This window comes from Aegilops tauschii, chromosome 2 (assembly GCF_002575655.3).
Source record: "Aegilops tauschii subsp. strangulata cultivar AL8/78 chromosome 2, Aet v6.0, whole genome shotgun sequence".
NCBI classification, from domain to species: Eukaryota; Viridiplantae; Streptophyta; class Magnoliopsida; order Poales; family Poaceae; genus Aegilops; species Aegilops tauschii.
In genome coordinates, this window is record NC_053036.3 from 6,365,903 (window position 1) to 6,510,081 (window position 144,179).

The window sequence follows — 144,179 nt, forward strand, 5'->3', positions numbered from 1 at the left end:
TGGCTTCTTCTCTCTATTTGATTCTCAATACCATGTTTTCCTCGATGTTCTTGGAGATCTATCCGATGTAATACTCTTTTTGCGGTGTGTTTGCCGAGATCCGATGAATTGTGGATTTATGATCAGCTTATCTATGAATATTATTTGAATCTCCTCTGAATTCTTATATGCATGATTTGATATCTTTGCCAGTCTCTTCGAACTATCGATTTGGTTTGGCCAACTAGATTGGTTTTTCTTGCAATGAGAGAAGTGCTTAGCTTTGGGTTCAATCTTACGGTGATTGATCCCAGTGACAGAAGGGGAACCGACACGTATTGTATTGCTGCCATCGAGGAGAACAAGATGGGGTTTTCATCATATTGCTTGAGTTTATTCCGCTACATCATGTCATCTTACTTAATGCGTTACTCTGTCGTATGAACTTAAAACTCTAGATGCAGGCAGGAGTCGGTCGCTGTGTGGAGTAATAGTAGTAACTGCAGGCAGGAGTCGGTCTACTTGATACAGACGTGATGCCTATATTCATGATCATTGCCTTAGATATCGTCAAACTTTGCGTTTTTCTATCAATTGCTCGGCAGTAATTTTTTTCACCCACCATAATATTTTCTGTCATGAGAGAAGCCTCTAGTGAAACCTATGGCCCCCGGGTCTACTTTCCATCATATAAGTTTCCGATCTACAATTTTAGTTTCATATTTACTTCCTTTGCAATCTTTTACTTTCCGTTTCATAAACCAAAAATACCAAAAATATTACTTTACCATTTATCCATCTCTATCAGATATCACTTTGCAAATAACCGTGAAGGGATTGACAACCCCTTTATTGCGTTGGGTGCAAGTTGGTGTTTGTTTGTGCAGGTATTCGATAACTTGTGCATTGTCTCCTACTGAATTAATACCTTGGTTCTCAAAACTGAGGGAAATACTTACTCTATTTTGCTGCATCACCCTTCCTCTTCAAGGGAAAAACCAACGCGAGCTCAAGAAGTAGCAACTATCATGAAAATGCATATCGACCTAGCAAGAATCAAACCTAGTAATACCTCCTTCAAGGGTATCATACCGGGAGTTGAAGCACAATGCTCGGGAATGGTGACTCTAGACGTAGTCTTCGGAACACCTGAATTTTTTGAAACAAAGAGTTAACCTTCGACATTGTCCTTTGGAGGAGCGACTATCACACACTCATCGGGAGAACAATCTTTGCTCTTTTTCATGCCGTCCCGCAATACGTTTATCTGAATCTAAAGATGTCGGGGCCATACGGCACCATAACGGTAGGGATAAGAGTCCGCATGATCGCTTCTCAATGAACACTGTTGATGAACATGTCTGCACGGATAAGAGTGTGTGTGATCGCTTCTCAATGATCCTCTTGTTTGCAGAAGGCGGTCTTAGGCTGCTCATAGTGGAGAATAACTTAGACTAGTAATATGCATATGTTACTAGTCTACGTTACTACCTTCATAGTGGGTAGTGTCATATGCATGGTAACATGGATATCTTCATTTACTACTTTGTAGACTCATTTTGCATTGAGAAGCGTTATGTGATGGTAACATATTATGTTACTCTATTTACATATCTCCTCCTTAACTACTTGTCATCTCATCATTTTTGCTTATATGGCATCTATATTACTACCTATGTTACTCCCATTATGACCAGCCTTAAGGATGGAGGAGTGATTGACATGTGGGAAAGCAATATTAAATTCAGACATCATAATTGTGGTTCTCAAAATAGCTGATTATTATTGAAATACCTGGGGATATTAATGAGGAAACGTGGAGAAGGCTGAAATCTTCCGCATCCTTTGTCTCATGGTAGCCGCTCCAATCCGCTTACGAAACTTTCATTATTGGGTTAGCTATGCACTTCACATGTTTCTAGTGATTCACATGGCATCACCAAATGATACATGTCTTGGATAAGAATATACAATGCATTAGAACGCCCTTGTTGACGATTCTTTATTGCTACAAAACTTGAAAAATGTGATATCTCACATCGGATAAAGCCTAACTCTTCCTCCTCTTGCTAATACTATGTGGTTGTAAATTATGGCCAATACCAGCGATATAAGCAGTGATTACAATCCAGAGGTTACTCATACTCTGGAAACATTATGTAAGCAATAGTTGGGATTTTGGGGGGCGATAGTGGAAATGTCAATACCTAAGTCTCCCTTATTGTCCCGTTATAGAAGAGTACATGAGTTTCTCACCTCATACGGCTCCTCGGTCAATTCTTTCGAACGGATCCTTTTCTTCATTTGAGAGCCTTCGCCTTCCATTCCACCCCGAATACCAACGAAGACCAATAGAGTCGCGTTAATGTTCTAATTGAACATTTTCCAGTTATGATATGATTAAAGGAGAAGTTTGTTCTATTGCCAAACATATGCAGTTCAAATCACATCTTATAATAAAAAGAAATATTTCTCGGTATCAATCCCATTCCCCCTTATTCTTTGAGAATCCGAAGGATCGTTTTCGAGTTTCCCGAGCTCTTCTATCTTTGACTTGTTTGTTATAGCTTTATTCTTAATTTATTTCATTTTGATTTTTTCCTCTGTCGATATTCCTATCCTCTAGGTATAACGTTTGCATCAATAGAGAACATTTTCCTTTGTATGAATCTATATTACTTTGTTCTAATTTCTTCCTGGAACTTTCTAAGAAAATACCGATTTGGATCCAAAATTGATGCGTTGATGTGAGGTCATCCAAGTTAGCCCTAACTGTAGTATGAGTGTAAATTTTTTACTCCTAACAGCGGTAAATGCATAACCAGTGTAGGCCGATATTTTGGTTATATCGAGAAGCACGAATGCTTTCTCACCGAACGTAGAAAGCAAAGCAAACTTGATTATTCCTTGAGCCAAAGACCAGAAAATCTTCTTGACTGCCCTCGCCATTCCTTTGTCACTCTTTTGTCAAAATTCAACCCTCCGGTCAGCAAACGGCAAGGTTTTTCTGCTCCGTGTCTCACCGGTAGTTTTTGACTAAACCACCACTCCCCGCTCAACAGTGTACCAAAATTAAGTCCAGCTTGTGTTCATATATTTTTTTGAAGTCTAGCTTATGTAACACGTCAAGTAGAAATTGTACAAACCCGAAAAAGAGTAGAAATTGTACAACGAAAAAAGCAGGGTATCAACAGTTCCGATATGACATCGTGACATCATCGCTGGGTGATCTGCGAATCTGGATGTAATTTTTTATTATTTCTAGCGTTCGTTGTACTGTCATGATTAAAGATAAATAATAAATTCAAAGTATTCCTGAAAAATAGCTTCATGGATCTCATCGGAAATGTTTGATGCTTCTTGGAGCTTCTTTGGCGGCCGTGAAGTCACCAGATGAATTACCAAGTAGATAGATCACATCGGGACGCTGCAGTTGTTCCGCGGTGATACATACTCGACCCGTTGTGCATCATTTTTTTTCGGGATCTTTCCATTGATAGGTAGAAGAGAATACAGGGTTGCAACCACAATCAAGGTACACTAGCAGGGTTGTGCATCATATATCGCTTAGATGCAGGTATATATAAATATACCGCGACGGACTCTCACCTCAGCAACCCGCACCACACGAACCAGCGAATGGAGATCGTGCTTTGGCTGTTATGGCCGACGCTCGCGGTCGTCTCGCTCCTCTACTGCCTGGCACACACACGCTGTGCGGGCACGGGGCGGATGCCACCGGGTCCGACGCCGCTCCCTCTCGTCGGCAACGTGCTCAGCCTGGGCGGCAACCTCCACCACACCCTCGCGCGCCTCGCTCGCGCCTACGGCCCCGTCATGACACTCAAGCTTGGCCTCACCACCGCCGTGATCGTGTCCTCGCGCGACGCGGCTTGGGAGGCATTCGCGAAGCACGACCGGCGCCTGGCTGCGCGCGCCATCCCGGACGCCGCCCGCGCGCTCGGCTTCTCCGACCGGTCCATGATATGGCTGCCCAGCTCCGACCCGCTCTGGAAGAGCCTGCGTGGCATCGTGGCCACCAACGTCTTCTCCCCGCGCGGCCTCGCCGTGGCGCTCGAAGTCCGCGAGCGTAAGGTGCGGGACATGGTGAGTTACTTCCGCGGCCGCGCCGGCACAGAGTTGGACGTCGGCCAGGCACTGTACGGCGGCGTGCTAAACCTCGTGTCGAGCTCGTTCTGCTCCGTGGACGTGGTCGACATGGGCGGCGAGTCGGCCCAGGGGGTGCGGAAGCTCGTTGAGGACCTCATCGAGGTGATCGCGAAGCCGAACGTCTCCGATCTTTTCCCTTTCCTTGGACCCCTCGACTTGCAAGGATGGCGTCGCTGGACGGAGATACGCTTCGAGAAAATCTTCCTCATATTGGATGGCATAATTGACCGTCGCATGGCAGCTGCCAACGCCTCCACGGAGAAGCACTGTGACTTCCTCGACTCGCTCCTCGAGCTCTTCTCCACAGGCAAGATGGCTCGCGGCAGCCTGACAACCATAGTGTTCGAGGTCATCGCGGCCGGGAGCGACGCCATGTCCATCACCCTAGAGTGGGCAATGGCGGAGCTGCTTCGGAACCCAAGCGTCATGGCAAAGGTCCGCGCGGAGGTAGACGATGCTCTTGGCGGCAAGGAGACCTTCGGCGAGGCCGACGCGGCGAGCCTGCCGTACCTGCAAGCCGTGGTAAAGGAGGCTATGCGGCTGCACCCGGTGGCGGCGATACTGCTGCCACACCGGGCCGTGGAGGAAGGCGTGGAGATCGGCGGCTACACCGTCCCGAACGGCTCAACGGTCATTTTCAACGCGTGGGCGATAATGCGGGACCCGGCGGCATGGGAGAGACCTGACGAGTTCGTCCCGGAGAGGTTCCTGGGCAAGGCGTACCAGGTGGTGGACTTCCGGGGCAAGGCCTTCGAGTTCATCCCGTTTGGGTCCGGCCGGCGGCTGTGCCCCGGCGTGCCAATGGTGGAGCGCGTCGTGCCGTTCATCCTAGCCTCGCTGCTGCACGCGTTCGAGTGGCGGCTACCAGACGGCGTTTCCCCGGCGGAGTTGGACGTGAGCGAGAGATTTACCACTGCAAATGTGATGGCTGTCCCACTCAAGGCCGTGCCCGTCATGGTCACCTAGGGCATGTACAGTGATTGATAAAACGGTATTACACTAATGTACACTAGTGCAATTAAAACACACTTATCACACACCCGATGTCGAACAATGTGTGATGCACACGTTAGAAAAAGAAACGTGTGTGTGCGACGGCAGATCCATCAAGTATGATATAAAAAAGGAACTGTGTATAATATAGGGCACACAGTTCAGTTGAAGGACGTGCATGTGATAAGTCGGGATAACGCACACGATTGAACTGCTCCAATCGTTTGTGTTGATTGGCAAACAATTTAAATAAACGATTTGTGTATCATGATGGGGAGCATCGCACACGTTGTGTAATATGTGCACCATGTGCGAAGTTCCGGACATGGTTTCTTAAAGGCAACTTGCGTGTGCTAACTCGTGACAACGCATAGGATTGTCTGATAAGAATTCTATGCATGATGGGCACACAATTGAATTAGACGAACTGTGTGCGATACTGAGAATCATTGGTCACAATTTTGTCATATGGATCTTGTGCAATGTGATTTGTTCTGTCTATAAATAAACAACATGATCTATCTCCAGAACAAAAAATATAGTTAGAGCAACTCTAGGATAGTCCCCATACGATTACATCAACTTATAAATTCACACACTCAATTTCAGGGACGAGGGATTGAACTACTCAATTTAAGATAGCATTGCATTACAAAGTGCTACATAGGGGTAGAACACAAATAGGTATTCCCCGCAAAAAAACACAAATAGGTATAATAATATGTAATTTACAAGGATTTCTAAGATCCTTTAATTCAATTGCATTGTCTTACTAGCAACTTGCCAGTGAACCGTCAGAAAATAAAGTTTCAATAACTGTAACTTGTTTAAACACATTTTAGACACATATATCTACTGCCGTTGATTCCACCTGCATCCTAAGATCAGTTCATCATACTTTAAGTATTAGACATACTCAATATGTCGAACAGAAAAGTTGTTCTGGGATAACCAGCGACAACAACAATAACAACAACAACAAGGAAGAAGGACGAATATCAACGATGATATTTTTCCCAACTAGAGAAGACAGGATCTTAACCAAATATATAACAAAACAAACCTTCTCAAATGAATTTCTACCTTTCTGTAGCAGCATACTTCTGCAGGCATTCATATCTTTGAAGCCCTTCAATCTGTCAATATAGAAGATTATCTCTTGCCTTTACACCCTTCAATCTGTCAATATAGAAGATTATCTCTTGCCTTTACATATGAAAACCAACATTTTCAAACGAATATGTACCTTTTTGTACGAATATGCTGCTGCAGGTGTTCATATCTTCGTAGCCCTCTGATTGAAACAGTGGTTACACCTGGATGTTATTTTTCGAGGAACAGAAACATATGAACAAACAATAAGAAGAACAACACAACAATAGCTTAATGAATTATGTTTCCCCGTCCGTTCTATATTTGTTCCTTCCTTCCCGTTTTCGGTTTTCAGCGGACCCCACGTAATAGGTTTCAGGCCCTACACCAACTGGTATATCTGAATGATATATGGCGGCATTACATAGATAAACGAAAATGGAACTCTGTGAATACATAAGCAACGTCGTGAATTTTGGCGCGGATCGACGGCACATGATTCACGTGCGCCTGGACCTGCGTCCTACAAATCCTCTCCGGGACCCCTTCAGGGTCATAGAGAGGCTGAAACTAGTCAATGGCATGGCTTTATAAAGCCGGTGCTAGTTGGCATGCAAACTTTATTGTTACATGTTGCACAAGTACGACATGGATGAACATGCGACATGTTCCACTTGAAATTGAGATTTAACGGCTGACTCATCAGTCGGGTTTGTTAGACAAATTAGTATCTTGCATCCAAAATGACATCATTCTAATCACGCGTAATTTCAGTCTGTTAAATAGTCGTGCACACCTCTGTCCATGTGTTAATTGACCAACCTTGGTCATGCAAGTCTAGAACGTATGATTGCATTTTTTGTTGATTGCTTACCAAACAAGCCACTTGGTAGTCTAAAACGTATGAGGGTTACGGCCAACCGTGGCCACGGAAGTCTGCAGAGCCGTGCCTGACGGAGAGTCTGAGAGTTACAGTCAGCTCGAGCTAGCGGTCAAGTCATTCGTGTTCGACTTGGACCAATGTGCATACCGTATGGCTGGGTTGCATGTCTCACACGGCAATGTTAGTACGTTGTTTTCAATGTACTCTCTCTATAAACTAACATTTTTAAATCACTAAACTAGTGATGTTTACGTAGAGACTATTTGATGGTAATAAGGTAGCTTTTTTTTTCTGAGCACAATACAAACACAAGCGCTAATATATACGCGCATACACTCACCCTATGAATGCACACACGCACACTTTACCCCTGTGAGCTCCTCCGAGAGATTGAGCTGGCATATCATCTTAAAATTTTACGAATTCAATGTAGGCGTCTCGTAGTTGACGGGAACGTCTCCTCCCACTAAATGCACATCACCGGAAATTCTGAAATAAATCTAAATAATAAGGTAGCTTCCTGGAAAGTAAAATTTTGCCCAAATAATAAGTGTCACGTGTGGCACGATGCTCTTCGCCCTGATTTTTTTAAACTAAAGTTGTCATTCGAAAAGAAAAAAACTAAAAAACTAAAAACTGCCATCTGAAAAGAAGTCTAAAGTTGTTATCCTCGCATCACTAAACTTGTCATAGAAACGTTCGAAGTTGTCATGTGTTCCTGCCACACATGTGCATTTATCAGGGGCCAAAATTTATAGTACAGACTTTGAAGTATCCAAGATTAAAATAATAATTTTTAAAGACTCGCAGTTAATCAGTCGTTTGATGTGGATGCATGTACTCCCTCCGTCCGGTGAAGAGTGTACATCTAGCTTCAAAATTTATCCACAAAAGAGTGTACTTCTATCTTGGCCATGTATTAAAAAAATTGCTAAAAATTGGCCATGTATTAAAAAAATTGCTAAAAATGTTGGCCATGTATTAAAAAAATTGAACTTGTATTCAAAAAATGGTAAACATGTACTAGAAAATATTCTTGACATATATGAAAAATATAGAATGAAAACCAATAGAAAGAAAGGAAAAAAAATGAAATCCAAAAATGAAGAAAAGGAAAAAGAAACAAAGAAATAAATGAAAATAATAATTGCAAAACTATGAAAACCAGTAAAGAACTAAAGAGAAACCAAAAAACTAGTGAAAACCAAGAAAGAAACAAAAATTGAAGAAAATGGGGAAGAAAAAAACAGATAAAACCATGAAAGAAACAAAGAGAAATCCAAAGAACCAAGAAAAAAATGGAAGTATAATGATGAAAAAAATGAAAACTAGAGGATAAATAAGAAAACCGAAAAAAATAAAGGAGAAAACAAAAAAAATGGGTATTTCCCTCAAGTTGGTCGCGCCTCCTATCTGGACATGAACCCCACCTTGGTGGAAATGGCCAGATGCCCCACCCACCACCTGGCATCGATTCCCAGGGAGAGTTCTCTTTTTCTCCCTATTTTTTTGTTTTACTATATGTGCTAATGGTCCGTCCCATTACTACGGACGCTTCAGTGAGAGCTCCTTCCCTCTCGCTTAATGCGAGATATAGCTCTTGCGGTGGCCTAGAGGAGTAGCCACCATCCTAAGGCTTGTGCGCTTCAACGAGGCAATTGTGTGAGGTTGATTTAAGATGTTGTACACATGAGAGGCTGAGATTAATGGGGCGCGGGTAGTGTAGTTGGCTACATGGAGTCATGTTGAAACTGAAGCTGGAGTCTGACAGAAGACTTCACTCGGTACAGATGGAGGGCTACGACATACGTAAGTGGACATAAAGTCAAAGCCTATTTCTGTGGGAAAAGTGAATAACATTTTGTTCAAGCTGGAGCTCAGTGGTCCGAGGACGTGAAACTCTGCATCGGTCGGTGATGATCGGTGGTTCTTTGCAGTCAGAGTTGAGGAGGTGTGGGTTTGTGACCCTGGGGACTCTACTAGTAAAGCCAAGGATCGACATTGTGATAGTAGTGAGCCATGCGGTAAGTATGGGACATGGCAACAGACCAGGGTTCTAATGGTCAGCCATGTGTTAAGACACGACTACGAATTTGACTTAGGATGGCTATAAGATGACGGTGAAATTACTTCAAGTTTCAAACAATCATTCAAGAAAGAGGGAGGATGTTGAGATCAGGTAACTTTAATATATGGTGTCTAATATGTAAGTTATTCATTTTCACACACATCAAGGAAGAGATAATCAAAGTGGTGATACAATAGTATTGTCAAATATGGTGACTCAATGATCAATATGTGATGATGTTGAACGGATACTCCAAAAGTTTGAAGCGCGTAAACTATAGTGAAGAAGAACTTTATTCATTCAAGCGTTGACCGTGACGAAAACAAGAAGAAACTACATTTGTAGGTGGAGTCTCAGAGTATCAGATACTCATGGTATAAACTCAAGTCCAATGTATATGGAGGTTGGATGCATCGACTAATAGAAGGTGATGGAGAACATTCACGAAGGTGGAGTTTGTTGAAATTGTGTCGAATATTTTGTACAAAGTAGATTACAGTTGGACTTGAAGTCATACTACGTGTATTCGAGGTACGAACTAGTGTTGGAGTAGGACACTTGCATCCCAAGCCTCCTATATAACGGGTGTAGACACATGATGTCACCTACGCAAACATAATAGCATAGGTGCACATCAGGAGCCACCGGCATGTGCCGGCCTCCGGGTGGCCGGTATGCGGTATTATAGTGATATCAATGAAGAGAAACGTCGGTCGTCATGACCCAGGGGTGTAGCCCAGCTCGATGAACCTCGTTAACACATGTGCTATGATTGCTTGGTGGTATGCCTCGGATTATTTTAACAAATATACTCCTCAACGTGCCATGGAGAGTTGGAGAAGTTGGACTACTTTTTTTTGTGGAGGACGAGATTGGACAACATAGTATGGAAATCTTTGTCACGTTGACATGTCCTCCCGTCACGAATCTTGCTGAAGAAAACCGTTACGTGCAGAGATGTGCACCACGACGGGCACGGCCTTGAGTGGGACAGCCATGACGTTGGCAGTGGTAAATCTCTCGCTCACGTCAAACTCCGCTGCCGAAACGCCGTCCGGTGGCCGCCACTCGAACGCATGCAGCAGCGAGGCCAGGATGAACGGCACGACGCGCTCCGCCATCGGCACGCCGGGGCACCGCCTCCGGCCGGACCCAAACGGGATGAACTCGAAGGCCTTGCCCCGGAAGTCCACCACCTGGTCCGCCTTGCCCAGGAACCTCTCCGGGACGAACTCGTCGGGCCTCTCCCACGCCGCCGGGTCCCGCATCATCGCCCACGCGTTGAAGATGACCGTCGAGCCCTTGGGCACGGCGTAGCCGCCGATCTCCACGCCATCCTCAACGGCCCGGCGGGGCAGCAGTATCGGCACCACCGGGTGTAGTCGCATGGCCTCCTTCACCACGGCCTGGAGGTACGGCAAGCCCGCCGCGTCGTTCTCGCCGATAGTCTCCTTGCCGCCGAGAGCATCGTCTATCTCCGCGCGGACCTTTGCCATGATGGCCGGGTTCTTGAGTAGCTCCGCCATTGCCCACTCGACGGTGAGCGACATCGTGTCGCTTCCGGCCGTGAAGACGTCGAACAGTATGGCTGTCAGGGTGTCGCGGGCGATCTTGCCCGTGCAGAAGAGCTCCAGGAAGTCGCCATGCTTCTCCTCCGTGGAGGTGTTGGCAGCAGCTGCCATACGACCGTCGATTATGTCATCCAATAGACGGAAGATTTTGTCGATGCGTATCGCCGTCCAGCGACGCCATCCTTGCAGGTCGAGCCGCCGAAGGCAAGGGACGAGGTCGGAGATGTTGGGCTTGGCAATCACCGCGATGAGATCCTCGACGAGCTCCCGCACTCTCTGCGCTGACTCGGCGGCACCCATGTCGACCACGTCGACAGAGCAGAGCGCGTTCGACAAGACGTTGAGCACGCCGCCGTACAGTGCCTGGCCGACGTCCACCTCTGTGTCGGCGCGGTCCCGGAAGTAACTCACCATGTCGCGCACCTTACGCTCGCGGGCGGCGCGCGCCGCGGCGAGGCCGCGCGGGGAGAAGACGTTGGCGGCCACGATGCCGCGCAAGCTCTTCCAGAGCGGATCGGAGCTGGGCAGCCATATCATGGACCGGTCGGAGTGGCCGAGCGCGCGTGCGGCGTCTGGGATGGCGTGCGCAGCCAGGCGCCGGTCATGCTTCGTGAATGCCTCCCAAGCCGCGTCGCGCGAGGACACGATCACGGCGGTGGTGAGGCCAAGCTTGAGTGTCATGACGGGGCCGTAGGCGCGAGCGAGGTGCGCGAGCGTGTGGTGGAGGTTGCCGCCGAGGCTGAGCATGTTGCCGACGAGAGGGAGTGGCGTGGGACCCGGTGGCATCCGCCCCGTGCCGGCACGGCGTGTGCGTGCCGTGATGGCCATGCAGTAGAGGAGCGAGACGACCGCGAGCGTCGGCCATAGCAGCCAGAGCTCGATCTCCATTGGCTGGTTCCTGTTGTGCGGGCTGCTGAGGGGAGAGTCTGTCGCGGTATATTTATATATCAGTTTGACTAATTCACATCTAGATATTTTTTAAGAATGTCACATCTAAACTTTCATAAATATATAATGCAGTAACAAGAAACAAAAGAAATTAGGATAAAAAAAAGACTACAAACAGAATGGACATCAGCTTAGATGTGCCCTCCTGGCATCTGCATCTAGACGATAGACGATGCACATAAGCATAACTTAGATAGCACGATGTCATATCAGAACTAAGAGCAAGAGCATTGCAAAACCAGCTGACTATACGGTCGGTGGACGCGTGTGGGTGTGTGCGTGGACAATGACCAGGCAATTCTTAAATTCTTTAATACTCCCTCCGTAAACTAATGTAAATGCGTTTGGATCCCTACAATAGTTATCTAAACACTCTTATATTAGTTTAAAAGAGAGTAACTTATATCCATACTAAAACATGCAACGTGAATTAAAGTACGTAGATTATCACACGGACATATAAATGCACATTTTGATTACCAAAAGATCTCCACAGTTCATATAATCCACATAAAACGACGGACAAGTTTAAATTAGATTACTAAATTCTTCAAATACAGATGAAGACGGCGGAGCTTCACCACCCTTGCCGCCTCCGCCGCTGCATTTGCTGCCTCCCACTCGGACTACTCAATGCCCAACTAAAGCGCCTTGGCGTTTGTCCTCCAGAGCCGGCGGGCGTCCATCTCGCCGTTGTAAGTGACCGATGATACACCCACGCGAGGAGCCGCTCCTCCTCGTCAGGCACCGCCGGCATCCTGCGACGGTGGCGGGAGGACCATGCGGCCGCCCTTTCCCTTGCCCTCTGCCTCTCGTGGTTGGAGACGCGTGGCTCTGAATCTGGAGTTTGCGTTCACGGTGCTGGCAGAGAGGGCACTAAAACACACCGCTGCCCTTTCGGAGCAGCGGGAGGAGGCTGACGGAGGGGCGGCGTGAATTGAGCTGCCCTTGCGGAGCTGTGCGCTGGGTGGAAAGGGCCAGCTCTGACATTGGTGCTGCGGCCGGGAGCGACAAGCGGCATCGCACCGTATCCGGAGCTGCCACCCGTGTCCACTTGCGAGCGCTGCAACGCGATGCGGAGGCCCAGCTCGTCGTCGTCGCCAGATGCACCATGGAGGAATGCGTCTGAGGCGTCGTCGCGAGAGCCATCGGAATGGCTGCCAGTGCTGGACTTGTTGGATGGAGATCGGAAGTTGACGGATTAGAGAAGGGGGAAGAAGAGAGGAAGACCGGAGCGGAGTGAAGTGAGGTTAGGGTTCGATCCGAATGAGGTTTTTGTGGGGTCATAGTGGGCTAGAGGTGGGCTAGACTGACGTAGCAGACGTGCCGGGCCGCCTCATATCCGCCCTACATTTGGGCTCGGTATGCAGGGTGCCGGTCAACCTGGGTATTAAAACCGGTTTGGTCTTTTTTTGACCGGTCAAAGATTGGTACTTTCGCATGGGCGTTTGAGGTCGGTTTGAGTCGTCCGGCTATAGATACTCTAGCTAATTGATAACCTGCTTTTTTCGTTGTAGAATTTCTTTTCCTTGTAGAATTTCTCCTTGACGTGTCACATAAGCTGGACTTAATTTGGGCACACTGTTCTCCGAGGAGTGGTGGTTTAGTCAAAAACTACTGGTTGGACACGGAGTAGAAATTGAACCTTCACAAAAGACTGAGAAATGAATGGCGAGGGTAGTCAATAGTGCTTTTTGGTCTTTGGCTCCAGGAATAACCGCTTTTGCTTTGTTTTCTACGTTCAGTGAGAGAAAGCACTCGTGTTTCTTTGAGAAGATAGATATGACCAAAATATCGGCCGATACCAACTTTGTTTGGGACTGTCTAAACGTCAGGTACCTGAAAATAGATCGAGCGTCAGTCACTTCCATTCTCGGCCATACAATGAGTATCCAATGGCTGTCATCTACGCACTGTTCTCTCTTAACTCCCCCCACCACCGTGTTGGGCACCGGCCCGGCCATCCCTCTAAGCCCGGCCGCACCAGTGAAAAATTCCGGCAATCGCCTGCACCCCACCCTTAAGATAGATAATGGGACCATGGCTCCCCACTAAATAGATAATGAGGCTATGGTTTCCCCCTAAGATACATAGCGGGTCTGGTTCTTCACAAGTATTGGTTTCTTCTTCTCCGACGAGATCATGCATGCTAGAAGGAAGGAAGGAAGAAGGTGACTGACACAGCAACAAAATTCAGGTACCTGAGAAATAGTAAAACTTGTTGTGTTTTTACCGTGGTTAACTATATTTTTTTCTTGACACTCATATATTGTCGGCGGCCCATAGGATTTGTGTGCCAGCGGCCGGCGGCTAGGGTTGGATGAAACACATAGGGGTTGTTTTTAAATAGTATAAAGTTTGCCGAGTTCTGGACCATGGGCTCTCGGTCAACGTTGCCCATCGTCACAGAGCCGTCAACTGCAAACGCCCGTGGCACGTGGCACCTATTTTCTGGGTGCCATGGAAGAGGCTCCCGGCATGCATCCCATAAACCGTGTTTGCTTTGTTTGCCGAGTACTTTGGGCCAGGCGCTCGGTGATGTATGATGTGTGCCGTGTTCTACTGTTTGCCGAGAGCTGTACTTGGGTTACACAACTTTTGCGGTGAACCCGTGCTTCGACACTCGGCAAACACGAACTCAGTAACGACCATTTTTTCAGTAGTGGGGAGAGCCCCACAGTCCCTAGTTGCCCCCCTAGGCTCGTTACCTTGTTGAAGATGTTGGTTCCAAGGCTGCTTTGAGGGTGATAGCCTTTGTTCTGGCATCTGGATATGCTGCTATAATTTCCAGCATCGGCGTGCGAGCGGTAATTCATTCTTAAAGGTGTTGTCTTGGGGAGATGTGCCCTTTGTATGTAACTATATGGCTTCTAGATTGTGTGGTAGGATTTGGATATGCTGCCAGATAGCCTTGTTTTTTTTTCTTTTTTTCTTTTTTGTCAACGCCGAGTTGATATGCATTAATGCTTAGCTTTGCTTGCCATTGTTTGAATAATTAATAATATATGATTTTGTGCATCATACAGAGGCCGGGGGTATTTTTCTCCTTTTCGATTTGTTTTTTGGAATCTACATACCAGATTTTTCATTTTTGCGGGTAAATGTACATACCACATTGCCGTGTGAGACATGCAACACAGCCATCCGCAGATCGGTATGCAGTGCACATTGCCCCAACACAAATGACTTGACCACCAGCTGTAGCTGACCGTAGTTCTCATACTCTTGGTCAGGCACGGCAGGTTCGGCAGACTTCCATGGCCACGGCTGACCGTCTCTCATACGTTTTAGACTTGCATGACCAAGGTTGGTAAATTATTCTATTCGGTGTTGCAAGATGCTAATTTATCTAACAAACGCGACTTAAATCTCAACTTCAACTGGAAGGCACCACATGTTCATACATGCCGTACCTGTGCAGCATGTAATAATAATAAAGTTTGAGTGACAACTTGACTTTGGGCGGCGGGCTTTATAAAGCCATGCCATCAACCTGCTTCAGCCGCGCTGATCGATTGCGTGGGTGACCCTAGCTGAAGGTCCTCCGAGTTGCTGGCCTCCGTATAGATCAGTAAGTTCTCTTTTCTTGCCTATCAAATGCAATGTATCCTTAGAAGGTTCCTATCAAATGCCTATCAAATGCAATATCGCGGGAACGCCCGTGTGGGCAATGAGTGCTAATAAGAAATGAATAGTACCCTATAAACTCTATGAAAGTAGGCTAAAAAACTTGCATCCATGTCTGTAATAGGAACATTTTGGAATGACAGCAAATAGAAAAGTGTTATCACATGTGCTCCAAAAAGCAAAACCACGCACACGCACTTGATTATTGATGGGTGCATGTGCATGTCTCGAGTACACACAAGTCGCACCTAAGTTACTGACTCGTTTTACAGTGTTCTTACAGTACAACCCCCATCGCATCTGGAGTGCAAATATGGAATTTCCGGGAGTCCTTTGGCTAGCATTTGTTCCTATTTCCGTTGCAGTCGTGTCGATCATGATGGCACGACGACGGGCGACGTCCTTCCTAACAACCAAACGATCACCTCCTCCGCCGCCCACGGCCGCAGGGGCTCCCTTTCTTGGCATCCTCCCAGCACTTGTCGCCAAGGGCCCGCTGCGAGTGCTCCGCGACGCCCACGCGGAGATGGGGAGCGTGTTCACGGTGAGACTGTTGCATCGCAAGGTCACCTTCCTGGTCGGGCCAGACGTATCGAGCCATTTCTACCAAGGGCTGGAGTCAGAAATCAGCCAGGATGAGGTCTCACAGTTCACCACTCCGACCTTCGGGCCCGGCGTCGCCTTCGACGTGGATTTCGTCACTCGGCGCGAGCAGTTCCGCTTCTTTGGCGACGCAATGAAGCCGGCCAAGCTCAGAACCTACGCCCGCCTCATGGTGCGCGAAGTGGAGGTAGGAAATGATAAGATGGTACCTTTAATCAGTTGCCTCACTTTTTCGTCTTAACTCTTGCTAACGGATATAAGTGTATATATCCCTACAAAAAACACAGCATATATAAGTGTACGTACGTGTGTATGTTACGCGTGCAGTACTACTTTGCGAGATGGGGACAGTCCGGCACGGTTGACTTGAAGCAGGAGCTAGAGCACCTCGTCACACTCGTCGCCAGCCGATGCTTGTTTGGGGAGGAGGTTAGGGCGAAGATGCTGGTCGAGGTCGCAACGCACCTCCGTGAACTAAACGACGGCATGCGCCTCGTCACCATCCTATTCCCGCACCTGCCGATCCCGGCGCATCACAGACGTGACAAGGCGCGCGCTAGGCTCGGCGAGATATTCTCCGACATCGTCAGCTCCCGCAAAGCAAGCTGCCCTGATGGCAGCCGAAACGTCGTCGATGACATGCTCCAGTGCCTGATCGATTCCAGGTACAAAGACGGTCGCGCCACGACCGAGACGGAAGTGGTCGGAATGCTGGTCTCTGCGCTGTTCGCGGGCCAGCACACAAGCTCCAGCACGGGCACGTGGACCGGAGCGCGCCTCCTCGCGCGCGCCAACGCCAAGCATCTGCGCGCTGCCGTCCAGGAGCAGGAGCGGATCATGGCGCGGCATGGGGACCGCGTGGACTACGAGGTCCTACAGGAGATGGACACCCTCCATCGCTGCGTCAAGGAGGTTCTGCGGCTCCACCCGCCGGCGATGATGCTGTTGCGCCATGCGCGCCGGAGCTTCACGGTGCGGACAAGCGAGGGCGTCGAGTACGAGGTCCCTGAGGGGCGTACGGTCGCGAGCCCGCTGGTGATCCACAACCGTCTCCCGCATGTGTACAGGGATCCGGAGTCGTACGAGCCGGACCGGTTCGGCCCCGGCAGAGGAGAGGACAGGGCAGGCGGGGCGCTCTCGTACACGGCGTTCGGTGCTGGGCGGCATGCGTGCGTCGGCGAGGCGTTCGCTTACATGCAGATCAAGGTGATATGGAGCCATCTCCTGAGGAAATTTAAGATGGAGATGGTGTCGCCGTTCCCTGAGACGGACTGGAACGTGGTCATGCCAGGGCCCAAGGGGAAGGTCATGCTCCGCTACAACAGAAGAGGGATGTCGACGGCCGCCTAAATCATGAGCCCACAGAGACGTACGCTACGCGGATGTGACCGTTTGCTTTGTCCTGGCACCAATAAATTACCGATCTCGCCTAAGTTGATCAACCGTTGCGCCATGCACAGTTGATCTACTGTGTTTTTTCGACAAGCCAACGCTATAGTGCACTTTCCTGAGTGACATACTTTACGTGTGTGTCCACCTCGTTTTCTTCTTGAGTGAGACTAGAGCTAAATACTTTACGCCTTGTCAATAAATTGTACCGCCTCTTGGGAAAATATAAGGCATAAATTTGGTTTATAAATAGTATTGTTGGTGTTCAAGAAACAACTTTCGACAAGGGCATCCTCAATTAGTAGGGCAATTTATCAGTCTCTCCGCGTATAGCAGTGTCGCCGAGTTTAATATTTAAAACCCATGTCAAACAAAAGGCTCTCAGCTTATAGCTCTGTACCTCCACAATGCCCATCAAAACACTCGGTGTACTCTCCTTCCATGTGGCCATACTCCCCGCAACTGAAGTCTCTGTGGCAGCGGGCAGTATAAACCGCGTGCTCCCGACGGAACACACGGCTTAGGGCATATACAATGGTTGATAAGAGAGTCTTATCTTAAGTCTTGTATATAATTAAGAGATGACAGTACAAAAAAATATGTCTACAGTGGGTCATCTCTTAGTCTTATCTTCAATAACTAGCTATTCCTAAAAACGTGCTGAGACATATTATGCTAAGAGATCATCTCTTGTCTTCTCTTAAATAAGAGAAAATAGAAGACAAGCCTTTTCTTATGAATTCTCTCACCTCCACCTCATCATTTATCCTACGTGGCATTGCTAAGATAAAACCATTGTACATGCCCTTACAAAATACAGTTTCTTTTCTTTTCTAAAAGCTGAAAATGTTTTGTTTTCCATAAGCCAACTGTCCACCAAACAACACTCGGTTTAATTGTGTTTTCATAGTCATCTTCGAATATTTGCCATCTCGGTTCGATTTCATTTTTCTCGGAAGACACTGCTTACATAATACCCTTTTTTTTCTAAAAGCTGAAAACGTTTTGTTTCCCGCAAAAAAAAAAAACTGTCCACCAAACGGCACTCGGTGTACAATGGGATATTAACCGCACCACACCGCCTCGTCCAACCAGTTATGTACCGCGCGTCCGCGCGAACACCTCTCTCTTTCCCGCTCCTCCGCCTCCCCTGCTTCTACATCACCATTGTTGCCTGCCCGAGCTCTCGCTGCTAGCCGCCCGGCCTCCACAACCTCAATGCTGCGACGCCGCTGATCTCTGCGGCACGTGTCGCAATGGGTTCACGCCTTCATGGCTCGAGATTCTGCGGCTTCAAGATCTATGGCCTCACGATCCGAAATCGGCTTGAGATTAGGCAGCTCCAGGCTCTGCGGCTTCGTGGTCCGGAATTTGCCAACTTGCGATTAGGCGGCTTCATGCATCACAGCTTCGTGGTTCGAAATGCGGTGGACTCTACTTCGTGCCACGGATACCTAGGCATCACCAACCCACGCCTCGTCCCATCCCATCATTACTGGCGAGAAGACTTGTGAGCTACTCCCTCCGTCCCAAAATAAGTGACTCAACTTTGTACTAAAGCTAGTACAAAGTTGAGTCACTTATTTTGAGACGGAGGGAGTACATGTTAGTTTTGTCTCAACAAGCGCATCATGATGATAATGTCTGGATTCCCGCACCCACATCTCGTGAAATGGGAAACCGAATAGGAAATGGGACATGCTGCAGTCCATTGAGGCTGTTATTTCTGTTTCCTCGAGGGATATATAGAGGGGGGAGGGCATCTTCCCGACGTGCCCACCTCCGCTGCAGATCCATTTTATCTTCCTGTGCTCTTGACATCATTGTCTGGCGCTTCTTGCCGTACGAGCCCCCTTTCTCCGTCCTCTTTCCCCGTTCTTGGAGCAATGCCGAAGGGAGAGATAGGTTGCGACCGAAATCTCGGCTGGAGCAGGCCCCAGGCCACCTCCGCCAACAAACGCGTGAAGAAGAAGATCGGCGTGGGTCGGACGTGTCGTACGCTTGCGCTATGGAGGTTTCTTATCACGGGCGCGGATCACTCCTTAGATGCTCAAAGACTCGGACCAAGTCGGAGCAGCTGCTGCCCGATTCGCTGCCTCTGGTTAAACCGGAGCAATGATGTAAACTAGAAGCATACGTGCGCTTTGCCAAGCCATTTTGCACCTTATCATTGTATATCAAGTTTTGTTTTCCTTGTTACGTTATGCTTTACTATATATATTGTTCTATAAGAAATTACACATGACAATCGCATGAAAATGTTCAGAAGACTTATCGAGTGAAACCATGTTGGTTTGATACCAACATGATCATATGTTTCAGAAAAATACAAAAGATTGGGAGTGACTACTAAAATGAGAGTGAATTTTTAGAATCGTGGTCCCTGGTCCAGTCTTGGATGTTTCCAAATTTGAATTGGATGGTCCTGGAATATGTGCCGGTAGTATCACTTAGTAGGTTTTTCTTACTAACTGGTCAATTTTCTTCTTCTTAATGATAGGCAGCAGGTTCGAATATAAGAGGTTTGCCGGTTGCTAAAAAAAAGCTTTGACTAATGGCATACCCGGACTTTGGCAATTCGTTAGATCCATCAGGCTGCCCATAATGGGAATATCATAGCTAGTATCATGCATGTCAACTAGACAATTTTGATGAGGTGGCATAGAATTTAATGAATAAAGAGAGGGTTGAGTATCGTAATAAATATTAACTAGTATGTGTCTTGCATGATAATAAATAAGATCATCTAAGGTACTAATCTATGATACTATCCATTACGGAGGTAGTATCATACAGTAGTATCATATGCATGATACTAATTTATGATACTCCCTCCATTTTTATTTACTTCACATATTAGCTTTGACCGAAGTCATTGACCAAGTTTGTAGAAAACAATATGAACATTTAAAGTAACAAAATTATATGATGTGAAAATATATGCAATGAAGAATTCAATGGTATTGATTTGGTGGTGTATATGTTAATATATTTTTATACAAACTTGTTGAAAGTATATAAAGTTTGACTTTAGACAAATCTAATATGCGGAGTAAATAAAAACTGAGGAAGTACTACCCACTACGGGCAGCCTCAGTGCCAACAAACCTCTTATTTTCTTTCTTGCACTTGGGCTAGTTGTATCGAATTTCTTTTTTTGCAGGAAGCTATTTGTATGGACTCGGTGATTGTAAAAAGCTGTTCAAGTCTTACCCGCAAAAAAAGAAAAGAAAAAGAAAAACAAGCTGTTCAAGTCCAATCATACTAGTCCGGCACGGCAGTATACTCTTCAGCAGGAACCAGAGAGAGGGCTGTTTGTCCAGGTCCCACTTTTCAGCAGACGTCGGCGCACGACCTGCCTCAGTCGGGGTTCCAATGCTGACAAACAAATTTTGATAGAAAATACTACAATTCTCGTATGATTTCCAGAATTTATTGTGATACATTAGTGGTTCAAAAAATAATTGAATTTTCACGTACGTATGTGGACGTTCCTAGAGCCCCCGCCCTTCACGGCATACATTAATCTGCTGATGGTGAAATATGTAGCGTGACGTGTGTGTCATCTCGTCTTCTCGCGGGTGCTTGTCTTGTGGAGCTGTTTTGAGTCGATCGTACGCGTGAGAGGTACACCGTAACACCTACGAAAAATTCCACAGCCAATATAATGCGTCAAGCAGGAAGTCTACAATGAAAAAGTGTAAGTTAGTTGGTTCTGATGTGACCTCGTGACGTGAAATAAAATAAATTTTGTTTGTTGATGTGACCGGGTGCTTGTCTTGTGGAGGTGTCTCGAGTCGTACGTGAGAGCTACACCTATGAGAGTGCTATACACCGTGGAGCATATATGACTCCATGATGTTTCACAGCCAATTTAACACGTCTAGGAGAAATTCTACGAGGAAAAAGGGTCAGTTAAAGGAGTAGTTCTGATGTGACTTTGTGAACTGAAATAAACTATGTTTGCGGAGTCAAGTCAGACTCGATTCCGCATGCCACCAAAGACTCCATGATGTGTCCCAGCCAACATAATACGTCAAGGAGAAATTTTACAAGGAAAAAACAGGGTATTAGTCAGTTCTGTCGTGACATCATGACATGTAATAAATTACTCCATCTGTTTCAAAATATAAGGTGTATTTATTTTTGTAAAGTCAAACTTGTATACGTTTGATCCAGTTTCTTGAGAAAAATATAAATATTTATAAGACAAAATGAGTATCAAAAGATTCATCATGATATAAATTTTCATATTCAACTGTTTTCTGGATCTTAGGATATCGTTAAGTGTAATGACAGTCATAAACAACTTTGAGAGTATGATGTTAGAAGAACGATCATATTGAATCAACCCAAACTTGTTTGTTATACTTTGAGATACAATCATCAGAAGTCAATTGTTATAACACGAAGTATTTCTTAGAACATGAGAGTATCATAGTCACTTCTTACCGTATGATAACCTTTGGGGTTTCTCAGACGTCATCTGTAACACGATGATCATAACGACAACTTACAGGTTCATCGGAAAGTTTTTCAAGAGACTAGATCGCTCAAGAGTGGGATTTTCTCCTCCGGCGATGAAGAGATATTTTTAAGGCCCTCTCGGTGTGACGGCATCCATCATCGTCTGGCCAGACACAGCTGACTAGGTCACGGGGATGTCGGAACATGTCAACGAGAAAGAAAAAAAAACATGTAACGAGAAGATCGATATAGTGAGCATGTGTATGACTCAAGAGGATACCAATAAATTATATATAGGTATAAATATGATTAGGAGGCTTTTATATTTATTTAAATATCACCAAGGCTTAAAAGGCCAAGTGGTGGAAAGCATATTGGGCCACTTGGGTGCAATAGAGGTGACCCCCCTGAAGGAAATATGCCCTATAGGCAATAATAAAGTTGTTATTTATATATCCTTATATCATGATAAATTTTTATTATTCATGCTAGAATTGTATTAACCGAAAACTTAGTACATGTGTGAATACATAGACAAACAGAGTGTCCCTAGTATGCCTCTACTTGACTAGCTTGTTAATCAAAGATGGTTAAGTTTCCTAACCATAGACATGTGTTGTCATTTGATGAACGGGATCACATCATTAGAGAATGGTGTGATGGACAAGACCCATCCGTTAGCTTAGCACTATGATCATTTAGTTTATTGCTATTGCTTTCTTCATGACTTATACATGTTCCTATGACTATGAGATTATGCAACTCTCGAATACCGGAGGAACACTTAGTGTGCTATCAAACGTCACAGCGTAACTGGGTGATTATAAAGATGCTCTACAGGTGTCTCCGATGGTGTTTGTTGGGTTGGCATAGATCGAGATTAGGATTTGTCACTCCGTGTTTCGGAGAGGTATCTCTGGGCCCTCTCGGTAATGCACATCACTATAAGCCTTGCAAGCAATGTGACTAATGAGTTAGTCACAGGATGATGCACTACGGAACGAGTAAAGAGACTTGCCGATAACGAGATTGAACTAGGTATGGTAATACCGACGATCGAATCTCGGGCATGTAACATACCGATGACAAAGGGAACAACGAATGTTGTTATGCGGTTTGACCGATAAAGATCTTCGTAGAATATGTAGGAACCAATATGAGCATCCTGGTTCAGCTATTGGTTATTGACCGGAGATGAGTCTCGGTCATGTCTACATAGTTCTCGAACCCGTAGGGTCCGCACGCTTAACGTTCGATGACGATCGATATTATGAGTTTATGTGTTTTGATGTACCAAAATAGTTCGGAGTCCCGGATGAGATCACAGATATGACGAGGAGTCTCGAAATGGTCGAGACGTAAAGATTGATATATTGGATGACTATATTCCGACACCGGAATGGTTCCGGGGTGTATCGGATATTTACCGGAGTACCGGGGGTTTACCCTAACCCCCCCCCCCCCCCCCCGGGAGTCAATGGCCTTAATGGGCCCTAGTGGAGAAAGAGGGCAGCAGGCAAGTGGTGGGGCGCGCCCCCCTTAGGCCCAAACCGAATTGGTTTAGGGTTTGGGGGTCCGGCCCCCCCTTTCCTTCTCCTCTCCTCCTCCTTCCTCCTTCTCCTAGTAGGAATAGGAAAGTGTGTGGGGGGGGGGCAAACCTACTTGGAGTAGGATTGCCCCCCCTTGGGCGCGCCTCCTCCTAGGCCGGCCTCCTCCTCCCTCCCTCCTTTATATACGTGGGTAGGGGGCACCCCAAAGGACACACAAGTTGATTGTTTAGCCGTGTGTGGTGCCCCCCTCCACAGATTTCCACCTTGGTAATATCGTTGTAGTGCTTAGGCGAAGCCCTACGTCGGTAACTTCATCAACACCGTCATCACACCGTCGTGCTGACGAAACTCTCCCTCGACCTCAGCTGGATCTAGAGTTCGTGGGACATCACTGAGCTGAACGTGTGCAGATCGCGGAGGTGCCGTACGTTAGGTACTAGGATCGGTCAGATCTTGAAGACGTATGACTACATCAATCATGTTGTCCAACGCTTCCGCTTTCGGTCTACGAGGTACGTTGATAACACTCTCCCTCTTATTGTTATGCATCAACAGTGGCATCCGAGCCAGGTCTATGCATAGATGTTATATGCACGAGTAGAACACAAAGAGTTGTGGGCGATAATATACATACTGCTTACCAGCATGTCATACTTTGATTCGGCGGTATTGTTGGATGAAGCAGCCCAGACCGACATTACGCGTACGCTTACGCGAGACTGGTTCTACCGACGTGCTTCGCACACAGGTGGCTAGTGGGTGTCTGTTTCTCCAGCTTTAGTTGAATCGAGTGTGGCTACGCCCGGTCCTTGTTGAAGGTTAAAACAACACACTTGACAAAAAATCATTGTGGTTTTTGATGCGTAGGTAAGAACGGTTCTTGCTAAGCCCGTAGCAGCCACGTAAAACTTGCAACAACAAAGTAGAGGACGTCTAACTTGTTTTTGCAAGGCATGTTGTGATGTGATATGGCCTAGACGTGATGATATATAAATTGTTGTATGAGATGATCATGTTTTTAACAGTTATCGGCAACTGGCAGGAGCCATATGGTTGTCGCTTTATTGTATGAAATGCAATTGCCATGTAATTGCTTTACTTTATCACTAAGCGGTAGCGATATCGTAGAAGCAATAGTTGGCGAGACGACAATGATGCTACGATGGAGATCAAGGTGTCAAGCCGGTGACGATGGTGATCATGACGGTGCTTTGGAGATGGAGATCAAAGGGCACAAGATGATGATGGCCATATCATATCACTTATATTGATTGCATGTGATGTTTATCCTTTATGCATCTTATTTTGCTTAGTTTGGCGGTAGCATTATAAGATGATATCTCACTAAATTTCAAGGTATAAGTGTTCTCCCTGAGTATGCACCGTTGCGATAGTTCGTTGTGCCGAGACACCACGTGATGATCGGGTGTGATAAGCTCTACGTTCACATACAACGGGCGCAAGCCAGTTTTGTACACGCAGAATACTCAGGTTAAACTTGACGAGCCTAGCATATGCAGATATGGCCTCGGAACACTGAGATCAAAAGATCGAGCGTGAATCATATAGTAGGTATGATCAACATAGTGATGTTCACCATTGAAAACTACTCCATCTCACGTGATGATCGGACATGGTTTAGTTGATTTGGATCACGTGATCATTTAGATGACTCGAGGGATGTCTATCTAAGTGAGAGTTCTTAGGTAATATGATTAATTGAACTTTAATTTATCATGAACTTAGTCCTGGTAGTATTAGCATATCTATGTTGTAGATCAATAGCTCGCGATGTAGCTCCCCGTTTATTTTTTTATATGTTCCGAGAGAAATATAAGTTGAAAGATGATAGTACCAATGATGCGGACTAGGTCCATGATCTGAGGATTATCCTCATTGCTGCACAGAAGAATTATGTCCTTGATGCACCGCTAGGTGACAGACCTATTGCAGGAGTATATGCAAACGTTGTGAATGTTTGGCAAGCTCGATATGATGACTACTTAATATTTTAGTGCACCATGCTTTACAGCTTAAAACCGGGACTTCAAAAACGTTTTGAACGTCATGGAGCATATAAGATGTTCCAAGAGTTGAAATTAGTATTTCAGACTCATGCCCGTGTCGAGAGGTATGAGACCTCTGACAGTACTTTGCCTACAAGATGGAGGTGAATAGCTCAACCAGTGAGCATGTGCTCAGATTGGCTGGGTACTACAATCACTTGAATCAAGTGGGAGTTAATCTTCCAGATAAGATAGTGATTGACATAGTTCTCTAGACACTATCACCAAGTTACTAGAACTTCGTGATGAACTATAATATGCAAGGGATGACGAAAACGATTCCCGAGCTCTTCGCGATGCTGAAATCGGCGAAGGTACAAATCAAGAAAAAGCATCAACTGTTGATGGTTAACAAGATCACTAGTTTCAAGAAAATGGCCAAGGGAAATAAAGGGAACTTCAAGAAGAATGGTAAGCAAGTTGCCACTCCCATGAAGAAACCCAAAGCTAGACCCAAGCTTGAAACTAAGTGCTTCTACTGCAAAGGAAATGGTCACTGCAAGTGGAACTACCCTAGATACTTGGTGGATAAGAAGAATGTCAAAGTGAACAAAGCTATATTTGATATACATGTTATTGATGTGTACTTTACTAGTGTTTATAGCAACCCCTCAGTATTTGATACTGGTTCAGTTGCTAAGAGTAGTAACACAAAAACGGGAGTTGTAGAATGAACAGAGGCTAGTTAAGGGTGAAGTGACGATGTGTTTTGGAAGTGGTTCCAAGATTGATATGATCATCATCGCACACTCCCTATACTTTCGGGATTAGTGCTGAACCTAAATTGGTGTTTGCGTTAAGCATGAATATGATTTGATCATGTTTATTGCAATACGGTTATTCATCTAAAGTCAGAGAATAATTGTTGTTCTGTTTACATGAATAAAACCTTCGATGGTCATACACCCAATGAAAATAGTTTGTTGGATCTCGAACATAGTGATACACATATTCATAATATTGAAGCCAAAAGATGCAAAGTTAATAATTATAGTGCAACTTATTGTGGCACTGCAGTTTAGGTCATTTTGGTGTAAAGCGCATGAAGAAACTCCATGCTGATGGGCTTTTGGAATCGCTTGATTATGAATCACTTGATGCTTGCGAACCATGCCTCATGGGCAACTAAGACTCCGTTCTCCGGAACAATGGAGCGAGCCACTGACTTATTGGAAATAATACATACTGATGTATGCGGTCCGATGAGTGTTGAAGCTCGCGGCAGGTATCTTTATTTTCTGACCTTCAAAGATGATTTGAGCAGATATCACTACTGGAATCTGGCATTTTGCTGTCTGCCTCCTGTTTGCCGTCTGCCAGCTGACGGCAAAGAGGCTCTTTGCCGTCCGCTTTGTGTAAGCGGACGGCAAAGAAAGGGCAGATGGCAAAAAGGCTATTTGCCGTCAGCTGCTTCTTTGCCGTCAGCCAGCTGACGACAAAGAGCTAGAAGACAGATGACAAAGAGCCAGGTGGGACCCACAGGGCACGGCGTGGCTAGGTCAGATTCTTTGTCGTCTGCCTGCTGGACCTTTGCCGTCCGCTGGCGGACGGCAAAGAAAGGGCCCAGCTAACGGCAGTCTCCCCCTTTTGCTATGCACGCCCTTTGTCGTCCACTAGCGGACGGCAAAGAACGTGCCCTCACTTAGTAACGGCCGCCCCCTCTCTGTCTCTCCAGCCCCACCCCCTCTCTCCCCTCTCTCTCACTCCACCCCGCGCCCCCAACTAACCCGCGCCCGCACCCGCACCGCCGCCGCCCGGACGCTGCCGCCGCCCCACCCCACTGCAGCACCACCCCGCCGCCCCGGAGCCCTGCGGCCCCGTCGCCACCACCGCCCGGCGCCTGATACGTCTCCAACGCATCTATAATTTTTTATTGTTCCATGCTATTATATTATCTCTTTTGGATGTTTAATGGGCTTTACTAAGCACTTTTATATGATTTTTGGGACTAACCTATTAACCCAGAGCCCAGAGCAGTTTCTATTTTTTGCCTATTTCAGTGTTTCGCAGAAAAGGAATATCAAACGGAGTTCAAACGGAATGAAACCTTCGGGAGAGTTATTTTTGAAACGGAAGCAATCCAGGAGACTTGGAGTGTACGTCAGGGAAGCAACGAGGTGGCCACAAGGCAGGGAGGCGCGCCTGCCCCCCTGGGCACGCCCCACCCTCGTGGGCCCCTCGTGGCTCCCCTGACCGACTTCTTTCGCCTATATATATCCATATACCCTAAAAACATCAGAGAACAAAATAGATCGGGAGTTCCGCTGCCACAAGCCTTTGTAGCCACCGAAAACCAATCGGGACCCTGTTCCGGCACCCTGTTGGAGGGCGGGGAACCCTCACCGGTGGCCATCTTCATCATCCCGGTGCTCTCCATGACGAGGAGGGAGTAGTTCACCCTCGGGATTGAGGGTATGTACCAGTAGCTATGTGTTTGATCTCTCTCTCTCTCTCTCTCTCTCTCTCTCTCGTGTTCTTGAGGTGATACGATCTTGATGTATCGCGAGCTTTGCTATTATAGTTGGACATTATGATGTTTCTTCCCCTCTACTCTCTTCTAATGGATTGAGTTTTCCCTTTGAAGTTATCTTATCGGATTGAGTCTTTAAGGATTTGAGAACACTTGATGTATGTCTTGCCGTGCTTATCTATGGTGACAATGGGATATCACGTGATCCACTTGATGTATGTTTTGGTGATCAACTTGCGGGTTCCGCCCATGAACCTATGCATAAGGGTTGGCACACGTTTTCGTCTTGACTCTCCGGTAGAAACTTTGGGGCACTCTTTGAAGTACTTTGTGTTGGTTTGAATAGATGAATCTGAGATTGTGTGACGCATATCATATAATCATACCCACGGATACTTGAGGTGACACTGGAGTATCTAGGTGACATTAGGGTTTTGGTTGATTTGTGTCTTAAGGTGTTATTCTAGTACGAACTCTATGATAGATCGAACGGAAAGAGTAGCTTCGTGTTATTTTACTACGGACTCTTGAATAGATCGATCAGAAAGGATAACTTTGAGGTGGTTTCGTACCCTACCATAATCTCTTCGTTTGTTCTCCGCTATTAGTGACTTTGGAGTGACTCTTTGTTGCATGTTGAGGGATAGTTATATGATCCAGGTATGTTATTATTGTTGAGAGGACTTGCACTAGTGAAAGTATGGACCCTAGGCCTTGTTTCCTAGCATTGCAATACCGTTTACGCTCACTTTTATCATTAGTTACCTTGCTGTTTTTATATTTTCATATTACAAAAACCTATATCTACCATCCATATTGCACTTGTATCACCATCTCTTCGCCGAACTAGTGCACCTATACAATTTACCATTGTATTGGGTGGGTTGGAGACACAAGAGACTCTTTGTTATTTGGTTGCAGGGTTGCTTGAGAGAGACCATCTTCATCCTACGCCTCCCACGGATTGATAAACCTTAGGTCATCCACTTGAGGGAAATTTGCTACTGTCCTACAAACCTCTGCACTTGGAGGCCCAACAACGTCTACAAGGAGAAGGTTGCGTAGTAGACATCAGCGCCCCCTCCGCCCGGCCAGCGCCGCCCCGCCGCCGCCCCACCCTGCCGCAGCACCACCCCGCCGCCCCGGAGCCCTGTGGCCCCGTCGCCACCACCACCCGGCGCCCCCTCCGCGCGGCCAGCGCCACCCCGCCGCCCCGGAGCCCTGCGGCCCCGTCGCCACCACCGCCCGGCGCCCCCTCCGCCGGCCAGCGCCCCTCCGCCGCCGAGAAACCCCGCCGCCCGGCGCCCCTAGGCCATGCCGGCCTACCGCAGGCCGTCCCACACCTGCCGCACCCCTCTTCTCCTCTTTTTTTTTTGTTTTTTTAGTTTAGATTACTTTAGTTTTGTTTTAGATTTAGTTTAGTTTAGATTACTTTTAGTTTGGTTTTATATTTAGTTTAGTTTAGATTACTTTTAGTTTGGTCTTAGGTTTAGTTTAGTTTTAGGTTTATGTTTAGTCATGAAAAAAACTAAGAATAATTAGAAGAAGAGGAGGAGAAGAAGAATAGCTAGGTTTAGGTGTAGTTTTTTCCTGTTTTGTTTTAGGTTAATTAGTGCTAGGTTTAAGAAGAAGAAAAAGGAGAAGAAGAAGAAGAAGAAGAAGAAGAAGAAGAAGAAGAAGAAGAAGAAGAAGACAAAGAAGAGGAGGAGGAGGAGGAGGAGGAGGAGGAGGAGGAGGAGAAAGAAGAAGAAGAAGAAGAAGAAGAAGAAGAAGAAGAAGAAGAAGAAGAAGAAGAAGAAGAAGAAGAAGAAGAAGAAGAAGAAGAAGAAGAAGAAAGAGGAGAGGAGGAGGAGGAGAAGAAGAAAGCTAGATGAGAGGAGGCGAAGAAGAAGACCACCGACACCCCGACCCCGACCCCGACCCCGACCACCGACACCCCGACACCTGACACCCCGACCACCGACACCCTGACCCCGACCCCGAGCACCGACACCCCGACACCCTGAGACCCCCGCAATCGACACCCCGACACCCTGACAGCACACCCCGACCCACACCCCGACCCCGACCCCGACCCCGACACCCTGACACGCCGACCCCGACACGACACCTCGGCACGACACCCCGACCCCGACACCCGGACACCACACCCCGACCCCGACCCCGACCACCGACACCCCGACACCTGACACCCCGACCACCGACACACCGACCGCGACCCCGACCACCGACACCCCAACCCGACTCCGACACCCCGACACCCTGAGACCCCGACAATCGACACCCCGACCCCCCCCCCCCCCCCCCGACCCCGACCCCGACACCCTGACACCCCGATCGACCCCGACACCACAACCACACCCCGACCCCGACCCCGACCCCGATGGGGTCATATATTTGTGAATTATTAGTTAGGTTGTATATTTTTCGATTTTGTTATGCAAAACATCATATATATTTGTGTTGATCGGGTGTATTTTTATTATGTTCATGATGATGACACACCTAAATTATATACATATTATTATGTTCATGTCAGGTATCCAAATTTTTTATGTCGTACTAATTTCGTTTACTTTTTGTCATTGTAGGTGTTGACGGGATGGTGGGCAAGGGTCCAGAGCGCCCCGAGCCTCCTGCGGGCGCTACTGCGAGGGGTGGTTCCATTCTTCCAGCCTAGCCCCTCCGGAGAGCGCTGCTAGACAGTATGCAGACAGCTGCGGCGGGCGCTTCTTCTTCGGCTGGGAGAGGTCGGGGAGGACAAAGAAGGCTGGTAGAGGTGGACGTGGCAGTGGGAGAGGTAGGAAGGCTGCTACGCCTTCCTCGCCGCCACCCTTCAGCTGATTCACCCGACCACAGGACTGCTCCGTCTGACGTGGACCCGTCTCGGACTCCGGTCCATGAGCCTCCGGTCGCCGATCCTTCGCCCCACCAGACTCGGGTCGCCGATTCTTCGCCCCACCAGACTCGTGTCGCCATCCTTCGCCCCACGTGAGTCTCGTCCCAGAGTCTTCGTCCCAGAAGACTTCGGTAACGGGGTCTTCGTCCCAGAACACTCTGATCCCGCAGTCTTCTTCCCATGAGACTCCGAAGGCTAGTTGCCCGGAGGATGGTAGCGAGGACACCTTTTCAGATGATAGCTACAACGACGACGAGCTGGTTGAGAAGGGCAAGAAGGTCTACAAGCGTGGTTGTACAAAGCTCCCGCACGTGCCGCCGACCCCTTACCAGAGGTGGTTGATTGCGCCTAAAGGGTTGAAGTAAGCGCATTTACTATTTTTTAACCTTTTGCCTTCATGTTCCTTCAAATTAATATCTAATGCGTTGGCCTTGTCATACTGCAGGGGCTGGGTACACCCCCGTGGTGTCCGCAGGCCCAACCAGGTCCTTGGTGTGCTTTGCCGGCATCACTTCCTTGGGTGGGTCACGTTGCCCGGTGAGGGTCAGGTTGCACAGCTAGCACTGACCTGGGAGCTGTACTCGGTTGCCCCGGCCCCGCCGGAGGAGAGGGTCGATGGTGTCTTGTGCGAGACGGTGGCCGACATTGTGTTCCGTCTATTTTGGGTAATTTCTCCTTTATAGAATTAAAAATCAACACTACCTAGTGATTGCACTAACCAATGTTGTCTTGTTTGATTGCAGACCTTCTACAGGGTTTCAGAGGGAGAGCATGAGGTCGCGTGTATGGTTGTCGAAACCGAGTGCAAGCGCCTACTTCAGAACTTACGGCATGAGGCTCGGGTGCAGGCCGTCGAGACTACTATGCCTCGAAGGGTATTAGGAGGGCCAAGAAGAAGTGCCGCGGCAAGTTTCTGAGTAAGGAGAAGTACATGCAGGTAATTACCTATTCTTAAGGCCTTGAACTTAGTTTTCTTGATTTGATTCGTAGGCGTAGCGCTGAAATTTCTCTTGACTCACTTAGGTGCCCCCGAAATGGTGTGTGGATAAGATGGACTGTTGGGAGGCGTTGGTGGATGCGTGGTGCTCTCCCGAATGGCTAGTCGAACACCATAGGGCCAAGGATAAGTGCGACTAAATGGAAGGTGTGCCAGACCATCAAGGGAGCTCCAACCTGTTTGAGTACGGGGATAACTGGGTATATGGTTTGCTACATGATTCATGCAATTTCATTCTTCATGCTAGCATTTATCCCTTCCAAAATGACTTAATATGCTTAGTTAGTTAAAAAAAGGCATAACTACCTTGGATAGTTCATTTATGACATATTTAGCTCTAAAATGACATAATAACCTTAGATAGCTCTATAAAATAACTTAATATGCTTTAGTTGGTTAAAAAATGGCATACTTACCTTCGATAGCTCAATAACGGCCTAAACTAACCTTAGCTAGTTCATTCATGACATAATTAGCTCTAAAATGACATAATAACCTTAGATAGCTCTATAAAATGACTTAATATGCTTTAGTTAGTTAAAAAATGGCATAACTACCTTCGATAGCTCAATAACGACCTAAACTAATCTTAGCTAGTTCATTCATGACATAATTAGCTCTAAAATGACATAATAACCTTAGATAGCTCCATAGAATGCCTAATATGTTATAGTTAGCTAAAAATGGCATAACTACCTTGGATAGCTCAATAATGACATAATTAGCATACTTTGGTCAAAAATGGCATAATAATCTTGGTTACCTCGAAAATGACCTAAACTTAGCTTATTTTCCTCGAAAATGACATAATAACCTTTCTTAGCTCCAAAATGACCTATTTACATAGCAATATCATTCTTCATGCTAGCTTGAGCCCTTAACTAATATTTTATTCCTCTCTTTCAGGCGCACCACCACAAGAAGCCTGTGCCAAATCTGTTCGACCTCTATGGCATGGCCCATATGGCCCCGTACAAGAAGGCCAAGCCATTCACGGAATCTGACCTAGATCATCCAGAGAGCTTCACCAACATCTTCTCCCACCACAAGCTTGTGAAGTACAGAGACGAGGGGAAGGCGAGGAAAGGGGAGGACTTTAACCCGAGCCAGGATCCTTTTGATACAGAGGTGGTGATGATATCTGGTGGCGGGAGGTCCCATGGCTCTCAAGCCATTGGTGATGGACTGATACGTTGTCCTAGGACTCTCCTGCATATCAAGAAGCGCCTGAGTAGCTCTGATCCTGAGATAACGCCTCGTGCACGGCCCGCGGAGCTCGCCATGGCGGTTAGTTATACGGACTCTCTCACCTTTCCTCCATTACATTGTGTGTGTGTCCATCGATGATTACAATGCTAACGAGGAGTGGTGTGTTGCAGGCATTGGTTGAGAAAGAGAGATTGAAGACCTAGACGCTTTTGGAAGAGGCAAAAAGGGAGGAGGCGGAGAGGGAGAGGGAGATGGAGGAGAGGACGGTAGGAGGAGAGGAACCGGAACGAGGCGTCTAACCGGGCCCTATACAAGCTCATCGTGGTATGTTTCTCGTGCACATTAGCCCAATCATGCACGTAATGTTCGCATTACTAACTAATGTGACTGACCCGTGAGAACCAATTGTGCAGATCATGTGCGAGAAAAACGGTCAGGCCCCTCCGCCGATGCCCCAGATTGCTCCGGCGACCACGGTGAGTTTGATTTGAATGGTCCTTAGTTACTACTATTCACATTTCAGTTTGCATCATGCTAACGAGACATTATTGGAAATGATCTTTGGTTCAGCATGGCTCCCGACAAGCATCGACCAATCCTTCTGCGTCTGCCAATGCCGGAACCCCGACCGGTCCTTCACCTCCGTCTGCCACTGGCGCAGCCCCGACCATTCCTACACCTCCGTGATAACGGTATTTTTCTTCTTATTTAGCCTGTTTAGTCCATTTTTGACATAGTTTAGCCTATTTAGTCCACAAATGACATAATAAGATGAAGAAAATCAAGGAAGAGGAAGGAAAGAAGGAATAGGAAGAAAAGAAGAAGAAGAAGAAGAAGAAGAAGAAGAAGAAGAAGAACTGTTGGATGAACTTCTTCTAGTTTTCTTCTTCTTCTTCTAACTTTCTTGTTTCCCATTTTGCAGATTTAATTCACTATATGGGAGCTTGCATGGATGGAGTGCTTGTTTCCCTATTCTTCTTTTCTTTTGTATCGAAGAATGATGAGGAACTTGTTATATGGATGCATGGAACAATGTGTTGGATGAACATTGTGATATTATTGTAATATGTATGGATGGAACTGTGTTTCTTATGTATGTATGTTGTCATGGATGGAGCTATGTGTTGGATACCTCATATGTCTGATGTGCCTGTGAAAAAAAAATATGTATATCTGTGTGTGAATTCCTGTGAAATTAAATGGATATAAATAAAAACAGGGGATATATAGCCTCTTTGTCGTCTGCTAGCGGACGGCAAAGAGGACACGTGGCAGCTACCTGTAGAAACTGGGAACACTGGCTGCCTATTTGGTCAGTTTGCCGTCTGCTGGCGGACGGCAAAGACCTTTGAATCTTTACCGTCTGCTGGCAGACGGCATAGTTGGCCACGTGGCAGCTTCCCAGTGGTGACCTAGCTGAGCTCTTTGTCGTCTGTCAGCGGACGGCAAAGAGCGCCGTTAACCCCCTAACGGCTCTGACCTCACCCCACTGCCGTCCGTTGTCTTTGCCGTCTGCTGGCCTCGGATGGAGGACGGCACAATCCTTTGCCGTCCGTTTCTAAGAAGCGGACGACAAAGAAGGCCTTTGCTGGCACGTGTTCAGACAGACAGTTTGCCGTCTGCTGGCAGACGGCAAAGAAGTTTGCCGTCCGGGATCTATGCCTTTGCCGTCTGCCATGGCAGACGGCAAAGAAGCTGATTCAAGTAGTGTATGCGTATACCTACTTAATGAAATATAAGTCTGAAACATTTGAAAAGTTCAAAGAATTTCAGAGTGAAGTAGAGAATCATCGTAACAAGAAAATAAAAGTTTCTACGATCTGATCGCAGAGGCAAACATTTGAGTTATGAGTTTGGCCTTCAATTAAGACAATGTGGAATAGTTTCACAAACTCACGCCACCTGGAACACCACAGCGTAATTGTGTGTCCGAACGTTGTAACCGCACTTTATTAGATATGGTGTGATCTATGATGTCTCTTACTGATTTACCACTATCGTTTTGGGGTTATGCATTAGAGACAGCTGTATTCACAATAAATAGGGCACCATCTAAATCCGTTGAGATGACACCGTATGAACTATGGTTTGGCAAGAAACCTAAGCTGTCATTTCTTAAAATGTTGGAGTTGCGATTCTTATGTGAAAAATCTTCAACCTAATAAGCTCGAACCCAAATCGGAGAAGTGCGTCTTCATAGGATACCCAAAAGAAACTGTTGGGTACACCTTCTATCACAGATCCGAAGGCAGGATCTTTGTTGCTAAGAATGGATCCTTTCTAGAGAAGGAGTTTCTTTCGAAAGAAGTGAGTGGGAGGAATGTAGAACTTGATGAGGTAATTGTACATTCTCCCAAATTGGAAAGTAGTTCATCACAGAAAACAGTTCCAGTGATTCCTACACCAATTAGTGAGGAAGCTAATGATGATGATCATAAAATTTCAGATCAAGTTACTACCGAACCTCGTAGGTCAACCAGAGTACATTCCGCACCAGAGTGGTACCGTAATCCTATTCTGGAAATTATGTTACTAGACCATGACAAACCTACGAACTATGAGGAAGTGATGATGAGCCCAGATTCCGCGAAATGTCTTGAGGCCATAAAATCTGAGATAGGATCCATGTATGAGAACAAAGTGTGGACTTTGGTTGACTTGCCCGTTGATTGGCAAGCCATTGAGAATAAATGGATCTTCAAGAGGAAGACGGACGCTGGTAGTAGTGTTACTATCTACAAAGCTCGAATTGTCGCAAAAGGTTTTCGACAAGTTCAAGGTGTTGACTACGATGGGATTTTCTCACTCGTAGCGATGCTTAAGTCTGTCTGATTCATGTTAGCAATTGCCACCTTTTATGAAATTTGGCTAATGGATGTCAAAACTGCATTCCTTAATGGATTTCTTTAAGAAGAGTTGTATATGATGCAACAAGAAGGTTTTGTCAAACCTAAAGGTGCTAACAAAGTGTGCAAGCTCCAGCGATCCATCTATGGAATGGTGCAAGCATCACGGAGTTGGAATATACGCTTTGATAGTGTGATCAAAGCATATGGTTTTATACAGACTTTTTGAGAAGCCTGTATTTACAAGAAAGTGAGTGGGAGCACTACAGCATTTCTGATAAGTATATGTGAATGACATATTGTTGATCGGAAATAATGTAGAATTTTTCTGGAAAGCATAAAGGAGTGTTTGAAAGGAGTTTTTCAAAGAAAGACCTCGGTGAAGCTACTTACACATTGAGCATCAAGATCTATATAGATAGATCAGGACGCTTGATAAGAATTTTTCAATGAGTATATACCTTGACAAGATTTTGAAGTAGTTCAAAATGGAACAGTCAAAGAAAGAGTTCTTGCCTGTGTTCCAAGGTGTGAAGTTGAGTAAGACTCAAAAGCCTGACCACGGCTGAAGATAGAGAGAGAATGAAAGTCATTCCCTATGCCTCAGCCATAGGTTCTATAAAGTATGACATGTTGTGTACCAGACCTATTGTATACCCTGCCCTAGGGTTTGGCAAGGGAGTACAATAGTATTCTAGGAGTAGATCACTGGACAGCGGTCAAAGTTATCCTTAGTTACCTAAGAGGACTAAGGAAATATTTCTCGGTTATGGTGGTGATAAAGAGTTTGTCGTAAAGAGTTACGTCGATGCAAGATTTTACACCGGTCCAGATGACTCTAAGTCTCAATCTGGATACATATTGAAAGTGGGAGCAATTAGCTAGAGTAGCTCCATGAGCATTGTAGACATAGAATATTTGCAAAATACATATGGCTCTGAATGTAACAGAACCATTGACTATACTTCTCTCACAAGCAAAACATGATCACACCTTTGTACTCTTTGGGTGTTAATCACATTGCGATGTGAACTAGATTGTTGACTCTAGTAAACCCTTTGGGTATTGGTCACATGACGATGTGAATTATTGGTGTTAAATCACATGACGATGTGAACTAGATTATTGACTCTAGTGCAAGTGGGAGACTGAAGGAAATATGCCCTAGAGGCAATAATAAAGTTGTTATTTATATTTCCTTATATCATGATAAATGTTTATTATTCATGCTAGAATTGTATTAACCGGAAACTTAGTACATGTGTGAATACATAGACAAACAGAGTGTCCCTAGTATGCCTCTACTTGACTAGCTCATTAATCAAAGATTGTTAAGTTTCCTAACCATAGACATGTGTTGTCATTTGATGAACGGGATCACATCATTAGAGAATGATGTGATGGACAAGACCCATCCGTTAGCTTAGCACTATGATCGTTTAGTTTATTGCTATTGCTTTCTTCATGACTTATACATGTTCCTATGACTAAGAGATTATGCAACTCCCGAATACCGGAGGAACACTTAGTGTGCTATCAAACGTCACAATGTAACTGGGTGATTATAAAGATGCTCTACAGGTGTCTCTGATGGTGTTTGTTGGGTTGGCACAGATCGAGATTAGGATTTGTCACTCCGTGTTTCGGAGAGGTATCTCTGGGCCCTCTCGGTGATGCACATCACTATAAGCCTTGCAAGCAATGTGACTAATGAGTTAGTCACAGGATGATGCACTACGGAACGAGTAAAGAGACTTGCCGGTAATGAGATTGAACTAGGAATGGTAATACCGACGATCGAATCTCGGGCAAGTAACATACCGATGACAAAGGGAACAACGAATGTTGTTATGCGGTTTGATCGATAAAGATCTTCGTAGAATATGTAGGAACCAATATGAGCATCCTGGTTCCGCTATTGGTTTTTTACCGGAGATGAGTCTCGGTCATGTCTACATAGTTCTCGAACCCGTAGGGTCCGCACGCTTAACGTTCGATGACGATCGGTATTATGAGTTTATGTGTTTTGATGTACCGAAGGTAGTTCGGAGTCCCGGATGAGATCACGGACATGACGAGGAGTCTCGAAATGGTCGAGACATAAAGATTGATATATTGGATGACTATATTCGGACACCGGAATGATTTCGGGGTGTATCGGATATTTACCGGAGTACGGGGGGTTTACCCTAACCCCCCGGGGAGTCAATGGCCTTAATGGGCCCTAGTGGAGAAAGAGGGCAGCACGCAAGTGGTGGGGCGCCCCCCCTAGGCCCAAACCGAATTAGTTTAGGGTTTGGGGGGCCGCCCCCCTCCCCCCTTTCCTTCTCCTCTCCTCCTCCTTCCTCCTTCTCCTAGTAGGAATAGGAAAGAGGGGAAACCTACTTGGAGTAGGATTGCCCCCCCTTGGGCGCGCCTCCTCCTAGGCCGGCCTCCTCCTCCCTCCCTCCTTTATATACGTGGGTAGGGGGCACCCCAAAGGACACACAAGTTGATTGTTTAGCCGTGTGCGGTGCCCCCCTCCACAGGTTTCCACCTCGGTCATATCGTTGTAGTGCTTAGGCGAAGCCCTGCGTCGGTAACTTCATCAAAATTATCATCACGTCGTCGTGCTGACGAAACTCTCCCTCGACCTTAGCTGGATCTAGAGTTCATGGGACGTAACTGAGCTGAATGTGTGCAGATCGCGGAGGTGTCGTTCGTTCGGTACTAGGATCGGTCGGATCGTGAAGACGTACGACTACATCAACCGCGTTGTCATAACGCTTCCGCTTTCGGTCTACGAGGGTACGTAGATAACACTCTCCCCTCTCGTTGCTATGCATCACATAGATAGATCTTGCATGATCGTAGGAAAAAATATTGAATTACTGCGTTCCCCAACACCCCCTTGCCCCCTTGTAAGGAAGGGGGAGGCAGAATTGGAGGGGGTTCCCCCTTCTCATGGCCAGCTAAGGGGGAGAAACTCCCCCTTCTTGTGTGGCGCCCCCTCCTCCAACCTATATATACTAGAGGTTTTGGCACTTTTGGATACACAAGTTTTTGGAGCCTCCTCTAGCTAGTTCTAGTTCTAGTTCTAGTTGATCCAATTAGAGCTAGACCTAGACCCTCTAATCCTCATAATTAGAAGTCTAGTGAGGTTCTAATATCCTCCCTCTACTTCTCCGGCGATGATTAGCTCTGGACGGCGAAGCACTGCCAGATCGTGAAGACCGTACGCTGGCAAACTGTGGAGAGGTCGTGCTTTCGGTCTTCTATTCGAGGGATCATTATATTCATCGATGGTTCATGGGACTTCAAGTACGATCTACACTGACTCATCTTCTTCCGCTGTAACTCGGAGTTGGTAACGATCTGATCCAAACCGTTATTGCATCTTCATAGTGTTCCTGGTTGACCGTAGGGCATTTTTTTGTTTTCTACTACGTTTCTCAACAAGAGGTGCCCTTGATGGCACAAATTTATAGCAATCACTACAGGAATCAAAGCCGTCGGCAAAGGCTATGCCGACGGTGGCTGCCAGCATATGCCCGTCGGCATCTCTGGCCTCGGCAAACATAGGATGCATGTCAGCATATAGGACCTATGTTGGCGGCTTTACTATGGCTGTCGGCATAGCTTTCTGCCTGCAAAAAACAGATGGCATGCCGCCTGACGCCGTTCTGGCACGTGCCAACACACGGCTGGGCCACGTCTCCCTGATATGCTGACAATATAGCGGTCGGCATATATCATAGCTATGCCGACGGTTATACCGTCGGTATAGAATCGACACGTGTCGGCAGCTGGTACCTTGTGGCTAGCTAGCCGTCGGCATACTCTGATATATGCTGACAGCTATACCGTCGGCGTAGGCTCAACACATGGTAGCAGCTGGCAGCTCCTAGCGTGGATATACGCCGACGAGATTGCTACCCTCCGAAAACCCCACAGAAGCGTAACCCTAGCTCGTTTGCTCCGGAAAGCTACCCCTTTGACCTTCTCTATTGCAGCAAAGTATCAAAGTTATAATTAAACATTTCATACTAAACACATTATTTTTGAATTCTTGAAACTTTCTGATACAAATAGATATAAAATTTGCCTCATTTGGCCAAGGAATAAAAAATATACAAACAAGTCAAAACAAGAAGGGTGTTCTTGTAAAATTTTAAGGAAACATGATTTTAATTGGTCAAATCTGAAAACATAGTATACCAACAAAATCCTTTCAATATTCTGATCGGAAAACATATAAAGTTTGTCAAAATCAATGCAAGTATGAATTAATTGTGACTTTTGCATAAGTACATGAACTCACATTTTTAACATATTCAAAAACAGAAATGATGTGGATATTCATAATCTATGAAAAATTCTACCCAAAATTGATACTCCCTCCATTTACTTATACAAGGCCACTATGGCATATACGTTTTGCATCAATACAAGGCCACCAACAGTAATCGAGAAAAAAATTAATGATATTTTCTCGTAGTAGTAACATATTTAATACTTGCATGCATGCTATCATAATAACACTAGCTACTTCCTCCACTCAGTTTTCTTGCATGCATATTGTGTATTATTGATCCCAGTAAACGAAAAAAAGTTTGACTTCTAAGCTATGCGATAACCTTGGTACCTGTAATTTAAGTTTGTGGCCTTGTATATAAAAATGAAGGGAGTATATAATTTGTATATTTATAAGTTTAGATAAGTCGGATTTATATTTAAAAAAGAAAAGAATTTAAGATTTTAAAATAATAGAGAGAAATTATTTGCCCACAGCCACCGTTAGGGCCATTGGCATTGATCTAACGACGTCAGCCTTCCGTCAGCCAAAGGGAGGTATGCCGACAGCCACTCTCGGTGTAAATAGGATCTTTACCAGCGGTTATGATTTGCTGACGGCTGCCCTGAGCATTGTTTGGGATTTGCCGATGGCGACCATCGACATATCTCCAGCTTTGTTGACGGCCAGAATTTGCCAACAGCTTTGTTGACGGCCAGAATTTGCCAACGGCTTTTCGTCGGTCGTCGGTGTATCTCCATCCACTACACCACAACACCAATGCAACGACATATAATCTGCCGGGAGAACGCACTTAAGAGGGCCGTTCAGCCGCCGGAAAGCCCTGCATAATCTAATTCCATCGTTTGTTGACATTCTCACAAATAGCTTAGGTGCATAATCTCAATCAGAGAATACATTCGAAGTATGAAGCAGGGTAGCAGTGGCCTGTGTTGAGGAGTTGGGGAATATCAGCAATGAACTCGTCGTTGCTCATTGCGGAGTATGCTAATCATAAGAGGTCAACTGCACATCAGACACATGAAGATGGACATGGTACACGATATTTTTCAAGCAGTACTGGATCATTGTTGCACGGGAATCAAGATGTTGGGTTGATGCTGTTCAAGAAAGACAGAATCCTTGCTGCCACCTTCGGCCTATAAGACCAAGCGTCGAACGCCTCCGTCGGGTCTGGAAATGTGGCGTGCTTTGACTGACGCCACTCCGACAGTATTGCAGCTCCCGCGTTCCCTGTCCATCGAGCTGCCGCTCCCAGGCTTATTTTCCCCGTCCTTTCTCCCAATCCCATGCTTCTTTTCCCTGTCCTTTGTCCCGTGGAGTACAACCATCATGACGAGCAGGTCAGTCTTTAATATGTGACCAGACAAAAATGTGAAATGATTCATCTTTAAATCTCAGCCGTCAATCTTTATATAGTAACAACGGATATAAAAAGGTGGCGGAAAGAGAACTATGAAAGCTTACTGATTTTAATATTATTATATTATATTAGGTATATATATTAGGCTTTGTATAGAAACGGCCGCGGAGGAACACGCGCGTCCTCGCCTGAGAGCAGAATCGGGCAGTCCATGCCATGGCCAAACTACCCCCAAAGAGAAGAAGGAGGACAACAACGGTCCGACAGCTCCGGCGACAAGCTAGTATGTAGGTTAAACATGTCAATTTTTGATAGTCCAATGGCATGTCCTAATGTAGTACGTAGTTGCATGAGTTTAGTCCAGACCTCTATGTCCAACGACCGCCCAATCAGTGTCCGGTCAAAAAAAGGTGACCTAATATCTATATCGTCTAGACCCCTATGTCCAACGACCGCCTGGTGACCCAACCGGACCCCCACACACACACATACTTCCTCCTAAAACATCCGGACTGACCGGCGTACCTCAAATCTGGGTGCAATATGCGGTCACGCCCAGGCAGCTCCAATCGACCCCACATGCAGCCACTCAAGTCCTCTTCCACTCAAGTAACTTGGCAACGACGCCGGCAGAGGAGCTGGTGCCTCGCGACGACGACGTAATGGGCGGAGAAGGCTCCTGAAGTCGGCGTCCACGACGGCGGGGGAGGTGGCTGAGGACCTCGCGCACCCATCATAGCCACAGGCGTGGTGGCCGCCATGTGTGCAGCGACCGGGGCCGGGCGGGCGTGCTGGCCACCGGAGCCGGGCGAGTGGGCTGGACGCCGTCGCGGGTGCGGGCGTGCGCAGCCACGGGCGCGCTGGCTGGCGTCCTGGGCGCACTGCCTGGGGCATAAGCCGCGGGCGGACGTGCCGGCTAGTCGCCGCGACTGTCGCGTGCGGTCCTGCATGCTAGCCCAGCCTCTGGCCGCGCTGCGTGTTGCCGTCGTCGCGTGTTGCGGTGGCCTGGTGCTAGCCGCGCGTGTGCTGACCATCCACGGCCATCGCTGCATGTGTGTGGCTGCCGCATGCAGCGGCTGCTCCGACCTAGGACCTCCGAGTCCGATGTGTGCTTGTGCGTGTTTTTACCATCGCTGCGTGCTCTAGGAGTGTCGCACAGGACGTTTGTCGAAATGGGGAGTACAAATTTGAGAGGTGTGGCTGTGCATGGGAGAAATGAGGGTCCTATTGGAATTATGTGTCCTGCAACTATATTCAAATTACTAGGAATTACTAATATTCGGAATATCTCATTATGGAATTGTACATGTATTTATACATGGAATTGATTTACATGTTTAGCATGGAATTGTTACTTGCTGGAATGTACTTAAATGATATATGCTTAAGGAAGCTTGTCGATTATCAGTGGAATACAATATACTATTTATATTGGAAAGACTACCCGGATACACTGATTATTGAAAGGAGCTAGATCGTATAGTTAGATTACAGCCCTAACATTGATCTACGTAATTAGAGGAATTTACACTCTATTATGGTACGTTGCTCACAAGCGCGTGCTTCGGGGACATAACGGGTAGAATGCGTTAACAGACAAATATGATCGTGGTTGGTAATTTGATCTGGACTCTATCCCGGAAACTAGTGGAAAAGGCTAGGAATCTTATCTATATAAGAGGTGGACCTTTTGGAAAGACAGTATAAGAAAGTCCCTATCCCCTAGCCTCAGATATGCGAATTGTGAGCGGCACCACGGATAAGCGCAGAGGAATAAGGGGTAGACTACAAACCCTAAATTTCTATCTTGTCCAAAGCGGACGTGCCCGGTCATCGCCCAGGCGCGTCCGCGGACATTTAGGGGTTCAATTTAGCAAGTCTTTTTTTGCGGGTGGTTCAGTTTAGCAAGTTGCGGCTGTAGATGCTCTTAGCTTTGCTAATTGAGATGTTCGGTTGTGAGAAAAAATAAATGTAGGCGTGACAACCGATCAACGTTCCGTGAGATGCACTCATGGCATTTAAGAGATCGGATTTGCCACGTCTGACTGTAGATGTTGTGATGGCCGTTGCCGTCGCATGTGCATCCGTGTGCTAGCTGATGCATAGTCTCTTTTTCCCTCTCCTTTGGCGATGGTGGCCGATGCGTAGTCGGAGGTGCATGCGATGCTGAATAATCATAATTTGCATTGTAAGAGTCCATAGTTCAAGGCTAGACTATATTTGGACTAGCAGAACACAAGAATCAATCATAGCGACTCGACCACAAATGACAATTATCCCGCTGAGCGTACGAAGGAAAGTAATTTGACTATTTGTGAAGCCTAAAGACCAAAAATCTTTCTGGACTGCTTTTATTTCGCAAATACGCAAAGTTTGTGTACCTTTTCATTGATAAAAGAAAAAAGCATGGGTAGAATAAAGGGTACAACACATGACAAGGCATCGTTCTGATGCAGAGGCCGGGGATCAACCTCCTTTTCGAAAAAAACACAAGACATGAACGCAAGGAGGCATGAACATGATGCGCGAAACAGAGAGAGACATGGTGCTAAGCCCGAACAAGGTAAAGAACACAACTAAACCCACCAAATATAAAACTAGAGGAGCAGGACGCCGAACGTCTACAAAGAGAACACCGGGGACACCACGAGCCAGTAATATAGCGCCCTCAAGAAGGGGAACGGCGTCGTGACGTCGCCGTCATCCAATTCGGAGAACCGGACTTATATTTTTCCCTGATGCTCGAAGAGGGGCACGGATAAAGGCCATGACAGCACCTCCAGGAAGGGAACGACACCCGCAAATGTTGCCACTGCCAGCATCGGCAAGCTGAGCATGGATTTTGCCTGGCCTGGCTCCGAGTAATCCCAAAGCCACCATATCAGGATTCAAAGATGCCGGAGCCAACCTGCTTGGCGACTGCTACCTCGGAAAGGGTGGCTTGCACCTGCCGCCGACGAAAACTGCGAGCTTCGGAACCGACATGACGTGTGGATGGACGGGGTCAGCAAGGTAGAAAGCCGACGCGGATGGGAGGATGGCAGCCGACACCGCCAGCAATATGAAGCCGGAAAGGAACCTAGATCCGTGCTGCCGGATACGGAGCCACCAGAACACCGGCGAACCGAAGCTAGAAGTGGGGCAGCAGCAGGTGCGCCGGAGCCGAAACCACACTGGTAGAGGACGCCAGCAGGTCAAGGATACGGAGAACGCAGGTCCATGGACGTCGGGACCGAGCAGTGTCGACAAAGATCCATCATGAAACTTCACCAGCCTGCCAGCCGAGTGGTCCTTCTAGACTGGCTTGCCATTCATTTCTCAGTCTTCTGTCAACATTCAGCCATCAGTGTCCACTGATGACCTTTGATCACTAACCCACCACTGCCCGTAGAAGTCAAGTCCAAGTTAAATGTAATAAATGGTGTTCCTGTGCATCATCTATGTCTGGATGCAGAGGCCCTGTTTTTTGGTTTGTAAAAAGTACACTTTGACCCTACAAAAAAGTTGAAGACCACCACACCTCAAAAAACAGAAGGAAATATGTATTCGACTTGAGACACATTTCTAAATGCCATTAGCACATATAGAAGTTATAAACTAAAAGTTACGCTAACATTCCATTAAATCCACAACAGAACTTATTCAATCGAGAATCGCAAAAGCATTACAGATCATGATTCGCCACTTACTAACTAACTAGAGATATAAAGTAAGAAAAATTAGTGCTGTTTATTTGGCATTGATTCGCGACGAGTGACTCGTCAGGCTCGGTTCCACACGGCAGGCAAAGACTCGTTCCAAAACTGGTAGAGCACCACCACATCATATATACATATATATAGCACGCCCCATCCAGCACCAAGCCTCAGTGCCATAGTCAATAGCCAGTCACCTTCAAATCTTCCATCCAGAACACCAGCCCAGGCCTCCAGTCAAAATTGAGCAACACCCCAAATAGCTAGTATCACCCATTGCTAATTTTATCCCTCTTCCATTGCGCCACTCGAGCTCTGAGTCGAGGTGGTTCGCGATCAATGGATATCCTCGTCTCCGCAATCGTAGGCGACCTCATCAGCAGGTCAGCTTCGTTCGTGATCAGCAAATACTTCCAGCAGCAGCCTGGCATCGACAGGATTCTGCGGAGGCTACAGAGTGTCCTACTGAGAATCGACATCATCGTCGAGGAGGCCGAGGCGCGGGACATCACCAACCAGGGGATGCTCCGTCAGCTCAAGATGTTGAGGCAAGGAATGTACAGAGGCCGCTACGTTCTCGATGCCTTGAGCTTCCAAGCTTCCCTCGACGAGAAGGAGGGGGAGGAGGAGATGAGCCACTCCTCATCTGCACTGTCTAAATGCAGTTCAATCAAACGCCTTCGTTTCTCTCGCACACGCGGTGGTAGCAGCAACAGAGAAGCACTGTTGTTCGGCACAAACAGCAACATGCGAGAAGAGCTGCAACGGATGGTGGACACCCTTGAAGACAACGTGGCTGGTATGAAGGAGTTTCTTTTCTTCTTGCAGTTATATCCTCGCATCCTCCGCCAACCTTATGGCACGTATTTGCTATTGGACAACTGCATGTTTGGTCGCCAAACTGAACGGGAACGGGTCCTGAATTTCTTGATGTGTCCTACTCAAGATTTGGCTGTACTTCCGATCGTTGGTCCAATAAGAGTAGGGAAGAGCACTCTTGTTGAGAATGTCTGTAGGGATGAGAGTGTGCGTGATCGCTTCTCGATGATCCTCTTCTTTCCAAAAGGCAGTCTCAAGGATGAAGGAGTGATCAACCTGAGAGAAAACAATATTAAATTCAGGCATCAGAATTTTGCTTCTCGAAACAGGTTCCTGATTATTATTGAACTAGCCAAGGATATTAACGAGGAAACATGGAGAAGGATGAAATCTTCCGTAACCTGCATGACACCTTGTGGCGGGAGCAAAATCATAATTACCAGTCGGTCAGATAGAATTCTGGATCTGGGAACAACGGAAGCACTTCGACTGGACTATATCTCTCAAGAAGCTTATTGGCATTTTTTCAAGTCAATTGCATTTGGAAGTATAAATCCTGGCGAGCATCCAAAACTGGCAACTATGGCTATGGAGATCGCTTTGGAACAGAGACAGTGTTTCATAAGCGCGCATGTTGTTGCTGGGTTACTGCAACATAACTTCAATGCTCAATTCTGGTGCGCAGTTCTTGAATGTGTACGAGCAAGTAAACAGACAAATCTCCTTATGTTTGACCATAACCCATACCTTCGTTTGCGGGAAGATGCACCGGTGTATTGTTGGAGATTGGTGAAGAGCCACAGATATTTCATGCTTTGCAACTATCATCAGTCAGATTCCAGTGAGAATGTCCCTAAGATCAATCTGCGGGACATTCTCTTAGGATGTGGTGGTACACTACCCTGTGGAGAATTTGAGGCTCTTGCATGGAGGTCTCGCATACCGCCCTACTACAACTACACAATAAGCTGTAACATGCAAGCACCAGAACTTACCGTGGGAAGGAAGAAGCGTGTGCATCAAGAGGAAGAACATTTTATTTGAGCACCAGAACATACCGACTCTGCGTGGGAAGGAAGAAGCGTGTACAAGCGTGTGCACCACAATATGATGTATGCTACCATGTTGTCCTGTGAATTAGGGAATATTATTACTCTGCCTTAATTAGGAGTCTTGCTAAATTAGTTAACATATATGTCTATTAACATGTAGGCATGGAGGACTTCTATCCTAGTAGCAAAAGTTTGCATGTCAAGTACATTCTGGTTGTGTTTGGGCAAGTACTTTCAGAATCAAAACAATGTTTGCATTGCCGGTTAAATCAGAGTCCAAGATAAAATGTATTTATAAAGTTGAGTGCTCGAGTCCATATCCGATTGATCTGGATACTATGGGTACTGTATAAACCTAAGCCTTGCAATAATCCTTGAACACGAAGAGAAGAGTAGAGAAAAGTGACCCAAATTTGCTCTGTTTTTCATGTGTGCGTGCACTTGATCCTTGGGTGAAAGCCCACATGTTTTAATTCCTCTGTCGCATTTATTTTCTGTAACAGATTCTTTTTTCGCTGGGTTTAAAGATCAGAAAGATAAGCTGGAATGGGAGTAATGGAGGTAACGATAAGATAAAATTAAGTTGTTGGTTTCTTGTCTATCATCCCATGAGCTGAGCTGCATTTTCTATCTTTTGACTCAGAAAAAATAATAATAGATAAATAAATGGCGAGAAGGAAACAAATTAGATTGAATTTTGCAATCCGTGTTCTGTTTTTTGTGTGTGGGGGGAATCCATGTTCTAGTTCCCGTAGCAACAGATAAAGGCCATAAGACTAGCCACAATGGGTAGTAACATAGACTAGTAACATGAGCAGTGTATGTTACTATCTCTATAGTGGGGAGTAACATATGTGTGGTAACATGCAACACTTTATTTATTAGGCTATAGACACATCTTGCCTTGATATATGTGATGTTACTCATACTACTTTCCTCTCTTTCTTCATTTATTGCTTGCCACATCATCTACTTTATCTAGATATGTGTGATGTTACTACCTATGTTACTCCCATTGTGGGTAGTCTAAAAGGAGTACAAACAAACAACATAGCAACTTATCTAATGCCCAGGTGCCTTAGATTAAAAAAAATATGACATCCATTTAGAACTTAGACAGTATAGAAATGATTACACTTTTCATAAAATGCATAACACAAGCTTGAACAAGTATTAGATTTCCATGATTCAGTATCGAATCAATGATATGAGTTATTAACTTGCCCGGGAGGAGGCGGGGTGATCTTTACCATACAAAAAGTTATTACCTACTACCTCCGTCCCATATTAATTGTCGCTCAAACAGATCAAGGAGCAGCTAGATATGGCTATGATCAAGGGCAACTGAGTGACTAGCTGACATAAAAGTTGAAGGTGAAGCCCACCGTACTAGTTTTTGGAGAAGCTGAATGTTATTGGTAACTGTGGTAGTTCAGACATCTTTATTTAATGAAATATGGTAATCTGATAAACTTGTTTCTCCAAATATGCTCCATGTGGGTTCAGCAGTCAGCAGTCAGCACTAGAGATCAGGGGATTATTGTTACCCCATCCCCATTGGAGAAACATGGGATCTTACTGGCCTGACCACATATAGTTGCTTCAATGGACGGAAGCTGCAGCGCCAGGAGCAGCGAACCATGCTGGCAGCAGCAAGCAAGGATGCTTGGGAAGGAGGAAGTGCAGTGCTTGCCGAGGAGGCCAGGCACAGTTCCAGCTGCTCTGAGTACAACAACACCTGAAACTGAAGGTACAGGTTCAGTTAACGGCTAGCAAAGCAGGAATGAATGACTGGGATTGATGGGCCTGGCTTTGCTGCTCTTATTGTTAATCAGTTTAATTGCCAAGTTACTGCTAACGGCAGTATGAGTGTCAAAAAAAAAATACTGCTAACCGCGGTAAAACAGAACTAGTATTGGCCGATATTTCGGTCATATCGCTCTTCTCGAAGAAATGTGAGACTGCTTTCTCTCGCTGAACGTAGAAAGCAAAGCAAATTCGACTATTCCTGGAGCCAAACACCAAAATTCCTTCTAGACTGCATTGCCATTCATTTCTCAGTCTTTTGTCAAAAGTGAAAATTCAACCCTCCAGTCAACAAACGGCATGTTTTTCTCTTCCTTGTCTCATTTATGGTTTTAATTTGACTAAACCACCACTCTGTAGAACAGTCTACCCAAATAAAGTCCAACTTATTCATACTACCTTGACTCACCTTCAAATCTTCCATCCAGAACACCCACCCCTCAAATAGCTAGTATCACCCATTGTTAATTTTATATATTGAGCCAGCCTAGGCAACACAATACAACAGCAGGAGGGCGGGGACGGGGAACAGATCCCCTAAACTACACAACGCCACACACACTTTTTACAGATGCAGGACGCCAAGCCACACGTCAACGTGTCCACGATCGTCCGGGCGGAACCGACTACGCCAGAGGACGGCGTCGTCTCGGCAGGCCTTCAGCGTAGCGGCCAGAGGGGGGGATTCCTGCCTGAACACCACCGCATTCCGCCGCTTCCAAAGGTGCCAGCAGCACAACAGGACGAAGGGAACCAGATTGCATGCCTCGTCCGCGACGGGGTCGAGCACCGAGCCCACAACGACAAGGCTCGTATCCTGCGTGATTTCTACCTAAACCTGCTTGGGACTGAAACGCCGGTTGTGGACAATCTAGACTTGCACCAGTTGATGTCTGGTGCTAGATTGGACTCTGCCCAGTCGCTCGCCCTCGACCAACCGTTCTCCAACGCTGAAATCAAAGCTGTTGTCTTCGGAATGCGGGCTGGGGGAGCCCCTGGGCCAGATGGTTTCGGCCCTGCCTTCTTCCAGCACGCCTGGACTCGTCTGGCCCCAGACCTTCAGGAACTGGCTGCTGAATTCTTTGATCACAAGACTGACCTGTCGGGCATCAACAGGTCGTTCGTCACACTGATCCCGAAGATGGACGCACCTACGTCGCCGTCGAACTTCAGACCCATCTCGCTCCATAACTGTCCCCCGAAGATGTTGTCGCGCATAATGACGAGTCGGCTTCAACCACTCATCCCTTTCCTCGTCCACCCGGAGCAGACTGGGTTCTTGCGCGGGAGGTGTATCTCTGAGAATTTCGTCTTGGCTGCAGAGCTGGTTCAGTGTTGCCACAAGAGGAAGCTGCCGGCAGTCGTGCTCAAACTGGACTTTAGAAAAGCCTTTGACTTCGTCTCCTGGGTTGCTCTGGACCGTATCTTGGAGGCGAAAGGATTCTCGACCAGATGGCGCAAGTGGGTGAGTGATCTAAACACCTCCAGTAGGTCTGCTGTTGTGCTCAATGGAGTGCCCGGGCGATGGTTTGAATGCAAAAAAGGCCTGCGACAAGGAGACTCCTTATCCCCGTACCTCTTCATTCTGGTAGCGGATGTGCTCCAACGCCTCATCCTGGCGATCGGTGCCGAAGGAGGCCTTCAACACCCCCTGGAGCCGTCGCTCCCGTGCCCCGTCCTTCAATATGCAGACGACACCTTGATCCTTCTTAAAACTGATCCAGACCAAGTCGCCAAGCTCAAGAGGGTGCTGGACACCTTCGAGGCCAACACTGGTCTCGCCCTCAACTTTGACAAATGCACCTTTGTCCCCATCAACGTAGAGCCTGAGATGGCATGCCAGCTTGCTGCTGTTTTCGGATGCCCCGTGGCTGCTTTCCCACAACAATACCTGGGGCTGCCTCTGTCTGCTACTAAACTCAAGCTGGCTGATTTCTATCCGCTAATTGCAAGGGTGGATAAATGGCTAGCTGGGTGGTGCGGTTTGCTGCTATCCTCTGCTGGCAAATGGACCTTGGTCGACGCGGTCCTCACGTCCCTGCCTACTTACGCCATGGGCTCCATTCAATTGGCTGAAGGCACACACGCCAGCTTTGAGAAGAAATGCCGAGCCTTCTTCTGGACTAACGACTCCACAGTCAACGGAGCTCAATGCAAAATTGCCTGGTCTGAAGTCTGCAAACCACGCGACCGGGGCGGACTTGGCGTCCGGGACATGAGACTTCAGAACTCGTGCTTGCTGATGAAGCCGGTTGGCAAACGTGGTTCTCCTCCCAGTATGGGTGGGCCGGCGTGCGTGACCTAGGTGACGCCGGCCACCTAGACACCCCCACATGGAAGTCCCTCTTGGCGTTGCTGCCGCTCTTCCGGGAGTGCACAGCGTGCGTGGTGGGGAACGGAGAACACACAGCCTTCTGGTGTGATCTTTGGCTGGGTGAGACAACGCTCGAGCTCCGGTTTCCTGCACTCTTCTCGCACTCTGTGCGCCCCAACACGTGTGTTGCTGCTGCCCTGCAGGGGTTGGACGCTCAGCTGCGCCCCCGGCTCTCTTCCGCTGCTTGCTCTGAACTCGCTCGTCTCAAGGAAGAGCTCAGAGGGGTGACCCTGCACCACGGCGTGCAGGATGTTCGTTCGTTGCGGGTCATAGGGGCTGTGTTCACAGCCAGAGGGGCGTATCGGGCTGCCATGGCGGTGCACGAACCGGACAACTTCGCGCCCACCATTTGGCGCAGCTTCGCCCCCGGCAAATGCAAATTCTTCTTTTGGTTGTGCCACCGCCGGCGTCTTCCCTGTGCTGCCCTGCTCCATCGAAGACACATCATTGACGGGGCCGCCTGTGCCTTCTGTGGTCAGGATGAAACATTGGAGCACTTGCTGTTCGGCTGTGCACACGCCAGTGCCATATGGGCCCTAGTTGCTCCGGGGACAGCGGCCACCTAGTCTGTCGAGGGCCTCTTCTACGCCTCGAATGCAGGCCTGCCGGGTGCCCCCCGCATGCGGTCCACTGTCTGCATCGCTATCCTCTGGAACATCTGGAAGAGCAGAAACGCCAAGGTTTTTCGCAACCAAGACCTCCCTCCCCTAGAAGTGGTGCGCTGCATCGATGTCTCTCTCTGGAAATGGAGATGCTCCCGCACTATATGTAAAACGATCTTAGAATCGTGGGTGCAGCGCTTTGCTGCCTTGCCGTAGTTTCTCAGTTCCCGGTCCCCCCGGGATTGTAAGGGTGTCAGGGCCTCCCTACACCTATCGCTCTCTCTCTCTCTCCCTTGTATGTCAGGCTCTTCTTGAGCTAATTATATGAAAATTCAGGTGGGCAGTCTTTTCTGCCCCCCGGTGACGTTTCAAAAAAAAAAAAACAGGACGAAGGCATGCAGCGACGCCGCACCGATGGCCCCGGAGACGTCGAAGAGGTGCAGGGCACGCACCGTCACCCCCGTGGTGGAGAGGCGCAGGGCGTACCAGAACGCCTGCGCGAAGGGACATCTGAAGATCAAGTGATCGGGTGTCTCGAGCGCAGCACCGCACTCGGGGCAGCCAGCGTCGCGCGGCTCCACGATGTGTTTCTTCAGCAGGTTGTCGCGGGTGTGGATCCTCTCAAGAGCAAGCAGCCAGGAGAAAAACCGGACTCTGGAGGGAGCCGGGGAGCTCCAAAGGAAGGCGGCATTCTTCGTGACTTCGCCACCAAGGCGCAGGAGGCCATAGACCTTATTGGAGGCCAGCTGCCCCTTTGGCTTCGCACACAGCACCAGGGACCGATGATCTTCGGCGCTCGCGCCGGCGCCCCCCTGCCCAACGAGAGGGAGCAGGAGGAGGCGCTCCCGAGAGGCCGCGACGGAGAGCCGTGGCACCAGGACCGTGTCGAGCCCAAGGGTGCGAACCGCCCAGACGGACACCTCCGTGCAGGCAGCGTGGGAGGCCAGCGCCGGGAAGGCGCAGCGCAGGGAGCCACAGGGCAGCCAGTGGTCTTCCCAGAAGGCGGTCGTTCGCCCGTCGCCGACGACGACCCGGGTAAGCGAGCGGTAGAGGGGCATGAGGCTCCGGAGGTAAGCCCAGTGCTCGCCGGCGAGCGTCGAGCCGTGTGCGTCCAGGAGGAGGCGCTCGCCGAGCGAGTTCCAGACCCACGACGCCCACCGGGTGAGGGGCAGAGTGTGGAGCCGGTGAAGAACCTTCAGCAGGAGCGAGTCGTTTTGGGAGGCGAGGTCACGGACCCCAAGGCCGCCCTCAGCCTTCGCACGACACACTCGGTCCCAAGCGACGAGGCACTGCGCCCCAGACGCGCGATCGGCAGCATTCCACAGGAAAGCCCGACGGAGGGAGTCGAGCGCGGCGACCACCTTCTTGGGGAGCTTGAGCGCGCCCATGGCATAGGACGGGAGGGCATCCAGGACGGCATTGATAAGAACCAGCCGCCCAGCCGGAGAGAGCAGGCGAGCACGCCAGCCGGCCACGTACCGATCCACCTTGGCGATGATGAAATGGAAGTCTGCGAGCGACAGCTTGGAACACGACGGAGGGAGCCCCAGGTAGGTTTGCGGGAACCCCTCCACCTTGCAGCCCACGACAGCCACGACCGCGGCCAGGGTGTCGTCATCGACGTTCATCGGGACCAGAGTGCTCTTGGAGTAGTTGATGACGAGGCCGGTGGCAGCGGCGAAGTTGTCGAGCGTGGAGCGGAGCCGCGCCGCCGCAAGGGGGCACGCGCGCATGATGATCAACGTGTCATCCGCGTACTGCAGAACAAGCGGCGGCTCCCCGTCCACCAGCGGGTACTGCATCAAGGCGTCCCGTCGAATCAGCCTTTGGAGCACGTCGGCGACGAGGAGGAAGAAGTACGGGGAGATGGGGGCCCCTGGCGCAGCCCGCAGCGGAGGGGGAACCACTTCCCCGGGACGCAGTTGAGAAGCACGGCGGAGCGCGAGGAGTGGAAGATCGCGTCCATCCAATCGCACCAGAGCTCGGGGAACCCGCGCGCCAGCATGATTGCACGCAGACTCGCCCAGTTGATGCAGTCAAAGGCCTTGGCGAAGTCGAGCTTGAGCACAAGGGTGTGGCCCCCCCTCTTGAAACAGCACTGCACCATCTCGGCGGCGTAGACCAAGTTTTCGGCGATGCTTCGCCCGGGGATGAAGCCGGACTGATCCTCGTCGACGATAGAGCTGATTTGCTTCTGCAGCCGAGAGGTTAGGCCACGGCAGAGAATCTTGATGTCTGCGTTCTGGAGAGAAACAGGCCGGAAAGATCCCGGCGTCGGCATATATTGAACAAAACAGTGAACATTGGGTGAGTACTACAAATTTGTCTGAATATTGAACACAGCAGTGAACATTGGGTAAGCACTTCAAATTTATCTGAACATTGAACATTGGGAAGGTACTTCAGAACACAGAACCAAAAGAATCCCCATGGATTGTTACTGAAAGAACACGGGTTCAGCAATGAGCACTGCAGGACTACTCAGATTGGCCATTGGAGAAGCACGGGATCCCCACTATTTCCGTTTGTGTGGGGGGTGGGTGAGTGGCGAAGGGGTGGCGATGTCAGCGGCCAGTCGGCAGCGGGAACGCCGGGCCCGCCGAAGGGGGCTGTGCTGGCAGGGAGTTGGGCCGGCCATGGAAGCGCACAGTGGGGGGAGGTCGTGCGCCATGGGTTGGAGGGCGTGCGAGCCGGCGGCCGGCGCCGCGCGGGATTTGCCGCCAGCGGTGACCAATAAAATGAGTGTTTTTTAGGGGAATATTTTTTTTAGACAATCTCGCGAAACTTTATTAACCCGTCATAATGTTTACAGGGACGAAATGAAGATCTCCCGGCTGGCCTACCCACATATGGCGGCCAACCGCGAGGGAGAGAGAATGTTTCGCTAGATTGTGAGCTTCATAGTTTGAGCTCCTAAATTCATGACCTATATTGCATGATAAAAAACTAGAAGTGTTCCGATATCTCCCGAAGGATAGCTCCATAAGTAGGTAGCTTGCCATGATGCAACCCGTCGACAACCACCTTGCAATCCGAGGCAACCTGTATATCTCGTGCATATAGATCATCCGCCAACGAGAGAGCTTCCCTTATAGCTAGGGCTTCCAGCGTTTGAGGCTCTGTGATATGCTTGAAAACAATGGCTGAAGCCCCCAAAAAGTTGCCCTGTTGATCTCTACAGATCGCTCCCACGGAACCATGCTTCCTTCTCACGGCCACTGCCCCGTCAACATTGATCTTGACACAACCTTGGATTGGCGGCACCCATGTTGCACTCCGCATGACTCTACTTGGTACTGCTTGCGTCTCCCTTTTGTTAACTATCTCCAACTTTGACAGATACTTATTAATGAAAGCCGCTGTAGCGTGTGGAGATTGAAATATATCCTCATGAATTGCCTTTCTTCGTGCAGCCCAGATTGCCCACATGGTTACCACAACACGGGTGAAATCATGAGCATCTAGTATTTCATGTAGAGCAAATAACCAGTCCTTAGCGTCTTCCTCTTGGTGTGTGATGATTTTCTCGACCAACTCCTCTGGTGCGAGAGCCCATACGCTTCTTGAGAGAGCGCAAGAGAGAAGTGTGTGTCTCCATGTATCCCTAGCTCCACACAAGCAGCAAGTGTCTGTTTCGGCCATATGGCGATGATGAAGCACTTCTCCGCTGGGCATAGAATGTCTGGCAAGTCTCCAGAGGAACATACGAAGTTTTGAGGGTACCTGGATATGCCATATAGTGCTCCAAAACCTACTGTTCTGCCCCGTGGATGAGCCCTCGGCCTCGTTCCACCATCCCTCTCTGCTTGTCTTCGTACGCAATATTATCCGGTATGCCGACCGAACAGTGAAACAGCCAGTTGGTTCTTCATGCCAAGCCCAAAAATCCGGCTGCCTACGCATACACACTGGTATTTTTAGAATCTCGTTTGCATCAACCGGGATGAAAACTGAGCGAACCAGCCCCTCATTCCATTGTGCTGTAGTAGTACCAATAAGATCAGATACTCGCCGTGGTGGGTTCGGCACTAAGGATGTAATAGGCCTTTTGAAACTATCACGAGGGATCCAATTATGTAACCATATATCCGTGCTCTCCCCATCCCCAATTCTCCTGATGATTCCCTGAGCTAGTATCTCCTTTCCATCTAATATCGCTCGCCAAATCTGAGATGGATGAGGACCCAAATCTGCCTCCAATAATGTACTGTTTAGGAAGTAAACAGCTTTCAAAACCTGAGCACTAAGGGAGCGTTCATCGTTCATTATTCTCCAAGCTTGCCTCGCAAGTAGAGCTAGATTGACCATCTCCAAATCACGGAATCCAAGTCCACCCAACTGTTTTAGGGGAATATATAAAATGAGTTGGCAGGAAGTTGGACCTTTTTCCCTTCCTTTGGGCCGGGCTTTGGGTGTCTGAAAATCCCAAGTTGAGCGAGGACCGGCCCAACCAAATGTTATTTCCTAGTATTTGACTTAATCATTTTCAGCGTATTTAAAATAAATCGATTATCATACCTAATATTCGAATAAATGCCAATTATGACCTAGTTTGGGCTTTTTCGTGCTTTGGACGGGAAACGTTGCGGTGTCATCAAGGTTGATATCGAAAGAAAGATATCATATAACCCATGGACGATGACATCAAGTGGTGATCGTCATCAAGATTGCGGTGTGCAAGTTCAAGTGGACCATCACGAAGAGATCGGACTTGAAGCTTGCCGTCCATTGCCGTGATAATGGACATGTGAAGATGTGCCTAAGATAGGCTCACCCATATTCCTATATGCATCATCTATTGTATTTTTGATGTTGGAGTTTTTGCCGGTTCATCATTGGTGGAGGTTTCACACCTCTATATCATTGGCATATTTCAATTCGTGATTTGACAGCTCTTGTCGTTAGCTTTCTATCAAGCTTGAGTTCTTCAAAATCAGAGTTTATTTGAAGAAGTTATGATAGTTTTGATCTTACTTGTTTCATCTCTTGTGCATTGGTATTTTGGCAGAGACCAAGTAGCAGTACCACTGGTGCCCACGGTAGTACCGCTTCGGCTATACTTCCGTTGGCTTGTACCGCGGTACTTCCGCTTGGCTGGAGTCTTCTGTTGCCCGTCGACTACTCGTGGTAGTACCGCTTGTCTTATGGCGGTAATACCGCTTAGGCGTACTTCTGCTGGGTAGTACCGCGGCTACTTCCGCTTGAGTTGAGTCTTCTGTATGCTCTCTGCCAATTCATGGTAGTATTGCTAGCACTATATTGTAGTAACGCTTCGTGCGGTACTTCTACTCTGGTGATGTGTTGGCTATGCTGGTTCTAACGAAACTACCGTTCTAGTACTTCAGTACTCGTTGGGTTGCGTTGACCAGGCTAAGCGGTAGTACCGCTCCCCCGAGCGGTAGTCCCGCTGGTGCACGACCTATGTGCATAACGGTTGGATTTGAGTCCCCTCTATAAAAGGGGATCTTCTTCCCCATTGCCCCAGCGTTTATTTGCAAGCTTTCTCCTCCATTGTCGACCTCCAAAAGCTTTGTTTTCTCTCTATTCCTCCCATGAATCTTGCATCTTTTTGAGGGAAAAGAGAGAGAAGATCTAGATCTACATTTTCGCCAATCCGTATCTCCTCTAAGTGAGGAGAACCTTGTGGATCTAGATGCTGGAGTTCTTTTGTGTTCTCCTTGTTCTTCCTCTCATATTCCTCCATAGCTTCGTTGCATTGGTGGGATTTGAGAGTGCGGGCCTTGAGCACTTCGTGTGTTCTTGCCATTGCATTAGTTGCATCGGTTTGACTTCTGGTGATACGTGGAAGTGAATGTTGAGAAACTTATTACTCTTGGGTGCTTGGGCGCCCTAGACGGTTGGTCGTGCTGCGGAGCTCAATCATTGTGGTGTAAAGCTCCAGGCAACCTTCGGGGTCTCCAATTAAGTTGTGAAGATTGCCCCAAGAAAATTGTATGGTTTCAATGACCCCCCCCCCCCAAGGTTCGACATTTGTACGGGTTCGGTGACCACCCTCAAGGGTCCCATAGTGGAACCACGACATCTTGCATTGTGCGAGGGCGTGATGAGAATAAAGTGGCCCCTAGTGGCATTTTGGGGAACACTGTGCCTCCACACCACTCTAACAGAGATTAGCATCCGCAAGGGTGTGAACTCCGGGATACATCGTCGTCTCTGTGTGCCTCGGTTGTCTCTTACCCGAGCCCCTTTACTTATACACTTTACTTTGTGATAGCCTTCGTGCTTCAAGTTATATATCTTGGTATCACATAGTTGTTTATCTTGTTTAGCATAAGTTATTGGTGCACATAGTTGAGCCTAGTATATTTACGTTTTATGCTAGACAAATTAAATGCTAGTTTTATTCCTCACTTGTTCAAGTCTAAACCATAATTGTTTTAGAGCGCCTATTCATCCCCCTCCCTCTAGGCGACATCCACGTCCTTTCAATGACGAAAATATATTGAGAGACATCCATACCCATAAATTAAGAGAACTTCATGTAAAATGCTCTAAAAGTTATGTATGTTATTTATGAAATTTTAGTGATTACTTTACAAAGATTCAAGTGAATATGTGTTATTTATCTTGTAGAGGCAAGTCAAATGAAGTTTTTGTTGTTATTAAATAGTTTGCAAGAACTAAAGAGAGCGAGTGTGCTATGGTTGTGAAGGAATTAATGATATCCAACGGGAGCAAGTGTTCTAGGCAATTGACTATTTTGTGATAAAGTGGTTTTCATTATTAGAGATTGATTTAATGGAAATGAAAAAGACAATGTTATACCCATGTGTTTTCTCTCCAGTCTCACATCAATGCAAAAAATGGTGAGGCATGGACTAGGCCATAGAGTACTATAATAGAATGGGGTAGACAAGGCATTATATGTAAGATGTAATATGTGTTTCCCCTCACAAGTGAATCTCGTTTCTATTTCTTGGGTGGAACCTAAGATTACATGTTGCAAAACCATTGACTCACATGTACTTATGGCTAAGCTCCCAATGGGCAACACGCCTAGCAACTGGAAATTATTAAGGTAAAAATTGATCGTAGCTTAAAGATCAAGGGTCCCCATACTTCCATATGCTATAACTCCGTACTAGTGGGATATGATTTCTATCACTCACGCATCCCCTTCATCCTTCATCATAAAGCATTAGAAAACATATGGGTTCCCTTAATACACGTGTGCACTCATACAAAAGCCACAAAGGATATCATAGAAATTACTACTTCCACTTTTTTATATAAGGACACTTCATATTTTTATGTCTAACTTTGACCATTAATTGTACCAACAAAATTGGGTTATGCCACAAAAAGTATGCCACTGCATGCACATTCCAAAGAACTCTCTGATGATATATTTTTTATGGCATATAACCTATATTTCGTTGACCAAAATTATAAGTGAAACTTTGACATGAAAAACAAAGTGACCTTGCATAAAACAACAGAACTAGTAATGTACATGTGTGCAACCAACCTTCATACTATTTCGCCAATGCCATCAAACAAATAACTAATCAAACATAGAGGTGAAGATGAAATAAATACTGGGGAAATAATTCCTAGCACAATCATGCTTTCTGATGGAGAAGCCCCAATATAAAGGAAGAAGATTGTCGTGGAGATGACGATGAATGCAATGGCGATGATGGCAGTGCCCCTAGAGGAATTCTGACATAGCCGGAGGAGAGGGAGAAGATGCCCCTCATCCTCCTTTCTGGATGTTAAAATATGACCCCTTAACTCAATTTTATTGATTCCCAGAGACCCGTAACTCCCAAAAATCTGAAGAGAATTGGATGGTATAATCTCTTTCATAGAATTCTTCGTCTAATCTTTCTATATATAGTTTATCTTCTAGTGTGATAATCTTTTGTAGTTTTTTTTGTGCTTAGATTTATTTTTCGTTGTGTTGTACCGAGAGTTTTCACGTTTCAGAAGAATTTTTAAATCTCCCATTCACCCCCCTCTGGTCGATATACTATTGGTCCTACAGGACCTACCGCCAACACATGGTAGCCTCGCACATCATTCTTTGAAGTTGTGGAACCTCCTAGGAGCCCACCCATGGCAACCTAGACGCAGCACTACGTGTACTAGACTTTCACAAACTGGCAGCCCCACACCCTGACATCGACACCACATATCACGAGATGAGTACAGTGGGTGGTACTAGGACAAGAGTAGAAGTTAGACCGACATTTTTATATATTACTTATTAAAGTAGTGCTCGGTCTATCTATGCGCCGAAAGTGTGTCGGGAAATGGATATGTATATCTTCAACTCTATCTTTCTTAGGCTCTTACGTCTCCCGTGCGCCGAAAGTGTGTCGGGAAAAGGATATGCATATGTTCAGCTCTATCTTTCTTATGATCTTATGCATCCTACGACTCGTGAGGTCATGCCCTATCATTCAGAAAAGGCGGTCGACAGGATTTGACCCACAGTTTCCTATTATTCCAAATAACGCAGTCCCTATCTATCTAAATATCTATCTGTAGTGCGGCATACATCTTTAGGCACCAATCCTACTTAAATTTCAGGCATGGATGTTGTACTGACCAGAAATTGATATTGATCCGTGTGATCATCCTATAAAGCACCCCTTTGTTGCGCGCACAAAGAAAGAAGCATTTACCCCTATGATCTAAGAGGACTAACAGAACAACGAGGCTACCTGGTATGCTTTTCATAGTTATAAAGGGCATTCTTCCATTGAAATTTTCGAGGCATATATACTATGCCTAACTTGAAAATACGAGTTCTTGTATTTTGTATTTTCAAAAAACATAGCTTGTTTTTTCGGCACATGATCGCACCAAAGAAAGGATTGTTGTTTGTCTTTGTTGGCGCGGTTCCAAACTTATTTTCTTTCCCCACATACTATATATGTTTGACCATTTTTTCTTGGTCTCGCACATCAAAGGGTCCTTCATGGTAGATAACCAATTATGTTTGAGAAGTACTCAAAATAGGTTATTTCTTTTATGTTTTCAAGTATACACCAGTGCATAATTGTGTTCTATTTGTTCAGTTCTGTTGTGTTGGAATTGAATGAAAAATAGTTGATCTGAAGAAAAAGGATGACTGAAATTTCATATTTTATATCAGACATGTGTCACTTTCTTTGTCGTCAGAGTTTTTTCACATGAAAGTTCGGAACAAGAACTTGAACGAGTTTTAGAATTTTCTATTAGATTATAGAAAAATTATCCTAAAATGGCTCAGTTAATCAAAACTTTCCCTCTTGTAAAGTGGAAGATCTTTTTTAACTTGATTGACTAAAAGTAGAAGATCTTTTCTTGTTCAATAGAGAATATGCTCACATGTTCACTAAAGGAGCAAAACAACAAAACACTAAAGTAAGACTATGTATTTTACATATAAACTAATCCATCCATGTTATTTCTGTGAAACGTACTCTCTTTCTTATCATTGCTTTTTCCTAGTTAGTTTAGTTTTCACTTTTGTAAAACTATGAATACTTTGGAATATATAACGTGTTTGTTCCCAGATTTCTGTCATGGATGATAACAGATTATTATTTTGTTCAAAATAAATATTCATTTTTTGTTATAATATTCACACCACTCTGAAAACAAAAGAAAATTCTATTTACATGCTATAAATTTGTAGTAGTAGTCGGAAGTCTGAACTTCACATATAGACTTATGTATCTGCATATATGTATAGTCATCCGAGGCTTAAAATATTCGTGTATACAATTATAGTTATTCATGTATATATTTATATAGGAGGCAATTTGTTTATTTTCACATAATAAAACATCATATTATTCCAGAGGTCTTAATTGTTTTGATACATACACTTTATTGGTTCTACAGTCATATTGGATAGCATTTCATCGGTATCAACTAAATGGATGGAAATTCAAGATCTTCATCAAAACGAGCGAAGTTGTTGGTCATGAAGATGGGTCCTCAGATTAAGGTCGCAAAGTGACAACACAAAACCATATAAATTTATTTGTGTGTGCCTTAATCTTTTAGGCACCAACAAACATTTATGTGCTTTTTTATCATGCAAAATTCTTTAATCTTATCAATTGTATAATATATTTTTAGACATGCCACAATGTTATTGTTGTTATGTAGTCTTGATTGCAATAATAAAAAATTATATATAGCATATTATCATAGTTAAATATAATACTACCGATATACTAAACTAGTTAATGATATTCATCTCAGAAGCTCTCCATCAAGCAACAGAATGAGCGTGTGGAGATTGAGAACAAAATATTGGCGATTGAGAACCACAAAATGCGTGAGGAGTTGAGGACATATTGATGTGTTGCTTGCTTGAAGATTGAAAATGCCTGCCTGAAATTGAGGTTTGCCAAAGTAGATCCAAGACATACAATGATAAACTATAACACTTCTATCATGCATTATTTCTAAATCAAGACTATACAATATTGTTACTAGATATAGAATAATGAAAACTAAATAATATATTTCTATCATATTGAGTAGCTAAACGCCCAATGGCTAAAATTCTTGCATTGTAATAACACGAAAACATTAGAAAAATGTGTGAAAGAAAATCTGCCAAAATATGACACATGGGACATGAGAGTATATTTCTTATGGTTAAATATGATGACGATATATACATGCAATTTAAAATATAATGCAAAAGCGTGTGCTATTTACCTGTTCAAGTCAAACAAATTGCACCCATGTCAGCATGTAGATGGTTTATGAAGTAGTCTCACTCATTTTAATGTGTATCTAAAGAAATGTTTATATTCCACAAAGCGGTTAAATTAGGAAATTAATTTTGCTTCCTAGTTGACCCAATAACGTGACCATGTAGCACATTCGACATTTCTTGGCTAGGAGTAAAATTTAAGGTCTGGGTTAAGCATTAGCCTCCTACCATCACATGGATCGGTAGTATTTCTGAAAATAGCTAAAAAATAGTCAACACTTACTAAAAGTAGCACCCTATATAACGGGAAAGTGACTCTCAACACCCAATGAGATATTGAGATATATCATACAACAAATGCTTTCCCTGCGCGAGCCCAGGTGGGGGGGGGGGGGCAGTATGTTCGAAATTGTTTTTCCGAATGAATCAAGTTTGCGACTATGCCACTTCTGACTATTGATCACAGAATAAATAAGAAACTTATATTTAGTTCCACCAAATATGCCCAATTGCAAACAATACTAACCAGAATCTTGATAATATAGGATCTAAAAACTACACCAACATAGATGGAAAATTTGATTCCAGAGATATTAATAATTATGTATGTGTGTGGAGACTACTGTTCAAGTGTTTATACAAAAGTTAACACATTTACTTTGTGAGAGGTTCATTTTGGTTCATTATTGCAATTCGATAGATGTGGCCTCTGATTGAATAACTGCCCAATCAATAAACGTAAAATATTTTGAATATTCGTTATTATTAACACAATATTTACGTACTTTCATGTTTAACAACTTAGAATTCAGCACATAAGCAATCCATAAATTAAAAAAAAATGAGAAACTAAAGCTTGAGAACACAATGTTTTTAGCACAAAACCATCATACCAGTTTAGACTTTTATTATTATAATATACTTTCTACTTCAAAACTCAACAAACATATAATTCAGCGTAAAATGTTTTTAGAGGAGATATATGAAAACATGTAGTCCAATCAAACAAATGAAGAGTGAAGACGCTTGTCCGATATAGATTATGAAAGTAAGTATTCAATTAGATAGGTATAAATTAACTTACTATATTTCAAACACGATGAAAACATATTGAGAAATATCCATACGCATAAATTAAGAGCACTACATGTAAAATGTTCTTTTATTCCCTTGAAGCAATGAAGTTATGCATTAATTATCAATTGTCCAAAACAAAGATACATAACCTTATAGTTGCTTTAGTATGTTACTGGTGTGTTCTTGTTTCTAGTATACTACTTACGACTGAAATCCATAACTTTACTATTTTTGAAATAGTTGTCGGCAATAAATTGAGCACACAAAAAAACATAATAAGTACCTTCCTTGGTAAATATTTATTATTGAAGGAAATTGGATATACCTTGTTAGGGATTCGGTTTTTTTTAACCAGAGGCAAAATCTTGGTCTTGTTTCACCAATTGGGAACAACATATTCTACTTTTTTTAACTGAGTAGAAACCAAAGATAGAACATGTTGAGTCATCGACAAGCTAGCATCACCATCATTTATAAAGATGACAATGCAAACAGGATAAATTTGACACACTGCTAGGGATATGCATCCATCAATTATCATCGTCTATTAATGTCATTCAGTCATTGTCATCGGTATTGTGTCAATAGGAAAAGTGAAATCTTAGCTTTCCCTAGAACCAGCTTCTTACTATCCTACCCCGTGGAGTTTTTTGGGGAAGTCAAATCAAAGATGCAAGTACCTAATGGTTTAGGTGTGCCATAAAAACACTAGACTAGAGAATCAATATGTGGTTGAATGGTTATGCGGGTGGTTTTACCCCTGGTTCACCAGAGATTAAACCCTAGGTTTAACGTCCAGTGTCTCGTTAAAGAGGGAATAATCTTTCGGTGGGAGACGACGTTCTCATAGATAGTGAGGCGTCTGTGGTAATTTCGTCAATCTTAAAATTTCGCACTATGGTATTCAGTAGGCCCTTTGTGGGGACGATGTGGGTGATGGTGTGCATGTTGTATTTGTGTGTTTCGGAAACTAGACTATTGCCTACTCAACGGTTGTAGGTGCGCGTGGACACATGTTAGGATGGCCATAGCTCTACACTCAGTCACTCGCATTGGCACGTGTTGGTTTGGCTTCTCTAGCTACCGAAACATATTGGATTGGCTGTCACAATTTGGTATCAACGGAAAAAAAATGGGGATAACATCTTGTGTATCCAAGTGGGCTTTGTAAGCCCACTAGTGTGTGCCCCGAACTACAATGTTGGCTTGCTTTGCCCAAACTAGTGCTTTTGTATCTAGCGCGAGACACATCTCCATTTGCCAACATGCTGCTAAATATGGTTTTCTTCAAATTAATTAACATGATCAGTCCAAGCTACATTCAGTTCTTTATTTCTTGCTAAGATGCACACTATCTAATGGCTTGTTCTATTGGCTACAAAACTTGGCCGCATCTTCAAACTTTCAGGTCCTAATAAAGTGCATACCATAAATAGCAAATACATATTTCTTACAATCCAAAATATTTGAGATAGAAAAAACGACTGCACATAATTCATTGAGGTCTATGCACAAAGTTGATTCATGTTTCAAGAATCAATATCTAGTTGCATGTGGTCGCTTTGTTAATTATTTTTTCCTCGATTTCTTCACATTGCATACCAATTTTTTGCAAACATCAAGGCTTTACTCATGTCGTATTGATCATTCTTGCTAGATGTCTGGTCAAGCTATCAGACTTACCTGTATTGTTCTTTGCAGCTTGCACGCTCGTTTCGTAATGCTGCTGCAATTCTAGAAGCTGAAGTACAATCTGAAGTAGAGGTTGGGTTTTCCTCTACAGCACCCCAGATTCCAGCGGATACTAGCGCAACTGGACCACTCCAGCCAGGTGCAGCAGGGAGCCAAGATGAACCGCGCGAGTAATCAACTGGCAGCAATTTATTTGCTATAGTTACAAAAACCTATATACATACAGAATAAAGGTTTCAAAGACTCGATGTGTTAGTCATTTCAATTACAATAAGTGACACTACAAGTCCATTGTGTCTTGTAGTTAAGCACAAAAACCTTTTTATGTGTTACTGGTACTTGAGAAGGTTGTATGTCTTCTCATCTCTACCTTTTACATTTGAAACATGAGATATTATATTGTGTTTGTACAATCTCCTGTCCTATAAATATGTTACTTATTTATTTTATTTGCAAGGAAATTTGTTATTTATTGGATGGGATTGCTATGTTTTTTAAGTATGTTTATGCGCTATTTTTTGAAGTCTTGTCCATATACTTGAGAAGGTCATGAACCATGCCGCAAAAAAGGATGGCGCGCAAATGGGCTTGATTTGGAAAGGAAAAAAAACTCCATACCGTTTATACTCTAGAAATCTGTCGAGATACAGTGATGCGGTCAATCAGAAGCAATACACTTCCAACCATGCAAGGCCAAAGAATATATCTTTTCCTTTGTCTAAGAAATAAAAACACTGATCCAAGTGCGCAGTGCTCCGAAATTTCTGGTGGTACAAACTATATTTCACTTAAGTTATTGTCATATGCCAAATTTCTAACGAATATGTAACCTGAAATTTACAAATGATGTCTTGACTTACAGTTCAGATATATGGAGAAGTAGGGGTTTGCTAATCTTTGAACAATGAATTCTGCGAATTAACAAGCACTGACAAGTTCAAACAAACACGAGAATGTTCGAAAACAAAATCACTAGAACGACAGCTATTCAATTCCTGGCTGCCAAATACTACTAGACATCCTTCAGTCTTCTAGACATCCTTTGTCAAAATCGAAGCATCCAGTCAAAAAACCTGCTGAATTTTTCTACATTGTGTCTCATCGACCACCTGTCAAAAAAACAAGCTAAAAAAACAAGCTACGCAAACTTCAAGTATAGGAAAAAAACAAATATCTTAAATAAAAGGCACGTTTCTAAATATGTGGAACTCATAAAGCAACTCTTAAGTCACTCCATATGCTACTTAACAAAGCAAAAAAAACGATATCTGCGTGACTTGAGACAACTGAATTTTACAGCTGCGGTTTACAAAAATCCTAAGAAAAGAAGCTGTCAATTATCAAAAGCATTGCGGATCAACATTTGCCACGACTAAGTGGAAACATATGCAATAAAATAAATAAAGAATAGAAGTCGAATGATTACTTTTTTTACATAGATTAGCCAGTCAAGAATTAGTCAGACTAGCATGTTGGCAGTCTGACTACGCATGTCAGGTAAAGACTCACTTATTGGCAGGGAAACACATCATATAATATGTTATCTATCCATCAGTAGGCTCACATTGAAGTACCAGTCTGTCACCTTCAAATCTTCGAACCAAATTTGAGCATCTCTCCAAAAACCCATTGCTCTGTTTATCCCAACACAAATCTTCAAATCTTCCACTACAATTGCTCAAGCCGCGGAGGTTCAACTTGATGGATGTCCTTTTCTCTGCAATTGTAGGTGACCTCATCAGCAGGTCTGTGTCCTTCATGATCAGCCGATACTCCCAGCAGCAGCCTGGCACCGACAAGATTGTGCAGAGGCTGCAGAGACTTCTAATGAGAATCGACACCGTCGTCGAAGAAGCTGAGGGACGGCGCATCACCAACCAGGGAATGCTCCGTCAGCTCAAAATGTTGAGGCAAGGTATGTACAGAGGCCACTACGTGCTTGATGCTTTGAGATTCCAAGCCATCCGTGACAAGGAGGGGGAGGAGGTGAGCCACTCATCATCTGCACTGTCTAAATTAAGGCCACCTAAACGACTTCGTGCCTCTGGCGCCGGTGGTGGTAGCAGCGACGGAGAAGCTGTACTGTTATCTGGTGCAAACAACAGCATACAAGAAGAGCTGCAGCAGTTGGTCGACACCCTTGAAGACACCATGGCTGGTATGAAGGAGTTCCTTTTCTTCTTGGAGTCGTATCCTCGGATACTCCGCCAACCTTATGGCACTTATTTGATCTTGGATAATTGCATGTTTGGTCGGCAAACTGAACTGGAAAGGGTCCTGAATTTCTTGTTGCGTCCCAATGCTATGCATGACCTGGCTGTACTTCCGATCGTTGGTCCAATAAGAGTAGGGAAGAGCACTCTCATTGAGTATGTCTGTAGGGATGAGAGTGTGCGCGATCACTTCTCGACGATCCTCTTCTTTCCAGAAGGCAGTCTCAAGAATGAAGGACTGATCGACCTAAGAGGAAACAATTTTAATGGTCTAGTCAGACATCAGAATTGTGCTTCTCAAAAAAGGTTGCTAATTATTATTGAAATAGCTGAGGACATTAATGAGGGAACATGGAGAAGGATGAAATCTTCCATAACCTGCATGACACCATGTGGTGGAAGTAAAATTATAATCACCAGCCGATCAGATAGAATTGTGAATCTGGGAACAACAGAAGCACTACGACTGGACTATCTCCCGCAAGAAGCTTATTGGCATTTTTTCAAGTCACTCGTATTCGGAAGCACAAACTCAGATGAGCAGCCGAAGCTGGCCTCAATGGCCATGGAGATCGCTTTGGAACAAAGACAATGTTTCCTAAGCGCGTATATCATTGCTGGGATACTGCGAGATAACTTCGATGGTCGAATTTGGCACACAATTCTTGAATGTGTGAGAGCATATAAACAGACAAATCTCCTTATCTTTGACCAGCACCCAAACCTTCGTTTGCGGGAAGATGAACCGGTATACTATTGGAGATTGGGGAAGAGCCACAGATATTTCTTGATATGCAACCATCATCAGTCAGATTCCAATGAGAATATTCCTAAAATCAATGTGCAGGACATTCTCTTAGGAAATGGTGGTACCCTACCCCGTGGAGAATTTGAGGCTCTTTCATGGAGATCTCGCATACCGCCCTACTACAACTACACGATAAGCTGTAAGATGCAACCACCACAACTTACAGTAGAAAGGAAGAAGCGTGTGCATCAGGAGGGAGAACATTTGATTTGAGTAACACACTGTTCATGACTCACATCATGTATGTCTGTTATCGTGTACTCCCTCTGTAAACTAATATAAGAGCGTTTAGATCACTAGTGATCTAAACGCTCTTATATTAGTTTACAGAGGGAGTAGTTAACATATATGTATGTTATGGTCTAGGCACTAGGCATGGAGTCATCATATTGTAGCACAAGTTTCTGCATGTCGAGACATTGTGCTTGTATTTGTGTAAGTACTTTCAGAGTCAAGGCAATGTTTGCATTGTCGGTTAAACTAGAGTCCAAGACAAGTTGGATTTATGAAGTTAAGTACTTGAGTCCATGTCCTATTGATCTTGATACTATGTGTACTATGTAACCTAAGCCTTGTAATAATCCTTGAACATGGAGAAAAGAGTAGAGAAAAGACATGTGAGGAGGTAACGATACAGGTAAAATTAAGTGGTTGGATTCTTGGCTATCATCCCATGAACTAAGCTGTGTTTTCTATCTTTTGGCTAGAACAAAAAGGAATCCGATGAATCAATGGGGAGAAAGAATTTTTTTTACTGAATTTTGCAATCCGTGTTCTAGTTCCAGTAGCAACGGATAAAGAGAAAAATGGGGTACAAGCAAACTGCATACCAGCTTCCCTAACGCCCAATAATGCTAGTATGGGTTGGTATAGCCAACTCTTGGGTACTTTATAAAAAAAATGAAATCACAGTCTTTTCCTAACAATACATCAAAACGTGAAGCTTTTGTGTTTCTTCGAAAAGGAAAAACATACCTTACAGGATTAAGCATTTAGTCATAGAGTCGCTTCTCCCTCCCAGATTACAGCCATGATCTTGTGTGCCACCAAGTAGGAGTAACTAGGTATAGTTGCCCTGCTGCTACGAAACAGAGCATTCAAGATGGGCCTGTAAAAGTATGGACGTCATTCTTATTAACAAGTACATCAAAGCACCTTCGGCATGATCATGTAGCCATAGTCAGGCACGTACCGAGGTCGGACCACATACGGATCATTAGTTGAAAGCACCATCGATCTGAACTTACACGACACATGGCAACAGGGAAACTATGTTTTGCAAGAGGAGGGAAAGTAGGTATTGATAACAAACAAATAATACTAATCTTTCAGACAGTGATGCTTATTTCTAGTTGGATAAGTGTAACAGAAAGCACAAACATAAATAAGTATGTTTGGGATACAGTTGAATGCGTGGTTCACATTTTCTTCTTTCCTACCACCGGGATTTAGATAGATAATTTAATGACTGGCATGCTGGATTGAGTGGCACAGAAGGAACAAAAAAACTAGCTACAGATTTACAGTCGCTCTGGTCCTGTGATCCACATGGGGGGCATGCGGTGCTGCATATTTCAGGAATAAAATGCCTGAACGATCCAATTCTGTGGTCTTCGATGCACACACATGGTTCAGAGCCGAGAAACTCTGCCCTGAGGAGTTCAGGTTACTTGAGCTAGCGGCGCCAGACGTTCTTGACGATGCCAGAGCAGTACAAACTACAGAGGCCTACAGCGATAAGGATCCAGAAAAAGTGATCGATCAAATGAGATGCTGCAATCTTTCTTTGTGTGCAGGTTGCCCAGTAGTTATCCTCGGTAACATGTCTGCTGTAAATCAACATTTTGTTCGTGTTATGCGTTTACCATGTTTCCTCTCTGGCTCTAGAACAACAAGCAAGATTGCTAAAATGACAAGCAGCAGTAACATTTTGGCATTAAAAAGCACATATCATAGCACAATGAGATCAAATCCTACATTTTGGCAACCTTGAAGAAATATGAGAACTGAACTGTGAGCTAAATGATGATGCCACAAGTTTCAGTACTGAACTGCAATTCAGTTCTTGGAAGCAGTAGACGGGGTAGGCGAGCTAGGAGATGCAGACCCAGACGCCGAGGACGATGAGCGCGGTGCCGAGAGCGGCGGGCGCGGCGCGGGTGGCCTCCCCGAGCAGCGCGGCGGCGACGGCGGTGGCGGCGAAGGTGGTGGCGTTGGTGACGGGCACGGCGACGGAGATGGGCGCGTCGCCGAGGAGCCGGAAGAAGGCCGCGGAGGCGGAGAGGTTGGCGAGGAACGGCGCCGAGTACTGCCACGTGAGGAGCAGGTCGGCCCACCGCCGGACGGCGCCGGTGCCGGCGGGGAGGGAGCGGGAGCGGCGGTCCCAGACGAGCGCGCCACGGCGCATCAGCGCGTTGGTGGCGCCCCACACCAGGCCCACCGCCACCATGCTCGCCGCGTCGCCGCCCACCGCCGCCATGCTCCGCTCGCTCGCCGGGGTGCGATGCGGTGGATCTGGGGGGCTGGACGGCGGTGAGCTCTCCCTCTGTTTCTCTGCTTTCCTCGCTGTGACTGGATCTTGCTGACTTGTTTGGGTTACGCTGGAATTTGCCTTTTGAAGGTTTGTGTTTGTGTGATTTCAAATTTTGGCTTCTGAAAAGGAAGTTTGTGTTTGGGTAATTTCAAATCTTGGCTAACCTCTAGACTATTGAGAAGTTAGAAAATTTGAAAAGTTTTAGGCATGCTAAATTTTCTAAGGCCAACTCGAACCGATCCCTAGAAAATAAAGGAGTATCCGGCTGGAGTAAAGCTTAGTGGAGTATTTTTACTCCACTAAGTTTTGATTGTTTCTAATCAATCCTTTAAATTTAGGAAAGTAAACCTTACAATTGGCTTATGCATTTTGTCGAACACTTGGCAAGTGCGCTCCAGCGGCCGCAAGACGGACAAGGTGGAGCTGTGGCGCGTGAAGCTACGGTCGGTGGTGCCCAAGAGAGTTTGTGTTTGGGTAATTTCAAAATTTTGCTAATATCTAGACTATAGAGAAGTTAGAAAATTTGATAAGTTTTGGGCATGCTAAATCTTCTAAGGTCAACTCTAACCGATCCCCTAAAAATAAAGGAGTATCCGGCCGAATGGGTGGAGTATTTTTACTCCCCTTGAATTTAGCGGAGTACAACTTATGATTGGCTTATGCATTTCGTCGAACACTTGGCAAGCGCGCTCCAACAGCGGCAAGACGAACAAGCTGCGGTCGGTGGTGACCAAGCAGGGCCTGGTGGTGTCCATGGAGCTGCGAGAGGAGGAGGTCTTGCCTTGATGCTGGCGACGCTGCCCGGCCTGCTCGCCGATGCGGAAAGCTTCTTGTACTCCCGCATAGGCGCGTCCTTCCCGGAGCCCCTGCTGCCTCTAGGCCCCGGCGACTGGCTCGACACGTGGGACTCCGCCGCCGGGCTGGACTCGTCGAGGTGCCCGGGCAATCTTGAGGTCAGCCTGGGCTGCTAGACGAAGAGAACACAAAAAAATGACTTGCTCGAAGCATGAAGGACACCACGTCGACTATAACTATGCCGCCGTTAAAGGCGAAAGAACAACATTGAGGCTGAGTCTAGGCAGCAAACATATTGAAAACACGGGTGGCCTTGACAAGAAAGGGACCAAGCACTCAGTGTCGTGGTCAGGCTGCTGCCATCGGGGAGGAAAACCCTATCCCCTTCCACCCGTGGAGGAAGATGTCAACCCGCTGGGACATAACAACGCATGTCGTACCAGAGAGCATCACCAGATAGAAAAGCGCTTGGCCTGCAAGAAAATACATTGCTCGCCACCGCCACTTGAAACTCAAAGCAATCGGACACCTCCACACCACGACACCACTCATTCAAGCCTAACCTTCCCTACACGGCATCTCCAAGGAGAACACGACTCTCATAATGTCGTCGCCAACCAATCCACAAACATTTTGAGCTTTCGCTCAGGTAAATGACCGGATGTGGGTGGAAGGATTGTCCACAACTCCTCCAAGGAGGAAAGTGGCACCATTGGGTGTCACCGCTGCCATGGCCAGACCAGCCAGTCAAGGGTTTCCCCCTGACCCATAACTGCACAGCCATCACCTCACTAGCAAGAGAACAGGCGATCGAGGCCATTATGCATCAGTGTTGATGAGGAGGAGTGATTCAGAGAGGAGTGAGGAGGTCGTACCTTCAGATCTGGAGGCGGGAGCCGAAGAAGGCCCTTCGCCTCGCCCACGGGCCACCAACACCTAACCACCCAAGCGATCAAGGGATCCAGCCACCATCACTCGTGGAACCATCTGATTTCACATTGCTGCATTTCAGGAACCTCTGTTCTTCCAGGCTTCAGAGTATATCAACTGCATGTTGTCATTCATACATATATCACACATTCTTTTTTTCGTAGAAACGATTTGACACCTCTGTGTATTTTCTATGTCAGTCCATGTATTCGACACCGGAACTCATGATCTATGATCAATACATTGTTGACATGTGTTGCTGAATGTGTTCTAGTTTTATCGGGGAGTATCGTCTGAGCCTGCTATGAGGCCACTTCAGTAGTCTTTTGTATCAGGAATTTCATTAGCCTTTTCTGAAACTATATATGTGTTTTGTTTTGGTCCTGTACTACTTACTACCAGATCACTAGTTGAGATTCGGTACAAGTACTAAAATGATTGATTGGTTGATTGATGTTCATATACGCGCATAACAATTACTCTGCCTTGGTTTCGTAAATAATCTCCAGAGGAAGGGAGGGATGCCAGCGGGTGATTCCCCCCATTCTGCCAGGAGCAAGATGGGGCAGAAAATGTCATTGGCGCATCGAAGGCTCTCTTTTCTTGATGATGGCAGTGGCATCAGTAGGCACATCGCTGCTGCGGCAGCTGCTGCTGATGATGATGGTGGTGGTTCTGAGCAGATGGTAAGAACCTTCATGGAACCATCTGATCTCACATTTCTGCATTTCAGGCACCTCTGTTCTGAGCAGATGGTTGGTGTCATTTTTTTATCTTTACTAATTTTGAACTTCTCGTGACGCGATAATAAAAATTTGGCAATTGTAGGATGAGGTGTTCACTGTTGATGTTCCTCAGAAGAATAAGGCAGTTGATGGCAGCGATGATGACTTTGTTCCATTGATAGTGAGTGTTTTATTGCTTTAGTTAATTATCTTGTATATGCACCAATTACACCAACATGGACCCATTCACAGCATCAATTTTGGTGAAAGCATAATGTCTGACATCATCGCAATAGTTCCTCGTTGTCATTTCCATTTTGATCATAATTTCACAAAATACGATCATATAAATTATTGGTGTAACCTCATTATGGCAGAAGATGAGAACCAAGAATGTGAAGAGTGCTCCTGGAAAGCATCCCGGCCTTTGATATAAACACAAAGCCCAGAGAACTATCACTAAAGCTCATAAAGTAAGATACACTCCCTTATTCCAGTCGCATATATAAACATATACTGAATTCATTGTTCTGTTTTGGTTGGTTACTCTATTTTCAGTGGAAGAAGACAGGGAGGCCAGTAGGTCCAAGAGATGTGGCAAGAGAAAGATAGAGAAGAAGCCAATGTTGGTTGACAACAACAACATTAGTAAGAGCAATAAAGACATGGATGCTGATGTTGAGCCAGAGGTAAGGTCGCACTAATTACTTGTTGATATATCACACCCTTTAAAATAATATGATGCTGTAACCGAGTATAAGCAGGTCAATATGTGTATTACATTCTCGAATGTGGATGGTATAGTCAAAATTTCGTATTTGGGCAGTAGACTAACTACGAACAATTTGTGACTTGACAGATACCTGATGATGATGGCCGGAAGAAATAGGCAAGGTATTTCAACTTTTGTTGTTTTCTCGTTAGTAGAGTGTTCGAAAGCTGTCAAGTGTCTCTATATGAATTATGCACATGAATCTTCAAAGAAACTATAGTGTTTTGGGCTTCTATGGCAGTGCTTTGGACAGAGCTTTAGAGGTAGAAAACAAATTGCCAGCAGAAGGTCCAAGCTTCGTCAAGCTTATGCAGAAATCACATGTTGTTAAAGGTTTTTGGCTGGTAAGTATCTATTTATTAGGTGTTTGAGTTTTTGCCCAATGCTGAATAATCCGGTGATATTTTTTATTCTTATGAACAACACTCAGTTGTGTTTTTATTTAGAAGATTAAGTTACAAGGCAGTTGATATCTCCAGAAAACGCAGCCATACAATGTAGAGCGCCTCTACATTTGAGATATTCAGTTTTTTAGACAGAGGAGCTGAGAATCAAGTGCCCCCGATTAGCTTTTAGCTTTCTTTTTTCTTCCACTGCATTTGAATTTTGTGTTGCTCTCCCAGGGTGTCCCGCTCAGCTTTTGTAGAAATCATCTTCCAAATGATGATGTTACAATTGCATTAGAAGATGAGGATGGACACAGCTATGATACAAAATACCTAGCTCGCAAGCAGGGACTAAGTGGTGGGTGGCATGGGTTTGTGGTAAGCCATGGTCTTAAGGTCGGCGATGCCGTGATCTTTCAACTCGTGGGACTGAAAAGATTTAAGGTGAGTGCCTCACAAATGTTATGTCCACTGCTCTGTAATTCTTCTATAATATCCCTTTCCCGAGTGCGCGGCAGGGGTATTAGTTGTTCCTTCATTATATTGATATAATGGTATGATTTGACGATTCATTGTGGTGGACAGGTGTATATACTGAGAGAGAATAAGTTCACCACAACCGATGGAGCGCTCGGTCTCCTAAGTTTAGACGCGTCCGTGGAACACAATATACCCGGTGAGTAAAAGTATTACCATCTTCATTTTGCAATGTTATGAAATCTTTTTAATCGTGTGTTGTCTTTCTGTGACGCAGAAAAAGAAGAAGAATCTTCGGATGAAGATGTCGTCAAGTCCAAGAAGGATCTAGAGCTCACCAAAGTCATCACCAACAAAGCATCTGACGATGATAGCAATGACCTTTTTAGTGAAGAAGCAGCAAACGGCGGCATCAGATCCGCAGCAGATCCAGACCCTGATTTCGACGGCGTGAAAACATTCAGAGCCTTCAAGATCGCCATCGATAATAATTCTGTCATCAACAGCAAACTAGTCCTCGATCGCCTGCTTTGGACGTCCTATAAGCTATGCGGCGCCCGGAAGGCGTTCCTCCACAGGCGTCTGCCAAAGCACATAAACCCGACGCTAGCCGCAGGGGTGATAGCAGAGACGGCCAGCATCACCGAGGGCATCAGGTCCTACCCCACCACCTCCTCCTCTTCCTTGGAGGACCTCGCGGCGTGGAAGAGGACCCTGGAGTCCTTTGAGCTGCTGGGCATGGATGTGGGCTTCATGCGCAAGCGCGTCGACGAGCTCCTTTTCCTCCTCGACGCCCGGCCATCATCGGATGATCACCCGCAGGAGGAGGGGTACGAGGAGGTGATGAAGCTGGAGCGTGCTCATGCCGCGGAGAAGGTGAGAGCCCTCGAGACGAAGATGGCGAGCCTGAAGGATGCTCTGGAGGAGATGGACATGGAGATGGAGGAGATCGCGGGGAAGAGGAGGGGCCGTGGTATGCTGCAGCTGGCGGCCGCGCCATGGTGATCGGCGATTCGACGTCGTCTTGTGTCTTATGTGTGCATTTTGGTGGCTGGCTGGCATCTCTTTCTTTCAGGTCGTCACACTTGGTCGACCTATATATGTGTCTAGTTCTAGTTGGTTCTCTGTACATACTAGCTAGCTACGATCATGTGTTTTGTGTGCACAACAATAGCAGAAGATGGAATTATGAGATGCGGCCTTGTTTCAGGGTTTATCATGAATTTGTTGAGCTCTTGGTTCGTGCTTGCAGGCTGCAGCTACTAGTTTTGGTGCCAAACTGAAACATAAACGATCTGTGTTAGAATAACCCGAGGCATGCGGGCGATCCACCGAGGATCTAGCAATCGCATGAGGCATGGCATCAAGATTTGTTAACGCGAGGTTCATTGGACATCGCCTACTTTTCCGGGGCCTGAGTATGGACACTCCTCTCTGATTACACCATCACAATATTGCACACCGGTCATCTGGGTACCGGCACACGCCGTCAGCTCTCTCAACATATCTGTGCTAGTATTATGTTGGCATAAATTTCATCGTGTGTCTACCTCATATTATATAGGAGGCCTGGGATACAAGTGTCCTATAAGGACATGACTCCTACCTTATTTACACACACTATAACTCAAGAGTCCAACTACAAGCTACCTTGTCTAAGAGCATGGTTAATAATACAGCCAGCTGCTGGCTATAACATGTTGCCATGTCATCTACAGTCAATGTAATAGCTAACACGTATAATAGTTGGCTATAAGAAAGTACTACTTTGTCAACATATGGCCCACCTTCCATTCTCACAAAGCTTCTTGGAGCTCGTACAGCCGGCTGTAAGTCTACAGTCGGCTTCCCTTCTCTCTCGTCTTCTCTCTCTTCCAACTAAGCAATAATACAATATTTAAATCATTAGAGCCCGCTTACATCACCCTATTATACTTGCTCTAATATATTCGACACCATTCCAACAAGCTGAAATCTCAGAACTGGACGCATGCCAAAATTTTGCAGATATCCTCACTCAGATGTACAAATTCAACTCTGCGGCATTATACCGTTCAGGGCAGCTGCACACGCTTCGTCCGCCGGGTTCGGAGCTTGAGGGATCCCGAATGAGACAGAAATATGTGGTGCTCATCTATGATTCTTACGCTTTGCTATTAGCCCTCCTCTGACGGTTCACGAAAGCATGTGTTAGTTAGCTTCTTTGGAATCGGTGTGAGAGCTAAGGGATCGGCATATCCTTCTCTAAAGCTTGTGATATGTTATTATTCTCGATCAGAACCACGTGGGGCATAATTGGTTGCCTGCATTACCTCCAACCAGGCCGAGTTGAGCCAAGAAAAACGTGTTTAGTTGCAAACGGGGAGCCCTGGCTCGTATCGGCACGAACCTTAAAGCTGCCCAGAGCCTGACTCGCTGGAAACCCTCGAATCGGCAGTTTCCAGCGAGTAAGGCTGAGTGCAGCGCGTTTGCGATGGTGCAAGGTGAAATCGAGTGGAGATGACGGAAGATGGAAACCAGCCGAGGCAGGACGATGCGAAATCTAGCCTCACCGCCCCATTTACTCGGTCGCCACTAGCTAGCTCTAGGAGAAGAAGATCGTCTGTTCTTAGCACTGGCGGCAGTGACTCAGATATGAGCAAGTGGCGGTGGCAGAGGTGACGGACACGGCAGCAGGAGCTGCTTCTCCCCTTCCTCTTGGCCACCATCTGGTCCTCCTCAACTCAGCCATGCCACCCCCCTTCCTCGTCGTCATCTCCGAAGCCGGTAAGCAACATGGAATCCCCCTCCCCCCTATGTTAGGTCGGTTGTTAGGCCTTTAGGCAAGGTGTAGGATCTATTTCTCCATCACCTCAACCCCAATGCTGCGGAGAATCTTCCCAGACAGTCGACGATGGAGCCAGGTGGCGGGGTGCGCACGGTTCCATTTCTGCGCGAGAGTTTGGCTTGAGTTCTTTTATCCTCCTGGGAAGCTCGCCGATCTCGAAAGTTGGCCTCGTGGGTTATTTTTGCAACTCAGAGGATTCCCTGCCCGAGGCGAGCTTAGGGTCCCATGCCCATTTGGTGGACTGAGCCAATATCCGTTGCCGAGCGGGAGCGGGTCGACCCTTTACTTTGTCAAGTCCAAACTCTCCGCATCTTGTTCAAGATTCCTTACACTTCAACGCCGCGTCCGCGCGATATGCAAGATATCCATGCCCGCAGATACCTATAGCACTTAACCGAGACTGCTTTCCCATCAAGAGTTGGTCGTTTGGCTCTGCAGCATGCTCGACGTACGTGAACTCGGAGGAGGAAGAGAGGCCGAGCTCGACTCCGCGCATCAAGCGGCTCTAGGTACTGCTCCTTTACTTTTGTGAGTTCTACTGAATGGTGAATGCTCCTTTTTCTTGCTTTGATGGGCACACGTGTGGTACAGGAGAGACGAGAGAGATGTCATGGCCACAACGGTGGCGGCCGAAGAGGCGGATACCTTCCACCTCTCGGAGCCGGCGGGAGAGGACGAAGGGGACCCGAGCCCCAATCATGTCCAGCCTCTGCGTACGCCAAAAAGAGGATTACCCTACGTTTGTTCCGCATTTCAGATGTAGTAGTGACTGGAGCGTGTTCCTAATCCTAAATTTGCATTGGTAGGTGTGAAAGGCTGGGCGTTGTCCGAGTGGTTTTGAGCCGGACCCGCGTGAAGCAATTATTTTATATAAAATATTGACCAAAATATTTATCTATAGCTGCCTAAACTGAATATCAGTATAAAGGATGGCACCCGCAGGGTATGGGTACGGGTGGAGCCTCCCCACCCGTCCACCCTCAACTTACCTATCACCCATCCCCATACCCATCAATGGTACAACTTTTTTCCATATCCGTCACCCGATAGGGTATATGGGTACCTGCGGGTAAAAATACCCGCATTTACAACACATCAAATTGAGTAAAAAATAGTTGCGAAAAGCAACATATAATCATAATAGCAACACATTATAAACAACAATGTACAAAAACACATTCTCAAAAACAAAACAAAATTGCACATAAAGCAAGCCATAAAAATGTTAAACAACAACACAACCATAAATAACAGCACATAGTCATACACTTTAAGTTCACAAAATCACGAGCATATTAGAGTTTTTACCTACTGCGATTAGGGCGGGGGGGGGGGGGGGGGGGGGGTTAATACGTTAGAATGTTAAAGGAAGCCCACTTGTCAACATTTTAGATGGGTACATGGGTACGCGGGCATGGGTTATACGATCCCATACCCATACCCTCTCTTCCCGATAGGTATGATATTTTTCCATTTAAGTACCCATGGGTAAATTTTTATCCCATACCCTTACCCTAATAGGGTTTTTACCCGCATGATACGCAGGTAATGGGTACCCATTGCCATCTCTACTATCTTTAGCTATTTTCGCTAAAGAAGGTCATCAACCATTGTATAGTACATTGGAACTAAAATTAGACTTGAGGATAAGGCATAAGGCATATATAATTAGAAGTGAAATTAATTATATGTTAGGATAAGCGTTGCCGCTAGACATTAATTGTATGTCAGAATAATCATGTCAATGTTCACATACTTTTTCCTATAAATATGAATCAACGAGATGCTCATAAACTCATCGTCTTCGTTTAGAAAGAAAATCACACATATATACCATTACCTCATCGATATGGCATGTTACCCGGAGAACAGTGGCAGCAAAGGAGTATCGGGAACCACCAAGCTGTTGATATGTCTGTGGCTGCTGAAACATGAAACGAGATGTGATCATATCCCCCCTATACGTCCGTCCAATAGTGAAACATGAAACCGAATCATCTATGGTTGTCTCTAATCGTACGGAGTGTTGGACATGAATTCATCGTACATATAGCAAGGTTGTTAATGTAATAACGAACCTACTCTGCGTACAATGCTTTCTTGTCAGACAACGAAACAAGAAGAAAGGGGATCATCTCTAAATACTATGGCCCACAGGCTGAATCATCTATGGTTTTCTCTAATCGTACTGAGTGTTGGACAGGAATTCATCATACGTATAGCAAGGTTGTTAATGTGATATGAAACAGGACATGGCAAAGGAATGGATATTTACTACAGGTTCTATTCATTTCGGCTATGTAATGTACATTCCCATACATGTTTGGTACAATTTTGGTTAGATCAAATTGAATATTTTGACCGCAATGCAAACCGAATTTACTGAAGTTCACTGAATTTTGGTTGCCGCTGAAATTTTCCTGAAACTGAAGTTGAAAACCTTCACAGAAGTACTACACGCTCCTTTGTGATATTGATACCGGTATGATTAATGCTTCATTGTTGTTCACCCGTGAATATACAAAGAGAAAATAAGTTCGCTACAATTGAGGAAGCTCTTGATCTCCTGAGTTTGGACACATCCATGGAAACCAATACATCAGTTTGAAAAAAAATACATCAAAGTGAGTTGGAAATCCTATCATGTTCATATTTTTCCGAACCATGTAGGAGGGTTGCATATGATTCCATTAAGAAAGAAGAATGCGTAGAGCGCCAAAGGTATGACCCATGCATCGCCACAGAGGCACGACCCACCTAGACAACACAAACAACCTAGCTAAAAACTAGAACATGAAAAGAGTGACACGCGGGGCAACATAGCAAGAAAACATCCACTGTGAGAGGCTGAACTATAGTCGGCACAAATGACCCAAACCAGAGTACCAAGACAAGGACTACAGCTGAGCGCAAGCAACGTAGGGACGAGTCAGCCACCAACCATGAACCAACACCACTTGCACTGCACGGAATGATACCACCAAAAAGCAGCCAGCCGGAAGCAAACGACCATGGCTTCAAACGACTAAATTCAACTCCAAATCACAACTGAGAGGGCAGTTGAAAAGGTTGGTTTCCTCGTGAGTGGATTTTATCCATACTTTTTAGACTATTTTAGTGCTTAATTAAAATCCCTCGTATCATATTCATCTTGTACTTATTCATGTCCTCAGAGCATCTACAGTCAAACTCCTCAAATCCTTCTTAAACATCCATGCGGACAGCCCGGTTCTTGCCCGGACAGGAGAGAGAAGGAAAGAAAAACACCCAACCACAACCCTCTTTTTGTTCGGACGTGCCCAGTCAGTCCATAAATCCTCATATATATCCAGCCCAAATATGGGAAGGATATGGAGATGTTGTGGGTTCCAACCGAGCTAGCCCCACATGCAGCGACCCATCTCCCTCACCTCTCTCGTGTTTTCTTCTCCATCGAGCAGAACCACGCGTCCCTGAGAAGCTCGCGGCAGGGAAGAAAAGCCGTTGGGGCTTGAACACACCAGAGCTGGAGCTCGCTTGTCCATACGAACTCCTCGAGGAGGGCTGCTACGCATCAGCCGATAGTTTTATTCTCTATTCTAGTTTAGTTTAGTTTACGCTCTAGTTTGTAGTTCAGTTAAAACCCCCTTTATTATGGCTTTCTTGGCAACCCATAGAATAAGCTATTTCCAAACTACGATTTGGTGCGAACGTAACTGCGTAGATAACAACGTAGTTGCCGGGTTGGTCGTGTCTTCATATATGTCCCTATGGGTTCGACACTGAACTTATCACGAAAGTGCTACAGCATTCTATGCTCTTGCAGAACATCAAGCATTTTCACGCGCCGTTACCGGGGAGCACAACGCTTGACGTTGCCTTCCGACTCACACATAGTTTATTTTATTTGTTATTATTTTTCTTACCATTATTGAGATTAAGAAGAAGAAAAATCTACTCATCATGTCTTCTAAGATGACTATACAGGATCACATGAAACTTGCAAGATAGGAGGTAATAAGGGAAATGTTTACATCTTTGGGGCCGAGACCCGAACAGAGTTATGAAATTAATCTGATTCTACTCAGTAAGCTGCATAGTAAGAAATTCACACATGATGATACGGAGGATCCGTATAAACATTTGCTGCAATTTGAAGAATAATGTGGAACTTTTTAATTAAAAGCCTTTACTTGTGATGGTATGAGAATTAAGCTTTTCGGTCATTCATTGTCCGCCGAAGCGAAAGATTGGTATTAACTCACCCCACATATATTTTTGACACTTGGGATAAATTATCTAGCGCACTATTGACCCGTTTTCACCCGCAAAAGAAGACTTTTGGAACGAGGCGCATGATCGTGAACTTCAACCAAAAACTAGGTGAATGTCGTGTTAAGACTTATCAAAGGTACCGCTCTCTACTCAATAATTGTCCTCGCCATAATGTATCATCATAGATGGTGTTAAATTTAGTTTATGGAGGACTAGATGATGAATGTAAAGTAAAATTGGACCTTGCTTCCAGAGGAGCTTTTACGGAGTATACCGATGCTCAAGGTTGCAAATTGTTAGATAAAATAAATTGGGACAATTTCATTTATCCCCCTAACTTGAGCCACCACCTGGCATTTGCCCCTAATTTTCAGGTATGCTAAAAAATACCCCTCTTCCGTCAAGTCACCTTACAGAAATGCCCTTGCCATCCGGTCAAAGGGGTTTGACCGTCTGGTGAATAGTAACATGGGGAACAGTAAATTCAAAAAAATAGCAATAAAAAATCAAAAAAATCTGAACTTTTGTGGGATCGAAGATACTTAAGGGCGCAAGGTGTGTGCAAATTTTTGCGTTGTTTGGACATTCCAGGAACTCGTGGGAAAGGAAAAATTTTAAATCTATACGCTGTGAACAGTAAATTAAAAAAATAGCAAGAAATTTTTAAAAAATATGAATTTTATTGGCATCAAAGAGGCTTGGGTGCGCAAGGGGCTTGCAAATTTTTGTGATCAAATGGCATGCGAGGTGCTCTAGCAAAAAAAACAAAATAGTGCATTTTTTCAAAGTTTTTTTCTGTGCCAAATTTTGTTTTTTTTCTCCACGAGCTCCTACAGTGTCGAAACGCAAAAAAAAATTGCAGGCACCTTGCGCACCCCAGCCTCTTTGATGCCAAAAAATTTCATATTTTTTTGAATTTTCTTGCTATTTTTTTGAATTTACTGCTCACAGCGTACATTTTTAAGTTTTTCGTTTGACACGAGCTGCTGGAATGTCCAAACTGTGCCAAAATTTGCACGCGCCTTGCTCCCTTGAGTATCTTCGATCCCACAAAATTTCAGATTTTTTTGATTTTTTTTTCTATTTTTTTTTGAATTTACTATTCACCAAACGGTCAAACCCCTTTGACCGGACGGTAACGGCACAGAAGGGCATTTCTGTAAGGTGACTTGACGGAAGAGGGGTATTTTTGAGCATACCTAAAAATTAGGGGCAAATGCCAGGTGGTGGCTCAAGTTAGGGGGATAAATGGAATTGTCCCAAATAAATTTGGATCATAGAGCTTGGGAATTAGATAAAGGAGGTGATGGAGGAGTAGAACTTGATTATGATTGTATTAAAACTTACTCCAAGTCTGGAAAGGTCGAGAACCTAAGCGAAAAATTTCATCTTGATTCCGACCCTATCTTGCAGATTGTCGAGTATTATACTGAGCATTTGCAGGCACCAAAATAAGGATGGGAGCATTACACCGAGAAAATTGAAGAACCTCGCCACTCACCCTCGATGCCCGACACCGGCCTCGGCCTCGCTGGTCACCTTGGCCACTCTCCCTCGACTCCGCCCTCTGCAATCTCAGAAAAGAACTAGAGGGGTGATTCTGTGAGCAGTTTCCCAGAATCTTGATTCTGGAGAATCTTCATTGAAAAGAACCGGATTTATCTCCTTGTGCACCACAATGTTGCGAGATGCTATGATGAAATGTAGCGTGGTTTCAGGTTTTTTTATGAGCATGTGCTCTTTGGTTTATTTCTGCAGCTGCTGATTCAGTTTTGTGCCAAACTGAACGTACATGTTTTTATTGAATTTCAGTGTTGTGGTATCATGAAAGGTACTCCCTCCGTTCCAAAATAGATGACTCAATTTTGTACTAAAGTTAGTACAAAGTTGAGTCATCTATTTTGAAACGGAGGGAATATGATATAAATTATGGAACCTTCGAACCTCTCCCAAAGTTGGGGAAAACAACATCTGAGATCTGTGAAGAAATTGAACTGGTAAAGTCTGAAGAAACATCTGGCTCAAGCATTGAGTCATTTTTCTTCTTCGAGTCTTAAACTGTTGTCCAATATTCTTTTTTGTAAAATCTCGGTCTATGTTTACGTTTAAAGATCTTGTTTTCACGACACTCAAGGCTCAACAACTACTGTAGTATACTTGTACTTTAAGCTGTTTTTTTTTTTGACACGTCAGGCAACACTTTGTCTCCGGACAGACAAATAAATAAATAATAATGTATGTAATTCGACTTAATTTTACTTGGCCGGAGAAGGGGTCAGTGATGGAGTCGTCGTCTTCCTCGCTGACGCCTCCACAATGTCTTCCGAAGCAGGGGGTTTTCCGCAGCCGCTCTTGCACTCATCCATGGACGCGTAGCAGATCCGGTTCACCAAACAGCAGAAGCAGATCCCATTGTCGCACGCTTTCTCAAACACGCACAACCCGTATGGTACATTGATCTTCTCGCCGCCGCCCATGTCGTCACCGGCGATGGTCCGGCCTATACATGGGGAAAAAGTAGCAGGGGCTTAGAAGTGGAGGAAACAAAAAATATATTACCTCCGTCTCATATTACTTGTCTTAGATTTATCTAGATATGGGTGTATCTTACACTAAAACGTTGTTAGATATATCCGTATCTGACAAATACTCCGTATAAGATAAGTAATTTGGAACAGAGGGAACAGTAACTTCGTTGCATGCACATATATCCACCACGGGATCACCTTGAGCAATGGTGGCAGAGCATGCGAGGTTTAGAGACATTAGCAGGGCTAGTCCAAGGATGCGAGTCGTGTGGTTGTCCATCCTCTCTCTCTCTCTCTCTCTCTCTCTCTCTCTCTCTCTCTCTCTCTCTTGATGGTTGTCGGTCATCGGTTGGTGAGATGAGTGTGGTGCTGCAAGCTGATTGCTATGAACCTATATAGCTCTATTTGCATATATATATACAGAGAGAGAGAGACAGAGAGATTTGAAATAGATGCAGAAAAGATCAAGCAATAAATATACCCTATAGAGAGAGATTTGGAAGGGGTGCAGGAAAGATCGAGCAATAAAGCCGTAGTGATTTAGTGTATTTCCATCGTTAATTACATCAATTTATTTGCATTTGTTGAAGATCATCTTTGTCCTCTATTTTTTATGGATAGGTTTCCAAAATCCTCCTAATCATCCTAGTAAGATACGAATGCAGGTTAGGAAGGTATTGTTTGCCCCATTTATTACCTCTTATTTTTAGATATACATTACAGTGACTACTCTTTGGGCGATTTGGACCGCTCGTCGCATGGCCATCCATGAGAGTGAGTTTCAGCCTCGTTATCAACACATCTTTTCGTCAAGAATTTAATCGTGGATTTGGAGACAACCTATAAGCAGCCTCATAAAACTGCACCGGCGAGTACCACCGGTCACGTCGCATGCCATGGATCTCGCCTCCTGAGTGACTCGCAAAATTTAATGTTGATGGTGCAACCTCCGGGAATCGGGATGTTGGAGCTATTGTTGCGGCCTACCGGAACCGGAAATGACACATATCTTGGGTCATCTACGATCACCTTCAACGGTATAACTGAAGCATCTATCCCGAATCTTTAGCCATTGGGGAAGCTCAAGCCCTAACTAATGACATGTTGGTCAACTGCTTGCCGATCGCATCTGATTGCCAAGCAGTAGTGAAGGATGTCTCTGAAAGGCCAGGTGACAGTAATGGAGCGATCATCAAGGAAATTGTTGCCCCACCATCTGAGTTTGAGCATTGCCTTATCATCCACGAGAGAAGAAATAGTAACCATGAAGGAGATAGCTTACCAATTTTTTCCTTTTATCTTTGAATGTTTCCCGCACCCCACATTTTCTCTAAAAAACGTTATTGAGTAACAGTAGCACATCCTCAAAATGATTCGGAACCCCTTCCCCCACACCCCACATCTTCTCGATGGACGGTATGGCTCCGACAGTTACCGCCATTATTATCGGAGTTCCCATCTCTTCTATGCCCGCTTCTCCCCTGCTCCTCGCCCCCTTCCCATGGAGGTGCGGATCCTGGCTTCTCCCTTGCGGTGCCTAGCAGGGACAGTGGGGTCCATGATGTCTCCACGGCGATGGCTTGCCTCGGCATCGACACCTCCCCCGATGGCATGGTTCCCGGCGACATGATCCTAGCTCCATTATGGTCTCGGACAACAAATATTGGATGCAATGCCTCACTCTGACTCACTGCATTGACATCCCTCTATTGGTCGCATGCTTTGGCATTGTTGACCTACATGAGGCGCATGTTAGTCAATTATGCGGCATGGCATTCCCCTAAAAGTGGTATTGGTACCTTGTATGATTCCAACCAGCATTATTTTGCACAATCAAATACACTCAAACGGAGCATCCGAATTTACACAGAAATTGGGGGCAATTCATAGAAAAGATAGTACTTCCTCCGTTCACAAATACGGTATAAGATTTCCTATCATTTTTCTAAATCGGATGTACTCCCCCATAAAGAAATATAAGAGCGTTTAGATCACTAGTTGTGATCTAAACAGCCCCAGCTCTTATATATCTTTACAGAGGAAGTATATGTTTTAGTTTGTTTGTTCATTCATTTGAGTCTTTATGCAGAACATATTGAACTATCCAAAACATTTGTATTTGTGAACAGAGAGAGTAGAATATTTCCTTCTAGAGTTTCAAGTAGCAACACTGCGAAAATACACAGGTGAACATGGTTCCATGCGCACCCATGTAAATGGTAAATTCGAAAAATACTAGAAAAATCAAAAAATATCTGAACTTTTGGGATGTTAAACTTGGTCCACCATTATACTCGTGTAAGAAATTTCGTGAAGGAATGACATCGGAGTATTCTATAGTGAAGAAAATACAGTCAGACCTTACTACTCCTTCAAATAGTGTTTTGGAATATAGCACACATTTTGTCTTTTTCGCCTAGAATGTCATGGGTGTCATTTCCTTGTGAAACTTCATATTCGAGTAGAATGGTCGGCTATGTATACTACAAAAAAGACTTAGATTTTTTTTATTTTTTCTAGTAATTTTTTTTTAAATTTGCTATTCATAACGGGCGCATGTGTAACCATGTCCCAAAAATTCCTGTCCCACTGGCTGGCATTTTTTTAAAGAAAAATCAGGCTGGCTTATCCTCGAGGCGTCCACACTCCTCGCCGCTGAGCCAGCCAGCTGAGCTGACTCCATGGCCGCCACTGTCGCCCCACCGGCGGCCCCGCCGCCCACCTCCGCCACCATCCGCTCCCTCACCGCCGCGGGGAACCACGCCGCCGCCCTCCGCGCGCTCTCCTCCCTCTCGGCCTCCTCCGCGCAGCTCGACCACTTCGCGCTCCCGCCGGCCATCAAGTCCGCTGCCGCGCTCCGGGACGGCCGCGCCGCGCGCGCGCTCCACGCGGCCGCCCTCCGCCGCGCGCTCCTCCACCGCCCCACCCCGGCCGCCGGCAACGCGCTCCTCACCGCCTACGCGCGCTGCGGCGACCTCGACGCGGCCCTCGCGCTCTTCGCCGCCACGCCGACGGAGCTCCGCGACGCCGTCTCCTACAACTCGCTCATCTCCGCGCTCTGCCTGTTCCGGCAGTGGGAGCGCGCGCTCGACGCCCTCCGGGGCATGCTCGCCGAGGGCCGCCACGACGTCAGCTCCTTCACCCTCGTCAGCGTGCTGCTCGCCTGCTCCCACCTCGCCGGCGACGACGGCCGCCGCCTCGGCCGCGAGGCCCACGCCTTCGCGCTCAAGCACGGCTTCCTCGACGCGGGCCGCGAGCGCTTCCCCTTCAACGCGCTGCTCTCCATGTACGCGCGCCTCGGCCTCGTCGACGACGCGCAGACGCTCTTCCGCAACACCGCGGCCGCGTTCTCCCCCGGCGGCGGCGACGTCGTGACGTGGAACACCATGATAAGCCTGCTCGTGCAGGGCGGCCGGTGCGGCGAGGCCGTGGAGGTGCTCCACGACATGGTGGCCCTCGCCGTGCGGCCGGACGGCGTGACGTTCGCGAGCGCGCTCCCGGCGTGCTCGCGGCTGGAGATGCTCGCCCTCGGCAGGGAGATCCACGCCGTCGTCCTCAAGGACGGCGACCTCGCCGCCAACTCGTTCGTGGCGAGCGCGCTGGTGGACATGTACGCCGGCAACGAGCGGGTGGGCAACGCGCGGAGGGTGTTCGACATGGTGCCGGAGCCCGGGCGGCAGCTGGGCATGTGGAACGCCATGATCTGCGGCTACGCGCAGGCCGGCATGGACGCGGAGGCGCTCCAGCTCTTCTCGCGGATGGAGGCGGAGGCCGGGTGCGCGCCCAGCGAGACCACCATGTCCGGCGTGCTCCCGGCGTGCGCGCGCTCCGAGGGGCTCGCCGGCAAGGAGGCCATGCACGGGTACGTGGTGAAGCGCGGCATGGCGGGCAACCGGTTCGTGCAGAACGCGCTCATGGACATGTACGCGCGCCTCGGCGAGATGGACGTGGCGCGCCGGATCTTCGCCATGATCGACCCCCGCGACGTCGTGTCCTGGAACACCCTCATCACCGGTTGCGTCGTGCAGGGGCACATCGCCGACGCGTTCCAGCTCGTCGCGGAGATGCAGCTGTCATCATCATCATCAATGGAAGAAGATGCCATTGTCATGCCAAACAACATCACGCTGATGACGCTCCTGCCGGGGTGCGCGGCTCTGGCGGCGCCGGCGAGGGGGAAGGAGATCCACGGGTACGCGGTGCGGCACGCGCTGGAGTCGGACATCGCCGTGGGCAGCGCGCTGGTGGACATGTACGCCAAGTGCGGCTGCCTGGCGGCGTCGAGGGCGGTGTTCGACCGGCTGCCGAGGAGGAACGTCATCACCTGGAACGTCCTCATCATGGCCTACGGGATGCACGGGCTCGGCGGCGACGCGGTGGCGCTCTTCGACCAGATGGCGGCGGGCGGCGAGGCGGCGCCCAACGAGGTCACCTTCATCGCCGCCCTGGCGGCGTGCAGCCACTCCGGGCTGGTCGACCGCGGGCTGGAGCTGTTCCGCGGCATGGAGAGGGACCACGGCGTGAAGCCGACGCCGGACCTCCACGCCTGCGTCGTCGACGTGCTCGGCCGGGCGGGGAGGCTCGACGAGGCGTACAACATCATCACCTCCATGCAGCCCGGCGAGCACCAGGTGTCGGCGTGGAGCAGCCTGCTGGGCGCGTGCCGGCTGCACCGGAACGTGTCGCTCGGCGAGGTCGCCGCCGAGCGGCTCTTCGAGCTGGAGCCCGACGAGGCCAGCCACTACGTGCTGCTCTGCAACATCTACTCGGCCGCCGGGATGTGGGAGAAGTCGGTGGCGGTGCGGGCGAGGATGCGGCGGCAGGGCGTGGCCAAGGAGCCCGGGTGCAGCTGGATCGAGCTCGACGGCGCGATCCACCGGTTCATGGCCGGCGAGTCATCCCACCCGGCGAGCGCCGAGGTGCACGCGCACATGGACGCGCTCTGGGAGCGGATGCGGCGCGAGGGGTACGCGCCGGACACATCGTGCGTGCTCCACGACGTCGGCGAGGCCGAGAAGGCGGCGATGCTCCGGTACCACAGCGAGAAGCTCGCCATCGCCTTCGGGCTGCTGCGGGCGCCGGCCGGCGCCGCCATCAGGGTGGCCAAGAACCTGAGGGTGTGCAACGACTGCCATGAGGCGGCCAAGTTCATTTCAAAGATGGTTGGGCGGGAGATTGTGCTCAGGGATGTCAGGAGGTTCCACCATTTCCGGGATGGCTCCTGCTCCTGTGGGGACTATTGGTAGAACACACGACCACTAAAAATTGTGTCTAGACCATCAAAACAGCATCAACTTGACAAAATCACAGGAAATATTCTTTACTTAGGATATCATATCAGGCTGTATCTGGATTTTTTATGAAGTGAAATAGTTAATAATTATTACTCCCTCTCTGATCTAAAACATCTCATATCAGTTTACAAAAAGGTAATACAATATTCTTGGGAACTCATACTAAGGGTCTCCATCAAAATCAGTTTGAAACTATGTTTCCAGTTATGAAATTCTTCCAATTCAGTTACAAGGTGTGTTAATTTTTTAGAAAAGTCTTTAATATTTTTTTGACCAAGATTATAGGGTAAAAGATAATATGTATAATACCAAATCAGTAACATTACAATTTTTTTCATATTTTTTTATTTGATATTACAGATGTTGATATAATTCTATATAAACTTGGTCAAAATTAGAAATGTTTGACCTTATATTTTGGACTGGAGGTCCAAAGCAGGCAGGAAATGAGATAACCAGAAATTTCTACGGAAATATCACACATAAAACAGACATAAATAGGCACAGATATACGAAAATGTCGCGATTTAGGCACAAAGCAGGTGTCAAAGTGCAGGTCTAACTACTTATAACACACAGACGACAAAGCAGTTGTCAAAGGACAGGTCCAACTTCTTATAACATGGTGTCAGCTAGACGATAAGCTTCGGTACGGGTACATAAGTGTTCTTGTTTACTAATGCTAGAGCTAGAACAGCATATGGAAACCGCCTCGCTACCATAACCGAGATAACTGTCCATCAGTCATAACCTCTTCTGTTGGGAGCTGGGGATCTTGAGCGCTGGACAGGAGATCGGCTGCGTTTTTACAGAAAAAAAATCATCAAACAACAGGAAACAGATGGTGTTAACAAATGAAGTTCTGGATAATCTTCCTCGCAAAAAGAACTGAATACTTGACGCTTACAAGAAGGTTTCTGCAACATTATTGTTAGATGGGATCAAATGTTGGGACTAATCACAGAATTTCATAAGTGAATCATAACAATATAGGAGGCAGATAATATACACAGCAGTAATGTTTATGCCAAAAAATAAAATAGAACACAATAACTAATCAGACTAAAGTGGTTTGGCTAATTCAAATGGTACGTAGATCCTAATGGAAGCATCTGCCAGCAGTACCAAGAATGCAACCATATGAAGATCAAACAAAAACAATGTAAGTGCCATTACCTTCGATAGCGATCACGAACAGGACTCCTGCTCCTGCCATATGCACCATACTGAGGACTCGCTGGACGACCATAGTCAGGACTAGGTCGTGACCTTCGGTACATTGGGCTGACAGAACGGCGATATGAACTGTCATCCGGCCTTCCATAGCCACCGCCTCTACTTGGCCTGTCATACTTATCACCTGGTTCACTATCATCCCTGAAGGCATACTCAACAGAAATCACTCTGTCCAGTAACTTCCTGCAGAAGGATGAGAATTATTCAGGCATATTTTTACACTGTAAGACTGTTTTCAAACAATCCATACCACATAAGCTTATGAAACAGCATGCAATACAATTATTAAAAAATATAAACTTCTGTAGAAAAAACAGGTAGAACTGGTACCCAACCACCAACATGGCAACTGCAGTAAGATTCTGCTCAAAAACTGAACGTGATACTAACTACCAACATGCCAACTGACAGTCAGATTATGCTCACTATATAAACTCAAAAACAGGTGAAAGTGGCACTTACGTCAAATGAGTAGCATCAAGGGCTTTTGTGGCTTCTTCCTGAGTTTCAAATTGCACGAAAGCAAAGTTCTTCCTTATCCGAACATTTGAAATCCTCCCAAAATGACCAAAATGCCTTTCAAGATCACTGACTCTTGTGTTGATCGGGTCAAAGTTAATGACAAACAGTGTCTTGGTGGGCTTAGTATTCACTGGTGGTTTACTATAGCCATCACGGTCATCACGTCTGGTTCCACGGTCACCCTGTTAAATGAATCACCAGAGAAGAATTACAAAATGAACTGAAGCAAATATTACTCCCTCCGTTCACTTTTGTAAGACATTTTAGACATTTAAGACAGCAGCTAAAACAGTTCAATTTCAGCTGTCTTAAATGACTTACAAAAGTGAACAGAGGGAGTATTTCGAATACGACACAGTTTTACAACTTTCTCTGTGTTAAGGTTTAGTGGAGTTAGTTGCAAGACCAGCAAGAGATTACCCGTGACCACTCCACAGAAAGTCTGCGTCTCCCAGGGCCAAAGGGATAACCATCCAGAGCCCGTATGGCATCATCACCATCACGCTCATCCTCAAAGTAGACAAAAGCAAACCCTAAAAAAGGTAAATCCACAAGTAAGAACCATAGGAAATTAGATCGTGTGCCAGTCATTGTTCACCAACCATATTTTTATAGGACAAGCAACTAAAATACATGAACCAAATTCAATCAAATTCAAACCTGACAGAAACAGAAAAATACTGCACCTGCACAGATCTGATGGTATCAACAGAGCTATTGAGCTTACTGGTAGATTCCATTCATGACTAGGCATGGTGTTGTACAACTTATATCCAAAATTTCCAAAGTAAGAAGGTACGACTGGCGGCACTGAACATGCTTCACCATTCTACAGACCAAAGAGCCTCACAGACATTGCTTACTGAGACAGCACACATAGCAAGTTATCAAGTTGATGCCTGGTGGATACTTCTAGTCGTGGCATGGTACGGCATGATGGAACTGATGGCATGGTATGGCATGATGGAACTGATGGCATGGCACGAATCGCATGATGATTGATGTCAGTCCCGGCAAGACATGCTTGGCAGTGGTAACATATTACAGTGCATCAGGAAAACGGATGGCCAAGTGCAGGGAGTGGTGGCCGGATGAGGCAGGAGTGAATGGAGGGTGAGTTGAGGAGCCCCGGGGGGAGCTATGTATGTTTGCCTCGGCAGTTCCTGCGTCAGAGTAAACATTTAAACATCGTGCTGCCAGCTATGCATATATTGCTTGCAACTACTTTTTTTTTATATGACATGGACCACCATACAAGTTCAATATGTGTTCCACGCCATATATTTCACAGAACCAATGCTAACAGAGATTAACACCCCAGTTGTTGCATCACAGATTAATACAAATAATACTCAGATCCTCTGTACAGATTATACTTTGTGTAAGGTGCCAAAAAATAATACTCCGTATAAAGCAAACAGATTATCTCAAGGATTATTCTCTAATAATAAATCAAAACTAATCACAGGTTAAACTCGTTCCTCCACAAAACATAGCATGAACAGATCGGCCTCAAGTGGCCACCGGCGGGCATCGCGGCCGGGGCGGCCGGGGTGGGGGGAGGGAGATCTGGCGGGGTGGGGGATGGTGGAGGGCGGACCTGACTTCATGTCGATGCGCTCGATCCTGCCGTAGCGGTAGAAGAGGCGGTCGAGCTCCGAGTGGCGGGTGTCGTAGTCCAGGTTCCCCACGAACACGGGCCTCATCCTACCACCTGCCTGCGCGCGTCAAGGAGAGCGAGCGGTCAAATTCGCCGCCTGGGAAGGGGCGCCTCGCGGCGGCAGAGAGGAGAGGGGGGGAGGAGGAGGTGGAAGGCCTGGGGGTGAGCAGTACCTGCGTCGCGTCGCCGGAGAGGGGAGGGAGGGAGGGAGGTCTAGGTCTAGGTCTAGGTCTAGGGTTCTTCTCCGGCTTCGAGCTGCGGCGGTGGCGTGTGGTGCGATCCTTCTTCCCTTGTCCCCCTCTCGTCTTGTGCGGGCTGGACGGCTGGCTTGGGCTGCCGCGGCCTCTGCAGTAAATGGGTCGGCCCGTGTTGGCCGCGTGCTATTCGACCCAATGGGCTATTTTTTGGGCTGTTTGGGCTCATTTTCGGACTTATCTACGCATAAAAAAGAGGGTCATGCCGGCCCCGTGACCGCGAAATCACTAATTAAGGAGTACTTGTTGCAAAGAACACTCCATCTTCCCAGGTCACGACAAGTGGCGCACATGCAGCACGCCACTTGTCGCAACCTGGGAGTTTTCCCTTTTTTCTTAGATTCGTTTATTCAAAACGTTTTATCTCTTAAACCGTGCGTCCAAATCTCAAACCATTTTCACCATTGGATTCCTCGCGTCGAGATCTTTAAAACTAGATCCCATGTTGATAGGTTTTGACGAACTTTTTTTTCATGAAAAAAACCGGACGAAAAAACCAAACCGGGAGCATGGTTTTTTCCCTTTCCGAAAGAGACACGCCCGTGCCTCTCGCGAAATCACAACCGTGCCTCTCGTGGAAGCAAAACCGTGACTCTCGTGGAAAGAAAAAAAACAGAAAACGTGTTTTTTCCCTTTCCGAAAGAGGCACGCCCGTGACTCTCGCGAAAGCACAACCGTGTCTCTGGCAAAAGCAAAACCGTGACTCTCGCGAAAGAAAAAAAAAACAGAAAACGCGTATTTTTTCCCTTTCCGAGAGGTACGGCCGTGACTCTCGCAAAAGCACAACCGTGCCTCTCGCGGAAGCAAAACCGTGACTCTCGCGAAAGGAAAAAACAGAAAACGCGTTTTGTTTTTCCCTTTCCGAGAGGCACGGCCGTGACTCTCATGAAAGCACAACCGTGCCTCTCGCGGAAGTAAAACCGTGACTCTCGCGAAAGAAAAAAATAGAAAACGCGTTTTTTTTTTCGTTTCCGAAAGGCACGGCCGCGACTCCCGCTAAAGCACAATCGTGCCTCTCGCGAAAAAAAAGTGACTTTTCATGAAAGAAAAAAAAAGTAAACGCGTTTTTTCGCGCAAATTTTTTTTTTCAAAAAAATTCTTTTTGGTCGAAACGCTAAGGAAGACCGGGGAAAAACCAAAACGTCGAAAAAAAACCGGGAAAAAACCATTTAAAAAGCCGAAAACGCGTGCGGAAAAAATAAAAAAAAAATAAAATCTAGAGGAAGCGTCCAGAGCGCGACGCGTGGCGAATGGCTGAGAGCGCGCCAAGTGGCGCTGATCGTTGCGAGGCTCCCGAAGGAGCGCTCGTTAACTAGTTGCTCCCTCCGTTTCCGAGCAAATCACACGTAGCGCGCGCATGATTTTGCAATGTTTTCCATGGCGCACCTGCAGTTTTTGCTCTGACATCCCGTTTTTCATATTTTTTTACATGTCTCTCTGTTTTTGCACGTTCTTCCGCCCGGTATAATCGTTTCTGGGCAAATCACGCAGGCCTGACATGATGTGTGCCAAGCACGGCCTGATAATCGTTTCTGGGCAAATCACGCAGGCGCGACGTGATGTGTGCCAAGCACGGCCCGTTTACTCACGGGCCGATTCACGCCTATTTAGCCAGGTCTTGGGCTTGGGCTAGACTCTCGCTGTTTCCAACCCTTCTCTATAATGTAAAAGGTAATAAGAAAGGTAAAAGTCCCTAAAAAGGTAAAATAGTTTAATCCCTAATCATATATCCTATCATATCATATATACCTAAAAGTTGATCCCCTCTTTCTCAATGCCTTACCTTCACCCCCCCCCCCCCCCCCCAAAGAAAAGGTTCTCACATCATGTGGACATCACATCCATCTCAAAAAAAAAAAACCTACAAAAGCTTTTCTTAAAAAGAAAAAGGAAAAAATCTCTCTTTCATCTTCCAAAAAAGAATTAAAAACTTTCTCACCGTGGCCAACCAGCATGGCCACGTGGCATAGCTGGTTGGCCGCCCTTCCAGGGCACCTTAATGGGTTTAATTTCTATGGCATTTGATTATATGAACATTAATATTTCAATTAAAAATATATGCACTGAATTTTAAAATACAAGTACTTATTGTATAGTTTTAATATATTTATTAAATATAGGTAACATAATATGATTATAACAATTAAAAAATTTGTATGCATGGTTGCATACTGAGGTGGGCTTTTTTCATGCATGGTGCATGTTTTTTAACACAGTATAGTCACACTCACATACACTCACCCATATAAACGAGGTACGCACATCTTACCCCACCCCCGTGGTGTTGAGTTGGCATCATATCTTGTTGTTGACGAAGTCATCACATGCGTCTCGTAGTTGACGATGGGAACATCTTCTTGCACTAAACGAACATCACCGAAAACCTGAAAAAAAATCCAAAAAATTGTGAGCACTAGTGATACGACCACGACTCAGCTGGTGGTGTTGTTGTTCAGACTCAGACATCGTCGCTCGATAATGCACCACAGGTCAAAAATAATTATGTGTCAAAAATACTTCAATTTGGTATTGATAGTAAAGAAGTCGAGGCTTTTGCTGCGACTACGGATAAAAATGCAACTAGGAAATTTGAGATAGGTTCTCTTGAGCCGGAAGACGAATACCAAGATAAAGAAATAGAAAAAGAACAGCATGTGATATCTTAGAGTTCTAGAGTTATCTTTAGGCAAGTCTTTGGAGTTTTTTTTTTATTTAAATTTTAGCCGTGAGAGTAGAGATAGGATTTTCCTTCCTTGCTTATCAAGTTGTTTAGATAGTTCGGCTGATATAAAATCCATGGTACGCCCATGTAAACAGCAGGTTATTTTATAAAATAGACACGATGTGTTTTTCAGGGTAGACACCCGTATCAAGTTTTGGAGGAATCTTTAGAAAACCTTTATGTTGCGATTTCTACGAGGAAATTGTTTTTGCGCGTGACTACCGTTGTCGAGATTGGTTTTCTCGTGTTGAATCGTAAGGTTCACCCCTCTAATCCGCGTACATCGCATGTGCAGGCGAGAGGTTACTACAGCTGCTGAAGGTGGAGTGTCGTGAAAAGTCGGGCCGCAACAACATATCGGATCTCACCTCGAGGTTCAGTTTACATCAACTAGTCATAAGATTAAGGCTTGAACCCCGGTGGACTAGTTCGACCACAAGAAACCTAACCATTTGAGCTACCTGGGTTTGCTGCATGGTTGCATGTTGATGTGGCATAGTTACATGTTAAGATGAATATGCTAGTGGGTATCAAGTACTTAGTACATATAGGATTATGTGTCACCTATTTCAGTGCATTTTTTAGTCTTCATACAATCAGAGGAATAAGAAGGCTAGTACAATTTTTAAAGTAAATTTAGTTTTTAATTGTCGTTTAGTGTCTACTCCCTCTGTTCCTAAATATAAGTCTTTGTAGAGGTTTCACTAGGTGGACTAAATATGGAGCAAAATGAATGAATCTACACTTAAAATGCATCTATATAGTACAAGTCCTTAAGCGGTTGCTTAATCGGGCTTCATTGGTTGTGGATTGTCGTAATATCTTTTTCAGTTATATGTGTTTTAATTCATTACTTCCGCGAAAGTGCTCTTCTACTCTCGAGCTCAAATTAGCTAGGGATGAACAATACAATGAAAAAAGAATTCAAAAAATCTGAATTTTTTATGCTAAACTTTGACAAATGTTTTGTATGCTTGACAAATTTCATCACATAATGACATTCTTGGAAGTCATGGCAAAAAAGAACCAGCACCCCAAAATGCTTTAAAAATAGCATGTTTGGAGCATCGATTTTGTTTTTATTTCACGACTTTCGTGAATGTCCTATGATGATAATTTTTTGCAAACACACAAAATATTTGTCAAAGTTTGCCACAATTTTTTTTATTTTGCTGTTCATCAAAGAGGCATTTGAGCTCGATCGCGAGCATATACTCCACGTCCCTACTTATGTTGTTGTTCCCATTTTGCAGTTCCAGATATTGGCTATTGAGCGTGTCAAGGACCCATACTGCAGTTAATACGAGCAAAGTGTTGCAGATGTTTTTATGTAACTTTCCTTTAGTAATTCTCTTCCCCCCTGATTGTGAGTGTGGTGAGCCCGCCCCTAATCCCAATCATACCAACTGGCTACCCACATAAAATTTACATAAATCTATTCGTAGGTGTAGCATTGCTCATTACTTTGTACGAATAAATAACAGTCGAGCTAAGCATGGATATTGGCATGGCAACAAGAGTGGTTAACTTTCCACCATTCGCTGTCCGGCCAGCTGCTAATCATGGTTCTAATCGCCAGTTGCCTACCTCATTGTCCTCTCATTTTTCACCATTATCAGTGTCCAGTGTAGCAATCATGCATGCTGTTTTTATGGAAAAATAAATCATGCATGATGTCATTTTTTTTTGAGTTGTTGATTGTTTTTGAAATAGCTAACCACTTATTTCAAGCGGTGCATGATCTCATATGTTCACAATAGTAATTTTGGTTTTATGAACGAATGAATTCGAAAATACACCAACACTGTTTCTTGCGTTATATTTGCTATGGCTCGTCATAATGTTGAGATAATAAGAAACATGAAGCGTGAGATGATGATCCGTGGGCACCATATATGCTGCTCTTTCCTTTTGCTAGGGAGAAATATTAGTCGCGTCATTTCTATTCATTTATTTTCTCCTCGATAACATTTGAAAAAGGAAATACAGAAGATGTCTAGGTGCCCATCGGCCATTGGCAGGACGCGAGTCCATCATCACTACCAAATCTATGTTCCATTTTCGCCATCATCACTCCACTATACGGTGCCAGGCCTCAATGTTAACAACCAAACCTACCAGCATGTCTAGCCCCATTCAATTCAGCGGGACGCGGACAGAAGAACTACTCTACAACTATGTTATCGTTGCATCACGTCGTTCAGTTCAGAGATACGTCGACATAAGAACGGGTCTACAACTATGTTATCGATATATCACCTCGTTCAGTTCAGCTGCATGGCGACATAGAATTAGGACTTCAGCCCCTGACTGAGGCCTGCTTGGTTGGTTTGCCTACCAATCCAGATTGCTAACCTCACAAAACTTACCAATTAAATTTGTTTTGCATATAGTAAATGTTGCAACGCAACGAAATCAAGATTCGATCATTTGCCAGTGAAACGGGCGAAAACCGCCATGCGGCAGAGATAGAGCGACATGCCAAATCATGTCGTCCACACAAACTGAAACCGCCTACCATCACGCCATGTTCATATGTTTTTCACTTACTCCCTGTTCGGAGGGAGAACTTGTTTTTTCTCTTCTACTTACATTTTATGTAAGCATCTATGTTTGTATTGTGTTTCTTAAAAATTAAAACTGGCTCTCGAGTATGTTATATGGACATGTCGTGCACCTGATTCTAGCAAAGCATCAGAGCCGAGTGGAAATAGCGTCAAAGCTGAGTCTCACATATTGAATGTAATAAGATCATATATTATGGGACGGAGGAAGTACAATGAAAGTAATTGACACGGCAACAAAAGTTGTTAATTAACCCGTTCATTGTCAAGCCGGCGGCTAAGCATCGTTCTCATCCTCGTATGCCCACCTCATCCTCCTCTCACTCTTCACCATTATCACCGTCTAGTGTAGCAATCTTGCGCAATCATGCATGTCGTCATTACTTCACCTTCAAACATCTACCGATTGTCATGCGTAATGTAACCCCTCTTTTTCTCCTTAAAACTTTTGCTCTTACACGTAATGGACAAGTTCCTGGCCACCAGCTAGAGGTCATAGTGTAGTAGTATTGTGTGTGTCTCTTGACAAGGACCCTGTCCCCAACGCGACAAATGCATAATACCATTGTCTTTTACCAAACGGGCCGGGGCTCTGCCGATTTCATTAAGATAGGGAATATTGGATACTAAGTTTGTTCTTTAAAATGAATGAGTAGCACGGTCAGTGTGCGTGCGTTGTTACTAAACCACCAAAAAAGGCAAAGGAGCCGAGATCATCAAAAGAGCGGTTGGTGACATGTGATCATTCATACATATATGGTGTGACATATGTGGGAGCAAGGAGTATAACATGGTTTTGAAATTGACTAAGATCTGAATCGATGCAGTTTTGAGAAATCTTAGTCGACTGAAATTTGAATCGATTGAGACTTGAGAAAATCTTAGTTGATTGGGACATAAACGGACCCTTTAACTCTCACTGGTAGAAAATAGGCCATTAGTCCCGGTTCGCAAAGGCCATTAATCCCGGCTGTGCAACCGGGACTAAATATGCGCGACTAAAGGGCGCCAGGAGTCCGTCGGGGCGGAGGACCTTTAGTCCCGGTTCTCGTGGCTAACCGGGACTAAAGGCCTCCTCCGCAGGTTTAGGGTTTTAGCCCCCCTAAACCTGGTTTCTTTTTAATTTGTAGTGTTTTATTTCTTTTATATTTTATTTTGTGTTTTATTTTAATTTTGATGAAGTTTCAGTACACATATTCTACGCTACTATATACATGCATATGAAATTTCAAACAAGAAGAATTCAAGAGGAATATATAATATATATTCAATCTCGGGTGACCATATACAACTTCGAACAAGTTTCCATACACAATTAGGATGGATGACCATATACAACTTCGAACAAGTTTCAATCTCGGGTATGCATATAAATTTCTTCGTCCTCGGTATAGTGTTCTCCTTTAGGATTGATGACTTCCCTCATGAAAAATCCTGCTAATTCATTTTGAATTGGTCGGAAGCGAGCTTCTGGACTAAGCCTCCTCCGCAAGTTATCCGTCGCCTTCCGCACGCTACCCGATGCCTTCCGCTCAGAGGTGTGTCTCCGGATGTTCTCACAAACATAGTATCCACATAGATTGGTCCCCGGTGGCTGCTTATCCACATTAACTAACCTTCTAAAATCTAGCTCATGTTTGAATTCACCGACAATTTCTTCTGAGAACCGTCTCCAAACCCTACAGGGCAAAGAAAACTAAATGAACAAGGGAGTTATTAGTTACTTGATATTAGGAAATGAACGAAAGAGACCGATCGATATAGAGCTCAAATGATTGAAAATAATTACTTTTGCAGCATTTTTCTCATGTCGGCCCAACGCTTTGAATCCGAATCCATAGAGTCCATGATTAGAACTCTGGAGGTGTGAAGTTCAATATTTAGCAGAATCCAGTGGAACCTGCGGACACGTTACATGCACAGTCATGCATAACTCATCGATTAGACATACCATGCATGGAGTAAACAAAAGAGAATGGGCACAAGAGAGAAACACTCACCCAAAATGGTAAGGAAATAGAATATGACTTTTGAGTTGATGCTTTCTAAGAAACTTGTACAAGTCTTTCTCCAGGTCTTCGGGGTGATTTTGTAACACATGTCCATTAACGATATGTGGGTCAATGAACCCAACATCATGGATGTTTCTTATTTTGCATTCCCAAATCTTCAAGCTACATAATAGCGTACGCAACAATATAGTTAGGACAATATATATATATATATATATATATATATATATATATATATATATATATATATATATATATATATATATATATATATATATATATAGTGCAGGCAATGAAGAACGAGATGAGGTAGAAATAAATCACTTACAGAACGTAGCAACTCAGGATAGATTTGTCGAGCTCGCGCAGATTGAACAGCTGGAACAATTCACTCATATGAACTTGTACAGAGTACCGTTTGGTGTGATGCTCCTCTGTAACATCCGCATAAACATATTCTTTGCCGGTCCATGTTATGAAATGCTTGTACCAACGTAGCAGATTTCGCATTTGTGGTGCAAGACTCTTTTCCCGCGCAGGCTCGACGAGAGGCCCATTCCGCACATATTGTAATGCTATCTCACATACTGGCGCATCCTCAAGGTCTAACGAGGCACGAAGAGTCAAACCCATCTCGGACGCTTGTTTCATGGCACTCGCTACAGTCAATCCAAGTGCTGCCGCAGCTGCTATGATCTCGGGGTCCTCTTCCGGACCGGCTTTCACTATGAGCGGGGGGATCGATTGTTTATTCTGCATCCCGAGCTGGTCAACTTGTTTCCCGCTTTTTTTACTTTCTTCTTTCTCCTCCTTCAATATTTCTGCTTGCCTACGAAGTTCATGTCCATAGTCGTCAGGCATATTCAGCTCGGCTTGGGACGGTGTCGTCAAAAAATCCTTAGCCCACTTCTTTTGCTTCTCAGTGAATACTTGCTTGGGCTCAGGCTCTTTTATCGCCTTCGTATCCGCCTTCCATTTCTCATAATGAGCAGACGCGCCAATTTGGTTTCAGCTTCACTAAGTTCCCAAGGCCTTGGGAGGAGAGGCTTCAGTGATGGCTCCGGTACCCTTGTGGTCTTAGGTACATAAGGGTACGGGTTAATAGTCCAGGAGCGGGTTTCCTTGCTGTCCGCCTGCTTCTGCTTCTTCGCCGGAGGTGGATTGGGGGGCGTCGTACCCGCCGGAGGAGGATTGGGGGGCGTCGTACCCGCTGGAGGAGGATTGGGGGGCGGCGGCTGCTTACCCGCCGGAGGTTGTGGATCGGGGGACGGCGTCGAATGGCGTGAAGGAGGTGTAGGTGAACCACCACGACCACCACCACCGCCACCACCACCACCACCACCACCATCGGAGGGGGATGGACTTGTTAGCCTTGGCGCCTCGCCTGGAAACACTATGTACTTCTTTTTCCATAGAATGATCTGGCCCTTGACATCTCCAAGTCTTCTCTCCCCTTCGGGTGTAGCTTTGTCAATCTCCAGGTCCTCAAACTCTTGGACTATGTCTTCCACCGTGACACGAGCATGGCCATATGCAATGGGGTTGTTGTGGTGGAGTGCTCCAGGTGTACAGGGTAAAGCACTGTCGGTAGCTACCTTCGTGGAAACGTTCCCCACGGGATAATGCAGATCACATTCTTTCATCTCCTTTACATCATCTGAGGCCCTCTCTATACACCGGAGCCCGGGGTAGTGAGGCTCCGGTGCATGAATCTCGATCGTCGGTGCATTAGCACCAGGCGGGGCATCCGTGGAAGCCACGCTGCTTCTCCGCTGCTGGCTTCCGCGATCCGCTTCATGATCTTCATGCGGCCCTGCAGCCGATTTTTCTTTTACTAGTTCATGCACGGTCTGCTTCAACTCATGGAGTTCCGATGCAAACTTCGCCAAAAGATCTGCATCCCGGTCCGTCTTTCTCTTACAGCTTCTGTAACAGCACGGGTCATTGTCCTGGGAAAACCCTACTTTCCACGGAATTCTGCCTTTGCCTCGTACATGTCCTCCGTGTTCATCATTCCCGATGGCTGTTGTCAGTGCGTCTTTCTCTCTGTTGAACTTGATCAAGCCCTCTTGAGCTTGGGTCATTGCGTCAATAAGGGCTTGGGTGGGAGCAAACTTTTTCTTCCGGTGAACACACACCCCTGTCTCCGGGTCTAGCGATCCCCCATGCCCGTACCACCAGCTTTTGGCCCTTGGGTCCCATCCCTCTGTACCTAGAGGGATTCCTCGCACCCTCAGGCCCTCCTCCATCTTCTGCCACTTAGGCTCCGAAAGGCGGTATCCTCCTGGCCCCATAATATGATGGTACTTTTTCTTACTCGCATTATCCTTATTTTTTTCGATATTTCCTTGAAATGCTCCGATTTCTTTTGCCTCACAAATTCTGGCCAGTCATCTTTCAGTTTCTCATGTTGTCCATTGAAATCCGGAGTCTTGCCCTTGTTGACATAGTCACGGGTTAAATTTTTCTTGAAGTTCCGGAATGCTTCGGCCATCTTCTGAAGAGCGAACTCTTTAACTAGCCTCCTCCTCTCACGTCCACCCGGAACCTCGTTACCGAATTCATCGACTTTGTTGTATTCCGGAGGTAGAATGAAATGTTCCATAAGCTTTCTCCAGCAATCCTTTTTCGTTCTCTTGTCGACAAAACTGAAACCAAGACGTGCCTTCTTTGGCTCCTTCCATTCCTGGACGGTGATCGGGACGTTGTCTCTAACAACGACTCCGCACTGGTTGATAAACTTTGAGGTGTGCTGTAGGGGCTTGCCGGTTTTACTGACAAAATCAATGGTATATGTTTCTCCTGTTTTCATCGCCTTGGATTTGCCACGCTTTGTCGTACTCGATCCGGCCGAGGGCTAAAAAAAAGAAAGAGAGTCGCGCGCGTTAATACATATGTATTCACATTTCAGTAAGTTTGTATCACGAGAGGCTCAATGTATATATATACCTCGTCGGAGGTGGTTGCTACTTGCAATTCGAGATCGTCGTTTGTTGATGGTTGACCTCCGTCGATAATGTCCGTTCCTTCACCTTCTTGATCATCGACAATGTCTGTTCCACCATCAAGGTTCAGAAAAGAAGAGACTACATCCTCTTCTTGCTCATCTTCTGAGCCCGGCACATAAGGAATCTCGTTGTTTATGATGCCCATTAAATAACGTTCAGCCTCCGGATCCCTAAGCGGCTCGGCTCTATCGTCCGCTATATGTCACTCCTGCATGTAGTAAAAATTAATTAAGTATAAAGGAATTAAAAAATAAGATTAAGGGGACATAGAGGAGGAGCAGCGACGGTTGAATGATTAAGAGCTATTAATTTTTGCTTTCATTACAGCCATTTTTGGAAAACAACAAAAACAGAAATACTTTAGATGTCAAACTGCATGTATAAGGTTGAAAACATGTGCCAAATGTTTCACTGAACATTTTGAGGTATTAAACATAATTTTTGGATAATTATTTAATTAGTTATGCCATTTTCTTTTTCCTTTTCTTTTATGACCAGAACAGAAAATTGATGTTTTTTTGGTCAAATTTATATAATTATTCCCAAATAAAATACCATTGTGTATATTTTGTTAAGACAAAATTTTAGAGCTCAAGTTTGCTCAATTTGAGTTAACAAAATTCAAGTTATGAATTTTGCAAGTTTCCATTTTTAGTTCCCTTTTCTGTATTTAATTATTTAGTGCAAACATTTTTAGTTTCCAGCACGGGCACGCACGGCGGCGCCGTCTCTGCACGCGCGCGAGGCTGGCAAGGCGCGCATCCAGTACGCGGCGACGAGGAGGACGGCAGGCGGCGGCGGGCGAGAAGGCGGGCGAGAAGACGAGGGCGAGAAGACGACGGCGGCGGTCCCCTCTTCTTCTAGGCACGCGAGGAGGACGGCAGGCGGCGGCGGGCACCTACCGGAGACGAGGGCGGCGCGGAGAAGACGAGGGCAGCGGCGCGGAGAAGACAAGGGCGGCGGCGCGGAGAAGACGAGGGCGGCGGCGCGGAGAAGACGAGGGCGGCGCCGCGGAGAAGACGAGGTCCTGAATGCGTTTGGTCCTTAGCGCGGAGAAGACGAGGGCCGCGGAGAATATATAGGGCAAGCCTTTAGTCGCGGTTGGGGACACCAACTGCGACTAAAGGTACCCTTTAGTCGCGGTTGGTGTCCCCAACCGGGACTAAAGGGGTACCTTTAGTCGCGGTTGGTGTCACGAACCGCGACTAAAGGTTTTTTCGCGCCGTTTTCGTTCCCGCGCGGAAAGAGCCTTTAGTCGCGGTTCGTGTCGAACCGCGACTAAAGGTCCTTTTTCAAATACTTTTCATTTTAAAATCTAAAAAAATACAAATAATATATCAAAAAATTCAGAAAAATAAAACTAATTCATTTGAAAATCTTAAAAATACAAATAATATATCAAAAAATTCAAAAAATAAACTAATTCATTTGAAAATCTTAAAAATACAAATAATATATCAAAAATTTCAGAAAAATAAAACTAATTCATTTTAAAATCTTAAAAATACAAATAATATATCAAAAAATTCAAAAAATAAAACTAATTCATTTGAAAATCTTAAAAATACAAATAATATATCAAAAAATTTCAGAAAAATAAAACTAATTCATTTTAAAATCTTAAAAATACAAATAATATATCAAAAAATCCAGAAAAATAAAACTAATTCATTTTAAAAATTCAGACCGATTGTTTTGTTCTACATCCTCGATCCCTTGAAGGTTTGACAAAAGGTTTGATACATCATTCAGTTCATCGACCAAATACAAATCATCCGGATTCGCCATCATACGTCCTGCCGTGCATTTGGTATGCATATATGCACTCAGTAGTCACGGCAGGGCTGTATGATGGCGATACTGATTGTTTTGTTCTACATCCTCGATCCCTTGAAGGTTTGACAAAAGGTTTGATACATCATTCAGTTTATCGACCAAATACAAATCATCCGGATTCGCCATCGTACGTTTTAATTCACATGATCCATTCAACAAAGTTTGGTACAATAAATTATTACACATCAATTCTTCCCTTGTGTCCCTGCTTGCTTACGATTGTGCCGTATCCATGGAGCATCCTCATCATTTAACTTAATGCTTGGGTCAGTGTTCACTTTGAAGGGCGGAATTTCACCAAACATATTATAATCTTCTGACATGTCTGTCTTGTCCTCCACTCCCACGATGTTTCTTTTCCCTGAAAGAACAATGTGGCGCTTTGGATCATCGCATGATGTACTGATCGTTTTCTTATCTTTCCGTTTCCTCGGTTTGCTACTCATGTCCTTCAAATAAAAAACCTGAGCGACATATTTGGCAAGGACGAATGGTTCGTCAAGGTAACCAAGATTGTTGAAATCCACCATTGTCATTCCGTATTGCTCGTCCACCTTTACCCCACCTCCTGTTAGCTTGAACCATTTGCACCGGAACAAAGGGACCTTAAAGGAGGGTCCATAGTCAAGTTCCCATATCTCCTCTATGTAACCATAATATGTGACCTTTTGCCCATTCTCGGTTGCTGCATCAAAGCGGACACCACTGTTTTGGTTGGTGCTCTTTTTATCTTGGGCGATGGTGTAAAATGTATTCCCATTTATCTCGTACCCTTGGAAAGTCGTTATAGTCGAAGATGGTGTCTTGGCCAACATGTACAGCTGATCTCCAACATCATTGTCATTCATTAAATGTTTTCGCAACCAACTGCCGAAAGTCTCCATGTGAGCCTTTCTAATCCAGGATTCAGGCTTCCCCGGGTTGTCCGAGCGTAAAATATTCTTGTGTTGCTCGAAGTACGGAGCCACCAAGCTGGAATTTTGGAGAACTGTGTGGTGTGCTTCAGTCATAGAATGACCGTCCATACATATCGTTGATTTCCTTCCGATCGTGCCTTTTCCACTTAGTCTCCCCTCGTGCCGCGATTGAGGAATACCAATCGGCTTAAGGTCAGGAACATAGTCAATACAGAACTCAATTACCTCCTCATTTCCATAGCCCTTGACGATGCTTCCTTCTGGCCTAGCACGGTTACGAACATATTTCTTTAATACTCCCATGAACCTCTCAAAGGGGAACATATTGTGTAGAAATACAGGACCGAGAATAGAAATCTCTTCGACTAGGTGGAGCAGGAGGTGCGTCATAATATCGAAGAAGGATGGTGGGAACACCAACTCGAAACTGACAAGGCATTGGACCACATCGTTCTGTAACCGTGGTAGATCTTCTGGATTGATTACCTTCTGAGAGATTGCATTGAGGAATGCACATAGCTTCACAATGGCTACTCGAACATTTTCCGGTAGGAGCCCCCTCAAAGCAATCGGAAGCAATTGCGTCATAATCACGTGGCAGTCGTGAGACTTCAGGTTTTGGAACTTTTTGTCCGCCATGTTTATTATTCCCTTTATATTCGACGAGAAGCCAGACGGGACCTTCATACTGCTCAGGCATTCAAAAAAAATGACCTTCTCTTCTTTGGTAAGAGCGTAGCTGGCACGACCTTGAAACCATTCCGGATGCCGGTCATCTGGGTCTTTCAAAAGTTGCTGGTCCTGTCATGCTTCCTTTGTATCATTTGTCTTTCCATACACGCCCAAGAAGCTTAGCAGGTTCACGCAAATATTCTTCGTAACATGCATCACGTCGATTGCAGAGCGGACATCTAGGACTTTCCAATATTGTAGCTCCCAAAATATAGATTTCTTCTTCCACATGGGTGCGTGCCCGTCAACTCCCCGCGGAACTGATTGTCCGCCAGGACCCTTTCCAAAGATGACTTTCAAATCCTTGACCATATCAAATATCTCAGCACCAGTACGTTCCGCAGGCTTCGGCCGGTGATCTGCCTTGCCGTTGAAATGCTTGCCTTTCTTTCTTACGTTATGATTTCGGGGAAGAAATCGACGATGACCCAGGTACACGTTCTTCTTACAATTACCCAAACGTACACTTTCAGTCTCATGTAAGCAGTGCGTGCATGCATTGTATCCCTTATTTGTCTGTCCCGAAAGGTTACTGAGAGCAGGCCAATCGTTGATGGTTACAAAAAGCAACACTCGTAGGTCAAATTCCTCTTCTTTGTGCTCATCCCGGACACGTACACCAGGTCTGCCCCACAACTGTAAAAGTTCATCAACTAATGGCCTTAGGTACACATCGATGTCGTTGCCGGGTTGCTTTGGACCTTGGATGAGCACTGGCATCATAATGAACTTCCGCTTCATGCACAACCAAGAAGGAAGGTTGTAGATGCATAGAGTCACGGGCCAGGTGCTATGGCTGGAGCTCTGCTCGCTAAAAGGATTCATGCCATCAGTACTTAGACCAAATCTTATGTTCCTTGCGTCAGCTGCAAAATCTTTGAACTCTCTGTCGATCTTTCTCCATTGCGTTCCATCAGCGGGGTGTCTCAACTCCCCGTCGGACTTACGGTCCTCTTTGTGCCATCGCAACAACTTGGCATGCTCTTTGTTCCTGAACAGACGTTTCAACCGTGGTATTATAGGAGCATACCACATCACCTTTGCGGGAACCCTCTTCCTGGGTTTCTCGCCCTCAACATCGTCACCAGGGTCATCGCCTCTGATCTTATAACGCAATGCATTGCATACAGGGCATTCATTCAAATTCTCGTATTCACCGCGGTAGAGGATGCAGTCGTTAATGCATGCATGTATCTTCAGAACCTCTAAACCTAGAGGGCAGACAACCTTCTTTGCTTCGTACGTACTGGCGGGCAACTCGTTATTCTTCGCAAACATATTCTTCAACATTTTCAGCAAATTTTCAAATGATGAGTCAGCTACACCTTCCCGTGCCTTCCATTTTAGCAAATCCAGTGTGCAGCCCAGCTTTTTCAGACTATTATCGCATCCTGGGTACAGCGACTTTTTGTGATCCTCTAACATGCGATCCAAATTCTCCCTCTCCTTGTCAGTTTCGCAGCGTCTCCGTGCATCAGCAATGGTCCGACCAAGATCATCAGCGGGCTCATCATGTGCCTCTTCTTCACCTTCACCTAACCCTTCCCCACCTTCAGCATCATCCTCCATGAAAGTATCACCGAAATGATCATGATAGTTGTCATCGATATCATCCCCTTCTTCATCTTCTTCCATTCTAACCCCTCTTTCTCCATGCTTGGCCCAACAATTATAGCTTCGCATGAAACCGTGCCGAAGCAGGTGCATGTGAACGTCTCTTGAGGAGGAGTAACCCTTCTGATTCTTACAGACAGCACATAGACAGATAATAAAACCTCGCTGCTTGTTCGCATTTGCCACTACGAGGAAATCTTTCAAACCCGTAGTGAACTCGCCGGAGAGTCGGGTACCGTACATCCATTGCCGATTCATCTGCATTATTATTATATAAAGTATATAATTAACCATCATGCATTTGTTAAACTAACTAGCTAGAAATAATACAAATTAAACAATGAACTACACACATGCATATTTTATCAATGACACATGAAAGGTTCAAGTTGCTAACCGCGATCGCGGAGGAAAAATAAATGAGAAAGCTCAAGTGTGGCTCGGACACTTCATATCATGTTTGTTTCATGCTCTCGGGCATTTCATCGAACACCTTGTGTGCATAGGAGGAACCAAAAGCAAACCCACCACCCCCTTCTGAATATTGTGAATAGAAGTGGCACCAATTGTGGCTAAGTGAAGTGAGCTGAGTCCTATATAGGGATGGGCCTTTAGTCCCGGTTGGCCTGGCCAACTGCGACTAAAGGCCTTCGGGCCAGCCTGAGGACCTTTAGTCCCGGTTGGCCAGGCCAACCGGGACTAAAGCCCCTCCCATCCGCCAGCTGTCGACCGAGCGCGCTGGGCCCAGATAGTTGGTCGCGGGTCTCCTCCCGAACCGCGACTAAAGACCCCTTTGGTAGCGGTTCGATTATTTTGGGGACTAATGGGGGCGTATGGAAGCCTCTTTTTCTACTAGTGTCTTGTGTCGGAGTCTTATCCCCGCATTTGTTTATTTGTGCATTTTGCAACAATTTTGGTCCCACATGAGAGTGAGCGGGACCCTACTTCCGATCATACTTATGAGATGGTTCCTGCAGCATATTCGCTACAGGCTACAGCGTTTAGACGTGAAAGGCGGGACGGCAATACTAATTTTGTTTCGATGAACAAACGAATGAATGAATTCAAAAAGACACCAACATTGTTTCTTGCGTTATATTTGGATCATAACGTCAAGATAACAAGAAACACGGAGCATGAGATGATGATCCGGGATCACACATAAGGAGTATATGTTACACTTCCATTTTGCTAGGGAGAAATGTTACTTGCGCCATTTCTTTCTATTTATCTATTTGTTTATTTTCTCCTCGGTGGAATTTTAAAAAGCAAATACAGGAGATGTCTGCCCATCGGCTATTGGCAGGACACTAGTCCATCCCCACAACTCCCTCACGTCTGGATATACATCCGTTTGAGCGACAAGTAATATGGATCGGAGGAAGTATTAAAAGAACATAGGTTTAATTAATATTTGAATTTGAATTTAGCCACATATTTGAGTAGAAAAAGATTAATGCATGTCACTAAAAATTATATTGTTGGATTCATATTTGAATTTATTTTTTAATTATATTATTGGATTCATATTTGAATTTATTTTTTAATTATATTGTTTCCGCTAGTATAAACAAGAACGAAGGTAGTAAGAAATAAAATGGACATAATTGACACAACAACTAAAGTTGTTAATTAACTTGTTCGTTGTCGGGCCGGCAGCTAAAGCATCGTTCTCATCCTCGTCTGTCACCTCATGCTCCTCTCATTTTTCACCATTATAACTGCCTAGTGTAGCAATCATAGTTGCTGTCATTGGTTCATTTTTTCCTAAAAACTTTTGCTCTCACGCTTACTCGACAAGATCCTGGCCGTCAGCTAGAGGTCATAGTGTAGTATTATGTGCATTTCTTGACAAGGACCCTGTTTCCAATGTGACATATGCATAATGCTAGATCTTTTTTCTTCTACATAACAGGCATGGGCTACTAATTTGTTTTTCGGATGAATGAAGTAAAAAAGTTGCACTGGGCCGGGCCATCCCTTTGGGTGTGTTGCTACTAAACCATCAAAGAAGGCAAGGAGTGGAAATCGTCAAAAGGGCGTTGGTGCCATGTGATTGTTTGTACGCATATGTTGTGATATATGTGGGAGTATAACATGGTTTTTAAATTGACAAAGATCTGAATTGACGGAGATTTGAGAAAATCTCGGTCGAGTGAGATTTGAATCGATTGAGACTCCATGAAATCTTAGTCGATTGGGACATAAACGTACCCTTTAACTCTTGTGCCGGATTCTTATCCCCACATTTGTTTATTTGTGCATTTTGCGACAATTTTGGTCCCACCTGAGAGTGAATGGGGACCCCTACTTCGGATCATACTCATGGGATGTTTCTTGCAGCATATTCGCCACAGGTTGCGACGTTGAGATGTGAAAGGTGGAGGGCGAGACGACAATTTGAGAGTCCCGCTTGAGCACATCCATCCATGTTCCGCTTTTCTCACGTTCAAACGTACTATGATGGATGTGTCCGCAACAACCAAAACATGTCTCGCCTCATTCAACACAATGTGTTGTACACACAACGGTAGGACTAGGTGCATTATTTGCGCTGACCATGATTGAGACATGCTAGGCCAAACTTGTCGAAAAGAAATTCCTATTTTTCACATTGCCAAACGTTGGGTACTATCTATCTTCGTCCGGGTTTATCAATCGTACACGGGTTTAGGTCTTCTTTTTGAGTAACCAAACATGCCTTGAAAAATATACTTCAAATTTCTCATCGAATGCATTTTCTAAATCATAATTACAAAATACTACACACGTTTTAGTGAAATTAAACATCCGGTCCGGAGGGAGTAGCCAATTTCTTTCTGCCCCGTCGGTGCTAGATAGATCTTGCACATGGTGCAATGGCGACCACACATGGTCCACGTCGACCCATCCGTCTTTGCATGGTGTAAAGTGGTGTGACCCTGTATGGAAAATTGCAGAGGTGATAGGGAGACAGCGACATGGCAGATCCTGTTCTGTTGGACACGCACCACCAACATCACAGATTAATGGCCACACAGATCGTAGCGCACCGCTTATAAAAAATGGCCGCTCCTCCTCGCTCACCATCTCCATCCAGCTGCACCACCATTCAGTCACACGCACACTCCAGATCAGAGCAGACACAGCAAGCGTACCGTCGGCGCGATGAAGCGGGTGGTGCTGTACCCGTCGCCGGGGATGGGCCACCTGGTGTCCATGATCGAGCTGGGCAAGCTCTTCGCGGCGCGGGGTCTGGCCGTCACCATCCTCATCGTGGAGCTGCCCTTCGTCGACACCGGCGCGCGGGGGCCCTTCCTGGCCGGCGTCACCGCGGCCAACCCGGCCATCTCCTTCCACTGCCTGCCCCGCGTGCAGTTCCCGCCGCTCGGCTCCCCGCACCCCGAGGCCGTCACCTACGAGGTCGCCCGCCTCTCCAACCCGCACCTCCGCGACTTCCTCCTCGCCGGTGATGCCCGTCCGGCCGTCCTCGTCGTCGACTTCTTCTGCAGCGTGGCCCTCGACCTCGCCGCCGAGCTCGGGGTCCCGGGCTACTGCTTCTTCACGTCCGGCGCCGAGGCCCTGGCCTCGTTCCTGTACCTGCCGGTGCTGCACGAGCAGAGCGCCGCCAGCTTCCGGGAGATGGGCGAGGAGCTGGTGCGCGTGCCGGGGATCTCGCCGTTCCCGGCGACGCACGCGATAAAGCCGCTCCAGGACCGCGACGACTCGGCGTACCGGGGGTTCTTGCGGGTGTCGCCCGACCTCTGCCGCTCCCGGGGCATCATCATCAACACGTTCCGCTCGTTGGAGCCGCGCGCCGTGGAGGCGATCGGCGCCGGGCTGTGCACGCCGCCCGGCCTGCCGACGGCGCCGGTGCACTGCATCGGGCCGCTGATAAAGTCGGCGGAGGTGGGCGTGAAGCGCGGCGGGGACAGGTGCTTGGCGTGGCTGGACGCGCAGCCGGAGGGCAGCGTGGTGTTCCTCTGCTTCGGCAGCCTGGGCGTGTTCAGCGCGGCGCAGATCAGGGAGATCGGCGTCGGGCTGGAGGCGAGCGGCCTGAGATTTCTATGGGTGGTCCGCAGCCCGCCGAACGAGGACCCGGCCAAGAGGTTCGAGGAGCCGCCGGAGCCGGACCTCGACGCCCTCCTGCCGGAGGGCTTCCTGGCCCGGACGGAGGACAGGGGCCTGGTCGTCAAGACGTGGGCGCCGCAGCGGGACGTGCTGGCGCACGGCGCGGTGGGCGGGTTCGTGACGCACTGCGGGTGGAACTCGGTGCTGGAGGCGGTGATGGCGGGCGTGCCGATGCTGGCGTGGCCGCTGTACGCGGAGCAGCGGCTGAACCGGGTGTTCCTGGAGAAGGAGCTGGGGCTGGCCGCGGCGGTGGAGGGGTACGAGACTGAGCTGGTGGAGGCCGGCGAGGTGGAGAAGAAGGTGCGGTGGCTGATGGAGTCCGACGGCGGGCGCGTGCTCCGGGAGCGCACGCTGGCCGGCATGACAAGGGCCAAGGAGGCGCTGGGCGAGGGCGGGGAGTCGGACGTGACGCTCACCAAGCTGGTGGAGGCCTGGATGGGAGACCATGCAGGCTCGGCTGAGAAGCGATAAGGTGCAGCACGCACCAATAATGGAGGTCTGGCCGGTCCGCTGCAAACATCAAGCATCTATATCAGTCCACTGTTATGGAAATCTAGATAAGCCTGAAAAGATGCACACTTATAATTCCTAATTGTTTAAAGGGAGTATCTAGGTCTCAGTCGACTGAAACTTCGCGAGGTCTCAGTCGACTGAAACTTCGCGAAGTCTCAGTCGGCTCACGTCATCGCATGCAGATTAGGCCTGTTAAGTAGCTCTGTTTCTGCTGGGTTGAAACGGCTTAGCACCTGGGCTTATTTCGTTTTCCCCCTGTTTGTTTGTTTGTTACTTTGGGCTGGGCTTCTCACTTTGTTTGTCGTGGTTGAGGCTGGACCAACAAGCTGCTACTGTTGTATGGGCTTTCTGCTGGGTTTTTGCTGTTTGTCAGGCCTGTTGTACCTGTGTCCCCATCTCTGGACGCATCAATCCGGCTGAATGTTTTGCTTCTAAATTCAGGGAGGATGTTTGCAACAAAATTGTGCAGACCTAAATTATAAAACGTTCTTAGGTGCGTACATTCTCCTAAGACGCAATCTCAACAAAATACAAAATCCCTCCCATGCTCACAAATCACTGAATGACTAGACAAGGGGACTAGACGCAACATATTCCAGTTAGCGAATTCAGCCAGGGGACAAGACGCAAAACATATTCCAGTTTGCGTGAATTCAGCGAGGGGACTACAAAACTGCTAAATTCTGCTATATACTAGCAGTTCTGGTGCCATTATTTACTTGTGAATCACAGATATATCTTGTTCAAAACACAAGTACAGATAAAAACATGTTCAAGTACACATACTCTGAATTTTCAGGCAACAGAGTGCACAAACATTGTTCAAGTACAGGAATCATTTCGCTCCAATTCCAGTTGGCAAATTCTGCAAGGGGACTAGACTTGACACCGCATATCAAGATGGCAAAACTAAAAAAAAAGCAGCAAACTGCAAAAACATGCATACATATCTGTCCATGATTCGTGTCCCCGCTCTCTAAATTGATTAGTTGCCGTTGTATCTGAGCAGCTCCCACATGTTAAGTTCAGAAAAAACACAAACAAACAGAATGCCTTCTGACAGTGAACAGAATTAGACTGACGCTCTCATAGAGCACATAATAAAATTCAGACATAGTCCTACTAAGTTCCCCATCCTGCTGACCGGGCGTGGCGCTGGCCGGGGTGCCGCCGGAGAACGATGGAGAAGACGGCCACGCTGCCCCTGACACCTTCTCGTCGGGCAGCACCACCGGCGCCCATTTCACCTCACGGCCGACCACGCTAGTTCCCCCCCCCCCCCCCCCATGCCGCTGCACGAAAACACACCAAAATCCCTCTTCTAGACTTGCAATTCCCTCACGGAATCGTGATTCTCAACAAATTATGAATCCTATACTGCAGAAAATGGACATCCACAGCTCGATTTCGCCTCGCGTACACGCAAACGGGGGCGCGATTGTGTGGGTGGAGGGGAGAGAGGGGAAAAGGGGCCGTAGCTCACCTCGTCAGCGGGGCGCGAGGACTCTGGAGGGGCGCCACCGAGCATCTCGCCGCGGGCGTCGACGAGCATCTCGTCGCCGGCGACTTCCGCCCCGGAAACCTTGGATGTGACCGCCCCCGTGATGCGGCTTCCTTCCTTTCCCGTTCTCTCTCTGTGTCTATGTGCCGTTGGGTGACCTCTAGAAAGAAGTAGAGCCTGGGTCCACATTCCGGAGACTTAAAAAAAGAAAAAGAAAAAGAAAACAGCAGCACACCGTGTATAGTCACTGTTTTCCGTTGATTTGTTGGGCAACTATCTCTGCTTAATTAATCGATAGGACAAATCTTTTGCCTCCGTTTCGAAAAAACTCCTTTCCTTCACAAAAAAGTATTAAAAAATGTGTCCGACGATCTGGACAAGTAACTCTTCTTCCTTAATATGCTCCTTTTATTTTTGAGAAAATGAGCTCCGCTGTTAGAATAAGATACAAAAAAATATTATTTTTTCTTAAATCCTTGGGAAAACAAAAAATGCAAAAAGAAGAAAGTAAATGTATATGAATATTACTTTTTAATAAATCCTCTACACAGTGAGGGTAGAGCATGCTTGATTTGTGTTTGCGAGCGTGGTTTAAAACAACGGTGTTATGGTGCTCGTATGACACATAGTGAGGGTAGAGGATTCACGGGGGAGCTGCCCCCTTCCGACCAAGCAAAAAAGGTCTAGTTTGAGAAAAAAATTGTTTGTAAAAGAATATGTAGTTATACTCCGGGGGACAACGCTTGCAATTGCATGACTAGTTGTTGCCCTCTCTTATTGTCACCCTCTCCGGTAAAACAAAGGCCCCTAATTGCAACTAAGTTGGAAGACACTAAGTTCCGACCAAGCTAGAAAGACATGCAGTTGCATGAGTATAGTTGGACATGCAACTGGGCCCCATGTCGCTCAATGCCGCCCCCTCCGACAAAACAAAGTCCCCCTTAGTTGTGACCAAAGCTAGAAGACATGCAGTTGCGTGCCTGGTGTGGGCATGCAACTAGTTCCCATGTCTCTTGACGCCGCCCCTCCGACAAAACAAAGCCCCTCCTAGTTGCAAACAAACTAGAAGACATGCAATTGCGTGCTTGGTGTGGGACATGCAACTACGCCCGATGTCTCTCGACGCCGCCCCATTCGACAAAACAAAAAGTACTCTCACCCCCCGAGTTGCAACCTAAAAACTAGAAGCCGCCCCTCCGAAAAATCATTAAAAAAATGGAAAGTCAAGTTGCGACCAAGCTAGAAGACATGCAGTTGCGTGTCCTAGTGTGGGAGATGCAACTCTGGCCCCATGTCTCTTCGACGCCGTGCCCTTCCAACAAGAAAAAATCCCTCTAGTTGCGACCAAGCTAGAAGACATGCAGTTGCATGCCTGGTGTGGGACATGCAACTGGGCCCATGTCTGTTGACGTCGTCCCATTCGACAAAACAAAAGTTACCTTCCCCCCTCCCCCGAGTTGGGACCAGAAAACTAGAAGCCGCCCCTTCGGCAACCAACAAAAATGGAAGTCAAGTTGCAACCCAGCTAGAAGACATGCAGTTGTGTGCCTAGTGTGGGACATGCAACTGGGCCCCATGTCTCTTGACGCCGCTCCGGGTACCCCCCCATCCCCGAGTTGCAACCAAAAAACAAGAAGCCGCCCCTCCGGCAAACAACAAAAATGGAAGTCGAGTTGCGACCAAGCTAGAAGACATGCAATTGGGTGCCTGGTCTGGGACATGCAACTGGGCCCCCCATGTCTCTCGACGTCGCGCCCATCGACAAGACAAAAGCCCTCTAGTTGCGACCAAGCTAGAAGACATGCAGTTGCGTGCCTGGTGTGGGACATGCAACTGGGCCCCATGTCTGTTGACGCCGCCCCATTCGACAAAAAATTGGGTACCTGCCCCCCTCCCCGAGTTGGGACCAGAAAATTAGAAGCCGCCCCTCCGGCAACCAACAAAAAAATGGAAGTCAAGTTGCAACCCAGCTAGAAGGCATGCAGTTGCGTGCCTAGTGTGGGAGATGCAACTAGGGCCCCATTTCTCTCGACGCCGCGCCCTTCCGACAAGAAAAAATCCCTCTAGTTGCGACCAGGCTAGAAGACATGCAATTGCGTGCCTGGTCTGGGACATGCAACTGGGCCCCCCATGTCTCTCGACGCCGCGCCCATCGACAAGACAAAAGCCCTCTAGTTGCGACCAAGCTAGAAGACATGTAGTTGCGTGCCTGGTGTGGGACATGCAACTGGGCCCCATGTCTGTTGACGCCGCCCCATTCGACAAAAAATTGGGTACCTGCCCCCCTCCCCGAGTTGGGACCAGAAAACTAGAAGCCGCCCCTCCGGCAACCAACAAAATAATGGAAGTCAAGTTGCAACCCAGCTAGAAGGCATGCAGTTGCGTGCCTAGTGTGGGAGATGCAACTAGGGCCCCATGTCTCTCGACGCCGCGCCCTTCCGACAAGAAAAAATCCCTCTAGTTGCGATCAAGCTAGAAGACATGCAATTGCGTGCCTGGTCTGGGACATGCAATTGGGCCCCCATGTCTCTGGACGCCGCGCCCACCGACAAGACAAAAGCCCTCTAGTTGCGACCAAGCTAGAAGACATGCAGTTGCGTGCCTGGTGTGGGACATGCAACTGGGCCCCATGTCTGTTGACGCCGCCCCATTCGACAAAAAATTAGGTATGCCCGCCCCCCTCCCCGAGTTTGGACCAGAAAACTAGAAGCCGCCCCTCCGGCAACCAACAAAAAATGGAAGTCAGGTTGCAACCCAGCTAGAAAAGACATGCAGTTGCGTGCCTACTGTGGGACATGCAACTGGAGCCCCATGTCTCTCGACGCCGCGCCCACTGACAAGACAAAAAAAGCCCTCTAGTTGCGACCAACCTAGAAAGACATGCAGTTGCATGCCTGGTGTGGGACATGCAACTGGGCCCCATGTCTCTCGACGCCGCCCCATTCGACAAAAACATAGGGTAGTCGAGTTGCGACCAAGTTAGAGAAGACATGCAGTTACGTGCCTAGTGTGGGATATGCAAAATGGGCCCCCGTGTCTCTCGACGGCTCCCCCTCCGACAAAACAAAAAGGTGCCCCCCCCTACTCCCCGCGTTGCGACCAAGAAAACAAATGTCCCCTCCCCTAGTTGCGACCAATGTAGAAAGACATGCAGTTTTACGTGCCCCCTAGTGCGGAACATGTAAATTGGGGGCCATGTCTTTTGACGTCGCCCCCTCCAACAAAACAAAGGTCTCCCACCCCCCCTAGTTGCGACAAAAAAACATGTAGTTGCCCTAGTAATCATTTTAGAAAAAGACATGCAAGCAAAATTAGATCACGACAGGCTTAAAAAAATCAAATAAAGTTTCATCGTCCACATTCTCCATTCGTTTGTGTGTAAGGAGCGTGTTCCTCGACACCACAATTAAAAACACATAAGCTGGTTGGATAGCGTGGAAAAAAAATTGACATGTATAGAGGAAGTCTGCTGTCCTTGTAACGAATACAGTAGCACACATTTTGACATTTAAAAAAAAAGCATGTACACATAAATTAAAAAAGTATATGTATGGTTACTGAAAAAATCAACAAAAAAAAACTTAGGTGAAACACTTGAATATAATGTAGAAAAAGGTTCCCATCATATATTATTCAAGCCGCATTGTTCGGTGTACACATAAATTAAAGGTTCGTCATACAGACTTCGACACAGAAATATATAGAATACCCAAAAGATGAGTATTATAGACGCAGCTCTGCTTGTCATTAGTTGCTGTGGCTGCTGCCTAGCCAAGCTTCTTCAAGATAACCAGGACATGGACATCATCCCTCTCGCTGCTCTTGAAGCCAATAAGAACAGCTGTGTTGACTTTGAGTCCTCTGCTAGCTGCGAAGTCTTTCCACTTCTTCCTGCCAAACACAATGCGGCCATCATCAGCAGTTTTGTATGAGATTTTTTTGAATCTCCGACCATCCACATAAATACCAACAACCCCCTGTTCTTCAAACGGCGTGGCAGCAGCAACTTTCTTGGGTATTTTCTATCAAAAAAACACAAACAGACACGAAAAAATATGAGTGTTTATATCAAAACAATCAAACTTTCTTTGGTCTTTGAATAATTTAAAAAACGGGTAAAAAAACACAATTCAGATTTTTTTGCTTGAAAAGAGCGTACTGGAAAAAAACTGAGCATGAATACATGTTCAAAACATGCTTGCAGATACTAAAAACTAATACAAAAAAAATCTTATATTTTTGGTTCAGAATCCATATTACCCCCGCCCCTTCTCTTTCAAGGAATCATATTTGCATTGTGTGTTCACATATATATGCCTGTAGCATACACATACAAAAAAAGAAAAAACAAAGACAAATATATACATACCATCATGCCCAAGCGAATGTCAGTCCTTGTGAGGCGGTGAACAAAAGCAAACCCGATGAAACCATCGGCCCTTGTAGCTGAGCATCCTCTGTCTCATTAAGCAAAAGCCCCCTAGTGCGAACAATGCCTTCACTATCATCGCTTGAAGCTTCTCCATCCTCATTACCTGAAATCTGAATCTTCAATGGGATCACCCTCTTCCATAGGCTGTTCATCTTCAGAGCCGTTGCCCACCTGGAACCACAAAATAGATGCCGTAGGCGAAGGTTCATCCAGGTAGAACACCACCATCTGACCCTTGCCCAGATTGTTGTCTTCATAGAACTTCCTCCAACCTCTCCCATACATAGCGCTCTTTCTGTGACCCTTGTAACACTTTACAGTGTATGCCCGTTGGTTTGCCACAAACGTCACCTTCTCTCTTGTCGCATTGTTGAAACGGGCCCTTTCATTGCAAGGCACAACCTGATTTGAACAAAAAAAACAAAAAAGTTAGGAGTGATGTCACGACAAAAAGTTGTGAGTATTGTGATGACATTAGTACAAAAAGTTAGGAGTGAGTTACCCCTGCATTCTTGAACTCCTCCCATGCAAGCATGCTGAAACCGCTTCCCTTGCTCTCATACTTGCAATGGTTGAAACAAACTCCACAAACCCCCTGTACACATCAAAAAAGGAAGCAAAAAAAATTAGAATGGATAACTCACTAAAAACACACTTTATAGTGTCATTCTTTCACCTCAGAAACATATATATATTTCACAATGTATTCATGCAGCTTAATGACTGCGAAAAAAGCCCAAAAACCATGCTTACCCGATGGTACAACCAAAACAAAAGTACTTATGCTGTAAAAAGACTAGTAGTTTCAGTTTCAGGAAACAGAAGAAACGAAAGTATTGTTGTACATGTGGTTACTATTATGCTCTTCTGAAAAAAAAGGAATTACAAACAAAAAGTAGTTTCGAATAGCTTCACACAGGGTCCGTTCAGGTTCCTGAAATTAAATCCTGCCCCCCAAAAATGACAATTTTTTTGCTTTTTAATACATTTTTATGACTAAATTAATTCAGAAACGATGCTAATCTAGGCTAAGATATTTCATTTTTTGCTACTCGACAGATCAGAAAATACTCCTGTGATGGTCATGAGTCTAACCTCTGAACTAAATGTACCTACATAGAAAAAAAGGTGGTGCTACTAGTAAAAAAACAAAAAAGATACTAATCACTATTATAGCTACTTGGCTTTACTACTAGTTCTAACCAGTGCCTCAATGAGTAAGCAGCTACAACGGTTCTCCTGCCTGGTTCATTCTCTAGAAACGGCATTTTGCACACACAGAACAAACAAGTAACTGTCTACGGTGTCAGATATAAATGCCCAGCCTATACTGTAATCACTAGTTCATGTATTGTTAACAAATTTAGTATCCAATGCAATTTATTTTGTAAAAAACGAAAAGTGTACAAAAATGAATATGCATGCATGTACATCTCCAGCACCTTACTGAACCTAACTGAACTTCAGACTAAAGAAGTACAATTTACTTGGCTTTACATATGAAGAAGCAGAAAAAGAACCAGACTAACTGAACCTAACTGAACTTAAACACACAAAAACAGTATGATCTGCCACACTCTCCAGCACCTTACAACTGCATGAAAAAACACACAAAAACACCTCCAATCTATTGGCTGCTTGAACAATAAGGACACGAGATATGAGGTATATCACCAACAAGAACTTTGGCAGTATGATCTGCCACACCGACATTGCCGATCGACGTGCGTGAGCGAGAGACACTATTTTTTTTCTCGAATACGCACGAGTGTACGTATCATTCATTAAGCGAGAGACACTATTGTGCATTCAACATGCAAAAAAAACATAAAAAAAATATAAACTATGGACGCAATTCTCTGCTTCAAACTACTAATCAGATATTTAATACAAAAAGAAAAAGAACGGTACCTCATCTTGCGGGGGAATTATGGACATACAAAAATCCTATCTACTCTACTGGATACATGGGCACAGTAACACATTCCTACATTGCAGCAGACATGCACTTAGCTTGGGCGAGGACCTCATGTTGCTGACTCACAACAAGCCCCTGGACTAAAATCTATTTTCAGACTAAGAAGCTAACAAAAAAATTGAAATTAAAAAGACTAAAAATTGAGGTTAACTTGGCGTTAGGTCTGCACCACCTACCAAAAAAGGCCTAGCAGCCGCTTACTCTGGCCGCCCCCTTTGAGACACTACAAAAATACAACTTGAACTTGTTCGTACAAACTACCACCTCCAAAATCAATCCTCCAATCTGTTGATTGCTTGAACAAGTAAGGATACAAAAAAATGCCTATAAATCCTGGAGTCCATCGTAGACTTGAATCTACTAATCTACACTCGATCCACTAACAAAACTACCCCCCCCCCCAATCCCCTACAGATCTACGGTGTAGCATCAGCAAAAACAAGACAGAAAGAAGGACCCCAATCCCCTACAGATCTACGGTGTAGCATCAGCAAAAACAAGACAGAAAGAAGGATTGAGAAGAAAAATTAGGGGGGAACTCACTGCATCAGCAGCGCCGGCCATTCCCCTCTCTCGTCCTCTGGTTCGTCTTCTGATTTGATATTGGGGAATGGAGAGAGACGATGTGGATTGAGCTCTGACTGCCCGTTCACCTCTTCTTAATCACCATGGGGGCGGCCGCTTCCACTTCTCAAAAAACAAAACAACAAACAAAAGCCCGCACGGAAAAACAGCCCAACCCACTAAAAAAGCAAACGCTCGCACGGGATCGCGGTTCCACAAGAAAAGGAAAATGGGCCGGTCCACGCCTTACACAGGCCGAAACAAGGGACAAACAGCCTTAGCGCGAATCTACACGCTGCTCAACATCGGACGGCTGAGCAATCGACTGAGACTTCCCCAAGTCTCAGTTGACTGATTTTTAGCGGATCCGTTGCTTAAAAGTGCAGCTGCGCTATCTCATCGCTCCGAGCGCACCCATCGCTGTCGCCAGATCAAACATCAGCGCGATGGTAGCTAATGACCTGCGCATGTCACGACAGGAGCGTGGTCCCACATTTGGGCAGTGCACCATGCGAGGAGTGATCCAGTTGGAAAGTGTAGGTCTGTATGCATTTATTTTGCATTTTCAAAATTTTAAAAGCTATAACTTTTGAACTGAGCATCGAAATCAAGATCTGTTTTCACCCCTAGGTTTCTCGCGACGAGCTCTTCAAAACTAGATCCCATATGAGTATGTTTCGACTAACTTTTTTCACGAGCAACTTTGGGTGATTTGGAGGCAACTTTAGTACTATAGAAAATCAACTTTTTGTTAGTTTGCGTAGCATGACTACATATCATCGAAAATTTCGTTCAAGTTGGCTTCACCTCTAACTTACCTATCATAACTAAGATTCACCTCCAAGTTGATAATATTATAGGCAACTTAGTTTCGGAGGTAGGCAAACATTATCATGAGTTGCCAGGCATGACTAACGAGTAGCTTAACATCATCATCAATTGCAGGCAATACTTTTTGGTATGTAAGAAACTTAGTTTCATAGATAGGCAACTTAGCACCGGTGGGCGGCCTCTTAATGTATTGTAGGCAATTGAAATAGTAATCACAGGCAACTAACCATCACCGGTGGGCAACTTGATAGTGTTTGTAGGCAATTTAGAAAAACAATGATGAACAACTTCACAATATTGTAGGCAACTAATGTTTAAAATTAGGCAACTGAGCAGCAATGGTAGGCAACTAATTACCAATAGCGGACAACTAGACATCAATGGTAGGCAATTTTATAGTATTTGTAGGCAACTGAGCATCGACCGTAGGCAACTGACCATCAATGATAGGCAACTGAGCATCAATCGTAGGCAACTGAGCATCAATGTTAGGCAATTTCATAGTATTTGTAAGCAACTGAACATCAATCATAGGCAACTAACCATCAATGATAGGAAACTGACCATCAATGTTAGGCAATTTCATAGTATTTGTAGGCTACTGAACATCAATCGTAGGCAACTGAGCATCAATGATAGGCAACTGAGCAGCCATGATAGGCAAGTTGGGATAAAGTTAGCAAGGTTCATAGGTACACTTAGTGTAGTGAATTTGCTTGTATGTCGCACTAAAGGCCCCTCATGTTTTGTGTGATTTTCTTGTTTTAACACAAATCAACCTAATAGGAAGTCATACTAGGTCAAAAATAAGAAGTTGCTTTCCTATAGCACTAAAGTTGCCTCCATTCCACCCGAAGTTGCTCATAAAAAAAGTTCGTCGAAACATACTCTTATGGGATCTAGTTTTGAAGAATTCGTCACCAGGAACCCAACGGTCAAAACGGATCTGAATTCCGACCTTCGAATCAAAAGTTATAGCTTTTTATTTTTTTGGAACATCAATTAAATGCACGTGAGATATGAAACATGGCTGATCTGTTAGATGAGAGTCACGGGAAAACGGGACCACTTTTTCCTAATCAGGACAACTAGGTGAGACCTACGTTACGGAGAAAGCTTTAATTTCCTATTTAGGTAGGTGTGCTCGATGGCACAGACGGGCGCACGGGCGCTCCCTAGCCAGGTCCCTTATAATTATGAAGAAAGTCCACATGAACAAAGTTTTTCAAAGAACTGAAAATGAGATATTTTAAGTTTCAGAAAAGTCCGAAATTAATAATACACATGTACATGGGTATGTATATTGCATTACTGTAAGTTTGCATGATGAAATACATTTGGAGGCGTGAGCTACACACAAGAAATCAGCCCACCAGGGTTCAAGTCTCGGCTTGAGTATTTGGTGCTCAAGGATAACACTACAAAGACATCCTTTCAAAAGAAAAAGAAAAAAACATTGGAAAGACATGATGATATCATTTGTGGCCACAAAAGCACCTAAAAGGAAGCAACATAAACATTCATCGTCACAATGAAAATACACATGTACGAATTAGCACCTAAACCGTGGATAGCAACAACATCTGAAAAAAGGAGCTATATATCATCTTCATACAATGTATGATATGTTTGACATGTCAAAAGATGATTCTTCGAATAATTATATACATACGGTATGTACAGTACAAAACCACACGCCTTTATGCATTGACACTAGAAATGTACATTTGAGAATCAAAACCTGACAAATAATCTTTTTTTCCAATATATGTACACTCTTAATTTAGATAGGCATAGACACAACAAATGGCTATTTACTTCTTGAGCCCCTTTTCAAGTTCCTAATGTATCGCAATTACAAGTCAACAATCAAAAAGGGGGTCAACCAACATGTAACACATGTATACAATAGGAACCGATACTAATCCTAGGTATTACGGTGATGCTGAACGGAGTTCAACTAGTGAAGCATACAATCCATCTTTGATGTTCACCAAGGAGTCATGACTTCCTTTCTCCACTATTGCACCATCTTTGAGAACTGCAATGATATCGGCGCCTTTGATAGTAGATAGGCGGTGTGCCACGACAATCGTGGTCCTGCCAACCATCACATGATCTAAGGCATTCTGCACAATTCGCTCAGATTCTGCATCCAAGGCACTAGTTGCTTCGTCGAGTAGTAGTATCTTAGGATCTTTGAGTATCGCCCTCGCAATAGCCACCCGTTGCTTCTGGCCACCGGATAGTTGTGCCCCTCTCTCCCCAACGAAGGTGCCATACCCTTGAGGAAGGCTTGATATGAACTCATGTGCATTGGATATTTTTGCAGCTGCAATGAGCTCCTCTTCGGTGACATCCCCATCCTTACCATAGGCTATGTTGGCACGTATTGTGTCATCGAAGAGTATAGGCTCTTGGCTCACCAGTCCAATTTGGTTTCTAAACCAATTTATGTTTAAGCTCTTGATTTCCACTCCATCCAATTGAATGGTACCTGAATCGGGATTGTAGAATCTCTCCAATAGTGTGATTACAGTTGACTTGCCGCTACCACTTTCTCCAACAAGCGCAACAGTCTATATAAGAGCATATCGAAAGCAAGCTCCTAAGTGCATGGTTGTACAAGATATGACGACACGATTATTATATGAGAAGCAGGCTAACCTTTCCAGAGGGTATGTGTAGGGTAAAGTCATGGAAGATTTGAATATCTAGGCGACTTGGGTATTTGAAGCTGACTTGTTGGAAATCTATGTTCCCCTTGACCTCATCTAATATCAAACCCTGATTGCTCCTTGAATCAATTTCGGATACTCGGTCTAGCAAAGTAAATATAGAGATAGCTGAATCCTTTGCTTTTTTTGAATCGGAGGCCATTGCACTTGTTTCAGATACTCCCATAGTTGCTAAGACCAGTGCAAAGAAAACCTGCAAAATTGACTTACTAAGTGAAGTGACCTCATGGTAGAACTATGGCAAAAAATATGGAGAAGATAATCCTTAGTGAGTAAATTTACATGTGAAACACTGCATCTACATACCTTAAAAACTTCACCAAAATTTGATTTGCCTTGTCGCACAAATTGCCCCCCGACATAGAAACAAAGGCCGTATGTGAGGTACAATGTCAAGTATGAAAAACCAAATCCAATACCCCCAACTATTCCTGTTTTGACTCCTTGATTCACTGAGGCTCTACATTTACGATCATATATTCTTGTAATTCTTTTCTCACAACAAAAGGAAGCTATTGTCCTTATACTACTAACTGCATCCGTGGCCACTTGACTTGCATCTTCATACATCATCTGGAGAATGACCAATGTATAATCGTTAACTTCAAAAGTTTTGAGGAAACAAAAATGAAGTAAGTGTCAATTCTTACTACGCTTGATGAAGTAGAAGATGTATATGTCTGAACTCGTAAACATAATTGAATATTTTTATTTAACTTCTATCTTCACTATTATTTAAATGGAGCCTATCATGGTTCATCCACCTCTTCAGCTTCCCTTTCTCATCTTGCTAATAATCTTGCACAAACAATTATAGGAGAACTAATCAAAATACGATGAAGCTCCCCTCATTACAATTTAAGTTCAACACCTCCATCAAATTTCTACATGGATCACGACACGGGAAATAAAAGTACTATGACAGGATTAAATATGGGGCCAAGGACACCGTGTGAGATAGTAAGCCAAGCATGAACACTCATTGTGACACTTCCCAAGATGGACTCTATGTGCCCAATATAGGATATGTGGTATATGAAATAGGGTGAGCCATTGAACTTGAATTAATGTAACATGTAGAAAAAAGCACAAATAATGAGGTAGTGGTTCCAAGTTGATAGTAGAAAACTCAATTGTTGTACTTTGTTACCCCCCCCCCCAAGTTTCCCAAAAAGGTGTGTTTTTGGAAATAATGAGAGTCAATAACGTCCAGTACACTACCATCTAGTAGATCTAGATTTACTTTATTAAGTCATATGCGTAAATAAATCTCAAAAGATACTTTCATAATGTATAATTTCCTTGGCGTTTTCTACGTATTATGGGAAAAAATTGGTCGTAAAGTTATATTTTTGTGCCTAAGTCCAAAGCAACAACATTTATGGAACTATTGGGTTCATTTACTTTTCAGGAATTATTCAAAAAATGTCATATTACTTGGTAACAACCCAACAATTTTATTTAGTTAATTACCTTAGCATCTTGACTAAAACCATTCAGGAACTTCACGTGGGCATAACTTTGAAGACCCACAAGTGGAATCACACACATGGTGATCAAAGCTAGCTTCCAGTCAGCTATCATAGAAATGACAACTCCTGTGACAAGCGTTGAGCTAAGTTGAATAATTAATGACAAGTTATCGCCCACTAAACGCCGGACATTCAAAGCATCAATTGATAGTCTTGCACCAAGTGCTCCGCTGTAAGATATAATTTGGCAGTTATAGTACTTGAAAGTAGTGTTCATGAAATCTATAGTTGGAAGAGAATCCAAGAGATCAAAGCTGCACACACCTGGAATTTCTAGGATCATCAAACCAAGCAACTTCTTGGTGAACAATGCTTTGAAATGACAAAGCTCGGATGCGCTCTATAAGCTTGCCTCCAGCTATTCCAAATAATAAGAACTCTGCTGGTATTGTGATTACTGATATGATACCCATAACAAAGCACATCATACCCCAAAAACTTGTATCACTTCTAAGTTTATCTGCCGGCTCATATAAAGATTTAATTGCACTTGAAATCACTAAACCAAACACTGGAAAAATAACTCCATGAACTGCCGCAGCTAGGGATCCTAATATAAGAATAGGTACCTCTGGCTTGTTAAGAATTGCTAGACGTACCATAGGATCTTTCTTTGGTGCCTCTCCCTCACCATTCTTCTCTTTTTGATTATTTCCATGTGTGTCATATTCTCCAGGCATCTCAATTGTGCTAGGTAGCCCGAATGGGAGTGTGCAAGAAAGCTCATTATTATTTCCTAGTGAAGCACTAATCGACCGCTTCAATGACAGGCTTGTACTTGATCTTGAAGCAGATAGTCGATGGTCCATTTTCTGCTCTACATGACTTTCTTGGAGCAGAATAAGTTGAGAGTAGGCACCATCTAAGTTTAGTATTAATTCATCATGGGAACCTATATAAAATATATGTAGAAATATGAACAATTTAGTTAAAAATTATTCAAACAGGTGATTGATAAGAAGTGAAAGGTGGAAATGGGGATCATGACCTTGTTGAACTATCTTTCCTTGTTGAATAACTGATATGCAATCAACGTTTCTCACAGTAGTTAGACGATGTGCAACCACAAGCGTAGTTCTGTCCACCATGATCCTATCCAATGCCTCCTGAACTATCCTCTCTGACTCCACATCTAATGCACTAGTAGCCTCGTCTAACAAAAGTATTCTGGGGTTTTTAATGATTGCCCTAGCAATTGCAATCCTTTGCTTTTGTCCCCCTGAAAGTTGAGCACCACGCTGGCCAACCATTGTGTCATAACCCTGGTACAAGATAAATGTAAATATTAGCACTCAACTCAAATGCAAGAACTTGGAATTACATAGTGAATGTTTCACGCACATTGGGCAACTTATCGATAAAAATTGCTGCGTTGGCGAGCTTAGCGGCTCTCTTGATCTCCTCAATTGTTGCATCTTCTTTTCCATATGTTATGTTATCTTTAATTGATGTCATAAAGAGCAAGGGCTCTTGGCCAACAAGAGAAATTTTCCTTCTTATCGAATCAAGCTGTAAATCTTTTATATTAACCCCGTCAATCAAAACCTCTCCAGCTTGCGGATCATAGAATCTCTCTACAAGACTAATCACAGTTGACTTGCCACTCCCACTCTCTCCAACTATAGCCATTGTAGTGCCACTAGGCACATGTAGTGAGAATCCATCAAATATTAGTTGCCCACGCCTTGTTGGGTAGCTAAAATAGACATCCTTCAGCTCAATATCACCCCTCATGTCTACTAGTTTCTCACCACTATTGTTGTTAGGGTCAATCTCTGGTTTCCTCTTGATTGTTGTGAATAATCTATGTGCTGCTGATTGTCCTTCTATAAAGGCAGTCATACATGGGGCTGCATTACCTAAAGACCTACAATTGACAATTGACAAATTTCACTGCCAATAATTTGATATGAAGGATCATTATCGTATGGATTCTACTTCAGGGTAGGAGTAAAAACTCACATTGCCCCAGTCATGATAGCCAATAAGACAGTGATGACTTGTCCTCCTGTGTATCCTTTTGCAAGTACCAACTTTCCACCGTACCATATGGCTAAACCATAGCTAGAGTAGAATACGAACAAAACAGATGCCATGCCAAAGCCATTGGTAAGTCCTTCCTCAACATCAGTCTTGTATGCTTTGTGTATTAGTTTATTGTACGATATGATGGCCTTCTTCTCTCCATTGAAAGAAACAACCTAGACATATATAGCCACAAGATAACTTTCTGGGTACACGGAAAGTCATTTATACTAACCAATGTTTAAATGCTCTGTGAACTGAACTTACTGTTTTTATGGCTCCAATTGTCTGTTCGACAATGTTCCCCGCATTACTGTATGATGCTTGACCTCTGCTAGAGATTTTTGACAATACTTTTGCCACTACTCCTGCAGCAAATAAAATTGGAGGTACGCATGCCAACATGACAAGAGATAGAATCCATCCTTTCACAAAACCTACAATGAAACCACCAAGGAAAGCAGCCACGAGGTTTTGGAACTTGCCGACCTGGGGAATTTTACAATGCATATATATTTATGTTAATTTTAATACGGGACGCAATTTGATGAATATAATTTTTCTTGTTGCTCTTCAGTTGACTTGGAGAAAGTCGTTACCTTCTCACCAATAGCATCTTGAACTAGCACTATATCACCAGACATTTTTGAAACTACTTGCCCAGTTGTCATTTCTGTGTCAAAGAATGAAATATCCTGTCTCAAGACAGATTTGAGGTATTCAGATCGAATGAGTGATGCCTGCCTTTCACCAGTAATTGTCCAGCATGACACCTCTGCACACAAAAAGTTGGCTTATCCTACCTTGATATGATGATCACTGCATGGCCTATGTATGGCTCAATTTTGTTGTTAGATGTGCTACGTGAATACATTTTTCCCGCCGTCATTGCTAATGGAGTTTTAACATGTTTGTTTATCTATCTTCTTCTTGTTGAAATACAAAAGATGTTAAGACCGTTCATCTTATATTCATGGTTTTTCTATATACTATTCAAATAGGAACTATAGGAACATGACTTGGAATCATGCCATGACGATAACTTGCAAATATAAATGCTAGTTTGTGCATTAAAGACCATTTCTCAAACATGTCCAACAATTGACTAGTATCTTAGTAGGTGGTGCAAACACATATAAATATGTCGACAAAGTATGTCATGCTCACGAAGAAAGGATATGACTGCTGCTCCGATACCCAAGTAGACAAAGTTCAGAACCGCCTGTATTAATGAAATGACGACAAGGTGAAAATGTATTAATGTGTTTACTCTATTACACTATAATACATAACCATTCAGTGTATTTACATGTAAGTGTAATTCCATATAACCATATTATTTTGTGATAAATTACCTATATGCAATAGTCGGACTATTGCTAGCTATAAACTAAGTCAAATAGCAGAGCAATTCAGAGGTATAGTGCAAATACTAGTATTGCTAAACATTGAAAGGTCATGTAGCATTTTGGAGTCCCAAAAATATATAATGGAACTATAGAGACACTATAGCAAGCTATTTAACACTAGAATGTTGTATGAGAAAAAAATCATGTTGATTTTATTTGTACTACGTGATTTGAGTTAGATTGATGAGTGGCATTAAAACAGAGATGATGCACACACAAGGACATTTGTTGATCTAACTGGCCAACCAACACTAGACAAAGACTCTTAAAGAGTAGGGGCCTAATTAAGAGAGACAACCCCACTTCCATTTCTATATCCAATAAGTGAACTCCAGATCGCCAACATCAATGATACACCTTCAAAGGGGGAGACAACATGTCTATTACCATTCTGTATCCAGTAAGTAAAGGCCATATCAGGAGCCTTCACTGTGTAGAGCATTAACTTAAGGTTGAACTGCCACAACATCCTCACCGCCAAATCCAAATTATAAATGACATATCTCATCCCATTCCAAGCCCCCTATACCACCACCAAAAACTATCAAAAACCTCTCAAGCATATGTTGCTCCACATCCTAAGAACATCTCTCTATCTTAAACATGTCTCCCTGTCTAGTTGTGGCGAGAAGAGGGAAGAGGCACAAATGGTTGAGGTGACAATTACAGTTCTGCCTCAAGTGTGACATGTGTGCAGCTTAAGAGCTATGGACTTGATATGTCTACTTTACTTAGAAATTTAGGCTCGATTGTGAGGTCATGTATCGTATTTCTATTGGGCTATATATTATTCCTATATTTGGTCGATGTCTTGTATGGGTAACACGTTTTTTACAGGAACATCTACCTACATTTCTTCATACATGTAAGGTTTCATAGCCTATATTAACCAGTTCTCTCTCTCCCACTCTCCCTCTCTCCCCTCCCTCTCTCCCTATCCCTCTCCCTCCTCTCTCTCTCTCTCTCTCTCTCTCTCTCTCTCGTCCCCATGCGTGTGCTTATGTGTGAATGGATGATGTTTTGGTTATTGAGATGGTATCCAATGTGCAACTATTTCCATTATTTATGGCATAAACATACTTTAAAAATAACATAAGGATGGTGTTTTCGATATTGAAGTGGTCTCTATATTCCTAAATACCCAGTGTTTTTAGTATTAATGTGTTCTCCAAGATGCAAATTTGACCATTATTTATCATGTGAATATATTCCATTTAAATTTAGTAAATCTTGACAATTCTTATGATAATATAATAACGTTAGTAGCACATGATGTACTAGTACACAATAGGACTTGTAAGACACCTAGTCACACATGGTTCCAAAAAGTTGTCATTGGTGAGGCGGATACGGCTATTTATTTTGAAATCACCACAAATACACCTACATCATACACAAATTTGAGTGGCAACCATGTCACACATGGCTGAAACTTTCAGTACACTCACATAAGATTCAACCCATTAGGTATGTTAGGCTTCCATATAAAGGTGCAGATTGAAACGAAATCCCTCGATGTTGCGCCTCTCCCCACCCTTTCTCTCTCAGACACACACACATGAATGCAAAAATTGGAAGAACTAGGAATGAAGCTAGGTATAATGTGGAGGAACTAGAAAGAAAGGAAAGAAATGAAGGTTGTTAATCAAGTGAAATAAATGGCTGCTTTGAGAAATATATGGCAACATTTATTCACTCCATGCTAGTTATTCTTCTCTGATGCCTCAATGATTGATGTGAAGAAAACGGGGTGTTATCCTCTCTGCCACCTCTGCCCACCAACACATCGCCCCTCCTCTATCCACCTCCCGCTCTCAAAATCATTGGCACCTTGCCCTCCTAATTTGTTTTCCCCATGCCGCGTTCCTTGTGGACCACTCCTGGCATGATAGCACCCCCCTCAAAGTTCCCCCATCCAACAAGATCAAGACGCGGATCAGGCTTAATCTCACCGTCATAGCTAGGGGCACTCTGATTCACTAACGGATATTGAATGGCTATTAGGCGGCTTCTCAAGTGAGGCTTAAGCCTTCCCCAATATTTCCACACATGGGTCCACATTATGCTATTGAAGAAATCCCCTTGTGTTTTTCCACTACCGCCAAGTCTCCCCAACCCCCTCCCCCCGTTGGTCTCATTCAATCCTTCTGCGTGCACTCTCTTCGCCCAGACTCCCCCTCTCATAGCTCTAAACGGGCGCCATCTCTCCCCCGTCATCACCCTCTTCTCTATCTCTTTCTCCGCTTCTAAACACTTGTGGTTATTGTTTAGTTGCCACTGTAACGCAATGCATATAGGATTACCTAAATTCCTTTTGTTTCTCATATTAATTTTTATTCTGTGCAAATTGTTTCTTTATAAGGGGACTTTTGTTGTAACTTGCAAGAATACTTTCACATATATGGGCATTGCCAAACGGGAATCTCCTATTTGCTGTTTTAAACGGGAAATGGAGTGGCTCTGCCTATAGGGAAACATAATGAAACGAACATTGGTTCACCATATTAGATTTAATATTTAATCAGTTTAATAATGTGAAATATTTATATATAGAAAATAAAGATGTTCATGTAGCTGAATATGGATGTCCATATATTCAAAAGAAATGTGCATCTAATATTTAAAAAATAAATAATCCATGTATATGAAAAGAAATATCATTATATTTGAAAAATAATTGTTCAGATCTTTGAGAAGAGTTCTTTATGTGTGCCTGTATTTGTGTTGGTATAATTTTAAAAATGTTCATGCACTTTTCGAAGAGAGAAAAACATAGAAAAAAAGGAGGAGCAATAGACCTGAAAAAATGTACTTCGAAAAAAAGGAAAAGGATACAAAAAATTAAATAGAAAATAGTAAAATTAAAAATAATAATAATAAGGAAATTTCAATAAAATTAAAAATAAACCAGCAAGAAAAAAAATCACATCACACATTACTATGCGGGTTCACTAATTGGAAAACTTTTGCACAAACGTCCGTATTTACCACAAAGAGGGACAAATAGGATTGGATTTGCCTCATAGCAATAGAGGGCTAATCCTATCTGACACCCGCTAAGACATAATATCAAGCTCCCGCACATGAGTAAGGGACGTTGGGCCTGCCAAAGTAGCATTGATGTAGCCATGTGAGCCGGCCTTCCGTCGGGTTTCCTTTTGTTTGGCTGATTTTTCCATTTTATCATTTTTTCTTACCTTATAAAGTATTTGATAATTTACTTTTTAAAATGATTGCAAATTGTCTGAAAATTTCATGAAATTTTAGAAAATATTCCCAATTGTTTTCAGAAATGTGCACAAAATTTATAAAATATTCATATTATTCCTAAAAATATGATTTTATAAAAAACAAATACGATTTTCTAAAATGTTTACTATAAATTTGTTTTCATTTTTTTAAATGTTGTCGAACTAAAATATGATTTTGAATCTGAAAAAATGTTCTCACATTTATAAAAATGTTCAGATATGTAATAAATGTGAAACAAAAGAAAACTTGAAAAGGGAATAGAGAAAACTAAGATGGAAAATGGAGCAAACAAAATGAGAAATCAAGGAAAAACACTGGGGTAAATCAGGAAGTAGAAAAAAAAAAGCAAAAAAATTCGCCAGAAGCAAACTTCCAATAACGTGAACAAGAGGCCTCACTGCGCCGGTCCATGGAGGAGCCTTCTGCGCATTTCCCCAGCATTTTGACGCATAAAGCATCAATGGGCTCGCACGACGGAGACCAATATGACAGTTGACAAATATATTTTTTAGCAACACAGTTGAGAATTCTTATTATTTAGCTATTTACATGGCCAGATAATTAAAAGGCCCACTGATAGCGTAACTAGTTTTTATCTCATACTTCCTCGGTTCCAAAATATTTGAAGTTTTAGGTCTGCCATTAATCAGACTTTTTATGGTTTGACGAAGTTTATAGAAAATTTTACTTTTTTTGGATGGAGGGAGTATACAGCTATGGATCAAAATGGCTCAACAAAAGGCAGGAGGTCACCTTCTACTATGAGTCCAAGTTAGAGAAATGTGGCTAAAATTGCGTAGCGCATGAGTTCGCTAAAATGGCTAGGAGGTCGCTCTGTAGTAGCTGGATGGAAGATGCTCCAAGCGAGAGCATCCCTCTCATTGATAAGGGTGATCATCCCTCTGATTTCTGGCTAATAAACATGGATGGTGTTATAAATTACTCCATCCGTCCCATGACACCAGTGTAGTGTCAAAAACGCCCTTATATTATAGGACGGAGGGAGTAGAAGTGATCGCACGCTTAGGATATATAACATGGACGACTGACGAAGTTGCAGCAAAGTAGGTATAACATATATGTTTTACATGCCAATAAGCCTACAGCCATGGAAGCAGCTGAGCGCGTGAGACGATCGGGGCTTACCTTGTTGACGCGCTGGAGGACGTTGGCGTCGGTGGCGCCGCCAAAACCGTCGAGGACGTCGCCGAAGAAGACGGTCATGAGGGGCGTGGTCATGCCGTTGGCCAGCGCGGCCACCGTGCCGACCAGCATCAGCAGCTGGTCCTTGCCGTCGGCATGCCGGAACAGCCCCATGAAGGACACCTTCTCGTGCTGCCCCACGCTCTCCTCTCCCTCGGCACCAACTGCTGCTGCGTCCATTGCTTTAATTTGTGTACATACTTCTGACATTTCTTCTACTCAGTTGCAGGGTATTTATGGGGCAGGCCAATGACTGGAGGTGGAGGAATATTTTAGCGTTGCACACCCTGTTGCCAGAGTAGGGTATTAGTTATGCTCCACTAACAGCAAAGAGTAGGGAATGACGTACGTAACTGGATTAGAAAGCGTATTTCTGGGCCGTCCTTGGCGTTTATTCTTGATTTATAACATCGTTGAACTTTTAGATGATGTGTACCTCTTCTATAGGGACTGAAGAGGTATTGTAACACATTCGCACATTTGTAGACATAGACTTGAACATCATTGACATTTGACAATAGAGAACTTTCTCAATTTTATTGTTCTTGCGGGAGCATATGAACCTGAGCTCTTTTTCCCAATATGTCATTAACAAAATATAATTATTTAAAGCTAGACATTTAGGTGTGAGATGATCAAGTTCAGTAAAATTGACAAAAATGAACTTCTCGAGGAATTCGAATCCAAATCTGGCCCTTTGGGTGAGCACCAGTTATGTCATGCGTTGACGTAATATTACAGTACGTAGACAAACGGTGCCGAGTCACCGTGTGCGGTGCAACAGGACCTGTTGACCGATCTATATATATACGCTGTTTCATAATCATAAATTCATAATCTAAAATTTCAATGCACCTTATCTCAGCGTTGGGCAATCATGCAAGCAGCAGTCCAGATGAGTTGCATCGGCAGCCTGTACCTAATCTTGGACAGACTTGTCGTGGCATATACTTAACATGAATAGATACTCCAACTTGCTTCACATGAGTACAGAACTTGGGCAGATAATCCAAACGGTATAGGAAGAGAGCATCTCTACAGTATCGTTTGGTTGCTTATACTTAACCTAATCTTCATGTATTATTGTACACCTGTCACCTGTCCAACTGGTATAGAAAGAGCATCCTATTGTATTGTTTTAGCTGTTTACTTGACCTTATGGCTGCATGCATCATCATGATGCAGAGGCCGGGGGCATGCCTCCATTTCCAAAAATAAAAGCTGTTTACTTGACCTATTCTTTCTGTATTATTGAGTGCGTACAATCCATCAGCATGTTGGTTGGGGCCAGCGTCAACGAATCGATTCACCTGACCCAACAACCACCTGAGGATCCCCCTGATGAGCTCGCCCAAAGCTCTTGCCCTCGTCGATTCCATTGGGAGGGACAGGCTCAAGACCAAGGGGCTCAGGGTGTTGCTCTTGCAACTAAAGGATACCACCTACGATGCTACGCCCACGCTTTAAAGCTGGACCCAGATAACCAGCGAACATCAGATTTTTAGGCATAACAAATCGAATGTCTTTCATGGCAAGTTGCGTTCGCCGGTGATGGCAAGTTTAGTTGGTGAGTATGAAAAATCCGACTTAATTCATTTTTTGCCAGGAAAATTGCCGTGCTTGGATTTGCCATCCTCAAATTGCCATGAAAAACTTTCGATTTGCCATGTCTAAAAAACCGACATCAGATTTTTAGCCTTTCCGTTAAAGTTTTGGAAAAAGGAAACATTTGACCTCACGAAATGTCCAAAATTTTGAAAATTCTTTGGTTTTGAAACATCAAAATCCCAATCAAACTTGATGAATTTTACTCTAATTCAAACTAGTTTTGAAATTACTTTGAGTTTGGTCCGAACTTTCAAGGTTGCAAATATTTGGACACCCGCTGACACTACCAAAGTTCCGTTGAGATTTTTGAGGTTTGCTCTCTCTTATTCCAACCTACCACCGTCGCGCTCGCGGATGAGCTCTGAGAATCTCTCCAGATGTGAAATGATTTTCCAAGAGTAGTCCTCTTAGCCACAATTGATTCTTTGCACCCATTTCTACATTCCTATTTTTTTCCAGATGGTACCTACCCACGTGGAGGCATTTGCGGAATCAACTCTATTCTGGTCTAGGTTTTGCATACTTGTACTTGCCATTTAATCTCTATTTTATTTGAAATTTAGCTAGTCTCAAAATATTATATGCAATTACATTTGATTTACAACTTATTATTTTCCACATATTACAGCCGCTTTGAAAATATTTTTCAACTATATTGTGTATTAATCTCGGTTTCTAGAAATATTAACCGAACTTTTACTTCGGTTTCCAAAAAAAATCCAAGTTTCCATCACGGTTTCATTTGTGCCTCTATCACATTTTCAGCTCGTAATGAATGGATCTCAAAGAAAAAATCCAAAACGCTTTACATGTGAGAAACTCTATAAACCATGATGCAATTCCTTCAATTATATGTCATACCATAAAAATAAATAAAATGGAAGTTTCAAGAAACCTCTTTCATATTAACCATGTGTCACATTGACATGAAATAAGTAAAACATGATCAATTAGATTCATTAATATTATTTTCCAAAACATGCCCAGATTGATCTTCTTTTGAAGATTTTAACACCATGAATAGTAATATCCAAACTGATAAAAAAATAATCTTTAGAATCAAACTAAAAAAAGCATGGGTAGATATGATGATGCCGACTGCAGAGATACCCACTACTCACTTACTTAGGAGCCTACGAGAAGACAAAATTAAGGTCGAGAGGGGCCAACCCCCCACTAATAAAAATTTATAGTTTCAATAGAATATATTCATGCTTAAAGGAAAAAAAATCATATTCTATGTATTTATACTACATGTGCACCAATCATATGAAGTGCATCTAGTGGAAAATAAATTGGGCCTGCCCCTGATGTGGCCCCCAAGCTAGTTGTCTCGGTTGTCAAAGAACAGGGAGGAAGGTTGATGGACCAAAGGAGAGAGAAGGTATTGAACAAATGGGTTTATAGGGCACACATCTCAAGCAATGAAAATATGGATGATAGATTCAATTCTAGTACAAAGCATCTCCCTAGGAAAATCACATCCAATTCGCAATAAAACTTGAAAAAAATATGGATCATGTTACTAAGTTCATCATCTTTGAACCGATCGATCACGACACATGTGTTGTAGCGAGCACATGCTAATGCATGTGGGCACTTTCGCTTGTCATTCATGGAATTTTTTTTTATAAAAGAATGCATTAACTATAAAGAGTTTCAGTGTATAATGTATGGTAGGCATAGTACAATTTCCCAACAGAATAAATAAATTTAACAACAATAGTATAATTGTCCCATCCTATATATACCACACCAAATATGCACTCCTTTCAAGTAATGAAGTTATACTTTATATACAAAACTATATTTTGACCCCTCAAGTTTACAAGAAATTGACATCTGGTCCCTTGTCTTCTTTTGGTCGAGATTTCGTCCTCGTGCTTATAAACCGGGGAAATTTGGTACCAAACAAAAAATGTGGAAAAAAACTGCTTATGTATCACTTGTTTAGATGAGGGGGGGAGAGAGGAAAAAGAGGAAGGTCCTAAGGGCTTAGCCAAAGTACATATATTGACAAGATACCAAAGAAGCACCTTCTAGAACATATATATAAGAAGAGAAACAAGAGTTGCAACATGTAAGAGAATCATGTAATTGAATCGAATCTAGGCCACGGAAGCCCATGGACAAGGGGAGCTCCTATATTCAGTGCGCTATGTGCCGAGCACACCCGTACGACGCCTCTGAATCCTCTTGGACATCGTGACACTGCCCACTGCTGGTTCGCTGGTAAGTATTGATTGACATTTCCTTACGCATTTGCTTGCACTGTATGTAAGATCAATTCCTCAACTGTAGGTAGATTTTAGCCAGATAAACAAGAGCTACAGACATCTCCATACAATAATTTCTGAAGGGAGATCTTCAATTATTTATATATACTTGTTACAGCACAAAACTACACTGCTCTGCGCATAGCAGGAAATGTACGTTTCAGAACCAGAATCAAAATCTAAAGCAGAAGCAGAATCTCTCCTTGTAAATGCGAGCAAACTTACATCAAATAGACTTCGACTGCTAGATACAGCAAACTGGGCGCCGCATACCACGTGTATACAGATAGGAAATGACCATGCTCATCCTAGGCATTTTCATGGTGAGTCGAACGAAGTTCAACAAGTGAAGCGTACACTCCATCTTTGATGTTCATCAGGGACTCGTGCCCCCCTTTCTCCACAATCGCACCATCCTTGAGGACTGCAATGATGTCGGCGCCTTTGACCGTCGAGAGGCGGTGCGCCACGGCAACCGTGGTCCTGCCAACCATCACATGATCCAAGGCATTCTGCACGATCCGCTCAGATTCAGCATCCAAGGCGCTGGTCGCCTCGTCGAGCAGTAGTATCTTCGGGTCTTTCAGTATGGCCCTTGCAATAGCCACCCTTTGCTTCTGACCACCGGATAGTTGTATCCCTCTCTCCCCAACGGAGGTGGCATATCCTTGAGGAAGGCTTGATATGAACTCATGCGCATTGGATGCCTTTGCCGCCACAATGAGCTCCTCCTCACTGACTTCTCCGTCCTTTCCGTAGGCTATGTTGGCACGAATTGTGTCATTGAAGAGTACAGGCTCTTGGCTAACTAGTCCAGTTTGCTTCCTCAACCAGTTGATGTTCAAGCTCTTGATTTCCACTCCATCCAATAAAATGGTACCTGAATCAGGATTGTAGAATCTCTCCAACAGAGCGATTACAGTTGACTTGCCACAACCACTCTCTCCAACGAGTGCAATAGTCTATATAGGACCATAACAAACATAAGACACCACACCAAGTACATGATTGTAGAAGATATAACAATGTGATGAGTATACGAGTAGGCTAACCTTTCCATAGGGAATGTGCAAGGTAAAGTTGTTAAATATTACAACATCTGGGCGTGTTGGGTAGTTGAAGCTAACATGTCGAAAATCGATGTTGCCCTTGACCTCGTCTAAAGTCAAGCCCTCATTGCTACTTGAGTCGATTTCAGACTTCCGATCCAGCAAAGCAAATACGGAGACAGCTGAATCCTTTGCTTTTTTTTGAATCGGATGCCATTGCACTTGTTTGAGATACTCCCAAAGTTGCTAACATCAGTGCGAAGAAAACCTGCAAAGTATGACTTACTATGTGAAATGACCTCATGAAAGTGGTTAATCATGGAAGGATTAAGATTAAAAAATTACTAAGAAGAGGATCCTCAACCAGAAACTTTACTGCTGAAATAGTGCATATGTGTACCTCAAAAACATCACGAGAATTTGATTTGCCATGGCGCACGAATTGCCCTCCAACATAGAAACAAAGACCGTATGTAAGGTACAACATCAGGAATGAAAAACCAAATCCAATGCCCCCGGCTATTCCTGTTTTGAATCCTTGATTCTTTGAGGCTTCACATTTCTGCTCATATATTCTTGTAATTCTTTTTTCAGAACAAAAAGAAGCTACAGTCCTTATACTACTAACTGCATCTGTGGCCACTTGACTCGCATCTTCATTCATCATCTGATGAGAAAGCCATTATCACAAACTCAAAAGGTGTTAAGAAAATGAAAAACAGTTACCTATGCTTGATGAAGTAGAAATGTGAAGTAAAAAAATGACCTCACTTTGTAAATTTAATCAGATTGTTTTTGTTTTCTTTACTGTTATATAAATGGATCTGTCTATAGTTCTTCCATCTATTCCTCTTTCCTTTTTCACCTTGGTAAAAATCTCTAACAAATAATTAATCACAACGAAGCTCCTCGCATAAAAAAAAATTAAGTTCACCACCTCCTTCAAAATTTATACCGGATACAGATCATACCAGATGTGAGATAGAACAATGATAGTATGTGACTATGGTTGAGGACATGGTGTAATGTTTTAAGGAGAGCAAGAACACTAAGTCGTGACACTGGCGAAGAAGGAGCTCAGATGTACACAATAGCGTGTGAGATATATGAATATGGGCAAGCCGAGGACCCTGGCTGAAAATAATCCATCAAAAGCACGGGTAATGAGCTAGTAGTTCTAGATTGACGGTACAAGCTATGCATGCACTGCATCATTACTCGCCCCGGATCCCCAAAAGTCTTTATTTCGGAGCAAGTTTTGGAACATTGGCAACTAATATCTTCAAATTTATTTTAGCTAAATGATATGCATAAATTTTTCTCACAAGGAATTTCCGAAGTGTATAGTTTTCTTCACCTTTTATGCCTATAATAGTGAAATTACTGGTAAATTATGTATTTTGGATACAAAGCCTATGCCCAAAGAAAAATATATCTAGCTATAGGGTGTAGCATCTAGTTTTAGGGCTTTGTTCTCAAAATGTCATATAACTTGAGGAACATCCCAACAACTTTGTTTAATGAATTACCTTAGCATCTTGACTAAAACCATTCAAGAACTTCACATTGGCATAACCTTGAATACCAGTAAGTGGAATCACACATATGATAATCAAAGCAAGCTTCCAGTCAGCAATGATAGCAATGACAACTCCCGTGACTAGATTTGAGATAATCTGAACCATTAAAGACAAGTTATCTCCCACTAAACGTCGGACATTCGAAGAATCAATTGATAGTCTTGCACCAAGTGCTCCGCTGTAATACATAATTTGGCGATTATATAAAGTGCCTCGGAGTAAAGTTCATAATATATAGAAGAACAAACCAAGAGAAAATATGTAACACACCTGGAATTTCTCGGATCATCAAACCAAGCAACTTCTTGGTGCACAATGCTTTGAAATGACAAAGCTCGGATGCGTTCTATAAGCTTGCCACCAGCTAGTCCAAACAAGGAGAACTCTGCTGGTATTGAGATTATTGATATGATACCCATGACAACACACATTAGACCCCAAAAACTAGTATTTTTTCTGAGTTTATCTGGTTGCTCATAGAAAGCTTTAATGGCACCCGAAAGTATTAAACCAAACACTGGGAAAAGCACTCCATGGACTGCTGCAGCTAGAGATCCTAACAGAAGAATAGGTACCTCTGGCTTGTTAAGAAGCGCTAGTTGTACCATAGGAGCTTTCTTTGGGACCTCACCATCACCATTCAGCTCTTCCTGATTCTGCCCATGTGTTTCATTTCCTCCAGGAAATTCAATTGCACTAGGTAGCCCGAAGGGGAGGGTGAAAGAATGCCCACTACTATTGCCTATCGAACCACTAATCGACCGCTTCATTGACAAGCTTTTACTTTTAGACCTTGGAGTAGACAATCGGCGGTCTATTTTATGCTCTGTATGACTTTCTTGTAGCAAAACAAGTTGAGAGTACGCGCCATCCAAGTTTAGCACCAATTCATCATGGGAACCTATATGCATGAAGTTGAAAAATCTAATTAAGATGTGAAAAATAGGTTATTGGTAAAAAAAATGGGTGATAGAAATGAAATACTGACCTTGTTCAACTATCTTTCCTTGTTGAACAACTGATATGCAATCAGCATTTCTCACAGTAGTTAGACGATGTGCCACCACGAGCGTAGTTCTGTCCACCATGATTCTATCCAATGCCTCCTGAACTATCCTCTCCGACTCCACGTCTAATGCGCTAGTAGCCTCATCTAACAAAAGTATTTTGGGGTTTTTAATGATTGCTCTCGCAATTGCAATTCTTTGCTTTTGCCCCCCTGAAAGTTGAGCACCACGTTGGCCAACCATTGTGTCATAACCCTGGTAGGAGATAAATCTTAATATCAGCACTCAGCTCAAATGGAAGAAATCTAAACTACATGATTTTTATCACACACATTGGGCAACTTATCGATGAAAATTGCTGCATTGGCGAGCTCAGCTGCTCTCTTGATCTCCTCAATTGTTGCGTCTTCCTTGCCATATGTTATGTTGTCTTTAATTGAGGTCATAAATAGCACTGGCTCTTGGCTAACAAGGCCAATTTTCCCTCTTATTGAATCAAGATGTAAACTCTTGATATTGATCCCGTCAATTAAAACCTCACCATCATGTGGATCATAGAATCTCTCTACAAGACTAACCACAGTTGACTTGCCGCTCCCACTCTCCCCAACTATAGCCATTGTAGTGCCACTAGGCACAAGAAGTGAGAATCCATCAAATATCAGTTGCTCAGGCCTGGCTGGGTAGCTAAAATATACATCCTTCAGCTCAACTTCTCCCCTCATATCTTCCAATCGCTTACCATTATTGTCATCAGGATCAACCTTTGGTTTTCTCCTTATTGTTGTCAACAGTCGGTGTGCTGCTGATTGTCCTTCTACAAAGGCAGTCATACATGGGGCTGCATTACCTAAAGTCCTGCAAAAGTTGGTTGATATCACTTTCGGTAATGTGATATGGTAGATATGAATTCTAATTCAAGGTAAGAGTAAAGACTGACCCTGCCCCAATAATGATAGCCAATATGACTGTGATGACTTGTCCTCCTGTGTATCCTTTTGTAAGAGCCAACTTTCCACCATACCAGATGGCTAAACCATAGTTAGAGAAGAGTGCAAAGAAAGCAGAACCCATGCCAAAGCCATTAGTAAGTCCTTCCTCAACAGCAGTCTTGTATGATTTGTGTATTAGTTTATTGTACGTTGTGATGGCCTGCTTCTCCCCATTGAAAGAAACAACCTATTTGCATATACAGCCATCATATAAATTAGAGAGTGCACATAAACTCATTTATAATAGCATTATTCAAAACTTGTTTTGTAAACTAAACTTACTGTTTTTATAGCACCAATTGTCTGTTCGACAACATTACCCGCAGCACTATATGATGCTTGACGTCTGCTTGATATTTTGGACAACAGTTTTGCCACTACTGCTCCAGTAAGTACAACTGGAGGTATGGATGCCAACATGACAAGAGATAGAAGCCATCCTTTCACGAAACCTACAATGAAACCACCAACGAAAGTAGCCACAAGTGATTGAAACTTGCCGACCTGAAGAGTTTAGAGTGCATGTCTATGTTAATTTCAATAAGATTAGGAATATAACGAATACAATTTTTTTCTTATGTGTTCTTCATTGTACTTGGAGAAATTCCTTACCTTCTCACCAATAGCATCCTGAACTAGGACAGTATCACCGGACATTCTCGAAACGATCTG

General features: G+C 45.0%; 10 protein-coding genes and 3 pseudogenes across 11 annotated transcripts; 8 read left to right on the plus strand and 5 right to left on the minus strand.

Annotated features, from left to right (window-relative positions):
• Nucleotides 1–3,517: 3,517 nt before the first annotated feature.
• On the plus strand, nt 3,518–5,288 carry LOC109733823 (cytochrome P450 76M5-like). The gene has a single exon (XM_020293034.4). It carries the CDS (start codon nt 3,619–3,621, stop codon nt 5,113–5,115), a length of 1,497 nt encoding a protein of 498 aa, XP_020148623.1. The 5' UTR covers nt 3,518–3,618; the 3' UTR covers nt 5,116–5,288.
• A 4,449-nt stretch (nt 5,289–9,737) lies between these two features.
• LOC109733822 (cytochrome P450 76M5-like) lies at nt 9,738–11,651 on the minus strand. The gene has a single exon (XM_020293033.3). It carries the CDS (start codon nt 11,642–11,644, stop codon nt 10,106–10,108), a length of 1,539 nt encoding a protein of 512 aa, XP_020148622.1. The 5' UTR covers nt 11,645–11,651; the 3' UTR covers nt 9,738–10,105.
• Nucleotides 11,652–15,208: 3,557 nt separating this feature from the next.
• LOC109733821 (obtusifoliol 14-alpha demethylase) lies at nt 15,209–17,572 on the plus strand. 2 transcript variants are annotated; one of them, XM_020293032.4, is made up of 3 exons: nt 15,209–15,275; nt 15,604–16,121; nt 16,262–17,572. In XM_020293032.4, coding segments are annotated over exons 1-3 (1,542 nt in total). In that variant the 5' UTR covers nt 15,209–15,274; the 3' UTR covers nt 17,285–17,572. The 2 variants fall into 2 exon arrangements, with proteins under 2 accessions (XP_020148621.1, XP_040257208.1); XM_040401274.3 differs by lacking the exon at nt 15,209–15,275 and having other exon boundaries at nt 15,461–16,121; nt 16,262–17,561.
• Nucleotides 17,573–45,374: 27,802 nt separating this feature from the next.
• On the plus strand, nt 45,375–47,325 carry LOC109733820 (putative disease resistance RPP13-like protein 1). The gene has a single exon (XM_020293031.4). The coding sequence runs from the start codon at nt 45,519–45,521 to the stop codon at nt 47,040–47,042; it is 1,524 nt and encodes a 507-aa protein (XP_020148620.1). The 5' UTR covers nt 45,375–45,518; the 3' UTR covers nt 47,043–47,325.
• A 13,009-nt stretch (nt 47,326–60,334) lies between these two features.
• On the plus strand, nt 60,335–65,701 carry LOC109733819 (uncharacterized; annotated as a pseudogene).
• A 132-nt stretch (nt 65,702–65,833) lies between these two features.
• On the plus strand, nt 65,834–68,561 carry LOC109733835 (putative disease resistance RPP13-like protein 1). The gene has a single exon (XM_073507670.1). It carries the CDS (start codon nt 66,990–66,992, stop codon nt 68,520–68,522), a length of 1,533 nt encoding a protein of 510 aa, XP_073363771.1. The 5' UTR covers nt 65,834–66,989; the 3' UTR covers nt 68,523–68,561.
• A 1,663-nt stretch (nt 68,562–70,224) lies between these two features.
• LOC109733836 (uncharacterized) lies at nt 70,225–70,907 on the minus strand. Its single transcript, XM_020293047.4, has one exon. It carries the CDS (start codon nt 70,786–70,788, stop codon nt 70,402–70,404), a length of 387 nt encoding a protein of 128 aa, XP_020148636.3. The 5' UTR covers nt 70,789–70,907; the 3' UTR covers nt 70,225–70,401.
• Nucleotides 70,908–71,627: 720 nt separating this feature from the next.
• LOC109733842 (B3 domain-containing protein Os01g0234100-like) lies at nt 71,628–75,932 on the plus strand (annotated as a pseudogene).
• Nucleotides 75,933–87,125: 11,193 nt separating this feature from the next.
• Nucleotides 87,126–89,922, plus strand: LOC109733833 (pentatricopeptide repeat-containing protein At3g57430, chloroplastic). The gene has a single exon (XM_020293043.4). It carries the CDS (start codon nt 87,218–87,220, stop codon nt 89,780–89,782), a length of 2,565 nt encoding a protein of 854 aa, XP_020148632.1. The 5' UTR covers nt 87,126–87,217; the 3' UTR covers nt 89,783–89,922.
• A 418-nt stretch (nt 89,923–90,340) lies between these two features.
• LOC109733832 (serine/arginine-rich splicing factor RS31) lies at nt 90,341–93,544 on the minus strand. The gene is made up of 6 exons (XM_020293042.4): nt 93,422–93,544; nt 93,189–93,306; nt 92,009–92,121; nt 91,529–91,770; nt 91,007–91,249; nt 90,341–90,628 (listed from the first exon to the last, which is right to left on the minus strand). Exons 2-6 carry the CDS (start codon nt 93,292–93,294, stop codon nt 90,571–90,573), a joined length of 762 nt encoding a protein of 253 aa, XP_020148631.1. The 5' UTR covers nt 93,295–93,306; nt 93,422–93,544; the 3' UTR covers nt 90,341–90,570.
• An 18,064-nt stretch (nt 93,545–111,608) lies between these two features.
• Nucleotides 111,609–113,874, plus strand: LOC109733831 (UDP-glycosyltransferase 88F5). Its single transcript, XM_020293041.4, has one exon. The coding sequence runs from the start codon at nt 112,055–112,057 to the stop codon at nt 113,486–113,488; it is 1,434 nt and encodes a 477-aa protein (XP_020148630.1). The 5' UTR covers nt 111,609–112,054; the 3' UTR covers nt 113,489–113,874.
• A 9,716-nt stretch (nt 113,875–123,590) lies between these two features.
• LOC109733830 (ABC transporter B family member 11) lies at nt 123,591–135,319 on the minus strand. Its single transcript, XM_020293040.3, has 12 exons — nt 134,939–135,319; nt 130,299–130,353; nt 129,731–129,906; nt 129,399–129,620; nt 129,069–129,307; nt 128,448–128,973; nt 128,095–128,368; nt 127,371–127,998; nt 127,048–127,276; nt 125,881–126,147; nt 125,504–125,767; nt 123,591–125,415 (listed from the first exon to the last, which is right to left on the minus strand). Exons 1-12 carry the CDS (start codon nt 135,203–135,205, stop codon nt 124,771–124,773), a joined length of 3,792 nt encoding a protein of 1,263 aa, XP_020148629.2. The 5' UTR covers nt 135,206–135,319; the 3' UTR covers nt 123,591–124,770.
• Nucleotides 135,320–138,968: 3,649 nt separating this feature from the next.
• Nucleotides 138,969–144,179, minus strand: part of LOC109733829 (ABC transporter B family member 11-like) — a 5,319-nt pseudogene continuing 108 nt past the window's right edge.

Coding starts and splice junctions, on each gene's coding strand:
- LOC109733821 (XM_040401274.3), top strand. CDS start 15,540: ATGGGTGCATGTGCATGTCTCGAGTACACACAAGTCGCACCTAAGTTA. Junction 16,122..16,261: donor TCATGGTGCGCGAAGTGGAG/GTAGGAAATGAT, acceptor TTACGCGTGCAG/TACTACTTTGCGAGATGGGG.
- LOC109733831 (XM_020293041.4), top strand. CDS start 112,055: ATGAAGCGGGTGGTGCTGTACCCGTCGCCGGGGATGGGCCACCTGGTG.
- LOC109733836 (XM_020293047.4), bottom strand. CDS start 70,788: ATGGCGGCGGTGGGCGGCGACGCGGCGAGCATGGTGGCGGTGGGCCTG.
- LOC109733823 (XM_020293034.4), top strand. CDS start 3,619: ATGGAGATCGTGCTTTGGCTGTTATGGCCGACGCTCGCGGTCGTCTCG.
- LOC109733835 (XM_073507670.1), top strand. CDS start 66,990: ATGGATGTCCTTTTCTCTGCAATTGTAGGTGACCTCATCAGCAGGTCT.
- LOC109733830 (XM_020293040.3), bottom strand. CDS start 135,205: ATGTCAGAAGTATGTACACAAATTAAAGCAATGGACGCAGCAGCAGTT. Junction 128,974..129,068: donor GCTATCATGACTGGGGCAAT/GTGAGTTTTTAC, acceptor TGTCAATTGTAG/GTCTTTAGGTAATGCAGCCC. Junction 125,416..125,503: donor TACACATACCCTCTGGAAAG/GTTAGCCTGCTT, acceptor GCTCTTATATAG/ACTGTTGCGCTTGTTGGAGA.
- LOC109733820 (XM_020293031.4), top strand. CDS start 45,519: ATGGATATCCTCGTCTCCGCAATCGTAGGCGACCTCATCAGCAGGTCA.
- LOC109733832 (XM_020293042.4), bottom strand. CDS start 93,294: ATGAGGCCCGTGTTCGTGGGGAACCTGGACTACGACACCCGCCACTCG. Junction 91,250..91,528: donor CTTGATGCTACTCATTTGAC/GTAAGTGCCACT, acceptor ATCCTTCTGCAG/GAAGTTACTGGACAGAGTGA. Junction 90,629..91,006: donor GTTCGTGATCGCTATCGAAG/GTAATGGCACTT, acceptor GTAAAAACGCAG/CCGATCTCCTGTCCAGCGCT.
- LOC109733822 (XM_020293033.3), bottom strand. CDS start 11,644: ATGGAGATCGAGCTCTGGCTGCTATGGCCGACGCTCGCGGTCGTCTCG.
- LOC109733833 (XM_020293043.4), top strand. CDS start 87,218: ATGGCCGCCACTGTCGCCCCACCGGCGGCCCCGCCGCCCACCTCCGCC.